Consider the following 117215-nt stretch of genomic DNA (forward strand, 5'->3'; position numbering starts at 1 on the left):
CTGTTGACATAGTGTATGCTTGTTTGGATTGCTGTTGACATTATAAACTTTAACAATTGATATAAAAGTAATAAGATAATTATGTTTGCTTTAAACATGTATACTTGTTATTGACATAGGTGTATACTTATTAGAATCGTTGTTGACATAGTCAAATTGACATAATAGTAACCAGATAATTGTGTTTGCTATATATGAGATATACTTGTTATTGACATTGATTTATTATGTACTTTATCTATTGACATAATTTTAAGAATATACATGCACTTGCTGGGTATACTTGTTATTGACATAGATTTATTATGTACTTTATCTATTGACATAATCGTAATAACATGCATGCACTTGTTGTCAACAGGGTATACTTCTTATTGACATGATATCGTGTATAATTGATATTGATTTATTCTGTTTGATTTTAAATTTTTTAAGATTATTGACATTTTATATACTAGCTATTGACATAGCTATAATAATATACCCTTGACAGTAGTAGTGTATGCTTGTTTGAATAGGTGTTGACATAATTATATTGACATAGTGTATGCTTGTTTGAATGGATGTTAGGATGGCTGTAGAAAACATACAAATGTTTCTAGGTCATGTTGTTGCTCATGGACCTTTTAGGGAGGAACGGCTCCCCTGTTTTGGTGTTGGTCTTGGATGGCTCTTGTAAGTTTATCTAGCAGTCATTGTCTACTTAATTATTTCAAAAATGTTTTTCTTAAGAGATAATGTATGCGGTGCAGCTGATAGTTTCATGAAAGTTGAATGATTTACCATCTTGTTAAGTGAAATAGGAACTTCTCTGATCTTGCTGCTTTTTTACTAGGTTTATTACTAGTTTCTTTCTGGGTGCAATCCCCTAGTATATAGGAGCTTTTCTACTGCTATGTGTCCGTATGGATGACAGGGAGAAGCCTGGACTCATTGCATGTGGCATAGCTGTAAGTCTTTTCAATCTCTACTAGAATCTCCTCAAATGCCAATTCTTGGATGTTCCCAACAGTTAGGGTCTTGGGGATGATGTGTAATCATATTTTGGTGTTTTATGCCTGTTTTTTATCCAGTGGATTTTGTAATTTTATTGTCTCTGAATAAGTATTTGAGGTTTCTCTTGTCAATCAATACCCCCTCCCACCAGTCATCATATGTGTTTTGCTTCTTGATGCAACTGCTTGAGTTGATCTGCACTTGGAAGCCAAACGACTTCACTTGAATCTGTGGCCGACAAGTTTCTTCATTTGTCCAAGACGTTCCTTCAAGACAAGCCTGATACTTTTGATCACTGGAAAACAATATCTGAATCAATAGTTATTGCTGAAAAAGAAAAGGAAGTTCTTGAAGATTTGACTGAATATCCAACTTTTAAATTTGGACATTTCTTTGATGAAGTAAGTACATCATTTTGTTTACATATGTTTCTCTGAGTTGACATTAGATTACTCCTTTATATACTAACATTGTAGAACTAATTTACAAGCAGTATGTAGAAGAAAGAAACAAAGAAAATATCCCTACATCGCCAGGTTATGATCCTAAAGGGGTGAGCCAATGAATCAGCCTCTCCTATCTCACCACCAGCTGCAGGCCCAATGGATGACGCACAAGTTGAAACGAACAAAGAAAAGCAACAGGAGAAAATGAAAGAGAAAGTAGAGAATATTGTTAAAATAAAATAACTAAAACTAAGATTAAATAGTATATTGTTTTTATAAAATGACTGAATTGTTGTTGACATGGCTTGAAAGTGTAGTTGACATTTGGTTATAATTGTTGTTGACATGATTTTTACATGTTGTTCACATGACTTATAATTGTTGTTGACATGGTTTCTATGTGTAGTTGACATGGCTTATAATTGTTGTTGACATGGTTCTATGTGTAGTTGATATGGCTTATAATTGTTGTTGACATGACTTATAATTGTTGTTAACATGGTTCTATGTGTAGTTGACATAGTGTGTAACATAGTTGACATGGCTTGTACGTGTAGTTGACACGATATGTACCGTAGTTGACATGACTTGTATGTGCCGTTGACACGATATGCACCATGTTGACATAATTATATTAGTTGTTGACATGACTAGTATATATAGTTGACATGATTTTTAATTGTAACTAACGTTAAAAACATGAATTATAATTGAGCATAATTAAATTATATGTTTAAGTAATCTTAAATTATATGACTACATCTCCATGTAGTTATATCAAATGTTAATCAGTTCAACAAATTGTATTGAAATGTCAACAACCTATAACCAAATGTCAACAGCTTGTATAAAGTGTCAACAACTCAGAAAACAAATATTATAATTAATAAAGAAAATTATAAGATAGATGTCATTAGAGAGCAGAATCAAATATCAACAACTAATAAGATAATGTCAATAACTTTCAGTATATGTTAACAACTAAAAAACAACTCTGATTATTGTTGACATGGCTTGTACGTGTAGATGACATGACTTATAATTGTTGTTGACATGGTTTCTATGTATAGTTGACATGGGTTGTACGTGTAGTTGACATAGTATGTAACATAGTTGACATGGTTTGTACGTGTAGTTGACACGATATGTACCATAGTTGACATGACTTGTATGTACCGTTGACACGATATGCACCATAGTTGATATAATTATATTAGTTGTTGACATGGCTAGTATATATAGTTGACATGATTTTTAATTGTAATTAACCTTAAAAACATGATTTGTAATTGTAATTACCCCTTCAGCGAGTAGCACGGAGGCAAGTTTGACTCCAACTTGTATTGAAATGTCAACAACTTATAACCAAATGTCAACAGCTTGTATAAAGTGTGTACAACTCAGAAAACAAATCTTAAAATTAAAAAAAAAACAAAATCATACAATAGATGTCAATAGAGAGCAAAATCAAATATCAACAACGGGTCTTGTTAGGTTGAGTTTTTTTAGCTTAATTGAGAATTGAGATGCATTTTCAGCCACTCATTCACAATTTTCGCGCAATGTCAACTACTCAAACATTATGTCAACTAGGGGACATAATTGTCATTTTCGCGATGTCAACTACGGAGACATTATGTCAACTACGGAGACATTATGTCAACTACGATGTCAACAACAAATGTTATTTATAGGAACCACGATGTCAACAAAAAATGTTATTTATGTCAACTATTATGTCAACAACAACATTTTACAAACAATTAATGTCAACAACGAATATTTTCATGTCAACGACCTATATTATTTATGTCAACAACAACGTTTTACATATAATTCATGTCAACAACAACGTTTTACATATAATTCATGTCGTTGAAGCCGGATTTGACTGCAGAACAATACGGCAACGATCCAAGGGCTTTTGCTGCGAAGTCCACTATACGCTCCCTCACAACTGCTTTAGACTTGTTAAATGTCACCTTCCCATAAAATAGTTCATGTTTTATTTTCAATCAATCAATCAATCAATCTCAAGTGCAGTTAGCATGTTATGCAGCATTGCAATCTTCAACTAAGTAATTCGAGCTTTATACTACACAACTGCGCTTGAAAAAAAAGAACCACACACAAGATTTCATGAATTATAAGATCAAGAACTGATATAGGAGATTCACAATGTACCTGATGGTGGAAAAAGGCTTCCAATACATGGAATGTTGATGAAGAGTTGACTTATTAGCTATATGCAGAGCCTTAGAAGTTGCAAATGAATTATCATGGTAACTGCAATCCAATCAGATTCATCTCTCAAATTATGCAAATTGCATAAGCAAGCAATCATAAATTGGAATAACAAATCCTACAACATAATGGGAAAATATGTAAACAAACTGAAACAGATAATGTCAACTAGCATATCTTAATTGACCCACACCAGCACCAACATCTCAGACATCATATCATGAACTTTCAACCCTATCCATAACACCTTCCTCCACCAACAAACACCACAGCAGAGGCTATTCAGACAGGGGAGGTTGCATTTTGCATACAACTATTTTGTATATTGATAGGCTAGTTTTCGTCACTCGGAATTGATCACTATTTGTACTATATGTTGAATATTTGCATGAAAAAAGATGTTATTTGGCAGGGAATGGAGCATTAAGTTGGAAAGCTGCTTAATGAAGGCATGGAGAGGAAAACATGCAAGAAAGAGGGTAAAATGACAAGGAATAGAAGAAAGTGAAGGAAGAAGGCAAAGAAGACCCAAACTGGCCAAGCCGTTGGACTGGCCAGTTTGAACCTGACGGGAAAATGACTAAAGCCACTTCCACACATTTGTCAAGGACAACTCTCACTTGTTACACACGCCCATATCTGCCCTTGGAGAGTAAAAAAGAAGGAGAATATCTTTTATTGGATATATGTATTAAAAAGACTTAGTCACCAAAAACTAAAAAACTTTATCACTTTAGCTTTAGTTTAGTTTTAGCTATTTCTCTCTCTAGAAAGCTTTTACTCTCTTCCTTAAGAAGAGGGTTTGAACTATTGCAGCGAAGATCTTAATTCACCATGGGTTGAAGCTTGTAGTAGATTTTAGTTTCTTTAATGCTTTAGTTTCTTTGTAGCACTTGTGTTGAAACTTAATTCCAACATCTTAACTCTCTATTTAATGGTTTTTGGAGGCTGATCTTTAAGAGCTTTGGTGTATTTATTTCTCTAGTGTTAAAGCATTTACTCTTAGTACTTGTGTTCTTGTGTTTTTTAGGTGAAGATCCTTGTTTTTAAGTTTTAACTTTCATTTCTTGCCTAGTTAATTGTTGTTTGTGTTTTGCTTGTTGATTTCGTTTTTAATGTGTTTCATCACTATTGTAGAATGTTCTTAGTGTTCTTTATCTTCTATATGGAGTGGTTAAGTTTCAGCTTTCTCATTTGGTGTTTTCAATGCATGTTTAGGTAGTTTAATTGATGATCTTGTGTTTCTCTTGCCTTTTTAATTATGTAGCAGCCATCTACTCTCTTTCTCCTCCTTATTTTCGTGGCCTTAGTGTAGATTTAGGAGAGATATCAACTTTTAGAAGTTAAGTGAAAGGACCATTAGTTGTAGGCTTTTATCCATTGGTTTTACACCTTGGGTAATTGGGTTTAGGGAGACAACAAGTACATGCTTTCTTTTCACTTTTGGCAGCCATTTAGATTAGATAATTTCTGCACTCCACATGCTTTTCATTTAAGCTTTAAGTCACATTAGTTAGGGCTTTAAAGTTCACCTTTTGAACATGTCACAATCCTAGTTTCTAGATTTCTTTAGTAGCTAACACTTAGTTTATCTTCCTTAGCTTTTAACTTAGTTCCTTTTGCTTCTGAACTTAGTAAAATTCGTGCTAGATGCTGCTTTGTTTTCATTTCCGAAATGTTCTTATTTTCGCCACTGCTAAGTTGCCCAGTTTACCAACTTTCCCAGTCTGCTTTCCAGTTTAAATGCTTTATTTTAGTTGCATGTTATTTGCATGTTTAGTTCCCAATCTTAGCCTAAGTGTTGTTTATATTTCGTAGTTCAGTTCCCACCCCTAATTTAGAGCGTGGCGGCATCGCCAAAACCTTTCTTAAGTGTGGAAATACATAACGGATGCTACCGTTCCTCGTGGGTTCGACACCCTAACTTACCATGTACTAACTAATAGTATTTTGGAAAGTGGGAACTTATAAATATTGTTGAACAGGAAGGGACACGTGCCTACGACACACGTGCAAAATCCCGACCTCTCAAATGGCGCCGTTGCCGGGGAACGGTGTTGTTGTCTTGTTATGTTTTTCTACACTTCTTGTATATAGCTTTTGACTTGTTTTCCTTTTGTTTGTTGTTTTTTTTTCTTTCTTTTTTCTTTTAGTTTATGAGCAGGTCCTCTTCCCCGAGGTTGTTGTCCGATATTGGAATTAAGAAGATGATGAAGAGGCTGTGTGAGGAAGCCGGTTTGAGAAGATAAGCAGGGCAGTTCCTCAAGTTGTCCAGTTTGAAGTGTCAGAAAGTTTGGAGGAAACCAATTCAAGAGACAATGATGAGAGTGGTGCGAAATTAAAGGGCTTCATGGATCATTTCACAGACTCTTACGATCATGGCTGGGGTGATTACTCCTATTTTGAATGGACCAATCCAAACCAACAATATCAAGGTCCACCACCACAAGTATATCACCAAGCTTTCCAAGGGTCAGATGAAAATCATGTTTATTGGCCTCCGGATCAAAGTGGTTTCCCTCCGTGTTTCCAGCCACAAGAATTCGACCAATATCAACCAAATCATCCGCCAATGCCACCAAAGTGCTTAGAAGAAATGATGGAGGACCTAATCACATCGCAACAACTCATGCAAAACAATTTGCAAGCCAATTACAATGTGGTGCATGAGATGCAAGATGAACAATATGAGCAAATGATTAGTCTTGATCATCTTGCATGCCAAATGACACAGTTGGCGGCTTCCATCAATGATATGCGCGGGAATGGTGGAGGAATGCCGGCTCAAGTGCAACTACCGAGGAAGGAGAACCTTAATCAGATTCCCTTTTGGTCTAGGAAAGAGTTGAAAGCTTCATTTAACAATAACTCAAACAGCGGACTAGGGGAAACATTGGAACAGGAGCCCAGATTGCCCAGTGCAACACACTGCCCAAGTCAGGAGACTCCTTGGTTTGAAGATGAAGAGGATAGCGATGAAGAGATTGAAGAGAATATCATCATTCAAACCGATGAGCCTACACCCATACCTTTGAGACCAGAAGAGGCCATCATGAAGTGGTGCAACAAATTGGAGCACGCAAAGTCTACCAGCAAGCTACCTAATTCAAGCGAACTGCTCAGTCTAAGGGCAGATGGGGAATCGGTACCGTTAGAAGTTCGGTCACCTAAATTGGAGTTCAAGCCGCCGGCCACCAACGTCAACCATGTCTCCGATATCATCAATAGTGAGCTGGGAAATGGCCAAGGTGAGAAGTTGATCAAAGAGTTGAAGGGTCCCAACTTTCTTGAAGCCGAGTTATTTCAAGAAAAAGTTGAGCTTGAAGAACTTAGTGAATGCAAGTTGTTCAACACTCAAGGGCTTAGTGATGAGGAGATAGAAGCTGAAATAATGACTTGGTGCAAGAAGAGGAGTTACACAAACCCACCCGAGAGATGTAAACTGCCTAATCTGCAGGAACTGCCCAGTCAGAAGGACCTGCCTAACACGAGGGAAAAAGAAGAGTTGCTACCATTGGAGATCCATCCACCTAAGTTGGAGTCAAATGCATTTCCTTCAAAGCTCAAATATTTGGAAGAAAAAAAGACCATTCTCATGATCATCAATAGTAGCTTTCACAGGAATAAAGAAAAAGAGCTAACCAAGGTTTTGAAGAGGCTTAAGGATCTAATTGGTTGGACTTCGGCCGATGACAACATGAGTATAAGTCCCAATGTTTGCATATTTTACATGAGTTCAGAGAAAGGTTCCAAACTCTATAGGGATCCTAAAAGGAAGTTGAATGCTTCTACTTGGAAGGATTGGAAGGCAAGATTAGACGATGCTTTTTCGGAAGAACACATGTACACTGCCCTGTTTGTTGAACAGGACAGCCTGAATGTCACAGTGGGTAAAGTAGCTGAAGTTGAAGGAGCCGTCGAACCAACACATGAGCCTGGGATCAAAACCAAAGGAGGCAGCTGCACCAGCTCTAGCACCATTTGCCACATCAGCCCGTACCCCCCGCTTTGTGCGGGGGAGGTGATTTCTATCCAACCCTCTCTTTTATTTGTTGTATATATGTGTTTTGTGTGTGATGTATGTGTTTACTTTGAAGTTTTTGTAATTGTGGCCTTGTCGGCCTTGATTTGTATATATTGTGGCCTTTTCGGCCTTGATGCATGCTTTGTGGCCTTGTCGGCCTTCGTGTTTGTTATGTGTTGTTAGTAATCTTTCTCTAAACACTTGGTCTACTTGCTCTCGAGCAAGCAATGCCCAAGTGTGAGGAGGTGGGATTCTTGTGTGTCGTTCTTGGTTTTTGAAGTTTTATGTGATTTGTTTCCTTTTCCAACATTTCAACCAAACTTGCTTGAGGGCAAGCAAGGTCCAAGTGTTCGGAGGGGGTTTGTTTTGTTGTTTGGTCGTGTTGTATTGTGCCGTTTTTGTAAAGTGTCGTATTTTATCTTTTTCCCAAGCCTTGATGCATGATTTGGTAATGATCCCCCTATTGAATCGTAGCAAAATAAAAGAAATTTTTTTTTTTTGACTTGTTGAATCGTATAAAAAAAATGACTTGCTTTGTTTTGAAAAATTTATTCAAGAACTTGTGGTTTTGATTGAATGAAGTTGAGTACGATGGAAATGTGAAGCACTATCACTTGCATAAAAACCCACAAATGGTAAGGTTCAAAGCCTCAAAGTAGAACACTTTCTACATGTGTTTCGAGTGTGGAATGAAATTGCATTGCATGATAGTTGATATCGCTTGGTCACTATGGCATAGATAGAGGGCACTAGGAAAAGCCAAATTGAGCCTCATTCTTTGTGATTACATCAACCAAAAAGAGCTACCCCTAGTTGCCACTTTGAAACTTTGAGCCTACATTTCTTTCTAAGTTAGAAAATGGTTTCCCTCTTGTGCAAAATAAATGTTCTTAGTTGCTCCTACATGATCACCAACTTTTGGAAAAGAGATGGCATTTGTAAATATCCAAACAAATTTGCCTCCCCCACCAAAAAAAGAAAAACTATGGCTGTTACGTAAAGAAAAAAAAAAGGTAGAAAAAAAGAAGGAAAAAGAGAAGAAAAAGAAAAAAAAAAGAGAAGAGAAGAAAAAGAAACAGAAAACAGAAAAAGAAGGAAAAAGAGGAAGGAAACAAAACAAAGAGAAAATGACAAGGAGAATGTGGGAAGGTAGATGGAAGCAGAAGAAAAAAAAAGAAGAGGAAGAAAGAAGAAAGAAGAAGAAGAAAGTTAAATGCATCTCTAACTTTTGGTTTGATTGTGGGTGATTGTGTCTGGAGTTTCTAAGTATCCCTTTGGAGAATAAGCACAAGTTTTTGTTGTACTACACTCACTAGCTTAGGACCCCTAGGATCTAACCGACAATATTTAAATGGTCCCAAGCCCCATTACATCCCGTGCAAGACCCTCTTGAGCTACATGTGATAAAGTGATATCTTCTTGATTGCATTTACATCATTATTCTTGAGAGAATTGTCCTTACAGTTTGAGAGGGTAAGGGAGTGAATCTTTTGCTTGTGATATGTGCTTAACTATCTTGATGATACCGACGGTTGGAACCACATTGTTCGATGAAGAAAACTATGTTTTAAAAAAAATTATGTTTTAAAAATCTGTTTTGAGCTTGATTCTTGGGGTATCATTACGCTTTTCGTACAACTTGCTTGGTATGTCTTTCGTGTGTATGTCGTTGTGTGTGTTTGTGTCTTGTAAATGTCTTTATATTTTGTGTTTGTTTAAGTTAGCGTGTGTGTGTAAAAAGTAGAGGGGAGTGACTTAAACTAGTAATTGAGTGAAAAGTCCAGCCACATACTTGGGACAAGTATGATCCAAGTGTGAGGAGGTTTGATAGGCTAGTTTTCGTCACTCGGAATTGATCACTATTTGTACTATATGTTGAATATTTGCATGAAAAAAGATGTTATTTGGCAGGGAATGGAGCATTAAGTTGGAAAGCTGCTTAATGAAGGCATGGAGAGGAAAACATGCAAGAAAGAGGGTAAAATGATAAGGAATAGAAGAAAGTGAAGGAAGAAGGCAAAGAAGACCCAAACTGGCCAAGCTGTTGGACTGGCCAGTTTGAACCTGACGGGAAAATGACTAAAGCCACTTCCACACATTTGTCAAGGACAACTCTCACTTGTTACACACGCCCATATCTGCCCTTGGAGAGTAAAAAAGAAGGAGAATATCTTTTATTGGATATATGTATTAAAAAGACTTAGTCACCAAAAACTAAAAAACTTTATCACTTTAGCTTTAGTTTAGTTTTAGCTATTTCTCTCTCTAGAAAGCTTTTACTCTCTTCCTTAAGAAGAGGGTTTGAACTATTGCAGCGAAGATCTTAATTCACCATGGGTTGAAGCTTGTAGTAGATTTTAGTTTCTTTAATGCTTTAGTTTCTTTGTAGCACTTGTGTTGAAACTTAATTCCAACATCTTAACTCTCTATTTAATGGTTTTTGGAGGCTGATCTTTAAGAGCTTTGGTGTATTTATTTCTCTAGTGTTAAAGCATTTACTCTTAGTACTTGTGTTCTTGTGTTTTTTAGGTGAAGATCCTTGTTTTTAAGTTTTAACTTTCATTTCTTGCCTAGTTAATTGTTGTTTGTGTTTTGCTTGTTGATTTCGTTTTTAATGTGTTTCATCACTATTGTAGAATGTTCTTAGTGTTCTTTATCTTCTATATGGAGTGGTTAAGTTTCAGCTTTCTCATTTGGTGTTTTCAATGCATGTTTAGGTAGTTTAATTGATGATCTTGTGTTTCTCTTGCCTTTTTAATTATGTAGCAGCCATCTACTCTCTTTCTCCTCCTTATTTTCGTGGCCTTAGTGTAGATTTAGGAGAGATATCAGCTTTTAGAAGTTAAGTGAAAGGACCATTAGTTGTAGGCTTTTATCCATTGGTTTTACACCTTGGGTAATTGGGTTTAGGGAGACAACAAGTACATGCTTTCTTTTCACTTTTGGCAGCCATTTAGATTAGATAATTTCTGCACTCCACATGCTTTTCATTTAAGCTTTAAGTCACATTAGTTAGGGCTTTAAAGTTCACCTTTTGAACATGTCACAATCCTAGTTTCTAGATTTCTTTAGTAGCTAACACTTAGTTTATCTTCCTTAGCTTTTAACTTAGTTCCTTTTGCTTCTGAACTTAGTAAAATTCGTGCTAGATGCTGCTTTGTTTTCATTTCCGAAATGTTCTTATTTTCGCCACTGCTAAGTTGCCCAGTTTACCAACTTTCCCAGTCTGCTTTCCAGTTTAAATGCTTTATTTTAGTTGCATGTTATTTGCATGTTTAGTTCCCAATCTTAGCTTAAGTGTTGTTTATATTTCGTAGTTCAGTTCCCACCCCTAATTTAGAGCGTGGCGGCATCGCCAAAACCTTTCTTAAGTGTGGAAATACATAACGGATGCTACCGTTCCTCGTGGGTTCGACACCCTAACTTACCATGTACTAACTAATAGTATTTTGGAAAGTGGGAACTTATAAATATTGTTGAACAGGAAGGGACACGTGCCTACGACACACGTGCAAAATCCCGACCTCTCATATATCAACAAAATGTCAACAAAGAGTATAGCTACATAGAATATTTAACAGGTAACATACATCAGACATCCTATCATGGACTCTCAACACTATCCATAACCCCTTCCTCCACCAACAAACACCACAACAGGGGCTGTTCAGACAGGGGAGGGTTCATTTTGCATAAAATTGTTTTGTATATCAACAAAATGTCAACAAAGAGTATAGATACATAGAATATTTAACAGATAACATACATCATGCCAACAGATTTGCAATTATGTCAACAGAACATCAATTTAAATATCAACAGTGCATTTATGTCAACAGAGTATAATTCACCAACATAACACAAAAAAATCATGTTAATGAAACAGAATATCAACAAAGAGTATAGCTACAGAGTATAATTCACCAACATAACACAAAATTTGACAGGTAACATACATCATGTCAACATATTTGCATTTATGCCAACCGAGTATAATTCACCAACACAACACAAAAAAATCATGTTAATGAAAATCAAACCAACTTACCTCCACCATTCGTCGACGTCGACTCGGAATAAGATGAAGAATCCATCAGATTACACTTAGGTGTTGATTATGAAGTGAAATCGAAGCTAAAGATGAAAAAGCAAAAAAATAAAAATTGATAAGGATGAAATTTGACTGGGCATCAACAAATAAAACATAAAAACAGAATCAAAGTAGATAAAATCGACCTAAAAACTTCAGATTCAACACCAAAATCCGTCGATTTGTCTTCTGATTTTCAAAAATTGATATCCTGAGTAATCGTCGAATCAGATATCGTTCAAATCGTTCAAATCGTCTGCGTTCTAATTTTTTAGTCAATTAAATCAGAAATCGTTTCAATCAATTGAATCAGAAATCGTTTCAATCAATTGAATCAGAGATCTCACGAAATCGCAATTCTCACCAAAATCGCAATTGAAAGCTGAAGATCTTCAAAATCGGTAAAATCGACCGAAAAACTTCAAAATCAACACAGAAATCCGTCGAACTGGTCATCTGTTTTTTGAAAATCGAATCGCAAATCAAATATCGTTGAAATCGTTGAAATCGTCTGAGTCTAATTTTTGAATCAATTGAACCATAAATCGTTAAAATAGATTCAATCAGTGATCTGAAGGAAATCGCAAAATCTCACAAGAATCGCCAATCTCACGGTAATATGCTGAAGAACCCTAGATTAAAACGCGAAAAGACAGTTTTACCCTTTAATGTTAAATTAATCTAAAAATATTTATTGTGTGGCAAAATCTGGACCACTCATTTAATAAAAATGAGTGGCTGATATTGTATCTCATTTCTCAATTAGCCTAAATAATCTCAATTGAACACAATCCTATATATATATATATATTTATAGGGAGATGATCAAAATAAGAATGCATTTAAATCCAGAAATTCAGCCCAAATCTTGGCCCTAGGATTACATGATCTAATGGTCAATAATTAACCTAAAACACTGAATGTTATAATTAAGTAGTTTTAGGTCATATTATAATATTTGGGTTTATGTCATGTTAAGATCATTTTAGGTCATGCTTTGTTAGCATGACCTAAAATTAAACTAACTATGACCTAAAAATGTCCTACGTATGACCGTGTTCTGTGTTTCTGTATTAAAATCTGGTCTTCATAGATCAAAACCCTATATATATATATATAAGTCCCATTGTCCACAAATCCACTCTTAAAGACCGAACCACCGAACCCTACCAAATTAGGGCTTTTAGATCTAGTTTTTTATGGATAAGATACAGAAATTTATAAATTATTTTCGCCTTCATCACGAGCCTATTTTAATTCATCCGAAGGTAAATAAGTCATACTAACATGTTACGAAGATTTAACTTCGTTCCAGAATATATTACTTCATTCTAGTAGGTTTTTACTTCATTCCAGTACGTAAATGTGGTTTCGCTGTCGCGTGCCATTCTTTCTCTCTACAATATCTATCACCACCGCCATGGAGCTAATATTGGTTTAATAAACACATGGAACAATGTAATAAATTATTGGAATAAAGTATGTGTAGAAGCATTTGAAGTCCTACTGGAATGAAGTAAAAATCTTATCCAATGAAGTAATAACGTTCCTGAATGAAGTAATAAACCCACTTGAATAAATTGCATTTTTAAATGTTAATCAAGCAAAAACCCACGTCAATGAATTTGAATGAAACATATGTTGAATCATTTCAAAACCTACTGGAAGCAAGTAAAAACATGTCGTAGTTTCAAGGTATTAGGTACATAGTGAAGTAATAAACCTATACAATGAAGTAAAATGGGCTAGTAATGAAGCAGAAAATTTTTTCACAACAGCACATCTCATCAAAAAAACTAGATCTAATGGCCCATATTTGGTCTCTAGTTCGGTCTTTAAAATTGGTTCGACATTGATCACAACTCTCTCTCTCTATAAATATATATATATATATATATATATATATATATATATATATATATATATATATATATATATATATATTTATAGGGGTGCGTTAAGCTCCTTTGCACCTAAGTGTCCTATTTCCTTCTTAATCTCAGCCATTGGATCCTTGAATTGGATGGTTGTGATCAATGCATTATTAGTCTATAATGTTGCATTATTAGCCGTTGTGCATTATTAGAATGAAAATGTGCATTATTAGTCTATAATATTGCATTATTAGCCGCCGTACATTATTAGAATGAAAATGTGCATTATTAAATGACACGTGGCATTAATCTAACCGTCAGATGACAAAATCGTGGGGCTAGGATTAAGAAGGAAAAAGGACAAAAGATATGAAAAGTATTTGAATACATCCCTATATATATATATATATATATATATAGGGATGTGATCAGGTCCATAAGTGAAATTCTGTAAAAAATCAAAGCAAATCTCAGCCATTGGATCCTGTAAAGTAACCGTTAGATTAATGCCACGTGTCACCTAATAATGTAGATTGTGTAGTCTAATAATGTAGCTCGGCTAATAATGTAACACGCCGTAGTCAAATAATGTAGATTGTGCAGTCTAATAATGTAGCCTAGTTAATAATGTAACGTTTTTAGTGTAATAATGTATCTCGGGTATTATGATCACAACCATCTAATCTGAGGATCCAAGTGCTGAGATTTGCTTTGATTTTTGACAGAATTTGCCTTATGGACCATAGTGCGCCCCTATATATATATATATATATATATATATATATATATATATAGGGGAGTGTTATATTGCTAACTCAATGCTTAATTGCTAACTACAACTCAATAATAGCTATTAGATATTCAAATTAGAGGTTTAGATCATTAACCACAAAATGTCAATACGATCAACAAAAAAACGTCAATAAAGCTATTAAATTAATTCCAATAAAAATCAATAGGGGTATTAATGTCAAGTTAGTTATAACTAACTTTTAAAAGAAATCCCAAAACTTTAAATTCATATAACATATATCAAATTAAAGATAATTTTATAAGGATTCCAACGATATACTACATGCATATGTTCCGACGTCAAAATTTGAAAAAAAAAATCTAGAATTTTCGTATTTTTCGTACACAGGCTAATGTCAATACAGCTAAGATAATATGTCAATATAAAGCATATACAATGTCAATCCTAAATTTGTGTTGACATTCTCAAAGCATTGTGTTGATATTTTCGAAACACTATATTGACATTTTCATCTAAAACCCTAATTTGGCATTTTTTTTTATTGTTTTCGATTTAATTAATAAAAACGAAAATTACACATGACAAATTGTAGACCACATGTTTTTTTTTAAATCATGTGGCCTTAAATTAGTTGTAGTTAACAATTAAATGATGAGTTAGCAATTGATCACTCCCCTATATATATATATATAGGGATGTGTTAAAATGACAACACTTATTATAATGACACAATACCACTAATTTGGACCATTAGATCTAAACATCAGATGAAGCTCAAGCTGCCACATGGCAACTATTTTTAATTTTTATAAAATAGAAAAATACAGTAAAGGGTAAATTTGGCATTAACATTATTTCTGTAATTCTCACTCCATCAGTTCACGTTTTTTCCTTTCTCTTTTTCAGCAAATTTCTTTCCAGATTTCTTCCAAATCAAGATGATATTCACGCGATTAGTCATCTCTCTCCAGTTTGGATGATATTCCAATGATATTCACGCTATATTCATACAAATCTGGTAATTATATTCGATGATTTCATCAATTCCATCTTCAATATCGACAATTTATTCAGCTATTCTTCAGTTGTATAGACAATGGGTTCATGCTTTTTCATCCAAATCCGGTGATGATATTCCACAATTTCATTAATTCCATCTTCAATTGTCGACAATTTTGATTCTAATTGCAACAAATTTTATTCGGTTTCGGCATTTTGAGTTCCATAACTTGATCGAAGACAATTCTGTCTTCTCCATAATTTTTGTCCGATTTTGAATTGCATACGACATGGTAGCTGATTCGATTATCAGTTTTGATTTGGATGTTTTTTCACAAGATGAGTAATTACATGTTGTAGACCTTTAATTTTCTATATGTTCGACGATTATTGGTAGATGTCGTTAGATTCTATCTTTCTTTGATTAGAACTTGTCCAGTTGAGCATGATCCGATTTGTGTTGAAATTACATGTTATTTGCTATGGATTGAGTTTTTTTGTTTATGAATCTATTGATTACTGTTCAAATTCATTTTGATTCATTTTTTTTATTAAGTTCTTATGGCCATACTCAGTTTTTACTAGATTGCTGCATTATGTGGTGCATATTGCAGTCCACCATATGATTAATTGCTTTCAATAACAGGTTTGAGAAGCAGTTCTGCAAGCCAATCGGTGTCCATGAAGAAGAAGGTCGTGAATTTGATGACCAAACCATTGCGCCGGTCATCAATTTTGATCTAGATGTTTTTCCAAAAGGGGAACATCGACATGTTTAGCTGGAAAATAATGGTCAATTATTGGACGATTTTATGTTCAATATTGGTTGATGGGTGTTGTTTGATTTTGGTTGAAGAGTAGTTTTTGATTTTGTTAGATTTGCTTTTTTTCGATGAATACTTGTTTAGTAGAGTATGTTTCTAGTTCTGTTCAATATTGGTAGACGAGTAATGTTCGATTTCATAAGGTGTAATGCAGAGTATTAACTTAGTTATGTTGACTCTGATGGTGTTTAGAGATTGAGTATTCATCGAATTTATGATGTATTCTGATGTGTGATCCTATGATTTTATGCAATACTCTGTTTCTGTATTTGATCTTCTATATGTATATTATATTGCAGGTTTATGTATTCAATATTGCAAATCACTTAGTTGTTATTTGCATTCAATTGTTTTAGAACTAATTCACATTCTGTTTTATCATGTGATCCAGCGTGCCTCGACGATACTCGACCAAAGGTTCAACAAGTGATTCTGCATGCCATTTGGTGTCCATGAGAGAGAAGGCTATAAAGTTGAACATCAAACGATTACGTCGGTGTAAAAATTGTGGAGAATTGGGTCACCATGACTAATGGCTGACAAATTTACCTCATGAATTTCATATGTAATTGTGTGCATAGTTTTGGAGTGTATTTTTAACTAAAATCCATGGATTTCGTGAATTTCATTATGCAAGTCGAGATGTAATTGAACTCCATGAATTTTGATTTGTAATTGAACTCAATGAATTTAATCTGCTCCGATTTGTAGCAATTTACTTCGTATTCTTCCCTTTGATTTTTGTGAATCTCTTCTCGCTCCATGTAGCAGACGTTTGATTTTCTGTCTTCGACGATTTAGTTGAAATCTGCATTGGTTCTATCTTTTTTTGATTAGCACCTATTAAGTTGTGTGTTTCGATTTGTGTTGAAATTACATGGGGTTTTGCTGCCCAAATTCGTTCTGATTCGTTTGATTCTGTTCTTATGGTCATACTCTGGTTTTACAATATTGCTGCATTATGTGGTACGTATTGCAGTCCACCATATGGTTAATTGTTGCATTTAATCTGCCTCAATTCACACAATCGTCATGTACTTCATCTCTATGTAATTGTTCATTCAATCTTCTTTTCAGGAAATAAAGTCTCTTTTACAAAATAGATATCATCTATCAATGGATATCGTCTTTCCGGCTATCGCATAGATAAGTGATTGCTTCTCTATTTTCGCGGTCTAGATTTTGAGAGTTTTCCTGCACTTTTCGCAATCGCAACTGTTTTCTCAATTTGAAGGGTTCTTCTTGATTTTCCTATTCAATTTTTGTCTTCGCAGCTTCTCGCCATTGAAGCTTTTCTTCTCGATTTTTAGATTTTCAAAATTTTACCTCGATTTGGTTTTCTGATTGTAGAAACATAAACATCCTAATACATAGGATATGTATTTGAATTTGTATATGATTAATTAAATTTCAATTTGATATTGTATATCACATTACAATGTACGAGCATTCCACATTTTACTAGCCTTTTGATTGGTGTATAGAATGACTCTCATATTGCACAATACTTGAACATTTTATTCGTATTACTTTTTTCACCTTAACATATTGCAATTTTACTATACGAATATTGCAGTGTGGCCAAGTAGTATTTGCAGTGTAAATATTATTTTATTGTACTTGTTCCTGCTCGATTTTCTCGATTTTCAATATTTCTTATCGATTTGAATTTCTGATTATAGGAATATAAACATCCCAATATACAGATGGGGTATTTGAATTAGTACATGATTAATTTAATTTTAATTTGATATTTTCTGTTACGTAATATGGATTATAAATACCAAATACACTTGGCTAAGTATTGTCTATCGCATTACACTAAACGAACATTTCACATTTTTCTGGCTTTTTGATTGGTGTGCAGAATGACTCACAGATTGCATAGTACTTGAACATTTTATTCGTATTATTTTTTCACCTTATCATATTGTTGTTTTACTCAACAAATATTGCAGTGTTACTCAACGAATATTACAGTACATTACTTAATGTATAGCTGATTACCTTCCATCTTATACATGCTAACATTATACAATTACCGGACAACTAACAACTATGCAACAATGAACATTCAAATTATGTGACCAAAAATGCCTACACCACAATAAAGTCATCAAATATTTAAGTACAAGTATTCACCAAATCATAATATTAGTCAATTCATTTACACCAAAAACCAACATGGAAACCAAACCTAATGTTTGAAGCTAAAAAAAGATCATTCATCGGTCACTATTTCATGCAGTCCGCGACCATCTTCTCAACATCTATCAGTCTCTTCTCTTTCGCCTCCTCAAAGTGTTTTGTCGCAATATTCATGACAATGCATTACATTTGAAAACAGTGTTGGTGACATCCGGAAGAGCAGGGTCTTCACTTATTTGTTTACTTTCACCATCACTGTTACATAAAAGAGTATTTCAATCTTAGACTTTTTTAACATTGCATTTTTATCTACACTAATATGCAACCAACTAATGTAAATACTTAAGGATAAATGTTTACAAAAATGGAATATCCTGTTGCACAACATCATACACATGTATGCTGAAATGCCAAATAACAAAGTATTGCAATCCAAATATATGCAAATAAAATGTATCAAATATGCAATCCATATAACAAAACACTGCAATATAGACTCAGATGCACTACAATGGGCAATGTACTGTCAACAAATTAATATGTTTCAAATATACAATCCATATAATCAAATACTATAATATAGACTCAGATGAATTGCAATGGGTAAAGCACTGTCAACAAATTGAGAATGAGGAATGAATTAAGTCAAATAAGAAATAATAATGTGGGGAATATTTTAAGAAGCATTTTACTCTAGAAGTGCACCCTTAATAATTGTAAGGCAAGCTTCCTCATGTGAAAAGTCTGAAGACATAACTTAGGTGTATTGCGAATATTCAAGGGGTGTGTAAGAAACCCCAATTATATTATATAGAAAAAAAAAATCAATAATTTGATACTAGGAATGGAAATCCAAATGTTTTCGTCAGGCACCAGCAATGTTTCTTTAAACTAAGCGATCAAGGAAACCATAAAGCCTTTAAAAACATTCCCCTCCGCACTCATATTGGCTCATAATAGTGATATTTTGTATCCAAAGATAGCATTATTAGTGACATATTAAAGAAAAATGTTATTTATTTCATTTAATAAATTCTGATGTCAAATGCACAAAGGAGAAATATAAGAAGACAATAAAACTGTGGAAAGATAACAATGAAGGGATAACCACATGAGCATCTGCACAATCATGTAAATAACGAGAAGATAAGGTACGTTGGAAGACAACATACCCATTCCTATTTCCAGAGTTCCCTCCTCCATGTCAACGTTGTTTTTAGCACCCATATTTAACCTGAAAAATCCACAATATTTCTGACCAAATTAGAATAATCTCACCAGCTACATTAAATAGGAGTAAGTTATAGATGCTAAACTAAAACTTTCATACATGATTCAATCTCTTTTCACGTCCCAAATCAACTCTCATAAATATAAACAGTTAAATTATGTAAAATTGACTGAGAATGTCTACTAGGGCTCAGTTCATTCAAGATACACTGCGAGCCTAATTGCATTCATTACACTGCATTCACATATACAATAATCTGCAATCTCCAATACCATCAACTGCAATCTCCAATACTATCAAATGCATTCACGTTTTATATAACTATCTCAGGCACAGATGCAAATTATGTTACACAATGCTGCAAGATGTAGTAAATATAGTAGTAGTCACGAAATTGAGCCCAAACGTCAAATTCATAGCAAAAATCGCCAAAAAAATACAAACAACATTAAACAGAACCGAAATTGGACGAATGATACTTAAATACTTAAATTGAACCGAAATTGGGCGAAATTAGCAGGAGATCGCTGATTCGCGGTATAGTGGTGGTCGGAAATCGCCGAATCGTTGATTCACGGTGTGGTGGTGGCCGGAAATCGCCGATTCTCGAAGTAGTGGTGGCCAGAAATCGCTAATTCATGGTGTAGAGGCGGAGGCGGCGAGATTTTGTGAATTTAGGGTGTCTCTCATGTGTGAATCGGCGGAGGAAGAGAGAGAGGGAGAGAGAGAGGGGAGAGAAAGAGTGTGTCGCTTTTTTGGGGATATCCCCAATTTTGATTTCAAAATACTATGAAATGACTAAAATACCCACGCCTGCAATATCCAACACATAAGACTGCAATCCGAACTCTATTTCATCAATTCAATGCTAGGCGTCCATCTTATAGATCTAAGGGCTAAGATTGGTGGTATGTTGTCACTCTAAACATGGTGGCACCCTAACGCACCCCTATATATATATATATATATATATGTATACATATACATATATATATATGGAGATGATAAAAATTAGAATGCATTTAAATCCAGAAATACAGCCCAAATCTTGGCCCTAGGATTAGATGATCTAATGGTCAATAATTAACCCAAAACACGGAAGGTCATAATTAAGAAGTTTTAGGTCATATTATAAGTTTTGGGTTTATGTCATGTTAAGATCATTTTATGTCATGCTTTGTTAGCATGTCCTAAAAATAAACTAACTATGACCTAAAAATGCCCTACGTATGACCGTGTTCTGCGTTTCTGTATTTAAATTTGGTCTTCATAGATCAAAACCCTATATATATATATATATATAGAGAGAGAGTCCTATTATCCACAAATCCACTCTTAAAGACCGAACTAGAGATCAAATTAGGACCCTTAGATTTAGTTTTTAATGGATTAGATTAGCCCATACTTTAATAATTTCACTCATTCATTAAGTAATTAATTTACTTCAATCCAGGGGTATTTTGGTCAAAATGTTTGTGGGTAAATTTTTTGAATCAACTGATTCAATTCACGTGGTTCTCATTCAACTCACGGAGTGTTCGTTTTCAATTCTCTCTCTATTTCTTCTCCAAATCGACGAATTTCTTCTCCAAATCGACGAATTTCTCTCTCTAAATCGATGTTGATTTCTCTCTCCAAATCGACGTTGATTTATTTCTCTAAATCGACACTCATCTTCTACTCCAAATAGACGATTCAAAGTTGTTTCTCTGGAAAAATTGAAATGGTTGACACAAGGAAGTCCTTGGGCGATAGTGGACGCCAATTGCGTTCCACCAGAACTTCTGGTGGAGGTAATACATTTGTTTTCCAGATGTTTAATCTTAATTTACTTCATCTAGTTCTTAAATTTGTTAATCAAAACAGATCTAGGACTAAAATCTCACTGCAAGAAGACAGCTACTGGAAGAAAAATTCCTAAGGAAGAAGGTATAAAAAATATTTGTTATGAAGTAGTAATTTGATTAAAAGAAGTTAAAGCCCTAATATAAAAACTATCTGTTTGTTTGGTTTCTTCATCTCGTCAGATGCTTAATCTGCTTGAGTTTACTCGATTTTATAACGCTTTTGTATGAAACTTGCTATAGAGGTTAAGGGCTGATGATGGTAATGCTTAGAATTTCTATGCAATGACAAACACTTTGTAATACCCACTGTTTTACTATTAAGTTTCTCGCGAAACTTGAGATACATGTCATCATTTAGTTACTTTCGATTGAATGAAACGAATGTAAAAACCTTTTTTTTTCCATGCCTAATTAAAAGTTGATTTATGAAATACTCTTGAATAAGAAGAGGCGAGCGAACCAAGGTTGAGTATGTGCTTTTCATTAAAGCTAAAGCCAAGTTCATAATGGATACAAGTCGACACTTTGGATTAGAACGGGTACAAATACCAAAGCTTAGTGGTCAACACATAAATGGATGTATATGAATTAAGCATATAAAGTTTTTTTTTACAAAAGAAACTAGTAATGCACCTATAAATATATAAGAAAATAAGTGTTTTTTTTGGGCCTATTCTCTTCAGGCACAAACCACACCCGAGGCTCGCTAGTCCGGCCCGTTGGTAGAGGGCTGCCGGCCCAAAGAGCAGCCCAATAAGTCCTGCCTTCTCTCCAATCACTACCTGCAACAAACCAACAAAGTGTTTAAATGCAAGAGTACATGTACTCCAAAGATAGAAACAAACCAAACTAAACAAAGTAGGATGAAGATCGCCAAAAGGGATCTTGCTGCAATAAGAAAACAAAGGGGAAGCTCAGTCCATTTATTTCTTCACAAGTACTATCTCACAAACAGCCAACCAATGTGAACAAAAGAGCCAAAGAATGCAGATTCGATTTCTGCCATATCTCAACAAACTGCAGCAGCAGCTTATATAAATGTCTTCCCCTTCAATATCTGTTTCCCTTCACCACTCACCACTTCCCTTACTTCACAACAAGGAGTTCCAGAGTGGCAAGTGACCTTGGAAGAGTTAGGAGCAGAATTTTGTAAGAGAATAGCTACTGCAAGAGGTATAACACCCTCTCTTCCCCACCATACTTATAGAAACATGAAAGCATGAACACTTGAGAACAAGTAGGCACGGCATATTAGAATTTCAAAATCTTAAGTAGCTTTCACAAAAGGGGAACTCCGAGAAACAGTATGCTTAAGATTTGCTTTTAGCAACTTTCATTATAATCAAAACTCCTTCCAATGAACTAAACTTTCCCCAAAATCACAACTTTAAAACACATTAGCCAAGATCTCCAACATCACAAAGGACATGCTCAAAACTGGAAATCTAGAATAAAATGTAAACTAAGGACTTAAATACGAGACTTAGCTTAGAAGGGCTGCCCGGCAGCGACGGAGCCCCGAGGATCACCGCGGAGCAGCAGCTGTCGCTCCCCGAGCCTTGGACGGAGATGACGGATGCTGCCGCGGAGAAGCGGCGAGGCCTCAGCCGCGTGGCAGCGACGGCACCAGCTCGTCGTCGTTCCAGAGCTGGCGGCTGGCTGGAGGTGCTGCACCGTTGTGTAGCAGTCGACAGGGGGAGTCAAGGAGGCGATGCCTCCTCTCTGCTGCTGGACTCGCCGAGGACGGGAGCGTGAGACGGAGGCAACAGACGTGAGTTTTCGGTGAGTGTCGTAGCTGCCTCGCGAAGGAGGCAGCGGCGAATGGCGACGAGCGGCGATGGCGAATTCGCCGGAGACCGCGAGGGAAGATGAGAGGCGCTGCTTCTCGATCCTCGCGACTTAGATAGAAGAGGGGAAGGGGATCGAATTTCGGCGGCGCAAGGAGGCGCCGACTGGAGCGGCGAACGACGAGGGATGAGGCGTCGCGCCGCTGCTTCTCCTCCGAGCGGTTTTTCTCTCAATTAGGGATTTAGGATTTGGGGATTTTGAGAAAGAAGAGAGAGAGAGTAGGGACCGATGGAGATGGGAAGAGGAAGTTTGGGCCATTAGTGCTTGGGCCACTATTAGTTTTTGTTTTGGGCCCCTATTAACTAAAATCATGGGCTAAGGTTTTAAATAGAGAATGGGCTATAATTCTTTTGATGATCTAAGAAGTTGGGCTAATAATTAAAATAAAGTAGGAGATTGGGCCTTAGCCTAATTAAATCATGAGCCACCTATGTTGCTCAATCAAATAATTGAGGTTAAGTAATGATCTGCTAATTAATTCCACGACGATAAATTTAATTTCCGGACCTTAGCTTAAGTGCTCGAATAATTAATGATAGGAATTGATATGCTAACGATGAATAGACCTCGAGTTATTTTTAATGCTTGAATAAATGGCATAGGAGGTAACACCCTCTAGTTAAGCGAATAATTTTTCCAAATAAATTAAATCTACTGATTTAATTAATGTTCAAGAATTCTAGAACTTTTTCTAGAAAATAAGAAAGAGAATAACAAAAAAAAAAAGAGAGCACGCACTTAGGATGCATTCACGTTTGAGTTCATTTGGCTTCTTAAGCCTAATTAAGTATTATTTCCATGTTACTAAAGGGGCGTCTTCGCGCGTCATCTAAAAATCAAGCTAAGGAGTTTGTTCGGCTAAGAGATAGCCTTTGAGGTGGGCATTTCTTTCAAAATGTGATTTCAGTATGAAAATGCGAATCTTTGCTCAAGTATGTTGTCATGCCATGTTTTGTTTTATGATTACCTATCTGCTTGGCTATGCCAATTTAAGTTAAATCGAATTCGGGTCCCAGTAGGGCCGCAAACCCTACTCGGACTAGTGTACACATAAGGGGACCGTGAGCTAACAAAGGAGTTGGCCGGTCCAGTGACCGTCGTGGAATGTGGCCACATTCCCGGTTCACATCAGTTTCAGATATGGTATATCTATGTTACGTGATTGCGCAATCAAATTTTAATGAAAAGAAAAGTATTTAGTGACTCGGGTCTTTTAAGTAAAACCCCGTGATCACTCAACTGTGGCATTGACAATTAAAGATAGAACTATTTTTGGCAATGTGCCCACTGAGTATATCAAATACTCAGCCCTGCATGTTATTTTCAAATGTGCAGGTTGAACGTGGACGAGCAGGCGAAGGTGTTGGGACAAGCTTTTTAAATAAGTAGTTAGGTAGCCCAAAGTAGCATGTCTTCATACGTGCTATTTTGTCTTGGACTCTTCCGCTGCAATCTAGAGTTATGTGCTAGAAAGCTATGAACTTAGTCTTGATACTCTGAACACGTTTTGACTATGTACCCATATGCCTTTGATACTATTGATTTAAGTGATTTCATCCTTTTTATGTTGTCCCTTGATTATTGAGAATTGTTTAGTCGCGAAATAGCTACGCTCACTAGCACTAGGGAGTTGTGGTCGTGACACACTTGTTGGTACATTGTTGGTTACTGCTGTAAAATTACATATATTGATCTGTAAAATTTAATTACATTGATCTGTAAAGTTTACACTGTTACTACATCACAAGCAGAGATCAGGTTGTCACACGTAGTTATAGATTCATGTTCGCTTATCACAAAAATTTATGAATTCATGTTATATTGCATATAATGATCTTCGAGCCTGTACAATTCATGCCCGTAGATGATTTGAATAAGGTAAAATATTACCTTGCCTTTTATTAACTCTGTTTGAAGTAATATTTCAGTATAATGAAGTAACTATCGTACTGAATGAACTATCTTTTACCTTGCATTTTATTAACTCTGTTTGAAGTAATATTTCAGTATGATGACTAATATTTCAGTATGATGAAGTAACTATTGTATTGAATGAACTATTTTTTACCTTGGCTTTAATTAACTCTGTTTAAAGTAATATTTCAGTATGATGAAGTAACTATCGTACTGAATGCACTATTTATTAACTCTGTTTGAAATAATATTTCAGTATAATGAAGTAACTATCGTACTGAATGAACTATCTTTTACCTTGCCTTTTATTAACTCTGTTTGAAGTAATATTTTAGTATGATGAAGTAACTGAATGAACTATTTTTTACCTTGGCTTTTATTAACTCTGTTTGAAGTAATATTTCAGTATGATGAAGTAACTATCGTACATGCACTATTTATTAACTCTGTTTGAAGTAATATTTCAGTATAATGAAGTAACTATCGTACTGAATGAACTATCTTTTACCTTGCCTTTTATTAACTCTGTTTGAAGTAATATTTCAGTATGATGAAGTAACTATCGTACTGAATGAACTATTTTTTACCTTGTATTTTATTAACGTTGTTTGAAGTAATATTTCAGTATGATGAAGTAACTATCGTACCGAATGAACTATTTTTTACCTTATCTTTTATTAACTCTGTTTGAAATAATATTTCAGCATGATGAAGTAACTATCGTACTGAATGAACTATTTTTTATATAATACTACTGGCAGGGCCTTAATGTACAAATGACAAATGTTACATCGCCATCAAACTTTAGTGTTTACACAAGCCTTATGGAAAACTTAAAAGCTAATATAATGGAGAAGGTAAAATCAGAATTTTCAGAAGTATACATCTCAAACAATGAAATAGCTTGTCCTTGTAATGAATCATTTTCTAAATCAATATCAGTTCAACATGGATCAAATGTGAAATTGCATATAGATAATGAGCCAAAGGATGATGGAACCAAGGTATAAATCTAAATTACATGATTAAAAATCTTTATCACCCTACTACACACAACATACAACCATGTGACATGATCCCTTTACTTGTTTGATCCATGTTTACAATGTCAAATCTAACAAGCACTGAATACTTTTTACTTCATTATATTTATAATTTGGTTCATTAGGTAGAAGATCCAGTTCATTATGAGTTAACTATCTTATTTAATGAAGTATTTTGTTATGTAATTCTACTTCCATTTTGCTAAGAAATAGCATTGAATGAACTAACTAACCTATTTGATGAAGTAGTAAATTCATGGGATGAAGTAACTGTGTTGTATGCATATTTTGTGAAGAAATAACAGTTGAATGAACCAATTCAGCTATTTGATGAAGTAATAACCTCATGGAATGAAGTAATATAAACTGACATGTTTTGTATGTATATTTAGCTGTGAATTATACTTTTATTGAACTAAAGAACCTAAATCTTGAAGTTCCGAACTATTTTAATGATGTAACATAAACTATATTTTAGACTTTGAATTGTTGTTATATGTTTCTTGTATATAGGTGAAGAAAACATTGGGGTCCTCCAACTCTAAGCTGGGTGAGAAATCAAATTTGAGGAGCGAGATGAAGAGTTTCGGGGGATGTAGTTGAGACATGGTGACATGCTGATGAGGGCATTTGTGCAGTCCGTCCCCACGCCTAACAAATGGGTGGTGCCCAGAATCACGGCTCAGCCCATTGAGATTTGCTTGTGTGTCAATTTTGGATGATTTCTTGTATTGGACAAGTTTGTATTTTTTCCTTTTTTGTGATGGAGAGTTTGTATAGGTTATGGGGTTTATACAGTGAGGATGGTTTGTTGCCGTTTAAATTTTTGGACGTAAAACAAAATCTCATTTCAAAAGCACATAATGAAGTAATACCTACTAGAAATAAATTACTTCATATGATCTGTTTATTATTACAAGCGTTAAAAAATAGAACTAAACCTACCTAGTAATGCTAATATTACTTCATTCAATCTGGTGATTACTTCATTTAGCTAAACTATTACTTTATACTGATTACTGCAAGCGTGAAAAAATCGAACGAAACCTACTGGGGGGGAGTTTAACAATTGAGATTGGTGCAGAAAAGGTGATGCGGTTTGTTTGATTACTCAATCCGTTTGTTTAACAATTGAGGGGAGTTTTGATTTATTGAAGCTAGAGCTCTTCCGTGGACATTGCAGAAATGAAATATGCGTAAAAGCATTTGAAGTCCTACTGGAATGGAATGAAGTAAAAACCTAGTTCAATGAAGTAATTATATTTTTGAATGAAGTAATAAATCTATTGGAATAAATTATACTATTGTTTACACTGAATAAAGTAAAAACCTAGCTCAATATATTACGTGCTGGAATAAAGTAATAAACTTACTTGAATGAAGTAAAAATCAACTAAAATGAAGTAAAAACCAACTGGAATGAAGTAAAAACTTAGTTCAATGAATTCGAATGAAACATGTGTTAAATCATTGAAAACCTACTGCATGCAATGAACTAAAAACCTGTTAGAATGAAGTAACGACTCATTTAAATGAAGTAATATGGAATGAAGTAAAAATCTGCTCATTTTCAATATATTACTTACTGGAATGAAGCAATAAACTTACTTGGATGTAGTAAAAATCAACCGAAATGAAGTAAAAACCAACTGGAATGAAGTAAAAATTTAGTTCAATGAATTCGAATGAAACATGTGTTAAATCATTTGAAAACCTATTGCATGCAATGAACTAAAAAACTGTTTGAATGAAGTAACGACTCATTTAAATGAAGTAATATGGAATGAAGTAAAAATCTGTTCATTTTCAATATATTACGTACTGGAATGAAGTAATGAACTTACTTGAATGAAGTAAAAACCAACTGGAATGAAGTAAAAACATTTTCACTTTAAATTTATTAGATAATGAACTGAAGTAATAAACTTACTGTAATGAAATAAAAAACTACAAAAATAAAGTAATACCCACTGAAAATAAATTACATCATATTGATTAATTTTTTGCAAACTATGCATACAAAACAGTTCAGTTCATATTACTTCATTATTTGAGCTTATAACTTCATCACGTGTGTTATTTAGTTCATTACAATACTAATTCTTCGCAAACTATACATACAACACAGTTCTCCATCCGTTCTTCTCCACTCCGAAAAATTCCTTCAATCTACCGCTATGATTTCCAACAAAAATCCTTCAAAATCCTTCAAAATACATACAACCGGTGCGCCGCCGTCAGCCTCTCTTCCTCCTCCGTGAACGCCCGCCGGTTTATCCTCGGGTTCAGCTGGTTGAACCACCGCAGCATGCAGCTTTTCCCTTCCAAATCACAAAAAAAATATTGAATTTCAATTTTTAATGTTGAGATTATTGAGAAAGAACTGATTAATTTAATTACCAGATCTTCCGTCCAATTATTAAGATTCCTATTTTGGTGGCCGTAGAGGGCAACGAGCTCCTTGAGTTTGGTGTCCTCGGCGGGGCGCCAATGGCCTCTGGCGCAGAGCTTGGCCTTGCCGCCGCCGTGGGAATGCATGTCGGAGAAATCCTGATCGTCGGATTCAACAGCGGCGTTGAGATCGATGAGATGATTGGCGCCGGAATGGGAGGAGGTGAAGCCCCAGTTTTCTGGTACGACATTATTGTGGGCGATGGAGAGATTTCTCATGCCGAGAAAAAGCATTGGAGAGGAGGAGGAAGGGGAGAGTGATGAGAGGTCAGAGAGTGATGGGAAGAATTGAGGAGGAAGAAGGGGAAGTAATCATAATATATTGATTCCCCAAAATACCCTTCAGCAAGCTTTGTTGGGTAAAATAATGAAATAAAGGTAAATTAATCCTAACCACAAGATTTAGAAGATGGAGGGCCCTAATTTGGTCTCTAGTTCGGTCCTTAAGAATAGTTCGACATTGATCACAACTCTATATATATATATATATATAGGGGTGCACTAGGGTGCCACCATAGTTAGGATAACACCATACCACCAATATAGTCCGTTAGATCTCGTTTATGGACGCCTAGGATTAAGTTTCGTGAAAAAACACGGGTTTGCAGTCTACTGTATTAGATATTGCAGTCTACCGTATTAGATATTGCAGTCGTGGTAAACTGCAATATTGTTGTGGTAAGACTGCAATGTTCAATGAACAGCACTGCAATCTGATAACGTAAAATTAGAAATTTTCTATTTTACCCCTCCGTGTTTTTACCCGTGGCAGCATGACAAGCACACGATTTTCAGATCCAATGGCCTAAAATGGTGGTATGGTGTTACAATAAAGAGGGTTGTCATATTAACACGTCCCTATATATATATATATATATATATATATATATATATATATATATAGGGAGATGATCAAAACAAGTATGTGTTTAAATCCAGAAATGCAGCCCAAATCTTGGCCTTGGGATTAGATGATCTAATGGTCAATAATTAACCCAAAATACGGAATGTCATAATTAAGTAGTTTTGGGTCATATTATAAGATTTGGGTTTATGTCATGTTAAGATCATTTTAGGTCATGCTTTGTTAGCATGACCTAAAAATAAACTAACTATGACCTAAAAATGCCTTACGTATGACCGTGTTCTGCATTTCTGTATTTAAATCTGGTCTTCATAGATCAAAATCTATATATATATATATATATATATATATAGAGAGAGAGAGAGAGAGAGTCCCATTATTCACAAATCCTCTCTTAATGACTGAACTAAAGACCAAATTTGGGCCCTTAGATGTAGTTTTTAATGGATGAGATTAGACCATGCTTTATTAATTTCACTCCTTCATTAGGTAAACAATTTACTTCAATCCAGGGGTATTTTGGCCAAAATACATTTAGGGTAAAAATTTTGCAGCAACCTTCATTCAATTCACGTGATTTTCTTCATTTTCAATTCTCTCTTTATCTTCTTCTCCAAAATCGACGAATTTCTTCTACAAATCGACGAATCTTCTGCAAATCAACGGATCTTATCATCAATTGAATTGAATCTCCTCCGCCTCCGATGAGCTCAGCTGCAGCAGCAGCATACTACTACACCGGATGCGAACACGACTACGAGCCACACTTCCTCGATTCCTGCTCCCTCTGCGGCAGATCGCTCTGCTAAAACAACGACATCTTCATGTACAGGTAAAATTAGGTGAAAATCCAAGAGATTTGGAGCTGAATTGGTTAGCGGAGTTTCTAATTTGGTGGATTTTTGCAGAGGGAACACGCCGTTCTGTAGCCAGGAGTGCAGGCAGGAACAGATAGAGATGGATGAGGCGATGGAGAAGAAGAAATGGAAGAGGTCTTCTTCCTCCAAGAGATCGAGCGCTGCGAGACAGAGCTCCGACGAATCTGACATCAAGAAAGCTGTACGCACTGGAGTAGTGGCTGTGGCCTGAGATTATAAACTTGATTCCAAATAATTAAGTATACAGTATTTGAGAAGAGACTACTGATAAGTTCATCGGTGAATTCGCAACAACTGGATTCATTATAACAACAATTTAGTTCATTCAGTTGTGTTATTACTTCATTATAACAACAATTTAGTTCAATAAGAGTCGAATTGATGGCATACTTTAATGTGCAAACAACACATCAGTTAAAGATGTTACTTCATTATAATGTTTTATTACTTCATTTTTGTTGTGATTTACTTCATTATTATGTATTATTACTTCATTTTAGTAATAAAACCTACTGTATAAATAGATCATTTATATTACTTCATTATCATAACTTATTACTTCATTATATGAATTCAATACTTCATACTAACTAGATTATAGTTAATAGGAAAACAGATCATTTATATTACTTTATTATCATAATTTATTACTTCATCTTATCAATTTACTATTTTATCAAAAAGAATATGTAGTTCATTTTAATGTGTTATAACAACAATTTAGTTCAATAAGAGTCGAATTGATGGCATACTTTAATGTGCAAACAACACATCAGTTAAAGATGTTACTTCATTATAATGTTTTATTACTTCATTTTTGTTGTGATTTACTTCATTATTATGTATTATTACTTCATTTTAGTAATAAAACCTACTGTATAAATAGATCATTTATATTACTTCATTATCATAACTTATTACTTCATTATATGAATTCAATACTTCATACTAACTAGATTATAGTTAATAGGAAAACAGATCATTTATATTACTTTATTATCATAATTTATTACTTCATCTTATCAATTTACTATTTTATCAAAAAGAATATGTAGTTCATTTTAATGTGTTATAACAACAATTTAGTTCAATAAGAGTCGAATTGATGGCATACTTTAATGTGCAAACAACACATCAGTTAAAGATGTTACTTCATTATAATGTTTTATTACTTCATTTTTGTTGTGATTTACTTCATTATTATGTATTATTACTTCATTTTAGTAATAAAACCTACTGTATAAATAGATCATTTATATTACTTCATTATCATAACTTATTACTTCATTATATGAATTCAATACTTCATACTAACTAGATTATAGTTAATAGGAAAACAGATCATTTATATTATTTTATTATCATAATTTATTACTTCATCTTATCAATTTACTATTTTATCAAAAAGAATATGTAGTTCATTTTAATGTGTTATAACAACAATTTAATTCAATAAGAGTCGAATTGATGGCATACTTTAATGTGCAAACAACACATCAGTTAAAGATGTTACTTCAGTATAATGTTTTATTACTTCATTTTTGTTGTGATTTACTTCATTATTATGTATTATTACTTTATTTTAGTAATAAAACCTACTGTATAAATAGATCATTTATATTACTTCATTATCATAACTTATTACTTCATTATATGAATTCAATACTTCATACTAACTAGATTATAGTTAATAGGAAAACAGATCATTTATATTACTTTATTATCATAATTTATTACTTCATCTTATCAATTTACTATTTTATTAAAAAGAATATGTAGTTCATTTTAATGTGTTGTAACAACAATTTAGTTCAATAAGAATCGAATTGATGGCATACTTTAATGTGCAAACAACACATCAATTAAAGATGTTACTTCATTATAATATTTTATTACTTCATTTTTACTGTGATTTACTTCATTTTTATGTATTATTACTTTAAAGCGAATTGACGGCCACCGGCGGGAAGGACAGCCACAGCAAGGTCCTGACATCGCGAGGGCTAAGAGACCGCTGCGTTCGATTAGCGGTTAACACCGCGATCGAATTCTATGATTTGCAGGACCGATTAGGCTACGATCAGCCGAGCAAGGCGGTGGAGTGGCTGCTCGCGGCAGCAGCTAGCTCGATTGCAGAGCTGCCGCCGATCAATTCCCCCTTTCCGGCGGCGGTCGGTGGTAGCAGCAGCTTCGAGACCTCGATTTCCAGATTTGAGAAGACGGTTAAGGAAAATGAGAAAGAGAAATCTTCTTATGTTGCTTCCTTCACCGAGCTATTGAGTGGAGGCAAGGATGCATCCGATGAGAATTCCAATAGCGAAGCGGCCAGGCTGGCGGTGGCAAGCGGGTAGCGAAGTAGCGAGGTGGAGGGAGCGGTGGTCGTAGAAGCACTAATGAGGGAGAGAAAGAGAGCTAGAGAAGAGGATACGGTGGCGCCTTCTCTACGATGAGAGAGAATTGTAGAGAAAGAAGTTGGTTGGAATTGGGAAGTGAGGATGAGCTGCACATTACTAAACTACCCTTTACCAATTTAATTGAGTAAAAAATTCAAAAATTATTAATAACCATTAGATGTGATTAATGCATGGATGAGATTTAGTCTCTAGTTCGGTTTTTAAGAAGGGTTCGACATTGATCGCAACTCTCTCTATATATATATATATATATACAATGTCAAACCAATTTTAAAAACCGAACTAGAGACCAAATCTGGGCCATTAGATCTAGTTTTTTGATGAGATGTGCTGTTGTGAAAAAATTTTCGGCTTCATTACAAGCCCATTTTACTTCATTATATAGGTTTATTACTTCATTCTGTACGTAATACCTTGAAACTACAACATGTTTTTACTTGCTTCCAATAGGTTTTGAAATGATTTAACATATGCTTCATTCAAATTTATTGACGTGGGTTTTTGCTTGATTAACATTTAAAAATGCAATTTATTCAATTGAGTTTATTACTTCATTCAGAAACGTTATTACTTCATTGGATAAGATTTTTACTTCATTCCTGTAGGACTTCAAATGCTTCTACACATACTTCATTCCAATAATTTATTACATTATTCCATGTGTTTATTAAATCATATTAGCGCCATGGCGTTGGTGATAGATATTGTAGAGAGAAAGAACGGCACGCGACGGCGAAACCACATTTACGTACTAGAATGAAGTAAAAACCTACTGGAATGAAGTAAAAACCTACTGGAATGAAGTAATATATTCTGGAATGAAGTTAAATCTTCGTAACATGTTAGTATGATTTATTTACCTTCAGATGAATTAAAATAGGCTCGTGATGAAGGCGAAAATAATTTATAAATTTCTGTATCTTATCCATAAAAAAGTAGATCTAAAAGCCCTATATATATATATATATATATATATAGAGTCCCATTATCCACAAATCCACTCTTAAAGATCGAACCACCGAACCATACCAAATTAGGACTTTTAGATCTACTTTTTTATGGATAAGATACATAAATTTATAAATTATTTTCGCCTTTATATCTCAATTGATAATAAAATAGAAGTAACATTGGTTAGTGGATAACTAGATTATAAAGTTAGTTTACCCAGAATAGTAAATGTGTAATCAAACATTGTGGAATCCTAAATTGACAATATGCGATATTTTACGGCACCTGGATGGAGTATAACATTTATAACAACCAAAAAAAAAATCATATACCATAATTTTGTAATACAAATTTATTTTTATTAGTATTGGTGATGATGCATTATTAATACTTAATTGTGTCACTAATTTTTAATTTTGTTTGTTATTACTCCCTCTTCCCGATGTTAAATGTGACATTTTTGTTTTTCTGACCACCAATAATTGTCAATATTCACTTTTTATCATGTTTGGTAAAGACATTTCACTAACTCATTCCACTAACATTTTATGGAGTATAAAACTAAATATCCTTGAGTGAGTTGTCTGGTTTTGTGTTGATGTTGGTCTGTTTTGTCACTTTTATAGGTTTTTTGTTGGGACTTTTCGTGGACGGCCTTGTCTTTGTTTTTTAGTTTGTATTTTGCTCTAGATGCTTGGCTTTTGTTTTTCTATGTTTTTCTATGCCTCCCTTTCAGGATTGAGTATTTTTATTTATAAAAAAAATAATAAGACCAGCAATCCTCTAATTTTTATCATCTACTTTTACTTCATAAACAATTTAATAAAACCAGAGCCGATTAAATATGAGACATTGTATCATGGACGGGAGGAGTAATTAATTGTTAGGGTTCTTAAATCAATAATTATGGTATGAAATGAGTGAGCTTACCAAATTCTCTTACTTAAAAGTTCGATTGTGCAATCTAAGTTCTTTCTGTAATTCACTACATTTGAACATCTTGTGACGGGAAAGTGGCCACTTTCCACGATCACCGGACCGGCCAACCCTTACGATGACACACAGTCCACATGCACACTAGTCCGAGTAGGAACTCTCCCTTATCTAGGACCCGAATTCGATTTATAAATTTTGGCATAGCACATTCGATATAGCCAAAACAAATACACGTCATACATTAAAAAAAAAAAATCATTTATGGCAAGACAACATGATTTGCATAAATAAATATTATCTCAATTATACTTTATATTTTTTTCCAAATTTGTACGTAGGATAAAAACGTTCACCTCGTACACTTCCGTCTCCATAAAACAATATAAACTCACTTGGTATTAAGTAACTTGCGATGGATCTTGTCCAATAAAAGATAATAATCGATTTAAATTCAAGGGTTAAATAAAGCGGATGATATACATCCTATCGTCTCGTTCTTTTAAACATTAATTATTTCACTTTAATTAAATTTAGAGATTTAATTATTGAAATTAAATAATCGAGAGATTAAGTAATTTAATAAATCCGAGTATTTATTGAATCAAAATCATACAAGTTAACTTAATTAAATTAAGTCAAGTAAACTTAAGTCCGAACAATTGATTTAATTTGAGTTTAACAATATATTCATGTCAACACAATAATTACTTAATTGTAGCCCAATTATTTAAAAGAATACTCCATCAATTATTTTAGCCCAACATAAACTATATATGTTAGTCCACCCCACAAATTAAAGTCTAAGACCCACAATAAGTTACAAACTTAAAATGGCCCAACAAAGTCCAACAAATAAAAGTAAAAAAGATAGCCTTGGTTCCATCCACATAAAAGCAAAAAGTCACTCTACCACTCAACTTCCATCTTATGTCTCATTCTTTTTCAACATACCCCCCCCCCCCTCCCCCTCCCTTTCTCTTTCTTTTCTCTTTCTTTTTTTTTGCCAAACAAGAGATAGCCTTGATTTTTTCACAATCGGAGGTCCAAACAATAATCGATCGTCCCAAAATTTTAACTGAAGGTAGACGACTCATAAAGCATCATTCTTACCGAATGAGATCAAATTTTAACGGTTCGATATTTCGTTATTAAGTTTTTAAGTGTTTCCATTTCAACAATAGCAACGTCGATTTTCTACATGATCAGATTTATAAACGTTGTCCGATATTCTGAAATTCAAGGGAAGGTAAGCAACTCATATTTCTTCTTTTGACCGCATGATATTAAAATATTATTACTATTTCTCATGTACTCCTTTGCATGGTATCTAGGAGAACTCATTATGAAGTTTTCTGAAAAAACTCCACTTGGCGTGTTGGAGTGACCTTGAATGAAATGATCGCCCGAAATTTATATGATCATTGACTACTATACATATGTCTGTGCAGCTGAAAATGACCATCTCATTTTGCACATTTTTTTATCATTTTGCATATTGTGGAAGAAGTCAACACTATTCCACAGTCCACACATTATTCTACTATTCATGCATTATTTACACTGTTCCATTTACCGTGTACAAATTATTGGCTTGTCCCATCATTTGTAGGAGCAAGCTTCGGGAATTGGAACTTCTTAAAAATGGAGTTATGGTTAAAGGATACAGTACAAGAAAAAGACTTAGTTAGAGAGCTGACAGAGATAATATTGTATGAGAAAGTAGGAACACAAAGAACAGATGAGAGAGTGATAGATGTTGAGATAATGAACTTGAGATGTGTTGCCATTTGGTAAATTGACAGATGTATTGGTGAGGGGAAAGGAAGTAGAAAACAATGCTAAGTTACAACAAACTTGTTGTGCTGCACCAGTATCAAGTAGCCATGGACTAGGATTAGGTGAAAAGGAAGCAATAAGAGCAACATGTTAAATCTAGTCACACATAATCAACTCAATAACATCAAAACTTAGGAAAACTAGAGACTGTAAATTTATCTTAACTATATAATACTAGTATATAATTCAAGTTGGGTGACCAAAGATTAACAACACTTAGCACCAATCTTTATTGATCACTTCAAATAACACAAAATCAAAAACAGAGGAAAAACCTCAAACAACATCCAAATTTAGTGATGACAAAGTCATAACAAAGTGAAAACTATTTTAATTGGTCCTTCTGCAGTTCCTCCTGATCTGGCCGTTGGTGCCGGTAAGGGGGCTAAGGTTTGTCATCTTGACCATGGCCGCGGCAAAGTCATTGAAAAACGAAGCCGAATTGGTCGAGTAGGCTCTGACTTGAGCGTCGGTGGATCCATTATTAAAGAGCTGTTGGTCGGAATGGAGCAAGCCTTTGAGGCTGATGAGATTTCTGTAGTAGTCGTTGTTGAAGGCATTTGGCGTGGCGACGTCCAGCGGAGACAGAGTGTTGTCGCCACCGCTGCGGGGGCAGTTGGCCCTTGTGCTGGTAGCGAACGTCGCGTTTATGTTGGCCTCGTTGTAGATCCTGTTCCGGAATGTGGTGCACCTTGCTTGACCTATTGTGTGGGATCCTGCACTTGGAATTATATAGAGCTGAGTTCTAAAATGAGCGAAAGGAATGTAAGTAAATGCAAACTCTATATATTACTCCCTCCATCTCACTTTGGGAATATCAGTCTAAAGTTAGATTTTATCACTATCGAATCTTTGCAAAATTTCATTTCCTTTAGTTTTACAACGAATTCATAACATAGTCATGACTCATGACACTTATTTTATATCGGACTCGTTTGTACATTCATGAGGTACATATGTGTATGAGCAAAGCAAGTGTTAAAACTTGTGTTATTCTTTCACTCAAATAAAATATTCCCTTATTAGTAAGGTTTACAATACTCCTACAAGATTGACTGATATGGATCGATGTGATTTGGAAGGCAAGTTTGATTCAAATTCATTTGGAAATTCAATCGAAATTAATCATTTTGACTGACTGTTTTCACGTAAATGATAAGTAGAAAGGCGGTAGGAACTTCAAAAAGGAATAGGTATCGTGGGTTAAAATTATGCAAATTATCGAAAATTTAAAAAAATAGATGGAAATAAAACTCAAAGAAACCTCAAAAACGGAATAAAGAGATGTAGAAATAGAAACAGAAACCGAAATGAAGAGGACAAAACAGGAACAAGAGGAATAACTTTGGGTTGGTCCCAGTGGCGGATCCCGACTTGAGAAGTTGAGGGGCGGAAAAAGAGAAATTACCTGAGAGGGCAACCATTTCTCTAGCGGTGAAGCCTTTGTTAGAAAAAGCAGTGATGAGGGCGTTAAGGTTATTGCCAGGACCCGGGATTTGGCTGTTTGCGTTGCTCAAACTTGCAGTGGTCGAGTCCCTTCTTCCTAGTGCGATAGCCCAGCTCGGCCCGTTCAGCTTAATTAAATAACACCAAATATTAGGAAATATTAGTACTAGGAGTATTAGACATGGGATTTATTTAACTCAAGTTGACTTACAGCTACAACGCCGTCTCGGGCAGCTACGGTCAGGATATCAGCACACGAAACGACACCAGGGCAGGCGGCCTCGACTTGAGTCTTGATGTTGTCGATCACCTCGAACCCTCTCAACGAGTTGTTGTTTGGACCGGCGGTCTTTTCACCGGTGAAATTCGCCGTATCGTCCAGTAAAACCGATGCATCACACCCCTATATATATACTCGTATATGTTACTACTATTGAATCACCAACAAACTTTCTAGTGTTGATTAATTGTGTGTGTGTGTTTTTCAAGTTAGGAAGCAAATGACATGTGAACTAATTAAAGTGTGCTAATGAAAAGTCATCGCCCATTTGAAAATTTTATTTTCGTGTTGAATAATTATTATGTCTCTCTACGCATGCACGTAGACATGGTGGGATTAGTTGATGCATGAAAATTAAAAAATGTAAATTTACTTAAAATAGTACTACTTCTGTCCCACTCTAACGAAGCCTTTCCTTTTCGGTTGAAATTTTATGTTGTTATTTTGTTAGTTAAGTGCAAAATAAAGTAAGAGAAAGGGATATAGTAGAGAGAGCCATATTTTGATTTTTAGAAATGTGTAGTTTAGAATCTTTAGATTGGAATATCTTAAAAAGGAAAAAATGTCATTTAGAGTGAGACTGGGAGAGTAATAAATATCTAAAAATAAAAAGAATAATGAGATGCGAATGAATATATACCGCGACAAAGCAGTCATGGAAATGCAGACGAAGCAAGGAAGCCCCCATGCGAGAGTCGCTCGAGACAGCTGAATTTACGGCTGTTCGAATGATGGAAAGGAGGTTAGGGCATGATGATGAATAGAAATTTGAAGATAATTGAGCATTGCTCACTCCAATGAGAAGGAGAAGGAGCATTAATCGAGCCCAACATTGAGGTACTAGAACGGCCATACTCAAGCTTAGTTTCAAAGACAAGAGACTTTAAATTTGTTAAGTAAATATTTCGAGTTGTTGTGATATAAAAAAGAGAATTGCTCACATATTTATAGTGGACGAAGAAAAAAGAGTTGGTGCTATTTTTGTTTGCTATTGGTTGATTTGTATTGTAGCTTTTGCTTCCCTTGGTCCGAGTCAACCTACAAAAAAGCTGGATTTATTTATTTATTATTAATTATTATACCCACGATTGTGAGAGCCATTGAACATTGATTAGTTATCGTCAAGGTTAGTTAATTATTAAATTAGCAAAGTGGCAACTTCATGTCTAAGTAAATGATCCAACCATGTAGCATGAGAATTAATTGGTGAATTATTGTTCCTTTTTAGGGTAGAATTAGTTATGTATATTATTAATCGCATGCAATTTAGATTAATCATATTACCTAATTGACAAATTCAACACATAGTTTCTTAATCGTGCCTAATTTTCCTTGAAAAAGGGTAGGGTTGATGAAAAGTCACAATTACATATATACAAGCATCAAGGCACACTAATTAGTCGAGACATGGGCCTATCTCTTAATACATTAGTACACATAACGCGGTTATTACATGCATGTAGGGAATATTAATTATGTAATTTTGTCAAGAAGTGAAATTGATATTTTGTGTGTGAACATTGTAAAAGTGGAGAATCTTAATTAGTACTCCTTCCGTCTCACTGACAATGACTTTTCTTTTTAATTTATCACATTCAAGATGACATATCACTAAAAACGGAAATTTTTTTATCTCTAATTTATTCTCTCTTTCTTACTCTATTCTCTCCACTTAACACATAACATAAAATCGCATAAAATCGCGTGCCACCAAAGAAAGATGTCATCTTTCTTGGTACGGAGGGAGTACTACATGGGTGGACAATCCACTTAACATATAACATAAAATTGCACAAAATCGCGTGCCACCAAAGAAAGATGTCATCTTTCTTGGTACGGAGGGAGTACTTACATGGGTGGACAAGGACGTAATTTAGATTCCCATGAAATCTTTCTTTGGATGATTTTTATTCCAATGCAGTAGTAATACGTTTAGAGTAAGGGGTATTAAATAATTAATTAGGAGCTGTGGGATATGAATTCGGTAATTGTTGAACCTATATACTTACCACAGATTAGATAAAATGAAGTGAACTATATGTAAAAAGGAATAAAATCCTCTCTCTTAATCATTCATGATTAAGATGTAGAAATACTTCCTTTGTTTCAAAGTAGTCGGGGCGTTTTTTTTTTTGCACGAAATTTAAAAAGTTGATATATTAAAGATTAAAGTGGAATATTAAAATAAGAGAAAGAATAAAACAAGAGAAATGAAGAAAGAATAATTTATGAGAGATGATAAAATTTATAAAAAAAAAGAAGAAAAAAATAACTCAATTATCTTGATACAGTCCAAAAAATAATATGAATCTAACTATCTTGTGACATAGGAAGTATCCATCAAGCCAAACTTTTGTATGTCAAAATGCGTGTCTTCTAGAATCCTATTGGATGTCAGAACATCTCCATGAAATTAAATTTGGCCAAACTTTTTATTACAAAAAGAAACAGATTGTCAAACATGGATACTGATTAAAAAAAAAGTTTACTACTCGTGCAACTAATCTATAAAAATCTTTAAAATTACGTTAATGAATTAGATAAGTAAATATGAAAAGAAAGTGACGTTGAAACGATGTTTACTACGGCTCTTCAGCCTTCGTCAATAAATAGCTGGATATGTCGTTATCATATTTAGTTGATTTTTTCCACACCGTTTTTACTAAATAATTCAAGGAAGATTTGTTGAAAAAATTGTCTATCTCAATAAACATAATCATATTCTATTTTCTGTGGGACCAATTAATGATCTACTCTTCTTTAACTGGGGCCACACGCGCTTTTATTTTCAATACAATTTAGTTTTAAAACTTTTAAAATAATTTCAAATTGATTGTAAAATCATAAACTTTGTTCATCTAATTTCAATTCCATGATCTCCAAAATTGAAAGGATGAATGCTCCTCTAAATTATTATTATTTCCTCCGTCCACAATTAAGAGTCTCATTTGAATTCGGTGCGAGTTTTAAGAAATATAAAAGAAAGTGGGTGAGAAAAAATAGTGGAATGTAAAGTTCATTTTTATATACTATTAGTTTTATAATAGAATGTGAGTGGAATGAGTTAGTGGAAAGTGAGGTGTACCTACAACTTATAGTAAAAGTGAACCGGGACTCCTAATGGCGGACGGACTAAAATGGTCAACCGGGACTCCTAATAGCGAATGGAGGGAGTATATATTATCTCGTTCAGTTTTATTTTAACTTTTTACATTAGTACGGGTAAAGATATTTTTCCACGGCAGCAATTTAACGTGAGCTTCATCATAATGAGTTTTTGAAGATACTAAACAAAATAATGTCCAAAATATGAAGAAATCACAATGAAAATATGCGAGATATGTAGAATAAGTTATTTTAGGAGCATTATTTCTTCCCATGTAAATATCCTTCCTTACTTCTATATTAGATTTACCGTATAAACAAAAACACAATCAATGAAATCTCAATTCATCAGAAACAATATGGTATCAAGATCAGTTTTCGATCTCAATAAGAAAAAGAAGAATTTTCGAACTAAGAAAAAATTCATCATTGTTCGTACCCTTCTCAAACCCTTTAGCCATGATCTCCCAAATTGAAACTTGAAAGGATGAATGCTCCTCTAAATTATCACTATATATAAATCTCCTTCAAATTTATTGAAACTATTACATCAGCATAGATTGGGTTCATACATTATAAAGCATCTTTCGAGTTGCTTGTGTATTTATACATATATAAAGATCAGTTTTGGCCATCATTTTGAATATATATAAGTTTTGAGCAATATCTTGAAAATTTAGAAATTTTGGATGATGGTTATAAAATGTTACATAACGTAAATGCCATTTTTAAAATCATGTAGGCATATATATAACTGTCGATGGTGTGGGGAAAATATTAAAATTGATGACTTTTGAAATCTATGGCCAAATTAATGTTAATACCATTAATAACATAATGTAACCCATGTAACTGCCGATTATTGTGTGATTATGGTATAACTAAATCATTCAATTGAATGATTCATGAGGAATTTTCGATTTATGCGTTTTTTTGACTTTTCAAATCTATGACTAAATGCAATTGATTAAATTATAAACTAATATTCATGTATTATTGTTTACCTAGAAAATGCATTTTTGTTTCTATAATGTATAGTGTAATTTAAAAAGTTTTAGGAATTATTGGTAGCCTTTAGTTTTTGTCCATTTCATTGTAGAATTATCTTTTCAGTGCAAATAATAGATGAATTTCAAAATTAATTCCTTAAAGGATTCAACTTCAGCGGTCGACGACAGGAGTTCTTCTGCAACGGTTAATGGAAACGGAGGCGGTGGAGATATAGTCCTGTAAAAAGCGAAAAGCCGAAAACGCGAGTCGGAGGCTGTGGAGAGAGGGTCGTGTAAGAGACGGTGAAAAGAAAAATAACACTTATAAATCTTATTTTAAGAAATCGCAGAAGCTGATTATCTATAACATTTGGAAGCTAAAATTCTACGTTTGTCGCCAACTTTATTACTACCATAGGTTTCATGCAAAGAAAAACACAAAGTCAATGAAATGGCGAAAGGGAGCAAAGAAGATGAAGAACGTAAAATATCACTTTTTTTTTTGCGCACATACACAAATTAAGGTTGAGGTAAAGAGTCAACATGGTTCATAGGTTTCATGTAAAGAAAACACCCAAAGTCAACTAAATGGCGAAAAGGGAGCAAAGGAGACGAAGAATATAAAATATCACATTCTTTATGCGCACGTACATAAATCATCAAATTGGAGACTAAAGAGGAAACTAAGGCTGAGGTAAAGAGTCAATGATAGTTACTTTCGGGTATAAATAAGCAAGGGAAAGAAGTTACAACGAGTGGTGAGTGTTTTGTTGGGTATTTATTTAACTATTTTATTTTATTTATTTTATTAGATTTATATACTCTTGGTATATATTCCAACATTTTTTTAATCTTATGTAATAATATTGTCACTTATTTTATGTTATTTATTCATAATATTAAAATAAGAGTAAAAAATATTCTAAGTTGTGCACGATGGGTTAACACTAGTATATATAAAACTCTACATTCACTTTTATCCATTTATGAGAAGAATATTTTTGTCACATTATATTTTTTGAGAAAGAATATTTTTGTCGCATTCACTTTTATCCATTTATGAGAAAGAATATTTTTGTCGCATTATATTTTATTTATGTATTCATGTTATGTCTTCCAAGCATTTGTCTAATAATCAAATAAATCTAAATCTTCTGCATAGTAGACTGGATAGTAAAATATGACATCATAGTAGGTGACTTAGTTGCCCTACAAAAGTAATAGGCTCTATCTATCTATCTATCTATCATGAGATGTTGCAGTGTCTTTCCGAAAGTTTTCATGTCTTAAGAGACTAATAACATTGATGTGGTATAACACAGAATTTATCTAACAGTGAGACACGTCTTTGTTGTTATTTATTACAAGACGAAGTCTCGATGGTTGTTATTTTTTAATTTTTGTATATAATATTTGAGTGCATGATATTAATTATGCATTACCATGATGATACGCTCGGATTTTGCACTGTTTTAAGGTCCTTATTTGGTCTGTTTTCTATGTCTAAATCGCAAATCATGTCCATATTTTACATGTTTTATCTATTTTGGTATTTTGTCATATTTTGTGATATAACACAGAATTTATCTAACAGTGAGACACGTCTTTGTTGTTATATATTACATGACGAAGTCTCGATGGTTGTTATTTTTTAATTTTTGTATATAATATTTGAGTGCACGATATTAATTATGCATTACCATGATGATACGCTTGGATTTTGACTGTTTTAAGGCCCTTATTTGGTCTGTTTTCTATGTCTAAATCGCAAATCATATCGCAAATCATGTCCATATTTTACATGTTTTTATCTATTTTGGTATTTTGACATGTTTTGTGAGAATTGTGCATATTTGAGCTAAAAAGATAGGAAAAAGTCGAAGATGGAAGTACGGAGCGTTCAAGACGGCCAGCGGCCCGCTGCGTGTGTCGCAGCGACCGCTACTGTCCGCTCCAGAGAAAGTTGTGCTAAAAATCTGAAGACGCCCAGCGACCGCTGGGGAGTGCGCAACGACCGCTCGAGAAACTCCCGAAGCCACTGGACTAATTTGCAGCGACCGCTACACAAATGGGCAGAAGCTACAGACAACGCACAGCGACCGCTGGCCAAGGTGCAACGGTCCGCTGCGAAAAAACGGCACACGAGTTGACCTATTCTCTCTCCAGATTTTACCAAAATTAGCCATCTTTTTCCTTCTATCAATAGGATTCGACTCATTCACTATATATACCCCCTCAAACCTCTTCATTAGACACATATACATACTTTACTTTTCCCGCTTTTTGCCTCACAATTCTAGAGCATAATATCTGAGAGTTCTTCGTTGTGCAAGAGGTTGAAGACGGATTCAAGTGAAGATCAAGGCTACAAGGATTCTACCTTTGGGTTTCATCGCTTTAGTTCTTATTTACTTTGTTTTCCCTTCATACTATATTTTTAGATTATTCTATCATGTGTAACTAAATTAATAGGATTCTAGGGATGTGTTAGTAACGACTTTGGTTATATAATTCCTTTTTCTATTTAATATCCGTTTTGTTTTTACTTCGTTTCTTCCTTAAGTTGTTCCGTAACACTGCATGTTTGAGTGACACATCCGATGCAGATTTAATATAACTTGCTAAATAATCGTGAGATGAGGTTGGCGAGTTAGATCCACTTAATACGCACTACAATTAGCTTCCCTTAAAACGACACTGTTAATTGAGAGTGAGGACTTTTCAAGGGTCTTAGGAGCTTTTAGGAGTTACGATCTAGGATTGACAACCCTAGTATTAGTAATCTACGCTTGTACCGCATGGGCATAACTAGTGTGACTCGTTCTATTGAAGTATAAACCGTGCTAGGGTATTGTAGATGGAATTTGTATAACCATAACAGTGAACGCGCATCCCTGGAATTCTCTTATCTCATATATTTTTCCTCTAGTCTTACTCGCAATTAGCTATTTACTGCTTTCTGTTTTCTTGTTTTCAAAAGTTCTCCAAAACCCATTGTTTCTCCAAATAGTAGAAGAAGCTTAGTAGAAGGTAGCCAGTCAGTGATATTATTACCCTGTATACTTGCAGGTATTTTTAGTGCTAATAATAAATGCATCACATGACTTATCAATATGTGTGGGTTTCTCGCAACCCAGGAGAGCAGATATCGTGAGTAGTAGTAGTAGTTAATGTCTAATGATGTTAGGATTGTTATTACTTGAATCGTGTCTCGAGAAAGTTTGGAGAGCTGATATCGTGAGTAGTAGTAATTATTGTTCAGAAACTCGGCTGTATGATTTTTTTTTTATGAATAATAAATACTCCATACGTCCCACTCAAAATGTCCACCTTTCATTTTTAGTTTGTCCCACTCATGATGTCCACTTTCTATATTAAATAAATCCCTCTTTCGTCTTTCCTCATTGAAATATTCAACTATCTTTTTCTCTCTATTTACTTCAGCTAACAACTCCTTCTAAACTCTCGAGTCATTCAAGAATGTAGATATCTTGAGTTGGACGGAGGGAGTACTCCATTTGTCCCTCATTAGGGATCTCATTTCTTTCATATGTGAGTTTTAAGAAATGTCAAGGGAAGTTGTTGGAAAAACATGTAAGTCTCACATTTGTCCCTCATTAGGGGTCTCATTTCTTTCATATGTGAGTCTTAAGAAATGTCAAGGGAAGTTGTTGGAAAAACATGTAAGTCTCATTTTTATATACTTCCTCCGCCACGGCTAAGATGATACATTTTTTAGTCAGCACGATTTTAGGAATTGTTGGTTAATGTAATTAATTCGTTAGAGAAAGAGCGGGTGTAAGTATAAAATGGAGAGAGAAAGAGCGTGAAATATGTAATTGGAGAGAGAATAAAATGGTTGAACGTATTAATTGGAGAGAGGAAGTTGCAAAAAATATAAATGTGTCATTTGATTGAAAGAAACTAAAAAGGAAAGGGATAAATTCTTTATCGATACAAATAATATTTATTGAATTACTTTAATTAGAGCACAAAACATTTGTGAAAAAACAATGTTGATTACAATTTTATATGATAAACTAATTAAAAATATGACAATATTTAGTTTAGATTTGATGATATGGTTGTTACAATTATATATTAATTCTATATGCAGGGATGTAATCAATTGCTAACTAATTACCAATTCCAAATTGAGACCAATTTTCAACCATTAGATTAGAAGATCTTGTGGTTAATATAATGTCAAGTGTAATATATTTTAAATTTAAATAATTATTAATTAAATTAAAAAGGTATTAATGTCAAATCCTATATGTAGTAATTATAACTAACTACTTTCTCTCTCCTCAAAATCATCTCAAATCTTTAAATTTACGTAACTCTCTCAATTTAAATTATTTTTTCGCAAAAAATATATCAAATTAAAGATAATTTAATAAAGATTCCAACGAGATCTCAATTGCATATGTTCCGACGATGTTCGGGTGATGAAATTTGATAAATTATATTTCAATTTTCGTACATGTTGATAACAGCTTTTATCAACAAATGCAACAAAAAATCTCAATATATTGTAGGCAAAATCTCAATATTATGCATGTACAATCTCAATAAAAATGTGTTGATATTTTCTTGTCCTTGTATTGATATTCTAATGTCATATTGTTGATATTTGTAATACACAATGTTGATATAAAAAAACACCCACGAAAATTATCATATGATAACATAATGACGATATTACCCTTTTGTTGATATTTTGTCTACTATTTGAGATTTGTGAGCTTTAATCTCATCCACTCATTTTAAAATCCAAGGGTGGAGATTTAGTCTTGATTTTGGATTAGTATGCTATAAGCATTAGAATAAGACCCTCTATACGCATATCTAAAAACTTTAATACTCTTCATTACTAATAATTTGTCATCATTTGATCCGATGCGAATTTTAAGAAATGTAATAGAAAATGGGTTGAGAAAGTTAGTGGCACGTGGATCCTACTTTTATAATATAAATTTTACAATAAAATATAAATGAGAATGAGTTAGTGAAATGTGAGGTCCACTACCAAAAATGATAAAAATTAAAGGTCAAATTTTGAGAGACAGACATAAATGGAAATAAGTGACAAATTTTTAGGAACGGAGGGAGTAATATTTTTCAAAATGGTTTAATATATATTTTGATCAAAATATATCAAATTATTTTTGAAAATATTAATGTTTTTAAATATATTGTTAGGCAAGATTGTCAGCTATAGTTGCCCTGCCACCTGCCAGAATCTAGGGAAGCCGAATGGCTACCCCAAGTGTCGCTACCTGATCGCGAATATGGACCTGCTAAGCGCCTAAGGTAGCTCTCACCCGGCTGGTCTCCTGTTTTGTCTCCTACTTAACTTTGGCTTGCCCATTCCGCGACATGCAGCGCCAGCACAAGCCCCTGCTGCACGTCATCGCCAAAAGTGCCATTGTCGTCGTTATTCACGTTCTTGGCATTCTTTCCAAAGTATTAAATAAAAAACAGCAAACACAAACCAAATCAAGAAAAACATACGCTCAAGCAATTCAGATAACATGAAATTAATTCAAATAATCAGAGCCAAAAAATTGCTATATTACAATTTGTCTGGTTACGGTGCCCCTTGCATAACGAAACACTTGCAATATAAATAAATCAGACATACAAATCTATACGACTGATTATTGGATTAAGTGATTCACATGCAAAACAGTTAAATGCATACAAGGACACACATATGTCACAACCAAAGAACTAAAACCCTAATTCATGAGAATCTATACGGTTTAGAATTTACTAATTTGATTCAGCAAATAATTGTGGATTGCTTGCGCCTTCTCCACACAAAGATGTTTGTACTCGACCACGAATATTCCAATTCGTTTTCTGAAGTCAATTTATGACCTTTGAAAGGGCAAAGCTTGTCAAAAAATCAAAATGGCTTGACTAGAAAAGAGACACTCACTTGAGCTCCAAGAAGAGCCGAAGAAATCGTCCAACCCTAGAGAGAAGGGGACGAAAGTTATGTGGTTTGTTATCCGTTGTGTAATGTCTAGTCCCCTTCATAAAGAATTATTATTGGACAGATTGGGATCCATGTAAGTTGGATTTGGGCTAAACCGGTTGGACTTTTACGAATTAAATTGAGCTTCATTTTTATGCAAAGCCAACAAAATATTATAATTAGTCACTATAGTAAAATAATATTGTTTGTCCGTCCAATCCCAAACTACAAGTAATATGTGATTTGATCTTTAATTTATTTCTTTTCATTTAAGATATAAATATTTGTCAATTAATTAAGTCTGCTATTTGACTTTAATTATTACTTCGTCCTTGAAAAGTATGAACATTTGGTTCGGCATGGATTTAAATGTATAATTGATCAAGTAAGAGAGAGAGAGAGAGAAATGGTTAGTGGAGAGTGACCTCCACATCATTAGTAGTGTAGTGTAATGATATAAGTTGTAAATAAAATGATGTGTAAGGGCAATGTGTTGTTTAACTACTCTAAAATTAGAAAGTTCATACTTTTTCAGGGACGGACTAATAAGGAAATAGTTCATATTTTTCAAGGACGGAGTAAGTATCTTTTTACAAGAGTAGTCTAGTTCGAAAATAATATTTAATATTCGTGGAATCCAACCAATCGGGTTTCTGAATAATAAGACTTATATTTTCCGAATACCTCTTAAAGATACTATTGAGCATTACTCTCCGAGGATACGATTAATTGTAATAACAATACTAGCACCACTAGACATTAATTATCACTACCCAACATATTAGGATTTTCGGAGCAACGAAAGACTTACATCTTTTAATATGCCAAGGCAATGAAAGAACCAATATTGTACACTTAATTTTATTTCAACAATGATTAAAAAATAACAATCACCGAGACCTCTTCTTTTAGTAAATTGTCAAGTAAGACTTATCTCACTACTAGAACTGTTCAGTGCAATACTACACCCAGCATCGCTAGTTTCCTGCAATACTACAACCAGCGTCGTTGGTTTCCTAAAAAGGAAACTTGCGGACTGAAACTGCAAACTGCCACGATTATGTAGCCAAAGTCTATCTATGTTGTGAAATTCAATTTCTCTTATGCAAAGAATGATTGTGTTACCTACTGTGAGCATCGTTCACAACCAGTCTATTAAGCAGAGAATTAAACTCCCTCCGTCCAACTGAGATGACTCACTTTTCTTTTTGGTTTGTCTCAACCAAGATGGCTCATTATTAAAAATGGAAACACCATCTCTACTTTATTCCTTCTCTCTTACTTTACTCTCTCCACTTAACACATAAAATAAATTTTCATAAATTCCTGTGAGCCCAAGGAATGAGTCATCTTCCTTGGAACGGAGGGAGTACTATTTTGCATTTTTTACATTTAAATGTTTGAGAAACATCTTATAAATTCATAAACACACATAATATAATAAAATTACTTCTTCTCTTACGTCTTCTCACCTTGGGTAAATGAGGATTACAGAGTTTATTCTATACACTAATTGCGCAACCTACTCAAAACGTGATTATTCTTTTTTCTTTTCTTTTTACCACTGGTGTACCGAATCGCCTTTGGCGGTATCCGACTATTCCTGTTCGATCGGATTTGCGGATTAAGGCCGAAAGTCTCCCAACAAGTAGAGGGGTTTAAACCCGTGACCTCAAAGTCACCACGGCTCCGTGCTGCTCCGTTGATGCAACATGTTATTCTTTATACCAATCATAAATCCTTAATTGACTCAAATAGAAGACTAGACATGAGATACAGGACATCTTTTAGAATGCATTGGAAGTGTTAGCCTCCATAAAACTATTTTTGTTAAATTCCCTTATAAATTTTCGAATTTAACAACTTTACAACTTTATTCAAGTCAATTTTTGCCTTGTTTGTAGATCTAGGCATATGAATTTGATCATGTTTGTCCAAACAAAAATTCATCTTGGAGTTCGTGGGAGAGTTCAATTTGATAATATCCTCAAGAGGTATTTAGAAAAGAGTTTTATTATTCGAAAACTTAGTCGATTGGAATTTATTTTACAAATTACTTAAAATTAATTAATAAATAAGTTATCTCTTAAACACATAAAATAATAAATTAAAGAGGAAATCATGAAATATGCCTAGTTTGAGATTGGGTGGACAATTAATATTATTCTACTGCAGTGGCTTATTATAATATTTTGATTGGACATAAATTAAATTGAGTCTCATTTTAATGAATTAAAGTCCAAAAAATTTGTCCCAAGTCCACATCCATTAATCTTGGATATTGTCATAATAACTCTTTATAAAGAAGACTAGATATGAGACCAAGCAAGGATTGCTCATAAATTTTGTTCCTTCCCCCCCTAAGTTGGTTGAAATTTTGACTCTCTCCAGTGCTGGAGTCATGTCTCGTTTCTAGTCTAGCCCTTTATTGTTTGATAAATTTTAGCCACACAAAGATCAAACTTTGAGCTCGTGAACTAATTACAAGTTTTATGGTTGAGTACGATGAATATTACGTGGAGAAGTCGCACGCCCTTCAATTTGTTGAGGAATTCGTTCAGTAAATTTTAAGCCGTAGAATTCACTATTTATGATTTAAATTCTTATTTATAAATTATTTGCGTTCTAATATACTACTCCCTCCGTCCCGGCTAAGATGACACATTCCTTAGCCGGCACGAGATTTTAGGAGAAATGGGTTAATGTGTTTAATTGGAGAGAGAAAAGGTGGGTGAAAGTATTAAAATAGAGAGAAAAAAAGGTGAATATTTTAATAGTTGTGAGTAAAAGTTGTTGAGTGTATTAATTGTAGAGAGAAAGTTCCAAAAAAGGAAATGTGTCATCTTGGTTGGGACAAACTAAAAAGGAAAACATGTCATTTTAAGCGGGACGGAGGGAGTATTACATTATCACATAAATATATTTGTTTTTATATCTATTGTATAGGCAGATCTTCTTTGTACATGATTCACCAAACCCCAACAATCATTAATTTTTATCGTTAAAGCAATGAAGCTTGTGATTGATTTGTTTACTTTGGTAAGATTTTAAATTTCATCATTATCAAGTTAACAATATAAGTTGGCGTATCTGACTAGTATATGCTCCTTATGTCTGAAATATTTAGTTTTAAGCAAAAGATTTTATCCAGTAATATTTTGTGAATTAATGAATAAAGAGTAAAATAAGAGATAGGAAAAAATAGAGATCATGTTAATTTAATTTCAGGAAATATTTCATTTTTAATTGAACAACTCAAAATAAAAAATGTTTCATTTTTAATAAAACAGAAAATAATATAGAAAGTAGTAACTAAATACACCTAATAGAAAACTACATGCTACAAAAGCTTTCCTTACTTCTTAGGATTTATTTTTTAATTAAAGTTTTTTATACTTAGATAAAAATTCAATACCCATGAAACTGAAGTTTTTTTTTTGTTTTTAATATTTTATTTTCCTGTTCTATCAAAAAGACTACTACTTCTCCTTTAAAAATAGCATTTTCATTGTGATTTTTCCTTTAAAAGTAGAAATTTTTTTATGTTAGATACATTTTTTTTCTCTTTAATATGGTTGGATCCATTTTCCATTAATAATGTTTGAATCGTTTTTCTTTTCTATCTTTTTCGTACTTTACAAATTGAATATTTGTGGCATTTCATAAATTTCTAGTTGTGAAGGATGGAGGTAGTGCATTAACGCTAACAATGTCTAAATTCATGGCGTTTTTATAAAGTCATTTTGTTAGCATTTTAATAGATTACAGACATAATTTAAATTTTAATAGAATATTAATTAATTGATATGCATCGAGAAATGAATTTTTTCCATCTTTAATATTTTTATTTTATTGGAATTTTTTATGCATATGAAAATTCATTTTAGATTTATATAATGGAAGTTTTCTTCAATCTTAATAATTTTTTTTGCTTTGAAATTTTAGTTAATTTTTTTTATATGTCATTAGAAATATTAAAAAATTAATACTCACTCCGTCCCACGAGAATATGTACTCTTGATTGGGCACGAATTTTATTACACAATTGATAAAATAAAAAATAAAAATATTATTAGTAAAGAAGGTGTCTCATCTCCTTGAAAAAAAGACTTTCACTTTTTCATAGTAAAACCTTTATACTAACAAATTTTAACCCTAACTTTCACTTTTTCCTAGTAAAACTTTTATGCTGTAATTCCGATTCGAGGCAGCTATTCAAATTAATTGGAACAGTATAAATATAAGAGATATTGAGACTTTAATGGAGTAGGCATGTAATGTCCCTTTATTTGACATTATACCTAAATGTCTTTTTTATTTGACATTATACCTAACTTTGAACCACAAATCAACTAGGGTGGAATTTATCAATTATTATCGAATAAATTAAGCTGAGTCAATATTTTGAATTTTATAGAACGTAATTTTCATCTAACTTTAGTCCTAAGACAAAATGATTGCACCTACTGTTTTAGATTTATTCCTTACTAATTAATACACGTGTATAATATGCGCACTACTGAGTTCACAGTCTTCTCGATATTGTGATTTATTCACGATCGTAAATAATAAGAGTAAAGGCTAAAATTGGTCCTGAACATATGATCATTTTATGTTTTTGGTCCTAAACATTATCTTTTGGATTTTTTGGTCCTGAACATATGAAAATTTGATCATTTTGGTCCTCCGTCAACATTTCCGTTAAAACTAACGGTCAATGGGTTTAATTCCGATTTTGACCAAATTAAACTTTTAATTCTGATTTATTACTCTCTAATTAATTCCCTAATTATTTTTATAAATTAATTCCCTAATTCTCTCAATCTCAAATTAACTCTGTAGAGAACTAATCTTCTCAATTTCTCAACAAACAATCCTCCAATCCATATCTACACAAGTGTTTGGCAAAGAGAAATTAAAGAGGGGGAAGTGAAGAAGAGAATGGAGTTGTTTCCGGCACAGCCAGACCTGTCTCTGCGGATCAGCCCTTTAAACAGCACCACCTCATCGAGCTGGAGAAGAGGAGGGGAAGAAGAAATGGATTTGGGGTTTTGGAAGCGAGCTCTCGAGTCAAGAGCCTCCCTCTCTTCAATGCCCAAGCCCGACCTCAACCTCTCTAATCCAGCCAGGGTTTCCGACACCACCAACACCTCCGCCGCGCCCCACCACCTCCTCCACGGCGACTTCGCCCATCCGCAGCTGGGAGAGGAAGTGAATTTGCTGAGGCCGATTAGGGGAATTCCAGTGTACCAAAACCCTCTTTCTTTCCCCTTCACACCTCATTATCACCACCATCAACAGCAGCACCACCACCAACGGCAACATCATTTGGAATAATCAAATTTGGAATTGAGAAGATTAGTTATCTGCAGAGTTAATTTGAGATTGAGAGAATTGGGGAATTAATTTATTAAAAATAATTAGGGAATTAATTAGGAAGTAAAAAATCAGAATTAAAAGTTTAATTTGGTCAAAATCGGAATTAAATTCGTTGACCGTTAGTTTTTAACGGAAATATTGTCGGAGGACCAAAATGATCAAATTTTCATATGTTCAGGACCAAAAAATCTAAAAGATAATGTTTAGGACCAAAAACATAAAATGGTCATATGTTCAGGACCAATTTTGGTCTTTACTCAAATAATAATCTATCCGTCCGCCATTATTTTTCTTTGATTTTTTTTTCTGCTGATATTTGCCATATTTATTATTTTCTATTTTTCATAATAAAACTTACATTCCACTAACTCATTCTCACTCATATTTATTGTAAATTACTCCTTTCGTCCCACAAACTTTATCACATTTTTATCCATTTCCGTCATTTCACAAAATTTGTCAAATTTCACTTTTTACCATTTTAGTAGTAGAATCCATATTCCACTAATTCATTCTCATTCACATTTTATTATAAAATTAATATATAAAGTATGACTCACATTCCACTAACTTTCTCAAATCACTTTCCATTATATTTTCTAAAACCTGTTTGGTTAGTGTGACAAAATTTATGGGACGGAGAGATTAATATAAAAAAGTAGGACTCACATTTCATTAACTTTTAAATCCACTTTCTATTACAGTTCATAAAATTCATGTCGGATCAACTTGTGCCAAATATTTACAGTTCATAAAATTCATGTCGGATCAACTTGTGCCAAATATTTACAGGCGGAGAGAGGATTTATTATATACAAAACTCATACAATCGCATATATAAATGAAAAATAAGTTTCTTCAAAAATATCATATTACCCATAAATAATACACCACCGTGGCAAAGTTATGATTTTGACATTGGAAATCCAAATTTCTGTTAATAATTATGAAAATTTTCAATGTTATACTCTCTCCGTCTGCTATTAGGAGTTCGATTTATGGATGGCACAAGTTTTAAGAAATGTTAAGAAAAGTGGATAGAAAAATGTTAATGGAATAGGAGTCTCACTTGTATATATTAGTTTTAAATGAAATGTGAGTAATGAGTCCCACTTGGAATAGGAGTCTCATTTATGGTAAAAATGAATCGAGACTCCTATTTACATACGAACTAAAATGAAAAATTGGGACTTCTATTTGTGGACAGATGGAGTAGTTATCAAAAGCAACTACACAATCGGCATTAAAAGCTGCGCGAGAGAGAAAGATGAATAATGATAGAGAAATAATTAAATGCAATAGAAACTCGAGATGAATATGATCACGAATTTATGTCGAAATAACTATTGTATATATTTTTGGAAAAAATGGCACAACTTTAAAATTAAATTTACACTTTTATGAGGCTAAAATTATTTTTATTGTTAGATAGTAAAGATGATTACTTTATGATCCTAATTTATAAATATTCACACTTATTTATATAAATAAATAATGCTGAGGTGTGTAAATCTATTGTACTTAATATATTTGTGATTTTTAAATTAAGCAAGTTATTAGCTATGAGAAAATTAATAGAGATATGTTGAGAAGGCACTACGAGAATTGTTGAGTACAAACAAAAACAAAAGGTCTCAAGTAGATTGGGGTTGGATATAAATTATATACACCTTCCAACTTCTCTTAGACTCCCGATGTGGGATGTGTTTGTACTCAACAAACCTCCTCCTCAAACAAGATCACATCGGGAACAGACAGACGCAATCGACACATCGAGACATTACGGGCCCGACTAGAACATGAGTCATCCTAGGTCCTACTTGATCTGGCTCTGATACCACTTGTTCGGATTGTCGACTGCAACAGACGTTTGATATTGTCCGCTTTGGGTCAAGCCCGCACGGATTTGTTTTTGGGTCACTCCCTCGATGTGTCGACTGTGTCTGTTTGTTCCCGATGTGATCTGGTTTAGTGGGAGGTTTGTTGAGTGAGGCCATTTTGAAGCGCACAAAAATAAATTCGTGCGTGTTTGACCCAAAACAGACAATATCAAACGTCTGTTGTAGTTTACAATCCAAACAAGAATTAATGCATAATTGGTAAAGTAAGAGAGAGGAGGAGAAGGGTAGTTAAAGTAGTTTAGTGGATAGTAAGACATACATTATTATTCCATAGTTGTATAATTGTAAATAAATTAATGTATATGAGTAATGAGTTAGAGATAACTTTCCATAAATGGGAAATGAGCTATTTTATAGGACAGACAAAAATTAAAGTGTTCTTATTTTTATGGGACGAAGGGAGTACAAAAAATGAATGTAGATCAATAATAAAAATATCAAGTTATTTACCTATAAATACACGAACTTCTAATATTTTCTGATTTTTTTCCTAAACTTATATTTTTTAATGTAAATACATGAATTTAAAATTTTCTAATATTTATTGTTAATTATTTCTTTAAATTGCATCTGACGTGTTCATCGGAAGTGCGAACATGACAAAGAGCATTGAGTATTAAAACAACGTCAAATTGTGAGAAAATGGAATTTAAAATATTAAAATAAAACAAATTGCTCCCGAAAAGGATTCAAACTACAGACCTCTTAATGGTAAGAAAACGTGTCACCCAATGCATGGTATCTATAAATATATAAAAGGAGAGTTTTGAAGATATTTGCAAAACTGCCATTAGGAATATTATAATAAAATAAAATGAAATAAAGACTTCATAATCATAAATTATTAGTAATTATATATAACTGCTATGTAGTTGGTTTAGTGGAGTAGTGGAGCACATGAAATCTTCCTATAAGTATTTTCTTTCATGTAATGTTGACGAAAAAGAAGAAACTACATTGAATACTTGTATGTAGTGCAATCGATATGGTAGCTCAAAGATCATTCGGGGAGAAGGTTAGGTTTTTGCCTCTTTGTCTATGTGAAATTATTTCCAGTTCGTTCTCCGAGTTTGCTCATGCTTTGATTACTTTCCTCATTGTTTTCCTCTTCTTTGCTCTTCTCTGGTGAGCAGCCTCAAGATCACACATTAACGAGGATGAATTTCTTATGCACAATTCTCTGACTTGGTGTCTCCATAGACAAATTGGAATAGATTGTTTGGTATATGGACACGGAAAATTTCTATAAAAACCAATTCTATTAATCAAAAGTGTGTTTCTTTCTTTGTGCTTGATATGTGTATGGGGGCTCCGGGGAGAGAGCGGGTAGGGAAAAAGGAGATAATAAGCTAATGCGGCGATTGACGACTATGAATGGAGATTGTTTTTTTCCGGTAGATAAGAAAAAGTATGAGAAGTGATTTATTCCAATGGATAAGAACATCTCCAAGGGCAATTGAAAACATATTTTCCAGTATGATTAAGCCTTCAATAATAAATGTTTGTTGAAATTGCAATATACAATGTATAGTTGATTTTAATTTGAAATTCTTACATGTAGTGGAGGCACATTGGCTGATGGAGAAGATGGTGCCAATGTAGGACAAGGAAAGTGCAGGAGACGACCGGTGAAGATAAAGGGTACTCGAGATAGGTGGAGTCTAGGTGAAAAGTTTAAACATTGTTTTTGTATGAAACATAATAGATGTAACAAGCGCTCGTGGATTTATGTGATGTATTGGATTAATGAAATAAATTTATTTGTTTAATTTAACAAATTATATTTTTGAATTTGATGAAATATATGAATGTAGATTATATTTTATTTATTTATTTAATATATAGTTCGTTATTGTAATTTTCTATGATTATTATATATTGTATATTAGGAGTACTAATTTCATACCGATGGTGTTTTGGCTTTGAATTGCACTATGAATTGCTAAAATGGAATATATTTTTGTAGTAAGTAGGTAGTATATATCAAAATATTTCTGTTTAATATGCGTCTTTGTTGTTTTAATATTACTATAATTTTAAATATTATAATCATGCTCTGAACTTAAACTGCTGGGTTTAAAATTTTACTTACATTACCCTAAAATCGAAATTATAATTATTAATTGTGATTTAGTTTATTATATATATTTTTTATTTTCGCACTTATTATTATACCAACATTTCTATTTAATTAAATTGTTATTAGTATCAAACATATAAATTCTAAATTACAAAAATATAATAATTTATATTTAAAAAAATTCTATTTGTTGTGCATAGCACGGGGGAGATACTAGTTATAAATAATTTTGTAGTGTTTGTGTTGACCAAACGGTATAAAAATAATGTGTACATTATTCTCGCTTTTACTCTTCTAGATATCTGCTTTAACTATTTATTAACGGTTATTTTTAAAATGAGTGCAAAAAAAAAAAACTCAACTTAGTGATACGCTCGGATTTTGCACTGTTTTAAAGCCACGAGTTGGTCCGTTTTTTATGTCAAAGTCACTTTACACGTCCATTATTGCATATTTTTTTCTATTTTGGTATTTTGACGTGTTTTGTGAGAAACGTGCATAATTGAGCCGAAAAAGGGAGCCAAAACGCAAAGTCTGGAAATCTGGAGTCAGACGGCGACCGCCGCGGATGTGTGCAGCGACCGCCGGCGCCCGGCGGACAGATCAATGCAGCGGTCCGCCTCGGAAAAAAAACGCTTGGAAGAGAAGTCTCGTCCGGCGACCGCCGGTAGTTGTACAGCGGTCCGCCGCCGAGGGAACAGACTCTCTGGAGTCCAACGCGGCGACCGCCGGCCAAGGTGCGGCGGCCCGCCGGAGAAAAGCGGCTAATCCGAGAAGCCTTAGATTTGTGCCCAGATTTACCATATTTTGGAGATCTTTTCCTTCTACAACAAGAATTGACTTTTCCCTATAAATAAGACCTCAAGCTTCATAAAAAATGGAGAGCTTCTACTTGCAAAATACTTCATAGAGATCGAGCTAGGGTACTTCACTTGTGCAAGGAGTTGGAGAAAGATTTCAAGAACATCAAGAACGACAAGGATTCAACCTACGGGTTTTATTTGCTTTAGTTTTATGTTCAAATTGTCTTCCCTTCAATCTATGTTTTTAGCTTATTCAATTATGTGTAACTAAACTCATAGGATTCTAGGGATGTGTTAGTAACGACTTTGGTTATACAAATTCCTTTTTCTATTTAATATCCGTTTTGTTTTTACTTTGTTTCTTCCCTAAGTAGTTCTGATGCTGCATGATTGAATGACACAATCTTGTATGATTTAATATAACTTGCTTCATAACTGTGACAGAGTTCTAGCGAGTTAGATTCACTTAGTAGACACTACAGTTAGCTTCGCTTAAAACAGCACTGTTAATTGAGAGTGAGGACTTTTTAAGGTTCTTAGGAGCTTTTTGGAGTTACGTGTTAGGATTGACAACCCTAACTTTGTAATCAACGTTTGTATCGCATGAGCATAAGCTAGGTGACTCGTCCTTTCAAAGTATAAACTGTGCCAGGGTATTGTAGTTGGAATTTTGTATAACCATAACTGTGAACACACATCCCTGGGATTCCCTTATCTCTATCGCTTATCTCCGTGTTTTATTTGCAATTAGTTGTTATATGCTTTTTATTGTTTTCAGTTTTCAAAAGTTTTCCAAAATCTTTTCGTTTTTCCAGATAGTAATTGAGTCTTAGTAGAGGATAGACACTTTGTGTTTGCCTTCCCCGTGTTCGATATCCGGTACTGACCATTGGCTATACTATATATACTTTGTATACTTGCAGGTTTATTTAGTGCTAATAAAAAGTGCATCACTTAGTTGGGATAGGGGGAGTATCATTTAAAATAAAACATCTCAAAAAGAAAAATGTGTCACTTAAAGTGGGACAGAGGAAATATATAGTTAAACTTAAATTGTTGAAGCTCAAGAGCATCCCATGCCTCATGTAGCTTCATTAATATACATGTAAATTCTCATATTCAACTTTTGACAAATCTAACTATCTTAGAGAAAACCTAGTGTATATAGTAATATAATAGTACGAGATAGTGTTATAACTAAGATTTGTGTTAAAATGACAACCCCTCTTAAAGTGACACCGTGACACCACTTATCAAGCAATATTACAAACGCTACACAACAATCTATAGATTGTTGTATAACATGTTGAATATTGCTAAACAAGAAAAATTGTTGTATAAAGAGCAACAAATTGTTGGCCTTTTTTATCATATGGCAGCTTATTATTCGTCCACGTATACAAATAATTGGCTAGAATAGTAATATAGTGTTATTTTAAAAGATGGTGACACCCTAATATGTCCCTTACAACTACTACATATTGCACAAATTGTGAGTTGAAACATGGACTGAATCACGTCGTTCCAATTATATTATGTCACTTTCGATTCTGATCTTATCCTAAACTTATTTTATTCAAAAGAAGTTGGCATATTTTCGCTTCTTGAATTTAAATTTTTAAAATTAATCTGCTCGACAAGTAAGAAACGAACTACAGCTTTTGCTGACCAAGGTTAATAAGACAGTTCAGTTTGGTGAAATAATTGACATTAGAAATTTAAATTTATGCATGTTGTCTAGTAAACGAATTGAATTTTCCTCCACTAACTTCTAAAATAATAGGTAAAAAATTTCTTATATTCATTAATTGAACAGATTTTATGTCAACCTTACATTTGGCATAAATAGACTGATTGATTGAATTAGTTTGATAATGAAATCGCGCCTAAAAGAGTAAGTATGTCGATTTAATCAATCATATTATCTCCCCATTTTTTAAAAAATACCACACGTGCCATTTTGGGACACCCCTTTAAAAATTGATCAATTATATTTAAGAATTTTTTTTTCTCTCTGATAAAGTGGGTCACATTTTCCACTAATAATACTTCAATCACTTTTATTTTTTATCGCTCTCTTACTTTACCAATTGTGCATTAAAACTTGTGCCGCTACAAACATTGTCTATTTTTTAGGGACAAAGAGAATATACAATTACTATAGTTAAAGAAAATACAATATTTTAAAGATATACTCCCTCCGTCTTTACGTAGCTGAGTCATATTTTTTTTGAGCTGTCTCATTATTATAACCGTAACTGATTCATTTTTTTTAGAAAAAAACAACACATCTACTCTTTTTTACTTTTTTTTTCTTTTACTTTATTACTATTTTTTTTCTATTTTGTTTTTTATTCCCTTAACATTTAACACAATTTTATTATATTATGTGCCAAAGAAAAATATATCTACTACAGAAAAATGTAGGAAGTAATATCAACACAATCGTTCATGTTGGTTTTCTCGTCTTGTAACAAGTAAGGAGTCGCAATATTTTTGTACTTTCTTCACGGACGGACCAAAATAGAAATTTACGATAAATAATGGCAAAAGAATGGAGTAATATATTTTTCTTGTCTCCTAGCTATATTTTTGTCATACTGTATATGTGTACAAATTTGATACATCATGTAATACATTCTATGTTCATTATAAGTTGTTTCTTTAAAACATGAGATCTTAGCAAATTATATTAGAGAGTTAAGTAGAGAGAAATAAATTATGATAAAATATACTCTTTCCGTCGCATAAGAATAGAAACATTTAGGATGGCACAAGAATTAATTCATAATTGATAAAGTAAGAAAGAGTAGTTAAAATAGGGATAGTAAATAGTGAGACTCATATTATTAATGTTTAATAGCGAGTTCTAGTGGTATAAATTATATTCTCTCTGTCTCATGCTACTTGACACCTTCTTTTTCGCACTCATTGTGGAAAAATGATAAAAATAGTTAAAGTGTAAAGAATAGTAATTGTAAAAAAGAGAATAATGTAGAGAAGATACTTTTCTACAATATTTTCTCTCTTACGTTACTTTTTTCTACTTTAACTATTTATTTTCAAAATGACGGCAAGAAAGTAGTGTGTCAAGTAGCGTGGGACAGAGGTAGTAAATAAATTAATGTATATGAATAAGGAATTAGAGAGAACTTTTCATAAATGGAAATGAGCTATTTTGATGAAATGGATAGAAAATGAATGTATCCCTATTTTTGTGTACGGAAGGAATATAATAGGAAAATTAAAAAAAAATAAAGAAAAAAATAATAAAAATTAGTTATATCATAGGAGTATTTAGCTTCAAATGAAATGACTAATTTTAGATAAGACATATAAAACGATTTTTTTTTGTATATAATGGGATGAAGATACTACTATATTTATTTTTATTTTTTTATTTCAAATGTGTTAGCCTTTTTGTTTTTGTCGTTTATTTAAAATTGTCAAAAAGTTTTAGTAGCTTCCACATGCATGTGACATTTATCTACCCTTATAAAACTAATACTATTCTCAATTTAATATCATACATGACACATTCGTATAATCGTATTATAAGTACATTATACATTAAAAAACAAAATTGTACTATAAGACTTGCATTCCCAATTTTTTTAAAAAAAATTCGGTCCCTAGATATGTTAACTTGCGAGTACTCACCATCATATATTTTGTCTTGTGGAGAAAGATATTCCATCCGTACGCAAATAAGAATCTCGATTTTTTAGCATGAATTTAAGAAATATTAATAAAAGTGAGTAGAAGAAAGTTAATGGAATATGAGTGACACTTATATATATTAGTTTTAAATGATATATGAGTGGAATGTGTGTGGAATGTGTGGCCTCTTTACTACTTATAATAATTATGAACCAAAACTCCTATTCGTAGACGTACCAAAATGGAAAATGAGACTCATGTTCGCGGACGGGGGGAGAATATCTTAACTCGACTTAAGGGCAATAATTTATTATCTTAAAGGTTTGAACATGGTAAAATGGAAAAGGTTTAAGGACGGACGGAGGGGTATATATAGGCTTGAAAAAGGTTTAAACATGGTAAAACATGTCCTCCAAGTAGTAGGAAATTTCGTGCTCCATAGGTTAAGGAAGATATTTGGCTTCACAAGGTAATAATTTCTTTCCATCCTTGCACTTGATAACATTGCGCGACGTTCGTAGAATGGCCATAACTTTCTCCACCGAACTTCGACCGGGATGTTCTAGGTACCATCGTGAAGCTCTTTCAAATACAAATAGAATAGTGTATAGGACGCCCTGATAGGACTTCAGAATCGCTAGAAAAAGGGTTTAAACTGGGACTGCTACATACGAACAGGCCCAGTGACCGCTGGCCCGCTGGGTTGCGCTTTTGCTCTAACTTCCAGATTTTGACTTTTTTATGCACTTTTTCAGCTCTATTTTGCACATTTTTCACAAAACACGTAAAAATACCAAAATGGATAAAATATGCAAATAATGGACATGTAAAGACACTCCAAACGGACCAAATAATGACCTTAAAACAGTGCAAAATCCAAGCGTATCAACTACGTGGGCTTTGATTCCTAAATGCAATTGAGCATTGAGGATACATAAAATTTAAGTTGAGCTAAAATCCTTTTTCCTTTATTTTTTTTTTCATTTGTTTAAACTTTAAAAATATGCAAATAGAATTGAATAATTGTATTTGTATATACTCTAGCTGGTAAAGAAGACTTCTCTATAGGACTAAATTCGGGAATTTTGACAATTCTACCGTGATTGTTGATTGTTAAACTAAACTCGACATTTAGAGCATCCACAATAGGGACGGATATCTCAGCGGACAAGCCCAAGTCCCAAAAACACCTCATGCCACGTCATAAGGACATCCCACAGCGCTGCCACGTCATAAGGACATCCCACTGCACAATAGCGAACATCCCTTAGGATACCCCGACGACAAGCACAATAATAAAAATTCACAAATTCAAAAATTAACAATTTACGGAACAAAACAATGATTTAAACAAATTATATTATAAATATGTGCACTCTTCCGCACCCATAACTCTTCAATTATATCTTTCTAGAGTCGAATACGGGCTTCTTGTTATCGAAGATTGGCAAATGTGCGGACTTGATCGGCGTCCCCATGAGGTATCCCCATTCGTACATTGGCGATGGTCATGTCGTGGTTTGGACCGGTAGCATCAACATCTTCATTGGCCCAATCAGTCAGTTCTGGACCTTCATTTTCGACAATCATGTTGTGCATGATAATACATGCATACATGACATCAGCAATGCACTCAGTATACCACAGACGTGTTGGACCCTTCACTCCCATCGAGCCTGTAGCACACCAAATGTCCGCTCCACATCCCGCTCCACATCCTTGCGCGCCGCCACCTGACGTTGCGCAAAGTAGAGCTTCTTTGGATCTGTTGGGCATCTGATCGTCTTCACAAAGACGGACCACCTAGGGTATATCCCATCCGTCAAATAGTAGCACATATCGTGCTGCTTGCCATTGGCGACAAAACTGATGGCCGAACCACGCTCATGCACTGCTCGTTGTAAAGAGGCGACGACTGGAGGAAGTTGATCTCGTTGTTCGACCCGGCTACCCTAAAATACGCATACCAAATCCATAGCCGGTAATCAGCAACGACTTCGAGGATCATCGTGGGATTCTTGCCTTTGAAGCCGGTCGTGTACTGCCCTTTTCAGGCGGTAGGGCAGTTCTTCCATTCCCAATGTATACAATCTATGTTGCCCAACATCCCCGGAAACCCATGCACATTCTCGTGCATATCCATCAGAGCCTAGCAGTCTTCGGGGGTAGGCTTCCGAAGATACCTATCCCCGAATATGTTAATGACGCCCCGACAAAAATACTTCAGACACTTGCGAGCAGTTGTCTCGACGATGTGGAGGTACTCGTCGAACATGTCAGCCGCGCCTCCGTAGGCCAACGGCCTGGTTGCGGCAGTGCATTTATGTATAGGCGAGTGCTCGGTACGCTTTCCCTAATGCCCGCGCGTCTCTTCTCTCTCTTTAAAGCTGGTGCGTCGTCGTGAACTGCTCAAGTTGGGTAACCGACCTGATCAGGCCAGCCTGTTCTGCCTGTTTTACCTACAAATTGCGGGTAAGTGGATCCAGTGATCTAGCTAAGTGGCTCCGAGTCGAGTAAGGAGATGGGAAGAGCTGACAGGAAGGGGCGATCGAAACAAAAACCTTAACCCACTAGTACTAACTGATTAACATAGGGAAGTAAGGATCGATCCCACAGAGATGAGGCGTTGTGAAATGTTTGTGTGATACGGCTTAGGGCTTAGCTGCTGCCACGCTTTACTTTGGGGGTGGGTTAAGTTTAACTACGGGTTATGAAAAGAAGAAAACTAACTAAGCTGAACAACTAAACTACCTAACTGATCAACTCAGAAAACATTGCTATAAAAAGAGAAACAGAATAACGGGGTTGTCAGGCCTCTGCAGAAAGGTACGAAAAGCAAAACAACTTTAACAGAATCATCTTCCTCAACAGATCAGCGTAAAGAAAAACAAAGTAGCAACAGATCTCTAAAGCATGCAGGAACGAAAATAAAACACCTAGATCTAAAAGGAAACACAGATCTAAGCCTCAAACAGAAAACATCAAATCTAAGCTAAGACCCAACACAAAACAAGAAATCAAACACAGATCGAAAACATTAAAACTGAAAACAAACACGAAGCTAGGAAAACAAAGACGGAAACTTAGATTAAGCTAGAACAAAAACAGAAAGAGAGTCGATTACATGAAAATAAACAGAATCTAAACTAGGAAGGCAAGAAATTGTTCATCACCCCTTCTCGGAGTGGGATTACAGTACTGGAAACTGAAATGTGCGAGAAACAGTAAAGAAAACTAGCTAACTACCAGCTATCTAGACGGAAACAAGTGTGTGCAGGAGATTGAAAAGCGAGGAATTGAAGAGAACTTTGATTTCAGCTCTAGAAGAGAGCTAGATACCCTACCTACTCTAAAGAGAACCCCCCTAAACTACTAAGCAAGAAATGAAAATGGCGGAACTCCTTTCTCTTAGTGTGCAAGACTCATTTATACAGGGAGACGTAGGGCTCTGATCCCTAGGGTACCAAAACCCCTAAAATGACGTTTCTGCCCTTCACACTTTAGAGTGGAGTTCATAGTCTTCTCTCCAGCGCAAAGGTTGGCTGGCTCCGGTTGAATAATGATTTGATCAGCTCAAATGTTGTCTCTTTTCTCATTCTTTTCCCAACTTTTGCTTTCGCCCTCTAGAATGATGTGATCTTCGGTTTCTGGCGAAATCTACACACGCCTGGCTCAAAAAGGGTCGTTAGTTCGCTGATTTCAGTGCAGTTTTACTATAAAACTCATGCACGAATCGGGCCTCATCAGCGAGTGACCGGGCCTACCACTTGCACCCTCTATGAACCGGAAATAAATGTACCGACGCTCTAAAGCATTCACGATACTCATATATAGCGGATGGTGCATCCTAAAACACTGCCAAGAAAAGTTCTTCCCAAACCGCGGCTGTTCAGCGAAGTAGTCGTCAAACAACTGTTGGTGGGCAGCGACGTTGTCCCGGGGCACTACAACTCGATGATGGATGGGGCGAGGTATCGCCGGCTGCTGCTGCAAGTGCTCTTGTATCAAGCGACTTATCTTCGCGGACGTATAGGCCCGCAACTCTTCGTTAATTCGTCGCCTTGTGTCATCAGCGTCCCCACCACTACCACTAGCCATTTTTGGATCTACCGATCAAATGAGAAATGTAGAGAGAAAGAAGAGAAACTCGTTAATACAAGTGGTGCAAATGAAATGAAGTGCAATGAGCCGTAGATATAGAGTTTTGAAAAAAAAATCGAAAATTGGGATATCTGCTGGGACGTCCGTAGCGTCACCACAATAGCGGACGAGACGACGGACATCCCGACGGACGTCCGCGCATGACCGTGGACGACCTCTTGTCCGTTGCGCGCTCGTCCGTCGCAATAGTGGACGTCCCGGATGGACGACCCGCTGATCGGTCGGACGTCAGTCGGGATGTCCGCTATTGTGAATGCTCTTAAGGTTGAATTGCTAAAGGTGTCCTCAATTTAGTTGTGTAGAAACATCTCCTTCACCGACCAAGAGTATATACTTATAAATTTACTGTTCAAAATTTCAAGTCTTTTTTGTAATTTGTAAATAGCTTCGTTGTTGTCTCGTTGAAATTTACTATATTTAAAGTTATTGTTTGAGACTTCAAGTCTTTTGTAAATTGTAATTGTTGTAACTTGTAGTCTCGTTTAAATTTATAAAATTGCAATTTTCATCGTTATTGTTTGAATTTTATTTATGCACATTTTATATATAAATAAAGACTAAAATGCAAAAAAGAAAAAAAAAATTGAACCGCCGAACCGGCCCTGAACAACTAGTTCTGGCCAAAAACCGGTGGTTCTGAACCGCCGCCAAAACCACCTAAACCTTTGCCGGGCCAGTTCAGGTTCAACAATTTTCTGAATCGTGAACCGCCAACTTCCGAACCAGAACAAACAGTTTTTGAACCGTGTGCATACTTAACCACACCGGTTCTAGATTTTCTTGTCCACCTCTTAAGAATGTAATTCTCTGAAAGTAACTTCACTCTAACACATCAACACTTTCAAAACAATGACAACATATAAACTCAATCATGTCAAACCATCGACTACTATAGCAAATCAACTTTGTGTTAGGATCATATATTACCTCATTCCCTATCATGATCGATTAGTCCAATATTATATTCAAATAATGATCATAATTCCTTTTTATGCTTTATGTATGCAGCTACAAACAAGAGAAACTCCTTCTAAAATAGGACAAAAAAGGTCAAAGATAGATGGAGTGTCGTAACATAGGAGAGCTCTCTAACCTCAATCTGTGTAGTTTTTGGCATGCCTCAAAATCACATTTTAGTTCATTGTACCGCTTCTCCTCCACAACTTGCTCGAAATTCTTGAAAAATTGCTCAATGTTTAAGTTAGGCTTCGTACAATTCTTTATACTTGAATTGACACTCTCACTAAGTTGTGTGCTCATGAATCATGTAGCAGCGTGCCCATTTTTCCTTCACATTTTATATATGTTTCAACCATGTGTTGTGTCTAAGTTTAAATTCAGTCAATAAAGTACTCAAAGCCTCCTCAAATTGAGTCTCATCCTCAAAACCATACATACACATCTTAAAAATCTATCAAGAAACATGATCATTCCTTCGAAAGGTTTCCTAGGTGCTTGATTCCATTTTTCCATTAAGTGTCATGTGCATAATCCATTAAATGTATCTGGCATTACCTCATGCAACGCTTTTGTCATAGCTTGATCCCGATAGATGAAGACAATAATAGGCCTTTTATGTTTGTGAGCCTCCAAAAAAGTTTCAAACAACCAATTAAATGACATTGATGTTTCATCATATAAAAGTGATGCACCGAAAATCGCGGTCTTTCTATGATGATTAAAACCCGAGAATACAACAAGTGGTCTATTATCACGATTTTTACAATATGTGGTATCCAATGACACAACATCACCAAAGCACTCATAATCAATCAACATTCTTGCATCTTCCCAAAAGACATCAGCTATCTGTTTAGATAACTGATCTTGAAAGCATCTCATTAGACAACTGGTTTCACAATATACCATGCTTCTTTGTCTCTTAGAACAAAGATAATTCTTAGCATCCAATATAGCGTAACCAATCTCATCTCTTCCTCCAGCTTGTCTAGTCATCAAATTAAAAGTTGATTTTGCATAATTCCAACATCACCTGCCAAACAATCTCATGTGTTTGAACATGTGTAATTTTACGTTGAGAATATAGCATGTGCACGGTCTCAGGAAGATGAAGAGGATGGTTATGCTCTTAAACTTATTTACTTTATATATACCCTTCACATAATTGACCCCCAATCGTACTTTACAATTTGTTCGAGTCTCATGTCGGGAATTCAGAACCAAGCAATCTCTTTTGTCTTCTTTACGCACACCTCCTTATAAGAAACATAATTCATATGATATTTTTTTTCTGGCTTTTTTATTTTACTTTCCCTTCATATTGAACCCAAATCATTGGAGTATATCAAATGCAAAACTGAAAAACAAACAAACACAATATGAATTTATAGTTAACAGCAAACTACTTCTTTAAAACATATTATATATACATTAAAAAACATAAACACAAAGCAAATCCAAATTCACATGCTTAAATAGATGAATTAATATTGTTTCAAGTAATGATTCAAGTTCATATACATGAACCATTTTCTACAAAATTTTATCCAATAATTTTCTAAAAATTTGTTATTTGTCCTTGGCATTGCTCATGTAATAAAGTTATAAATCAAATTACACAAGCAAAATTAGAAGCAACATTGTATTTAGAAAAAATATTAACACAAAATTTTTGGTAGTTGATACCTGAGAGTTCTCAAACTTCTTAGGAGTTCTCGAAATATCAGAGAGTTCTTGAAGAGTGCAAGCTTGGAGGTTAAAATTGAGCTTTATTGAATTCTAGTAATACCATTTGTTGATCGAGGAGAAACAGAGATAGAAATGTAGTGTGGAGAGAAAAAAATAAAACAAAAATAAAGAATACGGAACGTTTTGGATATTTTGAAAATGGAGGGAAAGGAAGATGGAGTTTAGAAATAAAATGGCATATGCGATTTTTTAGGAATTAGTTTTCTATTCATCTTAATTTATTATAATTTAGTTAAGAATGAGGGAAATGAAAATTTATTGATACGGCGTAGTTTTAGTGTTGTGTTTGTTGGCACCGTAGGGGATCTCCTTCCCCAATACATACGTCGTTTCATGAAGATTATAGGTCAAGTGAAATACGTGTCTGATGCACTATATTTTAGCACTACAACTACTTGCAAGTATACAAGGTTGAAATAGTATAGCTAAAAGTCACTACCGGAATATCGAATGCAGGGTATATAATTACAACTGGCTATCATGTAAGCGTCATATACAATCTAGAGAAACAAGAGTTTTGGTTTAACTAAGAAAAAATAAATAAAACAAGTAAATGAGGCAAATAATGGAATTCCAAGAATAGTGGTTTCAGAATTATGGTTACACAAAACACGGTTATGATACTCTAACACGGTTCATACTTCACTAGAACGAGTCACATAAGTTATGTCCATGCGGCACAAACGTAGATTACAGACACTAGGGGTGTCAATCCTAGATTGGTAACTCCTAAAAGCTCAATTAGACCCTCAAGAAGTCCCCATTCTCAATTAACGATGCCGTTTTAAGGGAAGCTAATTGTAGTGTCGACTAAGCTCTTCTAACTCGCCAACCTCCTCTCACGATTATGTAGCAAGTTAATAGATCCTCACAGAATGTGTCACTCAAATGTGTAGCAATTATCCAACACTTAGAACAGAAACTAAGTAATGAACAAAACGGATACCAATAACTGGAATTATATGAACAAATAAAAGTTACTAATACATCCAAAGAAGTCTTATAGTTTAGTTACTCATAGACAGATAGCAAAAACTACAAATTAAATAACAAAACATAAAGAAAAAGCAAACAAAACCCAAGGATGAATTGTTGTGCAATCTTTAGTTTTCTCTTGCCTTGCTCCAATCTCTAAGAGTGGTGATGGAATGATGGATGAAGGAATTAGGGTTGGAGAATGGAGGCAGGAGCCCTGGAGGCCCCCATTTTTGGGGACTATGAATTGGTGGATATTATGAGTTAGGTTATGGGATATTTATAGGCTTTAAAAGGATTTAAACTTGGTAAAAAGTTTCCTCCAAGTAATAGTAAATATTGAATTTTCGTGCCCCATAGGTTAAGGAAGAGATTTGACTTCACAAGTAATGCCTTCTTTCTTTCTTTGAATTTCTGCCTAAATTCTGTACTTGACAGCTTTGCGCGACGTTTGTAGAATAGCTATAACTTTCTCCACAGAACTTTGATTGAGATATTCAAGTTGCCATCGCGAATATCTTTCGAAGACGAAGAGAATGGTGTGTAGCATGCCCTGATTGGACTTCAGAATCGCCGGCAAAATGAGTTTGAACTGAGGTTATCATGCGCGAACAAACCCAGCGGATGTTGGCATGGGTCCTGCAGGCCGTTGGGTTGCCTTCAGCTCCAATTTTCCAGATTTTGACTTTTTTATGCCTCTTTTCAGTTCTATTTTGCACATTTCTTATAAAACACATCAAAATACCAAAATGGATAAAATATGCAAAAAATGAACATATAATGCAACTTTGACACTCAAAACGGACTAAATAATAACCTTAATATAATGCAAAATCTGAGCGTATCAGTGTCACGTCCAATAACCGTAAAACCATAAGCGTATATAATTAAAACCATTAGTAGTAATTGTTAAATAAAATTGTTTGGGCCCAATACATATTATAAATCTGGATTTTAGTGGCTTTTTATCAAGAAAATGGGGCCAGGCCCAACAACATGTTGGAATTAATGCCGAGAGCTTTTGGAAAAAAGTCTCTAACATAAGGTGTTTTCTACGCCCCATTGATATTGAAATATTTCTTTTGGATGCAAAGAATAATAAATAAATATTTAATAAGTTAAATGAAATGAACATAAAATAGAATATAGAATAAAATAAAAGAAAGAAAAAATAAGGAAAGAAAAAAAAAAAAGAGATAGATAAAATAAGAAAAATATAATAATAGTAATTTTTTTTAATCAATAAAAAAAGGAATTATATTAATTAGGATGACTAAAGAAAAATATAACCCTCATCATGCGAGTGCTGACAGAGGGAGTATTTATTAATGTGTGAAACCCTAGATATGCATGAGGTGGCTTCTCATTATTGCCTGTCAAAAAGCAGTGTTCTCTTTCCTATACGGGATGAGATCCCCTGCTGTGCAAAATGCCACAGTAGGGGGTGCTGTGGTGAATCAAACCCTTCATTTGTAAAATGAAAAAAAATATTATAAGTATATGAAATTAATTAATGATGAAGATCACTACAGCACCCCTGCTGTAGCATTTTGCACAACAGGGGATCTCATTCCTCTCTATACATTGCCAACCAAACACAAGGTTTTCAAATTACTACATCTCATCATATGATATTAGCATGTAAAGAGCTATCACAACATGTGTGTTATAGTTGCAATTGCATAGATTTATCACATATTGTACCTCTTTATGTCTAATTGTAGTTGGAATTGATAGAAATATCACAAAATGTACTCCTTACATTGTATAGAAATTTTGCCTCTTCATGTCTAATTGTAGTTGGAATTGATAGAAATATCACAAAATGTAGCCCTTACATTGTATAGTAATATTACAAAATGTACCATTTGTCTCAAGATATTGAATCGTATTCTATTTTGGGTATTCCTAAATTTATTGAATCATTTTCTTATTTAACAAATTTTTATCTTATTTCCAATTTTACTCTCTCTTTATATCTCATATTTTATTCTATCTACTTTAGTTTTTAAATATTACTCTCTCCGTCCACAAAAAATACACAATAATGTGAATGGCACGGGTTTTAATGTATACTCCTTCCGTCCACAAAAAATAGATCACTTTTGTCATTTTAGGACGTCCACAAAAAATAGATCACTTTCTAAATATGGAAAGTTTATCTCTCATACTTTTTCCACTTTTTCTTCCCTCTCTCATACTTTACTCACTTTTTCTCCCTCTCTCTCTTACTTTACCTACTTTTTCTCCTCTTCTCTCTTATTTTACTAATTCTACATTAAAACTCGTGTCATGCACAAAGTGATCTATTTTTTGTGGACGGAGAGAGTAATTGGTAAAGTAAGAGAGAGATGAGAAAAGTAAGAGGGGGGGGGGGGGAAATATAGTGATTAGAGTGTTAGTAGATTGTGGATTCATTTCCTTTAGTCAATAATGTCATTTTAGTTCGTCCACAGTAATAATGTCTTGTTCATACTTTATTTCATAGTGTAGAATTAATTTTATAGTATCAGTGATAAGACATAGCTTAATCAATGAAGAGAAAAAATAATTAGAGTAATAATGAAGAGAGAGAGTTTATTGGATGTACTTAACTTAATCAATCAAGAAAAGCATGAAACTATGAACTTTTGTTAACCCCGAAAATAATGTTGAGCTTGAGAACGAAGACTTAGCTTTTAAGAGTACATCGTTAAGCATCGAGCTACACGAATGGTGCCGTTGCTGCCTCTTTCCGGGCAGTCCACAACTGCTGTCCTTGACAGCCATACACGCGCAGCTATCGGAAAAGGATCCTCTGCTGTGGTTAAAACCACAACACCCCATGCTATATGTCAAAACGTGGAACTTCACACATTAAACGGCAGCAAGCATTTCATAGTACTCCCTCCATCCCATAAAAGATGTCACACTTTACTTTTTAGTTTGTCCCATAAAAGATGTCATATTTCCCTTTTTGGAAAAAGTTCTCTCTCACATAATATAAAAATTATATTTTCTCTCTCCATTTAACACACAAAACAAAACCTCCTAAAATCTCATACCATCTCACAAGTGTGATATCTTTTGTGGGACGGAGGGAGTACTTTACTACTATTCATTTAATCCCCCACCCCTGCCCAACTTTATTCTATTAATCCATTTACATTAAAAGACATCAAGTTGATCAAATAACTTTTAATCCCACCCTACTTTATTCTTTTAATCTACTAGGAAACATTTGACATGAACTATTTCTTTTAATTCATTTACTTTTTTATGCAATTGAATTCTTTTTATAATTACAATATTTTTAGTTATCTTTTATTGAATTTTCAAGCTTATTTATATCATTCATGAGTTCCAATAATATGCATTTGATAGTTGAATTTAAGGTGTTCTTTACTAAAACAAATAAAAATATTAATGAAAAAAGTAAATTACTACTATAACGCATCACACACTTTTTCTCTTTTAATATTTTTCATGAAACATCTTTTATATTTTTAATAATAAAATCTATAAATTAAATTATCAAAATGGGTTATACCTAAAAAGTTTTGCAAAAAAACATTTAAATATAAAATATACCAAAATAAATACTAATAACGAATAAAAGAATTTAGTAGAACACACCTTTCAGTATATAGTATCAAAACAAAATTTAATAGAATAAGAAATGGGTAAGGGTGAGAGATTAAATGAATAGTTTATGAAATGCTTGCTGCAGTTTAACGTGAAGTTCTGCGTTTTGACACATAGTATGGGGTGTTATGGTTTTAACTACAGCAGTAGATCCTTCCCCCGCAGCTGCCCTTACAGGCACTGTTGAAAATTAAATGAATGGAAATGATTAGCTTTTTTGTCTTACTTGGATTTAATTAAAATACGAGTACAAGGATTTAAATTGTTGAGATTTAAGAATTGTTATTTGCAAGTAGTTGAATAGTTCGATTTCGATTAAATAATTAATTTTATGATTAATTATTTTTTTCTTACTTGATCATCTATCTCTTAATTAACTTCTGATGGATAGAATCATATGGGATTAATGAGTTTTCTTTTATTTGTTAAGTTATTTAGTTTCTCTAATTTAGTTAGAGAGCCGCAAGTTTTGACTAAACAAATTTTCTTTAATAAACCACAAATTTCCTTTAATAAATCTCATGTAGGATCATTGCATGTCATACTACTTATGAATGTTTTTAAGACTATTTGAATCAATTCCTATTTCGAGAAGAGCGTATGTTCGTGGATTTTGATTTCCGAGCTGGAGCTCATGTAAGGTTTTATATAGAAGCTTTGAGGTGGGCTTTATATCCAACACATTAAGTGTGGACAAAATTTATCAAGTATATAAGAAATGATTTTTGTTTAATAAAATCGGACTTATTTTTTTTAGATGTTATCGTGCCATAAATGATTTATTTTTATGATGCTTATTTATTTTGGCAATGCCAAAAGGATTGGACTGCGTGTCATCGTAAGGGTTGACAGGTCAATGTGATCGTGGAAGGTGGCCACCTTCCCGACACACAATGAACTATCAGATATGGTGGATTACTGGAATGAACAGAGTTTGATCAGACGAACTTTATGAAAATGAAATTAGTAAACTTGGACTTGTATGAAAAGCCATGTGTCTATGTGATGACATGATAAGAATGACTTTTTTTTATATATGTATCTTTCGATAATGTATCCACTGAGTACCTTGTACTTAGTCTTGCATGCATTTACAAATGTTGCAGGTTGAGCAATGCTGAAATGGTGGCTGAGTGGAGTTGGTGGTCGTCTCATCTCTTTTGTAGGATTCTCATAGACATATGTCTTCACACATATGGTCATGTATTTGCAAACTCTTCCACCGTGTAGTATTATGCACTAGATCGTTGTAATAAAAATTATTAGTATCGAGTGACTGTTTGTTTCACTATTTCTCATTCCCCTTTCTATCCTCTTCTTTTTATTCCTCTCCCCTGGTCACGATACCTGGAGCATTGTTATCTTTAGCTAGGCGCGATCGTGACATTAGGTTAAAAGAAATGTGTGTGTTATTCTAAAATATTACTCCCTCCGTCCCCCATTACTTGACACAGTTTGTCATTTTGGTCCGTCCCCCATTACTTGACACACTTCACTTTTTCTATTTTTGGTAGTGGACCTCATATTCCACTAACTCATTCCTACTCACATTTGTTATAAAACTAATACTCCCCCTGTCCCATTAAAAATGAAACGTTTTCCTTTTTTGGCTGTCCCATTAAAAATGAAACGTTTCCTAAAATAGAAACAACTCTATCTCTACTTTTTCATCTCTCTTACTTTCCTCTCTCTTTTTTAACTCACAAAACAATACTACATAAAATCTCGTGCCGATTCCCAAATGTTGCATTTTAAGTGGGACGGAGGGAGTACTTTAAAAGTAAGACCCACATCCCACCAACTTTTTCAACACACTTTTCATTACATTTCTTAAAACTCGTGCCAGGTCAAACCGTGTCAAGTAATGGGGGACGGAGGGAGTAATTAATATAAAGCCTACTTTGGCACGCTATTATTAATTGTCTAAAAATGAAGTAATAAAAATAAGAATAAAGATAAATGTACATAAATTTTTTATGTACATAATATCCTTCATTTTTAGATTTAATTAAATTGAATTCAAATGTAATATGATTTCGAGTTTAGTTTGAAATAATTATACAATATTTAAAAATAAATAAGAGTTTGTTTCCTTAAATATGCAAATATTTAGGTTAATTTTGTTTTTAAAAATTGTTACAAAATACTTACTCCATTAATTTATAATACTATATTTTAAATTAATTACTAATATTTATAAATCAATTTTTAAAATAAAATGTTACTAAAAATATTTGATTATGTGCATACAACTATGACATGAAATGATCCTCTTTAATTTTATTAATGACGTGACTAGGTATATACTCCAAAGTTTAAAATCTATACTAATATAAAGTGAGAGTTGTCTTAAAAATAACAAGATTGCCATTGTTGGCGGGAAAGCTGTCGATCATTGTGCCCATCCAATTGTTATTACCAGCATGGAAGACAATTTATGACATAACATTGGTCACTGTGAAAGCTTTTTATTAGATACGTTGGATGCTGTGAAATCTTTTTATTGCAGATGTTGGATGCTGTGAAAATTCAAAGCTACCATTTTCGAAAATTGTGATCATTCGGAAAAAAACAGAGCCAACTCCAACAAGTTTTTCTATAAATTCCAACCATCATTGCATGTTCATTTCCTGTCTTCACAATCGATTTCATTCCTTCAATTTTGTTTCTCTTCTCCTTGATTTTACTCATCCTATGTTAAAAATATGTGTTTTGACATTTTTCATTTGTTTTGTTTTTTTGTTTGTAGAAGATAAAAATATGCAGATATTTGAGATGCTATTTGTCTTCATTAATGGCTCATTCTTTATGACTGCAGATGCATCTGTCAGTCTGCACAAAAGATAAAAGATTAGAATTATTGACATGACATGAGAGATTGCTTTATTTTGCCAAAAACAACGCTCAATATCTCATTCTAATTACTATGAAGGCACATGTTGGCTTGCATAAAGATAGAAGAAGAAATAGTAACTGATAGAAGTATTTTGCAGGGTACATTTTGCATACCTACATGACTCTTCTCCAGCAACCACTCAAATGGCTCTGCTGCAACAGCTACTCACCAGCTAGCCTAAAGCAAACAAGTAGAAGTATTTCAGACAACAAATAACTTAAGAACTCATTCTTGACATGGGAAAAATCTGTTCCAGCATCTTCACACTTCATAGCATTTGCATAAATGTAGGAGGAAAAGGAGAAGAAGCAGCAACTTGCCAAGAAATAAGGTGGATTTGCTAAATCCTTCACTTATTTATACCTATTTATTGAAATGATAAGATTAGGAAAAGATGGTTAGTTTCTCATTGCACAACAAACATTAATGTCTATTTTCAGTCTATAAAATGGAACATCTTAATTGCAGTAGTCGATTGCCATGGGAAACAGATTCAATATTCCATTCTTCGTTGCTATCGAGGCACAAGTTGGCTTGCCAAAAGATAGAAGATGAAGAAATACTAACTGATAGAAGTATTTTGCAGGGAACGGTATGCATTCCTACATGGCTCTTCTCCAACAGCTGCTCAACCAACTAGCCTAAAGCAAACAAGTAGAACTATTTCAGAAAACAAATAATAAGTATAAGAACTCATTGTTGAATTGGGAAAAATCTATTGCAACATCTTCACACTTCACAGTATTTGCATGAAGCAAAAAGGTGGGAGGAAAAGGAAAAGAAGCTGCAGCTTGCCAATGAGTAAGTGAAGTTTGCTAAATCCTTCACTTATTTGTTCATATTCATTGAAGAGAGATAAGAACATGAAAAGATGGTTTATTTTTCATTGCATGACAAACATTAAAAGATGGGTCTCACCTTCCTTTGCTCCCATCTTCTTTTCCTTCCATCTTTCTTCTTTCATAATTAGATTTTCTAACTAAAATAAGAAACAAAAACAAAGCTTAACTTGATCTACTGTCTGAATAAAAGATTATTGATTTATTATTTGGTTCAAATTAAAGATCTTGCATTATAATTATTTTTAATTCATCTTTCACTTTTCTGGAATAACAAGGTAGTAAGTAAAACATATCAGTTGAATAAAAAAATGTAGGTCCATTAATTGATGCAAGCTAATTTGAATGGAGAAAGGAGAAGGGGAATTTGTTTATAAGATGTAGTATGATTAGGGGTGGCGAAACGGGTAACCCGCGGGTACCCGCACCCGACATGTCGGGTACCCGTACCCGATTTCGACTAAATTTGTAGTCCCAATACCCGCCCCGCAACGAAACGGGATTACCCGATACCCGTGTCGGGTATCCCGTACCCGACATTGCGGGTACCCGTACCCGACCCGAAATCGGTGCTTTTAACTTTAATTGTGCAGAAAGTGCTTCAAACCAAAAATATGAGTTCATAAAACTAATTTTACATTTATGCTTTATCATCTATGCAAGTCATCTACTATCAATTTTATACAAGTGAATGAATTTTGGATTGTTGTTATCTTGCTGACTTGCTACACTATGATTTAAGTTTTTTGCTTTTTTTTATTTATTTATTCTTCAATCTTCAATTCTTCATGCAAAAATTTCAATTGTGAACTATTTAAAATGAGGTCATTTCTAATATCTCTCTTGAAAAAGTGAAAATAATCAAAATATTATCAGAGTACGTATGCATCATATTTCCAAAGACGGGTATAAACGGGACTAACGGGTATACCCGTGCGGATAGCGGGTATACCCGCTACCCGCAAAATTCTAAAATACACTACCCAATCCCGCCCCGTTTCCCGTTATCGTCGGGTAGCGGGTACCCGATATCCGCCGGGTATCGGGTCGAAATGGGAATTACCCGATACCCGCTACCCATTTTGCCACCCCTAAGTATGATGCTCTTTTTAATTAACCAAATCTTCTGCTAATTCCATAGGATCACAATAATCACACTTCTATATTGGGCCCGGTTATTATATCAAAATAGCAATAATAATATATTGAACCATTAAATAATGACATAAAATTTTTACCTCATTATAATGTTTATTATTGGAAATGATATAATTTTGTGCCCATGCATTGTATTGGAAATGTTTATGGATGCTGCGTATAAGTAAATTATGTTGGAAATTTATGGAAAAAAATAATAGTAATTTAATGAATTTTTTTTAATACTATTTATTTATAATTGTGCATTATGTTTTTTTTATGTGGATTTGTTCATGAGTTCGCTAATCATAAGTGATATTGTTATATTATGAAAATAATTCATGCAAAGTGAATGCGGGGTGACGATGATGTTGTTTCTATTTTAGGAAATGTTTCTTTTGTAACGAGACAACTAAAAGAAAAACGTTTTATTTTTAATGAGACAGATAGTACTATATAATAATGAATTAGTAGTATTTACTCCCTCTGTCCCATTGTAAGCAACACATTTTCTTTTTTTAGGGGGGTGGGGTGGTTTGGATTTCTTACCCTAATTATTGTTTTTTTTATAATGTACTTTATCGTATGTCATACATTATCCTTCTCCACTCAACTCATAAAATATAAATATGTATATAAAATCTAATGCTGAAAACGAAATGCTTTATATAGAATGAAACTTGAGAATTAAATTTTTTTCTCTAAAATTACATATGATATTATTTTTATTTATGTTGCACTTTTTAAAATTATTACTTATTAATAATGAAAATCACATGACCCGTGCATAGTACGGGTGTTAACACTAGTAAATACAAAAGGAAAGTGAGATTAATAATAAATCCCCAAATTTACATTTGACATCTCTCTCTGTCTGTATATACATATGTATATCTACGCCTCCATCGACTCTTCCACCTGTCCCGCCGCCGTCACCGCCATCACTTGCGCCTGCGCTGCCTAGGGTTTTACAGAGCTGGATTCTCTCCTCTTCCTTCTTCTCTCTATCTCTCTACGCCGCTCTTTCACCGGCTTCGTCGACTAATCGCACCCCGCTTCTTGACCTAAACCCCTCCCTCCACATCGATTGCCTAAAACCCTCACCTTTTCTCACCAATCGCCTTAATTAGTGTTCCTGTTATGAGTTTTCCTCCGAAATCAGTTCGACTAGGGCAGGGCTGAGCAATTATCTGCAAATTAGGGCACTTTATTTTATGGCATTGGGGGATTTGATGGCGGCATCACGGTTTTCACAGTCGACGACGGCAGTTTCCAATCATTTGGAAGAGTTCACCGAGAATGGGACTCATGTTGAGGAGGATGGCGAAAGGAGTGCTCATAGTAGCAGTAGCATTGCCAGTACTAATAATAATAATGCCAATGCCCGTGATTTAACCGAAACTGCGAGCAGCAGCTATACGGAAATGACCACCACCACGAGCATGGCTTACTTGCCACAGACTATAGTGTTGTGTGAGCTTCGGCACGACGGATTTGAGGACTGTATTCCAGCAGGGCCCTCGGATAGCGGCTTGGTCTCTAAATGGCGGCCCCGGGATAGGGTAACTTGTTTAACTATTTGCGTTTGTGTATGTATTACTGAATGTTTCTTGCTATCCACATTGCTTATCCTAAATTTGGGGCATTGAATATGTTGTTATTGTAGTGCGTTGACAAATATCGTGTTATGCGTACTTGATGTCACAGTTGTAGCTTGTCATATTTATGAACAATGTCGTGGAAAGAGATGATTGATGGTGATAGTAGACTCTTATGTGTTATTTAGTGTGCTTCAAGGTGATTTGTCTGTGATAGTTTTCTTTATTGTTGCGTATGATGGTAGATGATAGATGATAGTCAATCGTATCATAAATGCCCCCTTGTTTATGAGGCTATTTCAGTTTTCATTTATGAAATGAGTTCATTTTGTTTAATTTTTTGACAAGGAAGCAGAATAAGGTGCTCCAGATGACTGTGCCATAATTTTGAAAAGATATTGTTTTCCTTTTTGAGTTTCTCTTCCTGTTAATACATTTGTAACATAATATCTGACTAATATAACCTACCAAGTTGTTGCATCCGATACATTACGAATGTGTAATTAACTCAGAAAGGTTACCATCCTCATTTTGTTAAAAGAGCATTACCAGCCTCATAGATCCGTGCTCCTCCATGACTTTCTCTTTTTTGCATTCCTCCATTGGCCATTCGCAATGCAGATAATGTAACCTGCTTCCAGAATATATTTTATAAATTTATTTGCTGAACTGAACTTTAGTTCTTGAAATCGGCCAGAACTGTTTCATGGCCTGTTTGTTCAAAGCTACCACTTCTAAACAGTAACTAGAGCTTCGGGTCTTCTCTAGACAGTCTATGTCTCTTGGTTGAAGAGTGATTTTCTCTTGAAATGATATAATTTGTATGCTTTTATATTTGGATTAATCTGTTATTTAAAAGCTACCACTTCTAAACAGTAAATAGAGCTTCGGGTCTTCTCTAGACAGTCTGTCTCTTGGTTGAAGGAATGATTTTCTCTTGAAATTTTATTTGTGTGCTTTTATATTTGGATTTATCTGCTATTTTTTTCTGGATACTATATAATCTTGTAAAATTATCAATTGAAACATGCTTCATCTTTCTGTGTTAACTTCACATTTGTTGCAGATGAAGACAGGATGCGTTGCCTTAGTTTTGTGTTTAAATATCAGCGTTGATCCACCTGATGTTATAAAGATATCTCCTTGTGCACGGATGGAATGTTGGATTGGTATAAACTTGTTCTGCTTTTTTCTTCTGATAGTTAGCTTTATGTTGGCACAATGATTTATTTGTATGCTTGTTTCTTACACATATGCTATCTATTTGTGACTTATTTAAAAGGCATTTTATTGATCTTTGAACTAAAGAGTCTTATATGAATACCACTCCTCTGTCATCATTACCATGTTGCATGTGGACACTTTTTTGTATTTTTATAATTAATTTTTGTACCTCATCATTTAACTGCTCAGTGCTCACACAATAGCATGTTTCTTTATGTAAATAATCAAACATGTATGTGTCAGGACCTTTTGACATATTCGTTATTTAAAAAGTAGCTGTTACATTACTGGTTGTAATTATTTATTCTCTGCTATGACATTTATCATGGTAGTATGGTTGAAGAGTAGTTGAGTATCTCATCCACAGTTTTTCTCAAGTGGGGGTGGGGACTTGCTATGAGAGGGTATGGATGAAAGAGTTAGTGCTGAGAATTTTTACTGCATAAATTTAAGGCAATAACATTCTCTGAAAATGAAAAGAAGGATTGAAAAACTGAACTATCATAGATGTGGGTTAGTCTCTGTAACAGGGTATTTTTTTTTTTTGTTTTAAGGCATATTATCCAATAACTGTTGGTGGACTGTCTATAAGGTGTAGCATTGTTCATTTTTTCAGCTTGGTATTTTTGTCCATATGTAAGAAACAGAGTAGTAATCTGATGACAGTATATGTTTGTTCATGTGCCTCTCACTCTTTTTAGATCCATTTTCAATGGCACCACAAAAAGCTATTGAAACAATTGGAAGAACCTTGAATCAACAATATGAAAGGTGGCAACCCAAGGTATGATGAGGCCATATGCTGTACCATGTCATATGATATTGATACTTTCATGAACTTACAAATTGAATATTGCATTATAAAAGGCGTTATTCTGTTTTTACATGCTAAGTAAACATATTATTTGCACAACGACAGGCTCGTTACAAGTATTCATTGGACCCCACTGTAGATGATGTAAAGAAACTGTGCACAACATGCCGTAAATATGCAAAATCTGAAAGAGTTCTGTTCCACTACAATGGACATGGAGTGCCTAAGCCAACTCCGAATGGTGAAATTTGGCTATTTAATAAGGTCTTATTTTGAGTACCTTATCTACTATATACCATTCTCAAGTCTGAACACCGCCTTTCTAATTCCACTTTTCTCCAGTTCTCAATTCTCATATATTTGTTTATATAGAGTTATACACAGTACATACCTTTGCCAATCAGTGATTTGGATTCCTGGCTGAAGACACCTTCTATATATGTGTTTGACTGCTCTGCTGCTGGGCTAATTATCAGTGCCTTCATTCAGGTTGGTTTTCTCATTGATAACAGTGTCATTTATTTGGATATGCATATTAATTTTTGAAATGTATCTCTTTTTACAACAGCTCCAAGATTATTCCAGTTCAACTTCTGGAGCTCCCACGAGGGATTGCATTTTACTTGCGGCCTGTGAAGCTCACGAGACACTTCCGCAAAGTGCTGAGTTTCCTGCTGATGTATTTACATCTTGCCTCACGACGCCAATAAAAATGGCTTTAAGATGGTGATCAACTGCACTCTCAATTCTATTTTCCATTTAGTGTTAATTGATTTTTGAAATTCATTTGATCATGTCTCTAGAATCCCCCCGTGTTTTGTAGATGGTAACTGAAAAGATGAATTAGGTATCATGAAATTCTAGACATTCTGTTTCTGTAAGGCCCCAAGGGTGTCAGGCATGGATGATAACGCACAATCTCTGATGAACTTGCCCAAATTTTGAAGAAAAGATCATTCTTGTTCCTTAAAAAATTGGTTCTTTGCACTGCTCTGATTGATTATTTTTTGCCATATATAAGTATATTGCTCTTATATACACTGTTTACATTGCATTTGCAACCAGAAAATATGATTGCTTAAGGCCTCTTTTCTTATATTATGACTTTCTGGTCATTTCTTGTTTCTAGATGTATATGTTAAAGAATTTGGATATTGTTATGCAATAATTCTTCAGGTTTTGCACTCGGTCGCTGCTGCACGAGTCCTTTGATTATTCTTTGATAGATAGAATTCCTGGCCGTCAAACAGACCGGAAGACCCTTCTTGGGGAATTAAACTGGATATTCACAGCTGTGACTGACACTATCGCATGGAATGTACTTCCACATGGTAATGACAGGGACAGAATTTCATGTGGTCATTGTAAACTTTAATTTGAACAGCATGGTAATGATAATTTGGGAATTGTCAACTTGAGTTTCAGATTTGTTCCAGCGTTTGTTCAGACAAGATCTTTTGGTTGCCAGCTTGTTTAGAAACTTTTTGCTGGCTGAAAGGATTATGCGATCTGCAAATTGTTCTCCAATTTCATATCCAATGTTGCCACCTACACATCAGCATCATATGTGGTAACTTTAATTTATTGTTTCCCCAGCATTAACTTTATCTTCTCATACAATGATATTGATCTGTATGTTTATTTTATTCTTGTGCACCTGCAGGGATGCATGGGATATGGCTGCTGAAATCTGTCTCTCTCAGCTTCCAACATTAGTTGAGGACCCAAATGCAGAGTTCCAGGTATCCACAACAATCTTTTTCCACATTTACCTTTCATAACATATTGTTTGTATAGGATGGATGATATTAGTAAACCAGCACAAACGATTCTTACAGATTGATGTTTTTAGTTAGTCGAAATATTACCTTATTTACATATTCTTGTTTTCATTTGCAGCCGAGCCCATTTTTCACTGAGCAGCTGACAGCTTTTGAAGTATGGCTCGATCATGGATCAGAGCATAAAAAGCCTCCAGAGCAGTTGCCCATTGTTCTTCAGGTCTGATTCAGTTTAGATATTACTCCCTTTGTCCCACAATAGAAGTCACAGTTGGTGTGGGCACGGGTTTTAAGAAATGTAAAGAATAGTGGGTTGGAAAAGTTAGTGGAATATGGGGTCCACTTTTTTATATTGATTTTATAATAGAATGTGAGTGAAGTGAGTTAGTGGAATGTGGGACCTACTTAGCATTTATGGTAAAAGTGAAATGTGACACTTATTGTGGGATGGACCGAAATGGCAAAATGTGACTCTTATTGTGGGACGGAGGGAGTATTTTATTTTTGTCTATGGACTTCTGGCTACTGGCCCTATTCTCACCCTCTTCTTTCTGTTTGTCACTCAGGTCTTACTCAGTCAATGCCATAGATTTCGGGCTCTGGTACTCCTTGGTAGATTTCTGGATATGGGACCTTGGGCTGTGGAGCTGGTATCTTCTATGGATCTGTTGTTTGTTATCTTGTTAATGAATCAATATTTAACTGTGGTTTTACATATTCTTTGCTGTGTCTACAACTGCAGGCCTTATCTGTCGGAATATTTCCTTATGTTTTGAAGCTCTTACAAACTACCACTCCAGAGCTACGACAAATTCTTGTGTTCATCTGGACAAAGATCCTAGCTCTGGATAAGGTGAATCGTGAATATTTTCACTATAATTTCCTATTTTGTTTTATTCAACAGGATCTCTCACCAGTTTCATGGCAAAGTCATATTGTGGGAGGCATCACCTTTTGTATAGCTTTAGAATTTAGATAGAACAAGTAGTACTGCAAAATGACTACATTTACTAGTATGCTAAATCTTGAAATGTTGTGTTCCTGCAGTCATGTCAGGTTGATCTTGTGAAGGATGGTGGGCATGCTTATTTCATTAGGTTTCTTGATAGTGTGGAAGCCTACCCTGAGCAACGGGCAATGGCTGCATTTGTACTGGCCGTCATTGTGGATGGTCACAGGCGGGGTCAGGAGACCTGCATTGAGGCTGGTCTTATACATGTCTGCCTCAAGCACCTCCAGTGTTCATCTCCTAATGAAGCACAAACTGAACCTCTATTCCTTCAGTGGATATGCTTGTGCCTTGGGAAACTATGGGAAGATTTTTCAGAAGCTCAACTGTTAGGCCTGCAGGCCGATGCTCCAGATATTCTTGCTCCTCTTCTATCTGAGCCCCAACCAGAGGTCTTTCTATTACTTATCAGTTTTATCTGTTGTACCCGTCTCTTTGCCTTCTAATAGTAACCAATGAACAGAAAGCATATGCAAATTTTTTGATTATTTTTTATCTCTGTACTTACAGTGAGGTATATTATGTAATTTTAATGAACTTTTGTAAAGGTACGTGCGGCAGCGGTTTTCGCTCTAGGCACTGCCCTTGATATAGGGTTTGACACGTCGAGAGATGGTAATGGAGATGAAGATTGTGATGATGATGAAAAAGTTAGGGCTGAAGTCAGTATCATAAAGAACATTTTAAGTGTTGTTTCTGATGGAAGCCCATTGGTGCGAGCTGAAGTTGCTGTGGGTATGTACTACATCAAACGTGCTTGCCCTTTATAATTATTATTGTTTTATTATGCTATTATCCACCCATTTCTTCTATTAAGTTTTTTACTCCACTACTGTCTGCAGCTCTTTCGCGGTTTGCCTTTGGCCACAACAAACACCTGAAGTCAGTTGCTACTTCATATGGGAAACCCCAATCTGGTTCTGTACTCACTTCCTTACCGTCTTTTGCTGTCAAGGGTTCTAGTAGTGGCTATACAACTCCAACTCACTACATGTCTCATGGAAGTATAGTTCCTTCACCAATTGCTCCGTTATTACGAGTTGGCAATGACAGCCAGCCTCTTGTTCGTGATGGGAGAGTATCTACCAGCAGCCCTCTTGCTACCTCTGGGATAATGCATGGGTCTCCACTTTCTGATGATTCATCCCTGCATTCTGATTCTGGAGCACCAAATGACTCTGTCAGCAATGGGGTTCTTCACCACTCAAGGCGAAAACCACTTGATAATGCACTGTACTCACAGTGTGTATTAGCTATGTGCAATCTGGCGAAGGATCCATCGCCACGTGTTGCATCCCTTGGAAGGCGAGTATTATCTGTTATTGGTATTGAACAAGTTGTTGCTAAATCAGTCAAGCCTGCTGGTGCAAGTGCTCGTCTTGGTGAATCAGCAGCAAGCTCCAGTCTGGTTGGACTAGCTCGTTCATCATCTTGGTTTGAATTAAATGGAGGTAAGTCTTTTTATTGCTTAATTCTCCCTGGAGCAGTTTGTGCCATTGTTTGGGTAAAAAAAAAGATGATGAATACTGCAACATGTTTGTTTTCTGAAATTTCATGTTAATTTGTTACTTTATATTTAAAGTTGTAAATTTTCTATATTTTCGTAGGAGCCCATTTGCCGCTGACGTTCAGAACTCCTCCCGTTAGTCCTCCTAGGCCAAGCTACTTGACTGGAATGCGGAGAGTTTGTTCCTTGGAATTCAGACCGCATCTGATTAATTCTCCAGATTCAGGGCTAGCTGATCCATTTTTAGCTTCTGCTGGGCCATCTGGTGCTTCAGAACGTAGTTTTCTTCCACAGTCAATGATCTATAACTGGAGCTGTGGTCACTTTTCAAAGCCGCTTCTTACCGCAATGGATGATAGTGAAGACATAATTGCTAGAAGAGAAGAAAGGGAGAAATTGGCACTTGATCATATAGTAAAATGCCAACACTCCTGTAAGTCCTTAACAACACTCTACTCCTCTCTGTAATTGCTGTTTCTTAATGCTATTTTTTTGGCAGCTGTGAGTAAACTGCATAATCAAATTGCCAGTTGGGATACTAAGTTTGAGACGGGCACCAAAACTGCTTTGCTGCAGCCATTCTCGCCTGTTGTGATTGCTTCGGATGAAAATGAAAGGATTAGGTGGGAGGAAGTTGTTGAATGGAATTATTTATCTCTATGGTGCTTCTGATTCATAATTGTTAAATTTCACATTTTGTATGATTAGCTAATTCCTTTAGATGTAATTTATTAGGGTCTGGAATTATGAGGAAGCAACCCTGCTCAACAGTTTCAGTAACCATGATTACCCTGACAAAGGAGCTTCAAAGTTGTGTCTTGTAAATGAATTTGACGAGAACATGCTTCTAGTTGCATCAAGTAAGTTTCTTACCTAAAGTAGGGAGGCCTGCTTGTTTTAGTTGATGCTGAACTCTAATCTGCTTATGTTATAATATAGATGATGGGAATATCCGGATTTGGAAAGATTACACATCAAAAGGACAACAGAAATTAGTTACTGCTTTTGCGTCGATTCAGGGTCGCAGACCTGGTGCCCATGGTGTGAATGCTGTTGTGGATTGGCAACAGCAGTCAGGGTATCTTGTATGTCATTGAACTAAATTGCTATGCGTGTGCATGTATTACTTTCTTAAAGTCAAGATATACATTTTTATGTCATTGATATCCTTTATTGTGCCCTGCCTAGTTTTCTTCTGGTGATATTTCATCTATCATGGCTTGGGATCTGGACAAAGAGCAGCTTGTCAAGACCATTTCCTTACCCCAAGATTCAAGCATCTCAGCGCTGGTGGGTGTAAATTCCCAGAATTAGTTTTCCACTTTACGTCAAGAAGTTGTTGAACTCTTCATGTGCTACACATGTTCTCACTTTTATCATTCTGCGTTTATCTTTGTTATTAACAAATTTGCACCAACAGATGGTTGATTAACCAATTTAATCAAATGTACAGGCTGTTTCTCAAGTTCATGCAGGTCAATTTGCTGCTGGTTTTGTTGATGGTTATGTCAGATTATATGATATTCGTACTCCCGAGATGTAAGATATCATTCATATGTTTGATTAACACACAAAAAGTTCCCTATACCTTTTGCCATTTCTTTCTCAAGCTTATCTGGCCCTGACATCTGATCATTGTACATGGTTCTATTCTGTCTGTGACTCATTCTCTTTTTCCTGAATTGGTTAGGCTTGTTACTGAAACCCGACCTCACACTCAACGAGTTGAAAGAGTTGTTGGTATTGGCTTCCAACCTGGTCTTGAACCAGCAAAGGTGACTGTTTTCTTCCCCCTTTCAACCCACTGAGATAAAGCAAATTTTACTTCCTTGCTTCCATTAGTGTTGGAGCATTTCGTTTGGGCATGAAAGATTACATATTTATTAAGTTTAGTGGAGTAAGAATAAAGTAGAGACTAAAGTTCAAAAATAGTCCCGTACATTTGTCCAAAAAAACTTTTTGGTCTCAAACATTATGTTTTGGTCCATATTTAATGATTCAGTCAAAACTTAACGGTGAACTGTGTTTTAAAGTCCAAAAATGGTCTGGTACATTTGCACAATGAACCTAGTTGGTCCACACATTTTAAGTGTGGTTAGCTTTTGGTCTTAGATGTTATGTTTTAGTCTGTATTTTAACTGATCAATCAACTTGACCGTTAAGTTTTGACAAAACCATTAAATATGAACCAAAACATAATGTTTGGGATCAAAAGCTAACAAAATTTTTTTTAAAAAATTGAGCAAATGTATGGGACTAATTTTGAACTTTATTCTGAAGTAAAAGTAAGAGATAGACTAAAGTAAACAAGGAGATAAGTGTGCTTTATTTATTTTCTTAAAAGGAAATGTCCCAACTCTAATGGAACAGAATGGTCCAAAAATATATGTAATCCCACCCTAATGGAACTGAGGGAGTTCTATACAACATGTAGGTGTAGTTGTGTATGCATGCTAAAAATCCGAAAGGCGCCTGTCGTTACAATTTGACACTTTTTTTTTCAGATCGTAAGTGCATCACAAGCAGGAAATATCCAGTTCCTAGATATGAGACGCGCCAAAAACACGTACCTGACTATCGATGCCCATAGGGGATCACTCACAGCTTTAGCCGTCCACAGGCACGCCCCTCTTATAGCAAGTGGCTCAGCCAAGCAACTCATCAAAGTCTTCAATCTTGAGGGCGATCCATTAGGCACTATTCGGTACTATCCCACTTTCATGGCCCAAAAGATCGGATCCGTTAGCTGCCTGACCTTCCATCCCTATCAAGTATTACTCGCTGCTGGTGCTGCTGATGCTTGTGTTTCCATATATGCTGATGAGATTTCTCCACCAAGATGAATTATTTTAATCTCTGGACACGACCTGGCAATTTGGAGTTGAGCAACTACGTTGCCTGCATATGACTGACCGATCAATCGAAAATGTCATCTCTTGGTATGAAGGTGCGTACTCGGCTCTCGCACTTGAAGGTGTATAATATATTAATTAAGCCTCCACTCATTTGGATCAACTCTGGGAGAAAGGAAGAAAGAATCGACTGATTCTATGGAGGCTTTGGCAAATAATCTTTGTTTATAGGTCAAGAAAGGTGTAGATATGCCCATTTTTATTTTTTATTTTACTTCATCTTCAATATGCCCTTTCTGTATTTCCTTAGTATTTCCGTTTTCTCTTTTCCTCTCTTTTTCCCTTCTTTTCGTACACATTAACAGCTGCAGCAACTTTGCTCAATTTGTATAGTTGAAATGGTTTCTAACTAATTATAGTTTAACTGTTAATCTCAACTGTTATTCTACCCCTTTCTTCTACATTATGTTATTTTATATAATTGCACATGTAATATGCTTGCATAATCATAATGATTAGCCTAAATGGAAGATGTAATATATTTACATGGTTACTTGTTTTTCTTGTTTACATTCAAATTCTTGAATACTATAACAGAACAGATGCAATTACTCACAGGCTGAAAATTAATCACATCCATAAATATCGGCTGAAATCACCATTATTTAGTTGAAAAACATATTTTCTGGAAGTGAAAAACTAGAATAACCATTATTCAAACGAACCTATTACTTACACCACCTAAACTCAAAAGTGTTCAAAAAATATATGAAAAATTAAATATAAACCAAGCTAACAATCACATCCTCCCGCCAACCATATTTTGGCTTGTGGGCCCGGACAAGCTCGGTGTCGCATTACTCGTCGGTCTGAATCTCCCATCCCCACTGCTGAACACATCAAGATCTTCAAACAATCTATATGAAGGGATGAAGGGCTTCGGCTGTGCGCAGCTGGCCGCCTGCGCCACTCCGTTACTGAAAGGCGCCATGGGTCTAGGAGTCGAGTACGTATACATAGGATTATGACTGCTGAAGTAGCCTGGCGTGGTGGCCCATGGTGGAGGAGGGTATGCATATTGGGAATTATGAGGCTGTGGCTGTGGTTGACTTGTTGTATTATACTGATATTGCTGTTGATATTGTGACTGCTGCTGAGTCTGAGTATTATAGACTGGTGATTGTGAGTTGTATGGAGGTTGTTGGTAAGGCTGAAGCTGAGGTTGTTGTGGGGCCTGCTGTGGCTGAGGCTGAGCCCACGGAGCGACATAGTTGTTACTAGCAGGATAAACCTCAGGGGAAACTGTAGTAGTACCTGGGCTAGTTGAAGAAGGCATATGGTCTGGAGAAGAACTCTGCTCGTTCGAGCTACTACCTGTCGACAAAACGATGCTCAGGAGCTCTATGATGTTCTGATCTTTCGTTTCCACTGATGCAGGTGTGCTGATGGGAACTAGTGCATTGCTCATTGCAGGGATCGATGTAGCTTCTTGACTTTTAGCCGTGGATGAGTTTTGAGAAACATTGCTCCGAGTTTTTGAATGTCTGCAGGAATTAAGTTCAGAATTAAAATTAAAATTACATGTGATGAAAGACAGAAAATAAGGTTAATAAATAGTACTCCCTCTGTCCCACTGTAGTAGAGACGTTTCTTTTCGGCACGAGATTTAAGAAAAGTTGGTGCTTTTTACCAAAATAGGAAATGATTCAGCTACAGTGGGACAACCAAAAGATGAATTCGACTCAGATACAGAGGGATGGAGGGAGTATAAGTTTGTAACCTTCGAGCCAGCTGTGCAAAGTCGTCTTCCTCATCGACATCCTTTTCATCAATCACAGTAAATGCCGGTGCAGGTGGGGTCTCTTTGGATGATGCAGGCGGTGTGCTGACTTCAGAAGATCTATGATCAGGTTGTTGGCTCTTAGAAGCTGCACGTGTGGTAGGAGTGGGTGCGGGTGGAAGAGGGGAACCCGAAACTATTGCATCATGCTTTGCAAGAACACTCTGTAAGCTGTCGTTTAATTCAAGACCCTTACCTAGGATCTCTTCGTCTCTGTCAAAAATTGCATACGAGTTTCAGACATAAAACCGGTAAGAAAATGAGATTAAATCTGGAATGGGAAGAAATGCTACCCGGTCGTCCCCAACAACTCCACAAGCTTTCTTTGATTAATGCGGCATTGCTCGACAAGATCAACTATGATTTCATCATTAACAGCCTGAAAGGGAATTAAATTATTCGGGACATATCTAAACACCATTTCTAGCAACAAAGGTGAAGAGCTGTAGATGAAGATACCGAGCGATCACTTGGATCAACAGCTCGCAACATATCAGTCAAGAGTTCAAGAACATCACACATGGAGTTGAGGCCCGATAAACTACAAGGGTGAAAATTTAGGAGAGTCAATCAGAACTGGATGATAAGTAAAAAGATACAATGTTTATTGGGCTCAACGACCACAACATGAACCTTAAAGTAGTATCTTCAGCTCCAGTAGCTTCATTGAGTCTCGTGGAAGAACTACTTGACATTCTGTAACCTGGTGGAGGAGTCGACACTGCATGTGTAGCAGGAGTATGTATAGGAGCAGCATCTGGTGGGCGATGAGGAAATTGTACACCAAACCGCTGCCATAAAAAGCCAGGGCAGTTAATAAATCTTCCTACGAAGAGGAGATAGTTCAATTTTGAAGGCCTCAACATCACTGCCACTATACAAGTATTTACCCTCAGATCTTCGTAAGCCATATAATACTGAGGATGTCTTCCTCCCAATCCACCAAATGCCTCGTACCATGAGCCGATCAGGGTTAGAATTTTATCTCTTACGTGCATATCAGTCTGAAAGCATCAAAGAGTAACCCTATTAGTCTGGAAGCACGTACACATTCTTAACTTCTTGTTGATGAGTATAGATGAAAATATGAAGCTGGAATATAGTCTCATAGATGAGAAAAAAATCATATCAACGTTTAAATTTATAATGTATTTGAACAAACCCATTCTATTCAAATGCAAATATTAGCAGAACATCAAAATAAATATATGAGGAAACATCAATAAACAAATAAGTACTATTATGAAGCATTCAAGATAGGGCGAGGACCAATCAATCTGAATGAGGCAACAAACACTCATTCAATGTGCACTTGATCCTAGCATGACTCAAGCAGGAAAAGCACACTAATCTATTTTAGTATCATTGGACTAGTCCATAAAAAGTTAGAAACTCGCCTTTTTCTTTACAATCTTGACCATCTCCGGAAGTATATTCTTTTCTGCAATATGAAAATGCACATAATCACCACAGTTCTTGACAAGCGTCTCCAGAAGCTACAAAGATACATAAGAAGCAAACATCAACCAATCTCGCCTCAAATAAACACCGGGTTTTTCAAGAATCGAAGCACACTTGAATACCGTTAAAGCAAGCAACTGAACTTTGGGTTTCTTGTGCTGCAACCTTTTCTTCACAGCTTTCACAACATCTTTTGCAAGCCTATTCAGTGACACATCAAAATTCCACCATAAAAATTTCATCTTGAATACAAACCCGGTACATACATCGTAAAACTCTACACACAGATATATAATCAATCAAAAAACACAACCAAATCCCCCCATCTACAACCATCAATTTCTTTTTTATGGATAAAATTACAACATTCAAAATTCCCTCATCACACAAGAAAGTATCATCATATGCAATCCTCCTATTTTAACATAACTTGAACCAAGAATCTTGATTAATCCCAATTCCAAAACAGAAATCAACATGTTCACAAAACATTTACAAACGACCGAGAAGACCAAAAAACAATAAAAATTCAATCTTTTAATGAAAAATATGTAAAAAAACGTACATCTGGTTGGAATTGAGAATATCACAAATTTCCATATTAAGAGTCCAATCGGGTCCGATCAAGAACTCGCTTGTAGCTTTCTCGACTCTAACAGTAACCGAAGAAGACGAAGCAATTGATGAAACCATCTTTTCTTTCCCTCAATTTTGTTTTGTTTTGTTTTGTTTATAATCAGAAAGAAAACCAGGGAATTTTTGTTCTCCCTCTTTTCTTGTTTTGCATTTGCTTTGAGAAATTGGTTTAATGGATTCTAATATAAATAGCTTTGTTTGTGCGGAAGCGTTGCTCCTGTGTTCCGCCGTATTAAACTCGCCGCCAAACAACCTCTCACTAACGATCCTTTTTTTTAGTCTCTCTCTGTCTCTCTCTCTCTTCTGTGTCTATGCGGCAATTGTATTGTTCTTTTATTTGTATATGACCAATTATTCTTCAAACAAGGAGTAGTATTTTCTACTACTATATGCTTAATTTTTATATATTTTTTTAATTATATCTATATATTTCTATCTAAATTACACGTTAACTCTACTACAGTTTATTAATAACTTATCCATAAACTTAAATAAAATAATAAATTTTTTTTATTAAAATATTTATATTAAATATACTCCATTTGCCTTTTTTTGGTAGATATGTTTTGTTTTGGGTACATGATTTAAGAAAATATTGTTAAATAAATTATGCAAAGAAGATAAAGTAAAAAAAAAAAGAATAAAGTAGATGAATATCACAAAGACAGAGAGATTATTAATATTAAATAAAAAACTACACAATTTAAAAAAGTAAATACAATAAAAAATATTATGATAATATTAAAATTAAAATTAATTTAAAGATACAATAATTACATAAAAAAATACTCCTTCCGTCCACGAAAAACTGAATCTGTTTGACTTAGCTCACATTTTAAGAAATACTATAGCGGAAAGTGTGTTGAAAAAGTTAGTGAAACGTGAGATCCGCTGCCAAAAGTAGTAAAAGTAAGTGTCAAATATTTCACAAAACTGCTCTTTTTGAAATTCAAGATGATTACTTGGTGATTAAAAGTGGACGGAATGAGTACTTACAACATATAGATAAAAGTAGTTAATTTCAAAACTTTGGAACTTTTATATTGTTCTAAAAAATGGTCACCTATTCTTTTTAAAGTTCAAGCTGACCACTTGTATTAATGTGTTATGCGTTATATCGATTTAAGTGAGTACTTTTGAAAACGAACATCTTCATTTTTTATATTATGTATTCGGCTTGTGGCTTTTTATATTTTTGTATTATGCATCTTTTTATTTATTATTGTTAGTATAACTATTTTATTAAATTTATAATTATCAAAATTTTGTTTATTAAAATTTATTAAAATAATTATTGTTAGTATAACTATTTTATTAAAATAATAAAAGTATTTAATTAATCTCTCAATAAAATGAAAATTAATTAATTGAACTGATTTTATGAAATTAGGGTTCAACTCAAATGAATATAATCAAACTTAACTAATCAACTTGCAAAGACTTTACAATTACATTACCCTTGCGAAATGAGCTTATCAATCAGATCATCATCACCATCGATCGAAAGCTATTTTTTGAGAGAAGTGAGAAAATTGGATGGGAAGAGTGACGTGAGATAATTGGATTGAAAAAAAATTAAATGAGAGCAGGGTATTTTATAGGTGAAAATTTAGAATTAAAAAAAAAAATGGAAAATCGCGCTAGGCAGTTGCACGTGCATGCCGAGAGTCGTCGCTCGGCCTTTCCTGTGCAATAGGCATCGTCTGCACAGCGGCGAGACAACGTCGCTATTGTAAATGCTCTGAGTTAGTGACATGCCGAATATATTGTTAGTATAACTATTATATTAAATTCGTTTACCTTTCTGAGTATGGGATCGAGGCATACGAATTTTTCATATTAAGGATTTTTTTTGGCTTTTTCTTTATTTTCTCTTCTTTTTGTTATTATTTTCTCTCACAAAAATATAAGAATGGACTAAACTATTCCACTTAAGATTTGAAACCCATTCTGATACATGAAACTCGGGGTAATGACACCATACATACAAAATGTTTCACCATTGTTTCAAATTAGTAAAAAAAGTACTCTCTCCTTCCCAAGATAAGCGACCTACTTCTTTTGGACACGGGATTTAAGGAATGGTATTTAAATTATAAGTTAAAGTGGAGAGAGTAAAGTATGAGAGAGGGAAAAGTAGAGGAGAGAAGAGAGAATAAAGTAGGTGGAGAATAAAGTAAAATAGATGACTTTTTGCTAAAAATGGAAATAAGTCACTTATAGTGGGACACCCCAAAAAGGAATATAAGTCACTTATCTTGGGACGGAGGGAGTATTAAGTTTACATATTTCACACAAAAAGTTTAATTAGTGTTTCAAATTAATACTCCTTACGTCCGCGAATAGGAGTCTCATTTCAATCTCACACGGGTTTTAAGAAATGTTAAGAAAAGTGGGTGGAAGAAAGTTAATGAAATATGAGTCTCATTGATAAGTTTTCAATGATATGTGAATGAGTTAGTGGGATTGAGACCTCTTCACCATTTTTAATAATTATGAACCGGGACTTCTATTCGCGGATGGACAAAAATGAAAAAGTGGGACTCCTATTTGCGGACGGAGGAAGTACATTCCTTCCAAATCCCTGTCACACCGTTAGTTTTCTTATTTTTCTCATCATATTCATAATTCATTCCAAAATTATTCTTTTCTTTTATTAAAGTTGATTGCGAAGATTATGCAAACAAAACTAGTGAAACACCCTAACAAAGAAAAAATCTTTCATGTAAAGTCATTCCTTAATCTCCATAGATATCACAATTCACAGACACACACATATATAGAGAGAGAGAAAATGACGTTCAAACATACCAATCATGTCTATGGCTCGTCAACTCGGCATGGGTAGTGAACGACATTCACAGATCAAGAAACCACCACTATTGGTGTCAGCATTGTCGCTGCTTCAGCCAAATCCGCCATGAGCTCGAAGTCTCGAGGAATGAGAGGGGCAGGGATCGAGTGGCGGCGGTGGTGGAGAGTGAGTGAGGAGCAGCCCAGTTTGCAAGGATGATTTTGAGATTGGAGAGAATAGGATGGAAAAAATAAGAAAACTAACGGTGTATTAATTCGGACCGCTAATTAAACTTTTTATATTAAATTTGTAAACTTAATATTTTTTTTACTAATTTGAAATTGTGGTTTCTAACTCAAATCTCTCACTCTCTTCTCTAATATATCTGCTTGAATAAATAGAGATTATAGCTCTAAACTGCTTTGAATAATAGAGAATAATATGAGAAAAGATGAAGACAGAGAGATGATCAAATGTAAAACTTGAATATTAATTTGTGATGATCACTCGATCGTAAATAGACAGAAAAAATACTAGCTTAACCACTAAAACACGTACTGCAGCAATTAATCCACTAACTAATCAACTAATAAGACTCCTAAAAAATAGCAACTAAACTTAACTAGAAAGATACTGCAGAGAACAACTCAAAGACTTGCTGATACAGATTATTCGAATAACAGAAATATTAAATTTGAAATACTAAACTTAAAATTCAAATCCAAGTCTAATTCACTTCACCACATATCTCCTCCTTGGATTAGACCCCTGGACACACTCCAACTTCATGAATGAGTTGACTGAACCTGCTCACAGCAAGAGGTTTAGTAAACACATCGGCAATTTGATCTTCTGTTTTGTAGTAGCTCAACTTCACTTCATCATCTTGCTGAACTTCTCTAAGATAGTAGAACCTTAGCTTGAAATGCTTTGTCTTGCCATGAAACGTTGGATTTTGTGAAATGGCAATGGCTGCTTGGTTGTCCACATGTAGTATAGTTGGATTGCTCTCCTTCATGCCCAGATCACACAACAATTTCCTTAACCAAATAACATGTTTAGCAGCTGCCGTTGCTGCTACAAACTCAACTCAGCTTCTGCAGTGGATTGTGCAACTACTTCTTGCTTCTTTGTGCTCCATGAGAAGCATCCTGATCCCAAAGAGAAACAAAAACCTGTTGTACTCTTCATGTCCTCTGCTGAACCACCCCAATCACTATCCACATAGCCAACCAGCTTCATTTCTTGAACTTACATAAATCTCACACCATAGCCTTGAGTTCCTTTCAAGTACCTAAGTACTCTCTTTGTTGCTGTAAGATGTTCTTCATTTGCACAGTGGAGAAATCGAGACAGAATACTCACAACATGTTGAATATCTGGTCTGGTAGCTGTGAAGTACATCAAGCATCCCACCATCTTCCTGTATTCACCTTCAAGTTCTGACTCCTGCTTGCTTCCCCTGCTCAACTTCTCCTTCTGATTCGCGGGAGTTGAAACTGACTTGAATTCATTCATATTGAAACGCTTTAGCACCTCCTTGGTATACTTCTTTTGACATAGAAAAATGTCATCTTTCTTCTGATGAACTTCCATGCCTAAGAAATATGCCATTTTCCCAAGATCAGTCATTTCAAACTCCTTCATTAATCCATCTTTTAGCTTCTGAATTTCACTTTCTTCATCTCCAGTAACTAACAGATCATCCACATAAATGGACACCACGACCAGACCACTCTTATTTTGTTTAAAATAAAGAGTCACTTCACTCAAGCTTTTTTGAAATCCGAGCTGCTGAAGATGAGCATCAATCTTGTTGTACCAAGCCCTTGGAGCTTGCTTTAAACCATATAAAGCTTTGTTGAGTTTGTAGACTTTCTCCTTCCGACCTTCAACAATAAAACCATCAGGCTGGTTAACATAAATTTCCTCACTTAGCTCACCATCGAGAAAGGCTGATTTTACATCTAACTGGTAGACATTCCATCGTTTCTGAGCAGCAACAGTAAGTAACAGCCTGATAGTATCCATTCTAGCAACTGGAGCAAATATATCAGAGTAATCAACCCCACTTACTTGAGCATACCCTTTGACAACTAGCCTGCTTTATATTTGTTCACCGTGCCATTTGGATTCAACTTTGTTTTGTAAATCCAGTTGACACCTATAACTTTTTTGTGTGAAGGCTTATCCACCAGCTCCCAAGTATTGTTCTTGTTCGATCCTTCATGGCATTCAACCATTCTCCACTTGCTTTGGCTTCCTCTATGGAACCTGGTTCGATCAATGCTACATTACACCTAGCATAGATCTCACCAAGTGACCTGGTCCCTCTTACAGGTTCATGGTCGATTGATTCCTCAATCAGGAGCTCAGTTTCAACTTCACCATTTTGCTCATTTTTGCTCTTCAATGCAATCACTTCTGGAGCTTCATTGTTCCCCTTTTCATCTCCTGTCTCTTTCCATTTCTTATCTTCAAGAAAGGTCACACATCTCTGCTTACAATAACCTTATTCTCGGTTGGACAATACACTCTATAAGCCTTTGATTGTGAGCTATAACCCATAAATATTCCAGCCTTTCATCTTTGATCTAACTTGTCTCTTCCAATTGAATGAGTAAGATAGAAACATAAACATCCAAATATTCTCAAATTACTGACCTTTGGCTTGTAACCATGCCAAGCTTCAAATGGAGTGAGATTGGTAAGTGCCCTCGTTGGTAATATATTCAGCAAAAACACCGCAGTATTCACAGCTTCTGCCCAGAAAGGTTTGGCTAGCTGTTTCCCATGGAGCATACATCTTCCCATCTCCACGATACTTCTATTTTTCCTTTCACTCACTCCATTTTGTTGAGGAGTGTAAGGAACAGTGAATTTGTGTTTAATACCAGCAGCTTCACATATTTCTTTGAATCTGTTGGAGGTGTATTCACCTCCATTATCTGTCCTCAAGATCTTGATCTTGCAGTTTGTCTCATTCTCCACCTCATGTTTGAACTTGAGGAAGACTCCATCAACTTCTGCTTTCTGTCTAAGGAAGTATACCCAACAAAATCGTGTAGAATCATCTATGAATGTCACAAAATACCTGTTCCCATTCAGAGACTTTTCTGGCATTGGACCATAAATATCTGAGTGCACCAGCTGAAGCTTTTCCCTCGCTCTCAAGCTTGATCTCTGAAATGGTTTCCTTGCAAGTTTCCCTTCCAAACAAGTCTCACAGTCATCCATTCTTCCTTCCAGCTGAGGCATATCTTCTGCAAGACCATTTCTTTGCATATACTCCAGGCCTTTGCAATGAAAATGACCCATTCTCCTATGCCATAACTCCTTCTGTTCACCTTGCACACAAGCCATAGCTGTGCTCCCTCTTTTTGCAGGATCAAATGCAAAGACTTTATTTTGTATTGGAATTTTGAAGAGAAATTTCCCATCTTTGCTGGAAATGACACACCTTTGATTTTCGAAAGTCACACTCATCCCTTCTCCACTAACTGTCCCACACTTAGAAGGTTTTGGTCTAATTTGGGAACAAAGACATCAGATAATAGCTTCATACCTCCGGTTCCTTCAAGCAATACATTGCCTTTGCCTTTTACTTCTAGCAATTCTCCATTTCCTATCCTCACAGTGATATCAACATCTTTGTTGTCTATCTCAGTGAAGATAGATTGGTTTCCAGACATGTGGTTTGAACACCCACTATCCACCAACCATCCTTCACTTGTAGTTCCAGTGGCATGACACGAAGCAACAAACAATTGCTCCACTTCTCCTGTAGCAGCCTGTGCCTCTCCTTGTGGTGAGTTATTCCCCTTGCAAATACTTTCAATATGGCCCATCTTTCCACATTTTCTGCATTTAACATTTGGTCGCCTCCAACATTTAAAGAACGGGTGACCAGTCTTCCCACAATGTTTGCAGGCTTCGTTACTACCTTTTCCAGAATGAGATCCAGCAGCATTAGTATTGGATATTTTGGTGTCTGCCTTCTTCTTCCAGGGACTACCATGCTTCACCTTGGCTCGCATTGCACCTTCAATAGTTGCTTCACCCGACCTCAACATCTTCCTTTGCTCTTGTGCTTGAAGAGCATTCACAACTTCAGCAAATAACATCTCCGAGATTTCTTTGGTGTTCTCAAGAGAGGCTATTGTTACTTCAAATTTTTCAGGCACAGAACATAGGAGTTTTTCAATCAGTTGTTCATCTCCTAGATCAGTGCCTAAAACAGCCAATTTGTTGGCAGTCTCCAGTAGCTTATCTGCAAATTCTTGAATTGATTCACCATCCTTCATCTGCAGCCTTTCAAGTTCCCGTTTCAGATTCATCGCCTCATGGATTTGATTCTTTTGTTTCCTTCATACTCCTTTTTCAAAAACTCCCAAATACTCATAGCAGAATCTAGATGCATGATTCTATTGAATATTATGATGGGGTTTGGTGTCCCTTGCACAGCGGAAGACTTGTACAAAATAAATAAATCAGATACAGATTTATTTGACCGATTATGCGATTAATCAATTCACATGTTAAACAGGTAATTGCATGCTAGAACGCAAATAATTCATGCTTAGAAAAATATAAATCCTAAATATGATTTCTACGGTTTAGGGTTACCGATTTTGATTCTCCAAAGAATCGTCGATTGCTCGCGCCTTCTCCACGTGATGATCTTCGATACTAGACCACGGATCTTCTCACCGGTTCCCGAACTGTATCTCAATATCAGGATGGGCTGATCTTATCAAAATACTAGGACTCGAATAAAGAAGACACAAAATCACGGAGGAGAGCTGGAAATTTCGACTCCTTCTGTAGAGAGAGGAGATCGAAAATTTCAAATTAAATTATGTGTCTGTCTCTCCTTTATTCTCCTATTTATATTAACTTTCTTTTGGGCCCAAACAGAGATCTATGGAAGGTTTTGGATATGGGCTCCCCCAATTAGCTTTTTACTAATTAAATTGAACCCACAATTTAATACAAGCTTATATTAGAATATTACGAGCAGCCACTACAGAAGTAATATTGAACTCTCCCCATCCAAATCCGAGATTACAAGTAATCCGGGTTTCCACTTTGTTTATTATTTATTTCCCGCGCTTAAGATATAAATGTCCATTAATTAATTAATGTTTGCTATGGACTTAATTAATTAATATCTTATTAATTCCAAGAGTGGACTTAGCAAGAAACATTTATTTATTATTCATAGAGTAATAAAACTCCAACTGGCCAGTTTTCCGAATAATAAAACTTTGTTCAAGCTCCTCTTGAGGACATTATCAAACGAGGCTCACCTCGCGCACGATTCAATATTATAGCAATCCTAGCACCGCTAGATATTAATCACCACTACCCAATATATCAGGATTATTGGGTTGCGAAAAACCCGCACCATTTGATAAGTCAAAGTAGTGCATAATCAATACCGTATGCTCAATGCTAACATATGTAGATTAAGAAATAGTATTTTATCAAAACCTAGTCTTTCAGTAGATAGCATAAAGACACGTCTTGCTGTTAGATCCGTTCAGTGCTATACCACACCAATGTCATCTTATTTCAGTAAGGCTTAGAAATATGCAGACTGACATTACAACCTTTCACGATAGGTAGCCAAAGCCTATCTAGGTTGTGAAATTCTTCTTTTTCTTTTGCAAAGCATTGCATAGATCTGACCGTGTTACCTTAAAGTGGACGACGCCCACAACCGGTCTACTAAGCAAAAGACTTAGACTTTGTTTACTTCTTATGCATTTAAATGTTTGTAAAACATCTTATAAATGCACAAGCAAACACAATGTAATAATAATAGTGATTCTATTCGTGCGAGACTGCTCGAATAATACTGAATTGGGTTAAAAGTGAATTGTAGAGTTTTACGTATACAAACAAGATTCTGTTTGCGCGAAACTTGCTCGAAACATGCTTTTCAGTATACCAAACCAAACATATTATAGGAGTGATAGCAGCATATAGACTGGATCTCGCCTTCGCTTTCCTGGTAACTCGTTCCCTGTTAGCCCTGATTTGGGCTACTGTTGGATTGTCTCCCAAAGGAGGTACTTCGTAGTCATCCTCCACAGCCTCCCACAAGTCAGCCCCTTCTAGAAAGGCCTGCATCCTTATTTTCCAGATCTGGTAGTTGCTCCCATCAAGAATTGGAGGAGCAACACTCATGACTCCTGCAGCCATCGATCCAGTTTCCATCGCCCTTAAGATGCTAAAGGCTCTAGATACCATTCTGTGGTTTCTAACTCACAAATCTCTCACTCTCTTCTCTAATATATCTGCTTGAATAAGCAGAGATTATAGCTCTAAATTGCTTTGAATAATAGAGAATAATATGAGAAAAGATGAAGACAGAGAGATGATCGAATGTAGAACTTGAATATTAATTTGTGATGATCACTCGATCTTAAATAGACAGAAAAAATACTAGCTTAACCACTAAAACACGTACTGCAACAACTAATCCACTAACTAAGCAACTAATAAGACTCCTAAAAAATAACAACTAAACTTGACTAGAAAGATACTGCAGAGAACAAGTCAAAGACTTGCTGTTACAGATTATTTGAATAACAGAAATACTAAATTTGAAATACTAAACTTAAAATTCAAATCCAAGTCTAATTCACTTCACCACAGAAACAATTGTGAACCTTTTTATATGTATGGTGTAATTACCCCGTGAAACTCCATTCCTAAAATTTCTCCGCACCAAACCCCCCACCATTTCTCTTGTTCGACGTGGCAATGAGCACTGTTACCACCATGGTCGAGTTGATGGCGTTGTTGAGCCCTTCCACGTGTATTTTGTCAAGTCGCTTCGCAAATCTTTGCACTCACCTCCTCGTCTGGCATGTGCTCCAGGTGTTAGACCTTGTTCTTGAGCTTGCCGGCTCGGGCTTGATCGTCCTCACGCTCACGACGTCGTACTCCTACATGATGGCTGCGGCGCCCATGGCTTGTTGACTAGCTTCGTGTCTGTTTCTTCCGGTCTAGCAGCATCTTCACAATTTGCAGAGATTGCTTAGAATTCATTGTGTTCTTTTGAAATTTAAATGAAATGAGAGGCATAGATGCATTACTTGAGCTCTTCCTTTGGGAGTGGCCATGTGCAAATCAGTGTTCTCTTAAGTCTCGAGTATATTGATAGTGGGGAATTTGGCGTGGAAAAATTTAGTCTATTTTATAGTAGTAGTACTATTTTGGTAAGCAAAACAATAAGAAAAAACAGAAAATTTTTAAAAATTCTTATTCCAAAAAATCTGCATTCAAAAGGTCAGCGATAGGGGTGCTTATTCGGCCGGTTCCGATTATAACCGGATCAGTTGTCCGGTTACAAAATTTTCTAAATTCAAGACCGGAATCGGAATCGGAACCGACCGGTTCCAGTTTGGAACCGATTGGTTAAGAACTGGCCGGTTCCTGCTTGGAACCGAAGAACTAGTTTGTCATCTAATTTTAATTCAAATTTTTACTCGAATAAAAATTTAAATAATTCTATACCTAAAAATAATAATAATCCAACGTCTAAAAATATAAAATTCATGAACTTAATCCTAAAAGTACGAATAAGCACGAGTCAAATAATAAAACACTAACAAAGCAACAATATTCATCTTCCAATAACTAAAAATTTTAAATAATTAAATACCTAAAAAAGTCCAACACTTAAAATATTCGATAAGTCAATACCTAAATTATAAAATAGGATTATGAAACTTGAATAATATTAATATTATACGGAGTATTAAGTTATATTAATATGAAATTATAAACTATAAATTAAAAATTAAATTAAAATTTAATCTCATTCACGGTTAGGATTCGGTCGGTACCGTTAGAACCGGAGCCGGATTTATCAAAAAAATTGGAACCGGTACCAAAACTGGAACCGAATATTTCAATTTTGCTTTCTCAATTAACCGGTCGATTTCGGTTTTGATTTCGATTAACCGAGAACCGGTTAAGCACCTTAGTCAGTGATATTGAGACTTATATTGCGAAATTTCTCTTATTTAAGGAAATGAGTTCAAAAGATTACAAACTGATGTTTCTAACAACAGTTGGGTAAAAATGTTAAAGAGAGTAAAGCGATTCATAGCAGCTGAAGAAATTCACCCATGGCGGCACAAGATCTCTGCAAATCAATCCACAACAAATTCATTCTCATCATGTTCTTCAAAATCTTCCTCTTTGTGCAATTACTACCTAAGAAAAACAAGAAAGTGGCCAATTCAACCGCACAACAGACAATTGCCTGATTTTTTCGCTTTTCAATTAGCTAAGAAATCCTTCAAACAATCGATCAAAAACTCCAAATCTCATCTTCTTCGTGACCTAATCGACGCTTGTGCTGCTTACGAAGTCGAACCCACTCCGCAGTCGTTCCATTTCCTTTTCAAAATTTTGATTCAAAGCCGCACTTCAAATTGCCAACACCAAATCCAGCAAATTTTGAACCACATTGAAAAATTCGAAAACTTCGAGACACCCGCGTGCGTCTTCATCGATCTAATCAAGTTTTACGGTGAAAACGACATGTTCGATGATGCTGTTGAGCTTTTCTTGGCGACTCCAAGGTTTAGGTGTGAGCCATCGGTAGAAACGTTGAACGCTTTGCTTTCAGTTCTTTGTAAGGTTGAAAAGGGAATGAAGATTGTGCCTACAATATTAGTCAAGAGCCAATCGATGAATATTCGGATTGAAGAATCCACTTTCGAAATCTTAATTAGGGCTCTTTGCAGAATTGGGAGGGCGAGTGATGCTTTGGGGATACTGAATCAATTGGTGGAGGAAGGTTTCGATTTGGATCAAAAGGTTTGCTCTTTGATGCTCGCGACGATGTGCCGGCGGCTGAATTACGGCGTCGGCGGCGATGATGGTGAAATTTGGGGGTTTTTTGATGAGCTCAAATGTTTAGGGTTTAAACCCAAGAGCGATGATTTCTTGAATGTAATTAGGGTTTTGGTGAAAAGGGGGAAAGGCATGGATGCATTGGGTTTATTAAAGCAGATGAAGACGAATAAAATTGAGGCTAATGTTATGTGCTATCATCTAGTGCTTGATTGGTTGATCTGCAACAAGGAGTTTCCAGTTGCAGATAAGGTGTTTGATGAATTGCTTGTGCTGGGGTTAGTCCCAAATATACACACGTACAATGTGCATATAAATGGTCTATGCTTGCAAGGAAAGGTAGAGGAAGGGATATCGATGTTTCATTCAATGGAGGAGTTAGGGTGTGCGCCCGACTTGAACACGTATAGGGCTATCTCAAGCGCACTCTATAGAGCAGGGGAGCTAAGCCGGGTGCGAGATATGTTGCAAGAAATGCGGCTGAAATGCACGTGTTTAGATCAGCATATGTATGAGATTCTGATTGATAGCTTTGCTGTTGATGGTGACGTGGAAGGGGCTTGCGGTTTGATAGATGAATTGTTGGAGGAAAGCCATGTTTATGATTCAAAGGGTTTAGATAAAATCATGTGTTGGTTGTGCAAGATTGGTTTGCAGGGAAGAGCAGAGGAGCTGGTCGAGAAGATGGTCGTAGAGGATCTTGCAACGGGCATGGAAAGTGGGTAGTTCAAGGATCTGATCTCGCTTTGGTCCTCTTCCCCGGAGGTATCTCGTATATGCATATACTTCGTTTGGAGCTTGAGTTTTAATGGCTACATCTGTCTGTGATTTGATGTGGCACCATTAGACCTTGCTGATTTGAATTTCATTCCTATTAGTTGTAGCAGTGACCATTAATATAGGTTACAAATATTTCATCAAAAGATATTCATTGTTTTTGTGTTATGAATGTGAAAGTAAAGCTACAATTTATGATAAAATATATATACCTGAATTTATCAGAACCAATTGCCATAGATAATAAGTACTTGTACAAAATAGGAGCACGCGCAACGCTGGAGTTCCGACAGGACAAGATGGCGTTGAGTGAGCTTATAATTCGACAGTTTGAAATACTGAAGACGGATGACCTCACATATACATGTTAAATCGGCACGAGAAGACATACCCAAGCATAGGTACATCATGTGACGTTCCCAATGGCCTATACAAATAACCAGCCAAAGGTCTGAGTTTGAGAATGTGACTTCTCTACTTTGTGCATGAATGGATCAATGCCTAAGTTCGAGGCACCCAGTGGGTCAGATGACATATTCTTTGTAATAAATGACAAAGAAAAGATGAAAAATTTAATATGGCTCCTGGAAATAGAATTCAAGATAATTTTAAAGATGAGTTTCCAGAGGTGCCTAACTCTCCTGATGCACCACATAATGGAGACAATATGGAGATGATCTTTTTTATGTGCGGGATGAGGAGGAGTCGGTGGTTTCTACCGAATCTCGTAACCATTTTCGATGTATCTCTCGAGATAAGTCCATATAATCTTCATTTGTCCGATCCTTCAACCTGAAACCTGCAATGTCATCAAGACCTATTGTCGCAATTTTGTGACTAAGATATTTTTATAATGAAAATGGTTAACATTTGCAGGCCTTTGCCGGTAGTGATGAGTGAATATAAATGCTCCAAAACATGATGAAGAACTGAGTTAAATTTTGAAATTTTACAATACGCCAACCAATTCATAAAATCGTAGGAGTATTAGTTGATATACACGTTGTGAAATAACAAAACAGATGAATTCGAACACAAATTTATGGAGTATATTTATTGGGGATGGGGGATTTTGGATTATCTCATGGTCTCGGACATTGGACTAAACTTAAGAAATATAAATACTATTCATGTCCTTTAAAACTAGAAACCATTACATTTTGATTTTGTCCCTTAAAAATTGTTACTACGCCTTGAATCTATATAGATTATGTTTCCTAATTAGGATAGGATTATTTTTTCGAATTAGGATAGGATCTCATGTGTGCCTATTTATATGGGAATATGACACATAATTCTGTGATCTGAGATCCAATCTGAATTCTGTAGCCACAATCTGAAAACACTCTGAATAAAATCTGTTCTCCGTTTCCGCCCGTGGACGTAGCCAACACAACGTTGGTGAACCATGTAAATTATGTGTCTCTTTACATTTCTGTTTGTCTCGATTACACAATTGCTCTATTCTATCACAACAAACTGGTATCAGAGCCTGGTTTTCGAACCTAGGGATTTTGAATTCCGCATCTGTTAGGGTTTTTGTGTTAATCGATCAAGATGTCTGCTCTGAACGTGAAGGTCGACAAATTCACTAGGAGAAATAATTTCGGTTGATGGCAGATCTGAGGCAAGGAAGGAGAAGCATGTTCATCTGGCATTGTAATGATGCATCTGCAAGGGATAATTCAAGTTAAGGTGGAGATTTGTTAGTATGTCTTGAATCCGTATAGATTATGTTTCCTAGTTAGGATAGGTTTATGTTTCTAAATTAAGATATGATCTCATGTGTGCCTATTTATATGGAAGTAGAGCACATAATTCTGTGATCTAAGATTCAATCTGAAATCTGAAATATGTAGCCACAATCTGAAAACACTCTGAATAAAATCTGTTTTTCGTTTCCACCCGTGGACGTAACCAACGTAACGTTGGTGAACCACGTAAATTCTGTGACTCTTTACGTTTTTGTTTGTCTCGATTACACAATTACTCTATTCTGTCACAACAAAAATAAAAAAAAAATTATTTTAGAATATCTTAATCGGGGTGCACTATGGTGACACCATAGTTAAAATGACAACTTAGGCAAATAATCTGCGATACATAAGCATGTTGGGAATAATCGCAGCGGAAATTGCAATAAATAAATCCACAAAAGAATCTATTTAGGAGATTATGTAGATCGATTCAATTTCATGCTTGAACATGTAGAGACATAATTGCGCAATTAATCACATAATTTAAATTAAATTATGATGTTGAATACTTACAATAATGATTCTCCAAAGAATTGAAGTGGCTTGCTACTTCTCCACGTGTGGATCTTGAAGCTTGATTGTGAATGCAAGACCAAAGATCTTCTAACCTATGACCCTTAACTCTGTAGATCTAAATTCCTTGTGGGAGGAATCTTTTAGAAATTATAAGGATCTTGAAGGAGAAGACAAGAAAAACCAAGAACACACGAAGAGGAATTTCGAGTTCCTCTATTAGAGAGAGAGGGCCGAAAATTCCAAGTGTGGAGGCTAGGGTTTTGAATTGTTTTTGTCTCCTCTCCTTACATCCTTATTTATAGAGTTTATGATGGACTAGGTTAGGGATCCATAGGACTTGGATTGGGCCTCCCCAATTGGACCTTATTTACTATTTAAATTATAACCCATAATTCAATATAAGGCCAATGGAATATTTCTTGTGCCACTATCGAAGAAATACTGACCGCCCATCCAATCCGTGATTACAAGCAATCCGGGTTAACCTCTTTAATATATTATTTCCCGTGTCTAAGACTTTCTATATCCATTAATTAATTTGTAGTCTGCTATAGACTTTAAATTAATTAATATCTTTTTATTTCCAAGAGTTTGTCTAGTACGAGATGTATATCAAAATATACTTTTCCTTTTCTATTTATTCTTGGATTAAATCCAAACCGGTCGGGTTTCCGAATAATAGAACTTTTCTCGAACACCTCTTGGGGATATAGTCAAACCACGCAGGCACACGATTCAATGTAATAATAAAACTGACACCATACTAGTTATTAATTACTACTACCCAAGATATCAGGAATATTGGGTTACAAAAAACCCGCACCTATTGATAAGTCAAAGCAGCGTATGATTAAATAACGTGTGTCCTATATTATTACAAAGATTAGGAAATATTAAATATCCAAGACATTGTCTTACAGTATATAGCAACAAAGACGTATCTATACTTTAGATCCATTCAATGCTATACCACACCAGTGTCACTAGTCATTCTCAAGGTAAAGACGACTTTCGGATGGACACTGCAACCTTTCACGATAGGTAGCCAAAGCCTATCTAGGTTGTGAAAAAGTTTTACTTCTACAAGGTACCGGTTGGGCCACCTACTGTGATGACCTGTTCCACAACCCAACCTTCAATGTAGAAGACTTAGACTGATTTTACTTTCCGGCGCTTTAATTATATAATTTAATATATAATTAAATACGGTCAATACCCATTAAAGTAAAATACACAGTATGAAGAAAACATTTATTATTCTCATTAAATGAAGAGTGTTTACAATATACAAGCAATTTATCAAATTCAAAATAAACTCGAAAAATGCTTTTTAGTATATCTGTTCCAACAATCTCCCACTTATACTCAAAACATGCTTTCGAGTATACTACTGTCAATTTTCTTCAATTTCTCCCACTTATAGAGAAAGCAGGTCTGAGTCTTTAATGCACTTAACACCTATGCCTTTCATATGACGATTAAACGTCCCGCCCGATAGGGCTTTTGTAAAAGGATCACCAAGGTTGTTTTCTATTGCAATTTTGACTACGTATATGTCTCATCTCTGTACAATCTTCCGAATGATATGATACTTCCTCTCTATGTGTTTGTTTAGCTTTATCAGGTCGTGTTTACCTTGAGTTAGATGCAAGGCCAGAGTAATCATAACAAAATATAATACTCATTTTCATACTCAGAATCACAGTCAGAGCTACTAGGAAATTACCGAGTTGAATAACTACCTTAGCAGTTTCTGATGAAACCACACTTGTAATATTCATGATAGAGTCTATGATGTAATCACACTCCTTCATAACTCAGTTTTCAACTCCTAACGGAACACATAGTCAGAGGATGACTTGCTCGATCATCGATCAATTATTAAAATCTAATCGATATAACCTAAAGGACATAACATGGATGACTGGTAAACTAGAGCATACCGTTTAGTCTTCTTCAAGTATTATGGTATGATCTTTACTGAATCCAATGTCCTTGGCCATGGTTAACATGATATCAAACTTCTATGCCATCGGAAAGCTAATATCTTACTTAATTCACATCATAGCATACACGAGACTTCCACTTGTGGAACTTGTCTCATTCTTCTTGATCTCATTTAGTGTCGAAAAACACTTGACTAGAGACAAGATAATTCCATCTAGAGAAAAACTTTTCTTTGGAATTTTCAATGCAAAAGTGTCTAAGTATTGTATAGATGTAGGATTTTGTTAAGAAAAACATAACATTCTTTTCTAGCAATCTAAGGACTTAGATGCTTAGAATGTAACTAGTTTATCTCAAACCCTTCATCGTTAAATTGGGTAGACGACCAGTTTCCTACGCTAGATACTTAGTTGTTTGTCAACTTTTATAGATGTCATCATCGTAGAGTACCAAAAAAATAAAATACCAAATATAGTGTACTTTCAACTTTCTTGTACTTGTAGCTATGTTAAGGGCACTTGTCAATATCAAAAGATTTGACAACGATGATGAAACACATGTTCTATGATTTAGATCCTTTCCTAAGACCATGAATGATCTACATAAGCTTCCAAATCACGTGTTTCTTGCCCTTCACTACATAACCATTAAGATGTTCTATGTAGATGATTTCCTCAAGACTTCTACCAAAGAGAACTGTCTTGACAATCATAACACATACATCCTAATTTATGTAGGCTACCATAGACAATATAATACAGATCGATTTAGGCAGAATGGCAGGAAAGAAGAAGATTCTCTCTGGGCATAACCCACTAGCCATTATTCTAGCCTTTTAAGATCCATGTTTACACTTGTCGATTCACTAGCTCCCACTGGCTTAAACAGTTTATGGTAGTGTCGCAAGTCTTGTAGACATTCTTTGTGTATCTATGATTACTATTCTGAATCTATCGTCTTTTAAAAAAACGATTATCGGAATAAGCCAATGCTTTCTTGTAGTTACAGGGATTAGGTTCAAGTTGATCTAAGAGTGAGTCTAAAAACTCTCTTAGGTCCATGAACTTATCATGTTCGCAAAGAACGCTCCCACTACGACATGACTCTTACAATCATAAGTACAACGTCTATCTGAATGAGTCAATGTATCCTTGTAGTTACAGGGATTAGGTTCAAGTTGATCTAAGACTGAGTCGGATGACTCCCTTAGGCACATGAACTTATTATGTTCGCAAAGAACGCTCCCACTACGACATGACTCTTACAATCATAGGTACAACGTTGTTTTCCTTAGTGCACAGGTTTCCAATGGTATGACTTCTTGGTTAAGATGGAAAATAGATATTCTCATTATCTTGAGAATCATCAAGTCTGTTAGGCTTGTAGTTCTTCTCATAATCTTCATCCAAATCTAGTATTCGTATAAACAAATACCTTTTAGTTCTGAAGAATTTTAGAACTTATACCATTTCTATCATTTGGGATAACCTTAAAACACACCTCAGTACATAACTCCAATTACTTGGATACCTTTTTCCAAACATGTGTTGGAATAACTCCACACCTTGAGATGTGTTGGACTAGACTTACCTCTAGTCCACAACTCGTGTGTTGTAGAAGGTACTGATGCCATGGTAGTTTCTTTAAGGCATAACTCGTTGTTTCCAACGTATATCTCGTCAATGATAAGGTGTTATTGAGTAAAACTGTTCATATATCGAACTTATCATAGAGAGACTTTGATATCTTCTTATATGACAATCCCATTCTTTAGAAGAATGCTCGGAGTAGTCAACTAGGATTTAACTCCCACTACTGATCTTAACTCATTGCTCGTCTCTTATGGTATAAACCAATTAGACTTGCTAGTCTTTTTATGTTGCATCTCTATAAGTATTCTGAATCAAATGATTCTAACTTATAGTGCATCAACTAGACTTTCTTGACTTTCAAGCTATTTAACAAACAAGCTACTAAAATCACTTGAGTTAGATAAAATCAGTTTGAACAATCTCTAAGTACTTTCTTGGCCTTATGTCTAAGTGCCACAAATACTTTATCGTTCATAGTTTAAGAAGTTGAACGGTTGTGTAAAGCTCAATTTTGTTGCATTTATATTGTTTAGATTAGATACTATAATATTTTTCTATGGTACTATGATAAATGTTCGAATCACATTTTTCAATAATGCACGCATTATAAAATGACATCGAACATTGCTCAATCATATACAAGTTTAGAAACTGAAACTGAATTCTTTCTAAACAAAATTGTACCAACAAAATATTACTTATCAACTCAAAACAATAAAGTGAGCATAAATAAATAGCTCCCACTGCAACAACTACCCAACTGGATTTGGAACTCTCTTTTAGAAGTTGCATTGCTACCGAAGTCATTGTCCTTTTAATGAAGAGGTCAATCCGACTTACAATGCATCTCCTCTTTGCTTCTTCACCAAAATTTTTCTTGTCTTTCTTGCTTTCTAGCAGACATTGATGACAATTCAACTATTCTCTCTTTTCATTGCTAGTCTTTTGTTTGATAAAACTAAGACATAGAAAAGATGTAGCTTTAATGAATTCGTCAACCATCATGTTATTTTTCTCCAACAGTAATAAAGTGAATATAATGCTGAAGGCTTCCAACTTTTCAGTAACAACCTTCTTATAGTCACATCTTATTACGATTGTCGGTGAAATGAGTATAAAATTATTTGAGTAACCGAATCATAAGATTCTTCAAAACATTCTATCTTTGTTGGATTTCCAATAAAATCTGGACAACGTCCTCATTGGATATCCCTTTAACATCGGTATGTACCAAGACTTGTCCTACTACTTCCAAGAAAGTAGCTTGACATTCTTCCTTAAAGAACTTGTTGAGTACATGCATAAAATGCATTCTCAAACTTCCTTTGTGAAGCGTTGTCGAGGAAATAGAGAACATAAATTTGGTGAATACAAATTTCAATCTTTTAGCAATGAGAATCGTATCCATTTACATTTCCAGTCTACTAAATTTTGGCCTTCGAGTTTTCTTTCAAGATCACGGATAATGGATAAAGCGACATAATTGATATTGACTGAGAAAAAATAAAAGGTATTCATCACACAACCATACATGATAAAGGAATGTAAAACCATAAAACATTCGAGAATTACATATGCTATTAAAACGCTAAATAAACAAGCACCAAAAGATGTCATGGATTATTTAGATTTTAAAAAGTTTTTCTTGGTCACAATACCGACAGATAGTCCAGAGACCATAAGAATGGCATGACTGCCAAATATTGCCTAAGCTAGTACCATAATTCTAGTCCTCAAGAATCTTATCTTGCTTTGAATACTCCTCTAAAGAAAGGTCGCACGCCACTCAATGAGATTCTAAGACCATGGTTAACATCTTTTAAACAATGCTCACTTCATGATAATATTGCTCCCACTGGTCACAATATTCCTTCAAAAATATGCCTTTCATTTAAAAGAACCATTTTAGTTATTCAAATCTTATGAAAGCTGTAAATATTACTAATAACACAACTCCTCTAAAGAAAGGTCGAAATGTTATCTAATTTACTTCACATTTGATTTATGGAGACCATATACAACATGACTGTTCGTAATTATCGCTTAGTCATTTTTAGATAAAATGGTTTTCATTTGATTATCATGCAAGAAAATAAATTATTTAACTCACATAAGATGTAAATCACATAGGCAAATAATTTTGCACACTTTGTCACATCACATATAATCAAATAAATCATTTGATTTTAAACCACTAAGTGTCTAAAACCAAATAATTAAAATAAATCACAATTTATCCTTTCCATGAACCATGGTACTCCGGATAAAAGGGATTAAATAAAACAAATACCCTATTTGAATAAATCAAATATCTAGGGTATAAAAATTAGGTCAAGACCACACATTGGGCCTTGCCTATTAATCGGGCCATCTAAAACCCTAATTAGGGTTTCGCCCTAAAATAAAAACAACTAACCGCTGCCGCCTTATAGGGTTCCGCGCCGCCGCCGTCTTCATCGGGCTGCCCACCCGCCGCCGAACACCGGCAACCACCACCGCCAGCCACGCCGCCGCCAGCTGCCCTGCCGCCTTGATCTGCATGCGGCTTAGCCCACTAGGGTTTCAGCCACAGCCAAGGCTGCCTCGCCGCTGACCTGCCGCTGCCGCCAGCCCTTGCCGCCGGCCTGCCCAACCGCCATCGACGCCGCCAGCCTGGAGCCGCCACTGCAGCGCCGCAGCCGCTGCTTCACAAAGCAGCCGCCACCGCCGCCTGGCCTCCTGCCGCCGCCGCCGCTTGCCGCCGACCAGATCTGCGTGCGGCCGAGCCCGCTAGGGTTTCGGCCGCCGCCTAGGTCTCTCTCGCCGGTCTTGTTCTTCGTCTTGTTTGCTCCATTGTATTACATTTCTTTGTATTCTAACTATTACATTTGTTTACAAAAGAAAAAATACAAGGGAGAAACAAAACCTAATCTACCACGGTCAACCCCCGTGGGTTTACAATAAAACGAAGAACAACAAGATTCAACAATCACGCAATATTGCAAGCATGAAAACAATCATCCATCACATTTTTCAAATTATATAGATCTACATAATTAAAACACATATGTAGAACATAACAATATAGATCTAGAATATACTATCATAGATCTACAATATTCTTGATCTAGAATATTCTCTCTTGGATCTAGAATAAAATTTCAAAGATCTAGAATATTCTCTCAGATTTAGAATATTCTTATAGATCTAGATTATTCTTTCTTGCAACTATATTAAAATTAGATATAGAATATATTCTATAGATCTTGTAATATTCTTTTCACAGATCAAGATATTCTTTACTGATCTAGAATAAAATTCATAGATCTAGAATATTCTTATGCAGATCTAGAATATTCACTTACGGATCTAAAATATTCTTCACGGATCCAAGAACATTTGAAAAAAAACCAGATTAAATCCACATAATCAGAGCCTAAAAGCATGGCTCTGATACCAATTGTTGGGAATAATCGCAGCGGAAATTGCAAATTAAATAAATCCACAAAAGAATCTATTTAGGAGATTATGTAGATCGATTCAATTTCATGCTTGAACATGTAGAGACATATAATTGCGCAATTAATCACATAATTTAAATTAAATAATGATGTTGAATACTTACAATAATGATTCTCCAAAGAATCGAAGTGGCTTGCTACTTCTCCACGTGTGGATCTTGAAGCTTGATTGTGAATGCAAGACCAAAGATCTTCTAACCTATGACCCTTAACTCTATAGATCTAAATCCTTGTGGGAGGAATCTTTTAGAAATTATAAGGATCTTGAAGGAGAAGACAAGAAAAACCAAGAACAGACAAAGAGGAATTTCGAGTTCCTCTATTAGAGAGAGAGGGCCGAAAATTCCAAGTGTGGAGGCTAGGGTTTTGTATTGTTTTTGTCTCCTCTCCTTACATCCTTATTTATAGAGTTTATGATGGGCTAGGTTAGGGATCTATGGGGCTTGGATAGGGCCTCCCCAATTGGATCTTCTTTACTATTTAAATTATAACCCATAATTCAATATAAGGCCAATGGAATATTTCTTGTGCCACTATCGAAGAAATACTGACCGCCCATCCAATCCGTGATTACAAGCAATCCGGGTTAACCTCTTTAATATATTATTTCCCGTGTCTAAGACTTTCTATATCCATTAATTAATTTGTAGTTTGCTATAGACTTTAAATTAATTAATATCTTTTTATTTCCAAGAGTTTGTCTAGTACGAGATGTATATCAAAATATACTTTTCCTTTTCTATTTATTCTTGGATTAAATCCAAACCGGCCGGGTTTCCGAATAATAGAACTTCTCTCGAACACCTCTTGGGGATATAGTCAAACCACGCAGGCACACGATTCAAAATGTAATAATAAAACTGACACCATACTAGTTATTAATTACTACTACCCAAGATATCAGGAATATTGAGTTACGAAAAACCCGCACCTATTGATAAGTCAAAGCAGCGTATGATTAAATAACGTGTGTCCTATATTATTACAAAGATTAGGAAATATTAAATCTCCAAGACATCGTCTTACAGTAGATAGCAACAAAGACGTGTCTATACTTTAGATCCATTCAATGCTATACCACACCAGTGTCACTAGTCATTCTCAAGGTAAAGACGACTTTCGGATGGACATTGCAACCTTTCACGATAGGTAGCCAAAGCCTATCTAGGTTGTGAAAAAGTTTTACTTCTACAAGGTACCGGTTGGACCACCTACTGTGATGACCTGTTCCACGACCCAACCTTCAATGTAGAAGACTTAGACTGATTTTACTTTCCGGCGCTTTAATTATATAATTTAATATATAATTAAATACAGTCAATACCCATTAAAGTAAAATACACAGTATGAAGAAAACATTTATTATTCTCATTAAATGAAGAGTGTTTACAATATACAAGCAATTTATCAAATTCAAAATAAACTCGAAAAATGTTTTTCAGTATATCTGTTCCAACAAAGCAAACAACTCGGCATATGATTTCAAGTAATCTGGTACACGAAATCAGAGCACTATAGTGTCGTCATAGTTAAAATGATAACATAGGCAAACAATCTGTGTAGGGATGGCAAATCGTGCGTGTTGCGTCGTTATCGTGTCGACACGATAACGACACGACACGATAACAACAAACACGAACACGACCCGTTAAGAAAACTCCAAACACGAACACGAACACGACCCGCCACCCTCAGACACGAACACAACACGAACCAATTAACGACACTAACCACTTCGGGTCAACACGACACGATAACAACACTATAATAATAATATTATAATATATTAATATTATTTCTAATATGAAAATTTTAATTTTAATTTTAAATTTTAAAATTTTAAATTTTTTTAAAATAAATAAAAATAAAATTAATGTTATATATACTTAACGTGTAACACGAACACGACACGAAATAATATTATAGTATACTTAACGTGTAACACGAACACGACACAAAATTTTCGTGTCGTTATCGTGTTGACACGATAAGGACACGAACCCAATAAGCTTTGACACATACCCATTAATTTCGTGCGGGTTCGTGTCGTGTTTATCGTGTCGTGCCAAAAATTCTCAGCCCTATCTTTGATACATAGTCAAGCAACTCAGGATGTAGATCTAAGCAATTTATGATAATACATAGGCTAA

At 35.0% G+C, this 117215-nt stretch overlaps 5 protein-coding genes, 4 long non-coding RNA genes and 2 pseudogenes across 9 annotated transcripts; 6 read left to right on the forward strand and 5 right to left on the reverse strand.

The window, feature by feature from the left end:
• The first annotated feature begins 6036 nt into the window (after positions 1-6036).
• On the forward strand, positions 6037-7893 carry LOC148927288 (uncharacterized). The gene has a single exon (XM_089056547.1). It carries the CDS (start codon positions 6037-6039, stop codon positions 7891-7893), a length of 1857 nt encoding a protein of 618 aa, XP_088912673.1.
• A 7424-nt stretch (positions 7894-15317) lies between these two features.
• On the forward strand, positions 15318-16952 carry LOC148927289 (uncharacterized). The gene is made up of 2 exons (XR_016137618.1): positions 15318-15446; positions 16074-16952. It is a non-coding gene; the product is annotated as an uncharacterized LOC148927289 (long non-coding RNA).
• Positions 16953-21942: 4990 nt separating this feature from the next.
• LOC148927290 (uncharacterized) lies at positions 21943-23534 on the reverse strand. Its single transcript, XR_016128632.1, has 2 exons — positions 22966-23534; positions 21943-22259 (listed from the first exon to the last, which is right to left on the reverse strand). It is a non-coding gene; the product is annotated as an uncharacterized LOC148927290 (long non-coding RNA).
• Positions 23535-28253: 4719 nt separating this feature from the next.
• Positions 28254-29005, reverse strand: LOC125219063 (uncharacterized). Its single transcript, XR_016137651.1, has 2 exons — positions 28683-29005; positions 28254-28603 (listed from the first exon to the last, which is right to left on the reverse strand). It is a non-coding gene; the product is annotated as an uncharacterized LOC125219063 (long non-coding RNA).
• Positions 29006-30302: 1297 nt separating this feature from the next.
• On the forward strand, positions 30303-30687 carry LOC125199649 (FCS-Like Zinc finger 3-like; annotated as a pseudogene).
• Positions 30688-35750: 5063 nt separating this feature from the next.
• LOC125192124 (uncharacterized) lies at positions 35751-37454 on the forward strand. The gene is made up of 2 exons (XR_016128977.1): positions 35751-36023; positions 36109-37454. It is a non-coding gene; the product is annotated as an uncharacterized LOC125192124 (long non-coding RNA).
• On the reverse strand, positions 36820-39250 carry LOC125192123 (cationic peroxidase 1-like). The gene is made up of 4 exons (XM_048089585.2): positions 38980-39250; positions 38271-38462; positions 38022-38187; positions 36820-37329 (listed from the first exon to the last, which is right to left on the reverse strand). Exons 1-4 carry the CDS (start codon positions 39190-39192, stop codon positions 36944-36946), a joined length of 957 nt encoding a protein of 318 aa, XP_047945542.1. The 5' UTR covers positions 39193-39250; the 3' UTR covers positions 36820-36943.
• A 27763-nt stretch (positions 39251-67013) lies between these two features.
• LOC148927291 (protein FAR-RED IMPAIRED RESPONSE 1-like) lies at positions 67014-68453 on the reverse strand (annotated as a pseudogene).
• A 10983-nt stretch (positions 68454-79436) lies between these two features.
• Positions 79437-89805, forward strand: LOC125194694 (regulatory-associated protein of TOR 1-like). Its single transcript, XM_089069645.1, has 23 exons — positions 79437-80145; positions 81248-81350; positions 82107-82189; positions 82325-82483; positions 82592-82708; positions 82788-82945; positions 83396-83550; positions 83645-83789; positions 83883-83961; positions 84119-84220; positions 84567-84650; positions 84743-84853; positions 85048-85401; positions 85558-85744; positions 85852-86460; positions 86617-86949; positions 87016-87139; positions 87252-87376; positions 87456-87601; positions 87705-87806; positions 87970-88055; positions 88207-88291; positions 89021-89805. The coding sequence occupies exons 1-23, from the start codon at positions 79798-79800 to the stop codon at positions 89357-89359; spliced, it is 4134 nt and encodes a 1377-aa protein (XP_088925771.1). The 5' UTR covers positions 79437-79797; the 3' UTR covers positions 89360-89805.
• Positions 89806-89988: 183 nt separating this feature from the next.
• On the reverse strand, positions 89989-93611 carry LOC125191993 (TOM1-like protein 6). The gene is made up of 9 exons (XM_048089442.2): positions 93235-93611; positions 92792-92870; positions 92606-92704; positions 92099-92212; positions 91842-91999; positions 91668-91749; positions 91502-91587; positions 91149-91421; positions 89989-90912 (listed from the first exon to the last, which is right to left on the reverse strand). The coding sequence occupies exons 1-9, from the start codon at positions 93360-93362 to the stop codon at positions 90168-90170; spliced, it is 1764 nt and encodes a 587-aa protein (XP_047945399.1). The 5' UTR covers positions 93363-93611; the 3' UTR covers positions 89989-90167.
• A 10546-nt stretch (positions 93612-104157) lies between these two features.
• Positions 104158-105921, forward strand: LOC125192900 (Pentatricopeptide repeat (PPR) superfamily protein). Its single transcript, XM_048090578.2, has one exon. It carries the CDS (start codon positions 104197-104199, stop codon positions 105700-105702), a length of 1506 nt encoding a protein of 501 aa, XP_047946535.1. The 5' UTR covers positions 104158-104196; the 3' UTR covers positions 105703-105921.
• Positions 105922-117215: the final 11294 nt, after the last annotated feature.

The sequence above is a fragment of the Salvia hispanica genome, chromosome 4, assembly GCF_029641045.1.
Source record: "Salvia hispanica isolate PSC_SH4W2 chromosome 4, Shi_PSC_v1, whole genome shotgun sequence".
NCBI classification, from domain to species: Eukaryota; Viridiplantae; Streptophyta; class Magnoliopsida; order Lamiales; family Lamiaceae; genus Salvia; species Salvia hispanica.

Excerpts from the sequence above, each read along its gene's own strand:
- LOC125192900 (XM_048090578.2), top strand. The coding sequence starts at position 104,197 with ATGTTAAAGAGAGTAAAGCGATTCATAGCAGCTGAAGAAATTCACCCA.
- LOC125191993 (XM_048089442.2), bottom strand. The coding sequence starts at position 93,362 with ATGGTTTCATCAATTGCTTCGTCTTCTTCGGTTACTGTTAGAGTCGAG. Across the intron at positions 92,213-92,605 it reads TCAAGATTGTAAAGAAAAAG|ACTGATATGCACGTAAGAGA; the intron begins GCGAGTTTCTAA and ends TGATGCTTTCAG. Across the intron at positions 91,588-91,667 it reads TTGATCCAAGTGATCGCTCG|GCTGTTAATGATGAAATCAT; the intron begins GTATCTTCATCT and ends ATTCCCTTTCAG.
- LOC125192123 (XM_048089585.2), bottom strand. The coding sequence starts at position 39,192 with ATGGCCGTTCTAGTACCTCAATGTTGGGCTCGATTAATGCTCCTTCTC. Across the intron at positions 38,188-38,270 it reads CCCGAGACGGCGTTGTAGCT|CTGAACGGGCCGAGCTGGGC; the intron begins GTAAGTCAACTT and ends TATTTAATTAAG. Across the intron at positions 37,330-38,021 it reads AGAAATGGTTGCCCTCTCAG|GATCCCACACAATAGGTCAA; the intron begins GTAATTTCTCTT and ends TTCCAAGTGCAG.
- LOC148927288 (XM_089056547.1), top strand. The coding sequence starts at position 6,037 with ATGGATCATTTCACAGACTCTTACGATCATGGCTGGGGTGATTACTCC.
- LOC125194694 (XM_089069645.1), top strand. The coding sequence starts at position 79,798 with ATGGCATTGGGGGATTTGATGGCGGCATCACGGTTTTCACAGTCGACG. Across the intron at positions 80,146-81,247 it reads AATGGCGGCCCCGGGATAGG|ATGAAGACAGGATGCGTTGC; the intron begins GTAACTTGTTTA and ends CATTTGTTGCAG. Across the intron at positions 84,651-84,742 it reads GACCTTGGGCTGTGGAGCTG|GCCTTATCTGTCGGAATATT; the intron begins GTATCTTCTATG and ends CTACAACTGCAG.